General features: G+C 31.2%; 3 protein-coding genes across 3 annotated transcripts; 1 reads left to right on the top strand and 2 right to left on the bottom strand.

Annotated features, from left to right (window-relative positions):
* The first annotated feature begins 50618 nt into the window (after positions 1–50618).
* On the top strand, positions 50619–142871 carry LOC129941422 (cysteine-rich motor neuron 1 protein). Its single transcript, XM_056050042.1, has 6 exons — positions 50619–51314; positions 74361–74759; positions 74840–74970; positions 99758–99927; positions 100029–100156; positions 142624–142871. Exons 2-6 carry the CDS (start codon positions 74563–74565, stop codon positions 142640–142642), a joined length of 645 nt encoding a protein of 214 aa, XP_055906017.1. The 5' UTR covers positions 50619–51314; positions 74361–74562; the 3' UTR covers positions 142643–142871.
* LOC129950887 (uncharacterized) lies at positions 66246–68240 on the bottom strand. Its single transcript, XM_056062823.1, has 3 exons — positions 67894–68240; positions 67245–67755; positions 66246–67178 (listed from the first exon to the last, which is right to left on the bottom strand). Exons 1-3 carry the CDS (start codon positions 68235–68237, stop codon positions 66246–66248), a joined length of 1788 nt encoding a protein of 595 aa, XP_055918798.1. The 5' UTR covers positions 68238–68240.
* On the bottom strand, positions 91582–92734 carry LOC129941421 (uncharacterized). Its single transcript, XM_056050041.1, has one exon. The coding sequence runs from the start codon at positions 92654–92656 to the stop codon at positions 91628–91630; it is 1029 nt and encodes a 342-aa protein (XP_055906016.1). The 5' UTR covers positions 92657–92734; the 3' UTR covers positions 91582–91627.
* Positions 142872–144179: the final 1308 nt, after the last annotated feature.

The following is a 144179-nucleotide window of genomic DNA, read 5'->3' as shown; positions in this document are numbered from 1 at the left end:
TGAAACAAAAATGTACGTAGGTAGTATATGTGGTACATGAGAGGGATTTAATTCAATGATGTTGTTAATGGAATAACTAAGAACGAAAAAAAGAATAAGATTGAAATGAGAAAAGCTAAAGGAAAAGTGGGTACAATCTGATTTTGTACACAACAACAAAACAAAAAGGACGAAGTATAATTGGAATTCAAATGAATAAGTAGGATATAACATGTTGGAAGCAGCAGCCTTTGTTGTCTTGTCTTGTCTTGTCTTTGGCTTTTGTGTGTATATTAAACAGAAGGCATGAAGACCTTCTGAGGAGGATTTCGCTGGAAGTGCTGATGTGAGTAATGAATTTATATATATTTTTCCTATAAAATTACAGAGGGTTTGTTTCTTTTTGCTTCTAAAAGAAACAAGTTAAGTGATTTTTTAAAGCCTTGTACTCGTTTTAATTCTGATGGTTGTTGCTGTTATGAATTTATACCTACGTCTCACAAAAAAAAATTAATTAAAAAGTTTGTGCCTTCACCCATAAACCTATGAAAATAATTGTTACGATTTTAGTTGATGTTTAATTAGAAAAAAACCATCAGAAGTAAGACGGACATAAACATAAGGTAGCAGAAACCTTGAAAGAGGCAATTTTGTGTGTTGCTATCGAAGCCAGGACACAGACAACTCGTGCAAATGGACTTTCAACTATCAACTATTTGTGGTCAGAAATTTCATCTAAAGTTCTGTACTCATCAAGGAGAAACTGAGAAGCATTTTATAATGACTAAAAAAATCTTCTATAGGAAGAACTCAAGGTTGATAAACTTGATTCAAAGGATCTATAGTATAGTTAATGACAGTATAGTCTTATACACTTTACAATAGGCCAAAGGTTAAACAGCTCCATTATTGTATCATTATCCCTGCTTTTTTTCATTTTTACCAAGAGGTTATAGGTCAATTACCTTTGTATGTGTATAGCAATAGATTAGTTTTGAAGGTTTATAAATAGCTCACTTTAATTTAAGGTAAATGGAAATAATGTTATCATGACCATGATTACAATAGGGGAATGACCTTTTTTCGGACCACCAAAAACATTGGAATTGGTGACCAATGTTTCCTCCGTTTTGTATACGAAGTTTTAGTTAAAAGTTGTTTGAATTTTGATGCCTCTTTTTCTTCTACCTACAAATTTTGAACTATAAACCAGAGATTCTGGATATTAGATAAGAGTAAATTATGCAATTTATATTTTTGGAAAAAAACACTACAAAATGATTTTTGCTTTGAATTTGTAAAAGAATTATTGGTTGTTCCGAAAAAGAAACCAGAAATTCGTGAAACCTCGAACAGTTACAATCAATTAATTGTAAGCAAATTATATAAGATCAAATGATTCATCAAATTCCTCAAAGTAAGGTCATAAGAGATTGCTTTTAATAAGATTGTTTTGAGATATGGGCCATTTGTGGTAATACTATTTTGCACAAAAATGGTATTGTAATTTAATTTGCAGTGTTTTTATAATCGACTGATTATTTAAGAGCCATCGAAAATGATTTGGAAATTATTTCATGTAATAGTTAGCCGCGGCAGCGTCTTAAACAGTCCACCCTCTTAACCCAATTTTGGTACAACTTAACATAGCCCAACACAAAATAATCAAGAGGCGTAAAATCTCACGATCTAGATCTTAGTCCAAATTTATTGTAATGCCATCTTGTAAATTGAGAAGATTTGAGAAAAAGTTTTTTTTTATAAAAATTAGGACAAACTAAATCCAAAACTTGGATTCCCATAAATGGTCCCCCATTTTGGGCAGCTGCCACTTATCAAGCTGTTAACTTATAACATTGACACTAGCAAAAATTACGTTGTCACTAAAAATCGAAACAGAAACGAAATCAACTACGCACTCGAAAATGGTGAACATTTGGATATCACGATTTCGCATTTTTGGAAGAAAAACTTTTCACCGTCTTATTTTCGAAGATTGTTTGAGTTTTATGGACTTAGGCCGTGCATTTGCAACATAAAATAACTACGCAAATTGGGTTAATATAAATGTTTGTGTTGTGAATGTGGTTGTTTGTGCGGTTTGTACCATTAACTGTGTAAAAATCAAAATAATTTTTATATTTGCCCAGACTTGCGTAAAATATGAATTCGAGCAGTTTTTTGTGCCGTGAATTGATGGCCTTAGATTTCGGTTTAATACTGCAGAAAGAACGACTAAGATTGAAAATCATTATTTTCAGGAGATCATTGTGTTTCGCAATCTCTCCTAATAAGTCTTTTTGGCGATACTCAGTTGAATTGTTTTTTATTTTTAATTAAGGCTCTTTATATTTTTACGATTAAAAAAAAGCAAAACATCGAATATAGAAATGTATCCATCAAAGAATTATATTTAATTGTTACTTTGCCCTTCTCCTGTTCAAATCAAGTAGAAAAAAATAAAGCTATCTTAACTTAATTAAAACAACAACACAAATCCATATAATCCTTTTCTGGTACAGTAGCAGTTGTCTCTTCAAATCCAATTCACCAAAACATCATCACTTTGACCTATTTTTTACTTTCCTCAATCTATAAATTCCAGACAAAAGCTCATCAAATACTAAATAATCTGTCCATATATGAGCACTTCAAAAATATCTCAATCTCAATCCCGTGCACAAAATGCTCTCTCCTTTTGGTATTGGAAACATTTCGAAAAAAAATAACATAAAATAAGATCAATATTTCATCTTTCCACATTTGACTTAATAGAAGAGATAAATTGATTCGAATCCAAAAATTTCAACTCTTTGTGACTAAAAGTCTGTTTGCCATACCATACTTTATCCTCGGAGATACATATCTACATATCTGGCAACACAAAAGCACAAGGATCCTCTTCAATAAAGGATAAGAACAAATAGAACTAACACAAACAAAAAGAAAAAAAACATTCAAATTTTCACTATTTGCCAAAAGTAGCATGTTCTCGTAATGTGCCTTACATCAAATGTAACTTGGTATAGGTACGTATAAAGGTAATCCAGATCAATTGAATTTTCTTCTATTCTACAATTTTGGCTGTAGTGCATCCTTTTATTTCTGTCTTTAGTATCACTTCAATATAGTCTTATAGTTATTGTTGCCATCGCGCTTTTTTTGACAATTTTATTTGATTTAAGGACACGGTTGAACGTTTTCCTTTTTTGTGCAATTTTCCACTCATTTTTGAAGGACCTCCATATTGTAAGGGACTTCATCTCTTACAATTAAACTTTATTTAAATAATAATGTATCACGGCAACGCTGATTTACGATATTATGTTCAGCTTAAAGAAATATTATAAAAAGAAAAGCTTTGAACATATGTATGTTTCGTTCGAAACATAAACTATTTTATGTATAAAATTATTACTCAATGATCGAATGATATTTAAACTGTTTTTATGTACAGAACTTAAAATCAATTGTTTCTTTGTTTTAAGAAAGCTTTCTTTTGAAATGAATGTCTTAATCTTAAGTACAGTCTGAATAAATAAGTCAAACGAAGAAGTTATGTTTTTTTTAATGTCTTTTGCTTTGCTTACTTAAATATTTAAATTGCACGTTTAAATTATTTTAAGTTTTTTAATTTTGCATGCTGTTAATTTAATAAAATTAAACATTACAATATAAAAGTATTTGAAGCAAGACATTTGAAGAGAAAAACTTTTAGAAGAGTTTTCCAAGAGAAGGTTCCATTTTAAATAGTCCACTATTGAGGCAGCTGTTTGACATTTGACAAGCAAAAACTACGTAATTTTGAAAAATGAACAATGAAATTGTTAAAATGTCACTGTTCGATAAGCTTGAGCACTATTGGACCTTGTCGTAACACATTCTCGACCAAAAAAAGCGTTTTAAACAAATCTGAGATGGTGGGACAAGTTTTTCAGTGTAGAGCCAAACCGTGTGTAACGCACAACTAAATCTGAGAATATTGCTGCTGTGGTCGGTAATATTGACAAAAACTCAGTTGTTGTTGTTTCATTCTAAATTTCCAGTTATGTAGATATCCATTTTATTAAAAATATTACAACGTATATTGAATAAAGACATATGTATGTAAGTCTCAAGGTTAGAGGTGTTATTGCGACTTATACTTATTCGAAAATGAAGCATTGTTTATTAATTTTGAACAGCTGTAATTTGAAGACATTAATGTTTATGATCTACGTTTATTTTCCACAAATCGGATCTACATGTCACACAAGTAACAGAAAAGTCTCTATTTTCCAAAAAAGTGTCCTTGTTATTTCTTGGAAAGGTATCAAACCACAATAAGCGAATGAGATCTTACGATATACTTCCTTCGGGCATTTATTTTTGAAGTCACTTAAAAGATAAGGGTTATGCTAATGCTTCACAATCGAATCAGTACCTTTAAGATGGAATTCTTGAAGTTATCAAGGACATACCCAGTTACAAATTTTTAAATTTTTTATTGAAATTTTTAAGGAAATGATATGGTGTTGCAAACGTAGCGTAGTTGCGGCAATCAGATATATTATTTTGTTGATGTCACATGGTTATCCATTTTGCGGTTTCAAAAGTAAATTAAAATAAAACACATTTTAAAATATTTTTGTTCATGATATTTCTTTTGTATTATATAAATTGAAAGTTGAAATTATCTTGGAAAATCTACATTACTTGAATAAACACCACGCGAATTGTTGCCAGCATCGATTCTTTCAATTTAATTTTCGACCACTTTTTGACACAACTTGACGAATGTTGTTTTTTTAGTAATCAAGAGTAAGGTTTATCTGCATAAAAACAGTCCTTCTCGAAAGACCACAAAAAAAATCCAGTGGTGTTAAGTCGCATGAGCTTGGTGGCAGTGGTGATTCCTACTCATGATACTCAAGGTTAGCTACTTTCTTCGAGAAGTCGAAGATAAGTTTTCAAGAATAATAATTAATTTTATTTCAATTTTCTGCTGCCCTGAGCTAACATCGAACAATATTTTGGAATATCAGAGAAAGTTATAAACTCAAGCGGTTGAATTCTAACAGAAATGTGAACAGTTTCGATTAAATCATTTTGGATAGCAATTGAAAAACTTTAAAAACTGTTGACGTTTTAACACCTTACGATTTTTTTGAAATGTATGTTGGTCACTTCAAGCTTCGTTTTTCCTAGTCTGACCAAAGGTAGCTAATTTAATTACATATTGCAAATGGGAGGCACTTAGCTTGTGTTTTATCTGAAGTGTGGTTAGAGTGTTCATACTGTCCACATCCGAGGAACTTTATGCGAAAGAGTTAGCAGGAAAAAACAAACAAGATCAACAAAACAATTTCATGTTATTCTAGATACCAAATAGCTATTGGTAATATTATGCATTGAATATTGATTTTCGCTAAAGGTTCGAGTGTACTCTCTGTTCCTATGCTTGTGTGTTCATTTTAAATCTGTAGGATGCCCATTTTTAGCTTCTCCGAAAACGATATTGTTGAAAATGGTTTCTCTCATGATTTTCCAATTATGATTTCATTTTAATTCCGCTAGATGGCCATAGAATTATGCAATTCCGTGACTTAGAAGTCAAATTTGAGAATTAAACTGCATACAATTTTAATTGTTATTGCGAAAGAATTGAAATTGACATATTATGCAGCTGCATAAGTCGTAATGTTCTCACATTAAGTTTGGTTTCGCTCTGGTAGTTTTATTTTTTTTTATAATTAATTATAAAGAATTCTGCACGACTGGGTCGCACGAACTTGCTCCTGTATGCAAAAATTCTGTTTAAAAAAGAACTTAAACTTAAACTTAAAATATACCTGTAAAATAAGTTTGTTTTCAAAGATATAAATACCATTTGATTTTTCAAAAAACCCGCAATTCTTAACGAAAACAATTGTTTATGTATTCAAATATTTCGTTCAATTGGATAGCCTTATTTTAATTTCATATTAGAAGAACCAGGATGGAAAGTAAATTATCTGAAGATAAGAAAGAGGAAGAATATGTATGTTTAAATTGTAAAGCGATCGCCTATTGGTTGTGTAGTTAGGCAGGTGTCTAAAACTAATAGAATAAAACGAGTAGAATAGTTCACTTGGCGTGCTCAGCTTTATGCAGATAGATAGATAATGACATGTTTATGATGATAGTGAAAGAATTGTATTGGTAGGTAGAAGGTACCTACTACAATCCAATCACATTTCTTCTTTCCTACAACATGGGGTTATTACGTTCAGTTTATTTTTTTCGTTAAAGTGTAGAAATTGCTATTCATGTGTTGGTTACAGTCAGGCTCTTGGCGTTTTGGATTTTGGTTATGAAGTGACACGTAAGCAGTAGTTGTAGAGGTTGTACGTTTCTTTAACTAGTACTAAGTATTTATTCTTTTATATAGGCGAAGGCAAGTAAAATATGTATTAAACAACCTTATTCTTAAAGAATAAAATTTTAAAATCATATATACAAAAGTACCAAGATATTACTTCTTGATAGACACTTTAAAATAGATTGTTGATTAAACATATCATATTCGTTAATCTAATGCAGTGGCGCTACACGGCCATAGTTGGTATTTACAATAGTTATAGTTATAAAAATACATTAATAGCCAAATGCATTAATTTGGATAAGAGATAAGAATGTAATTAAAATTTTGACAAAATAATTTACTAAACACAGTAAAAATAATTTAAAAAAAATATTGTAAGATTCTAAATTTTAAATAAAAAAAGTTTGTCTTCAAAAATTTAAATGATATTTTATAAATAAAAAACCGTTGATTTTTCAAATAATATTTTTGAAAAAAATCAATATTTTTTAAGAAATCCAAACAATACAAAATTTTTGAAATCAGTTCATAAGTTGCTGAGAAAATTAAAAAAAAACAAAATAACGGTTCTATGAGTGGTACCATTCCTGAGCAATACAAAAATATGTTTTTCTTATTAAAAGAAGCCAAATTAAAAAACAAAATTTTGAGAAAATTCGAATTTTCGTTTTTTGACCAAAAAAATTGTATGGGGGCAACTGTTAGTTTTGATCTTAAAAAAAAAAATTAAAAAAACCCCTCAAAACCCTAAGTTCAAAGTTTGAACTCAATCGACATAATGGTTTAGGCTGTAGGATCGTGGACAGACAGACAAAACCGACCGGACGGAATCGCGGGACCCACTTTTTTCGACTTCTCTACCATCTTAATATAATGTTTTATTAAAATTTCGAGTTCGAAATTTTGCACGAATGCAAAACTTGCCATTTAGTTCCTATATGTCGCAAGTAAAAATACATGCACTTTATAAACATTTTGAAAAATCCCACATCACTGATTTTTTGACTTTTTTGTTTTTTTTTCGAAAGCTGTTAATAAATTTAATTTTTATTAACTTCCCAAAGGAAGTTATTGTAATGGGTCCAATTTGTCAAATTGAAAATTTTGAAATTTCTCCACGTTTCAAGGTCCCTAGAGTCGAAATAAAAGATTTTTAGAAAGATGTCTGTGCGTAGGTATGTACGTACGTTCGTACGTTCTTGACGTTTTTTTTTTCGTTCTCCATAGCTTAAGAACCAGAAGCGATATCGATTTCAAATAAATTTTCTTATACAGATAATAAGGCAGAAAGATGCAGAAAGGGCTCTCAAGAAAATTGCGTGGGTGGTTTTTTTACCATAGCAGTTTGAAAAAAAAAATGAAAATTTTGGTTAACCCTAAATATCTTACGAACCAAAAACGCTCGCTAGAGACTTGAATTAAATTTTATATAATATATTGTAACGTGAAGTTTTTTTTTTGAAAAAAAAAATCCAATCAACGGTTCTTTTTATAAATCAAAAAAACTGAAAAAAAAAATTGTCACCTCCAAAGTTTTATGACTAAAATATGATTTCATCTCCAAAACAATTGTGTGCAACGAAGAATAATGTTTTTGACATCTGATAAAATTTTGAGAAAAAAATCAAATTGACATTTTTTTTATTAAAAATAAAAATCTAAAAAAACATTACTCAAAGTTGGTATAAATTGAATATCAATTCAAATATCTTTTCAAAAATTGTAGACATCAGCTTTAAACTACTTTTATCTTTCAAAAAATATTGTTGTGAACATTCAGTAAAATTTGAAAAAAATCGAATTTACATTTTTTGTAGAAAAAATTAAAAACCTAAAAAACATTTAACAAAACTTGGTACAAATTTACTTTCGACTTAAATAGCTTTTAAAAATTAAAAAAATTGGCTTCAAACTTATTTTATTTCACAGAAAATATTGTTTTCGATATTCAGTGTTTTTATATAAAAATTCAACAGTCCTTTTTTCATAAAAAATAAAATCTACACTTTTAAGCAAGACAAATCGACAGACGGGATGGGAAGTTATCAGTGTGGGTCGCATCCCAGCCTCTTTTTACATAAATAATTAACCTCGCACAATTTTCTCTTTCAAAAACGAATATGGTATGATGTATAAGTAGTTGCCTTGTTCGACGATCATGTTCTATTCGACAGTGTTGTGTTCTTTCTCAGATAGTCCATACAAAGTATAAAGAGAGAAGACATCAAACTGTTGGCTTACCCTTCGACTTATTTGTACAGGCTTTTACTTAAATGTGTGTATTTATTGGTTTGTGTAGAATGTATGAAATTTGATAGCGCAAACTTTTGCGATGCCCAAGCCCAATGTCTCAAGATAGATTAGATATTGTATGAAAGTTGTATTGCTTGAAATGAAAATTATTTGAGGAAAAGTCACTTTGCCTTAAGTTATGTATGTAACTACAGCCGAATTGTTTAACATAATGATCGACTGTTGAGTTACCAATTACCAAATAATATTCATATTACAAACTAAGATTCATTCTAAAATTCTTGGTTTAGCGCCGCTTAACCTGCTGACTATGAGGAATCGCCCCTGCTTGGTGGTTAGTTTATCTCTCCACGACAAGAAATTAAGCGTCCAGGGAATGTCGCTTGCAATTAAGCCATATTCGCTCGAGTTGTGTGGCATGAGGAACTGTCTTGTTGAAACCACATATTCCCTAAGTCGTGTTCTTTAATAGCAGCAACAAAAAAGTTGCTATCATACGACCATAACGCTTCGACTTTACGGTGACAGTCGGTCCATCGTAGTTTTCTAAGAAGTAAGGTCCAATCACACCTGCGGCCAATGAGCGCACCAAACAGTGGCTTTCTGTGGATGGAATGGCTTCTCTTCAATTACTTGAAGATTCTCAGAACCCCGAAAACGGGCGTCCTTCTCCTGTTGTTGAAGCACCTATTCGACGTATCTACGACATTGTAAATGGTCATGGTCAACTGACTTCAATTGTTGTGTGAGCTGGATTTTATTTGGATGAAGATGTAGATCCAAATGCAAAATACGCCATAATGTGCCGTAAAACAGTCCTAATGCCTGGAGAACGGAATATCTTTTTCAATAACAAAATGAAACCTTTCATTTGCAAACAATACAACAATTGGAATTATCAGTTTGGGCCGCATCCCAATTCACCTTTTAATTAATTTTCGATTGGAAGTTATTGTAATCGGTCTGATTTTTTGAATTGAAAAATTTGACATTTCTCAACGTTTAAGGATCTCTAGAATCTAAATCAAAGATTTTTAAAAAGGTGTGTCTGTATGCGTCCGTCAGAGAAATTGACTTTAAACAAATTTTGGTTTTGCAGTTGATAACATCGAAAGATGCAGAAAGGAAAGTAAATAAATGGGGTGTTTTTTAATAAAACAATTTAATAAGTTCTTTTAAAAATATTTCCTGTATTTTAAAATTTGGAAATGATTCTGTGAAATTTTTTTCACAAATTTAAATGCCATAAAAAAATCTAATTTTCCAAATTTTGTATTTAAAAATCGTTTTGAATGAAGTTTTGCATTTTTATTTCTTAAAAAAATAACGAACCATTTTCGAAATATCGAATATCGAAAGAAATGTTCAATATTTTTGTTTGAAAATATAAAAAACTGACTTTTGGCTCAAGTGTTTCGAGAACAAGGAAATATATTGACGTTAAACTTTGTTATCTTAAACAAAATATTTGTTTCCTATAACGACTTTACTTTTGAGTTTTTTTGTTAATTATTTAATGGAGCTGGATCAACTATTTGGCAACCATATCCCCACGATTTCAACAATATTTTGGAAATCAATTTTTGAATGCGAGAAGCATAGAATCTAACTATGCATATAAAACATATGTACGAGTATATTTGTAGATGACGTAGTTTTAAAAAGATAGAAATATCGTATGCAGATATGAATACTGCAACAGTTACAGGTGCACCTTGAACAAAATGCAGTGAATTTTCCTCATGGAGTCTACCTACAGTCTACAATTTTCCAAAGATATTCACATAAATACGTTGCTTTTGTATGTTTTTTGAGATATCTCCATAGACGTTCGTTCATATAGACAGAGGAATCCTAAAAAGTACAGTACCGAGTGAGAGATGATGAGGATGACTGTGCAGTAAAAGAGGTAAAATTCTAGACCGAAATAATAGGTACATTGGTACAAAAACATAGAAGTAGTAAAAGGTACAGATATATAGGACACATTTATTGCAAAGGAGCCTCAGCCTGAAGGTTTCGATAGGAACAATCTGCATGGATAATTGATAGCATCGAGCAGGTGTATTTGAATTGTTCATGTTCAATTTCACATTTTGAAGAACGAAAAGAGTAAATGTGGAAAGGGTAGGGGGTGTACGATGAGTGTTCTTTTATTTATTTTTTCTGTTTTGGAAATGCTTACAAGAAATACTGTTTAGCATCACCTGACATACTTTTTGTGTACGAGTTCGAAATACGAGAATGATGTTCAGTTAAAGTTATAATAGCTTTACATATTACAAAAATATGTTAGTAGTATAAGTTTGAGTATTGAATTTATTCATTTGCCAGAAGTTTATAATGTAATGTGTCGATTGATTGAAAAACAAACATAAAAGTCAACAATTTAACTATGAGACAACTAATTGGAATTCATTTTAAAATGTAAGAATGTCAGTAGGAACAGTTGTTATACATATTTTATAATAGATTTTAACAAGAAAGGAGAAGGAGAATCTTTCCAACAGTGAACAAAATTTCAGTTGACTTGTTGTCAATGTTTTTGAACTATTGATTCAAACATCTGGACATTTAAATGGAATTAATGTTTTATTTAGTAATCTAAAATTTCGAAAACAGTTTTTAGAGAAACTTGTAAAAAAAGTTTAATTCTAGTTTTTGGAATCTTTTACAGAATATCTCAAAATTAAAAAATAGTTGACCAAATAAAAATAAGATTAAGGAATTTTACTTGGAAATCTGAAAATGGTTTACTGTGTTACTTGATTCAATATTCAATATTTTAGCCTTACAGAAATTCATTTCCAAGTAGAAAAAAAGATAGTAAGGTTATTATTATTAGATATTTAAAATGTTAAGTGGCTTAAGTTCACTTAAGATGATTATAGTTTACACATATCATTCAATTTTTTTAAAGAGAAAACATTTCATTTAATGTCTTAAAATTATATTTGGACTTGAGAGAAAATATCTTAGTCAACATAAAATAGAGGGTTTTTCAACAGGGACGCTTCAAAAATAGAGCGACAGGGATAACAAACGACGCCATATTTCTTGCAGTTTTTTTTACAGGCACAGTACAAAATGTCCCTGTAATAGGGAGGCAAAGAAGTGCCCGTGGTTTCGAAAACATATATAAATATTGCTAAAAAAGATTCGGATTTTCATGAAAAAATCATCTCCAGAGATGAGGATCATTTCTGGCTGAATGGCTTCGTCAATAAACAAAATATGAGGTATTGGTCCATCCACACGTACTCCATACTGATGATATGGACTTGGAGGACATGTAGTTCCAACAAGACGGCGGCACCATAAGCCACACAGCGAATGTCACAATCAATTTATTGAAATCTAAGTTTGGAGAACGTGTTATCTTGTTACCTGGTCGTGTAATCCTCGATGGTAATCTTTGGATCCTTTTAACTTTTTTAATTTTAGATATAAGTTTTATTTAATATGAAACAATTTCGTCTAAGTATCCTAGGAATTTAGTTTTTAAGTTTTACAATTTAGTTTAAGTTTTTAGGAATGGAGTTGCTAGCTCCAGTATAGACAGGATTAATCTGGTATTTGCAATGAACGCGAAGATGATTTCGGTTGTAATTTGACATTTTGTTTTGAATTCGGAAGTGTTCCGAAACATGTAAAATGTAAGGACGGCGCGGCGTGTTGTGAATCGCGTTGATCACGCTAAGGGTAGTTCGCAATGCGATTGATTTTGGAAACGCATTTTGATAGTTGATTTGTTCACAAATGCATGTCCACCACAATCTCTCCAGTCGCTTGGCCGCTTCGGTCGTGCAATTAACGCCGTTAGACTATTTTCATTGCTTACAACAGCCAGCGACGATTGATGAACTTCGTAAGAATATCAAAAGTGAAATTGCAGTAATATCGGCCGATTTACATATGATTGAAAACCGTCGAAAATTGGGTTTAACGTCTGGACTTCTTCAAGCGTGCCCGTGGTGGCCAAGCAACACAAATCGAGATGTATGAAACAATTTTTTTTATATTTATATTTATTTCGAAAAATTGTTGGTTTTCAAAGAAAAAAGAGGCTGGGATGCGACCCACACTGATAACTTCCCATCCCGTCTGTCGATTTGTTTTGCTTAAAAGTTTGTCTATATGTACTCGTATCAATTTCTACCAAATTTGCGTACTATTTTTTGTAGATTTAATTTTGTATGAAAAACGGTCTGTTTGATTTTTATATAAAAATTACTGCATATCGAAAACAATATTTTCTGAGAAATAAAATAAATTTGAAGCCAATATTTTTAATTTTTGAAAAGCTTTTTGTGTCGAAAGTTAATTTTTACCGAGTTTTAGTATTGTTTTTTTTTTTTAAGAGTTTTATTTTTTGTAAAAAAAACTGTCTATTAGATTTTTTTTCAAATTTTTATCGAATGTTGAAAACAATATTTCTTATAAGATAAAATTAGTTTGAAGCCAATATTTCAAATTTTTGAATAGACATTTGGGTCAAAAATCTATTTTTACCAACTTTTGTTATTTTTTTTTTTAGGTTTTAAATTTTTGTACAGAATCTGTCAATTCGATTTTTCTCAAAATTTGTCCTAATGTTGAAAAAAATATTTCTTACAATTAAAAATTAGTAAGGAGCTATTACCTCAAATTTTTAAAAAGATATTTGAGTCGAAAATCATTTTTTAACAACTTTTGTTAATTTTTTTTCGGTTTTTAATTCTTTGTAAAAAACCTGTCAATTTGATTTTTTTCAAAATTTTACTAAATGTTGACAACAATATTTTTTGAAAGATTAAAGTAAATTAAAGCCAATATCTCAAAGTTTTGAAAAGATATTTGAGTCGAAAATCAATTTTTACCAACTTTGAGTAATGTTTTTTTAGATTTTTTTTTTTTTATTTATAAAAAAAAAACGTTAGTTGGATTTTTTTCAAAAAATATACTTTTTTTATATCACGTTACAATATATTATATAAAATTTAATTTAATTGTCTAGCGTTTTTGGTTCGTAAGATATTTAGGGTTAACCAAAATATTTACCTTTTTTTCAAACTGCTATGGTAAAAAAAACCACCCACGCATTTTTCTTGAGAGCCCTTTCTGCATCTAACTGCCTTATTATCTGTATAACAAAATTTATTTCAAGTTGATATCTCTTTTGGTTCTTGAGATATGGAGGACGAAAAAAACCTCGCGAACGTACGGACGTACGGACCTACGAACGTACGTACACACGCACGCACAGACATCTTTCCAAAAATCTTTTATGTCGATTCTAGGGACCTTCAAACGTCGAGAAATGTCAAAATTTTCAATTTGACAAATCGGACCCATTACAATAACTTCCTATGGGAAGTTAAAAATTGAATTAAAGTAAAATATATCTTAAGGCCAAAAGGTATAGGGTTAGTTTAATGAATTTTTGACTAGCTTAAAGACAGTTTTGAAAACAAACAATAAAATAAAAAAGAGTCTACGATTCGACCCACACTGATAACTTCCCATTCGTATTGTCGATTTGTCGTGCTTAAAAGGTTTGTAGGTTTATATGTTTTGTTAAAAAAAGTTGTCAATTGAATTATTCAAACAAATTGAACATTAAAAACAATATTTTGCATATGATAAAATAGTTTGATATCAAAATCTATTTTCGTAAACGAGATTTTTTAGTCGTTAAGCAATTTTTACCAATTTTAATAGCCTTTAAGTTTTATTTCTTTGTATAAACAAATACAAAATTGTTTGAAGTCAATATCTTCATTTGTTCACGTGATATCGAGAACCGAATATCATTTTTACCAAATGTTCGTACTATTTTTTGTAGATTTTTTTATGAAAAAAACAGACTGTTGGATTGTTATCAAAAAATCACTGAATGTAAAAAAAAAACATTATATTGTGTGAGATAAAATAAGATTTTTCAAAACATTTCATCGTATGTTCAAAACAATTTTTCTCATTAAATAAAATTAGATTCAAGCCAAAAACTCAAAGAAAAGATATTTAAGTTAAAAAACAATTTTTAGCAACTTTGAGCAATGTTCTTTAAGGTTTTCATTTTTTATAAAAAATATTGTCAATTCGATTTTTCTCAAAATCTTAGCACATGCGAAAAATTTTCTTTTCCCTTGCACAAAATTAAAATTTGTTCAGTTTCTTAGATTTATAAAAAAAACTTTAATTGGATTTTTTTTTAAATATACTTGCTTGGTATCACGTTATAATGTATTATATAAAATTTAATTCAAGTCTCTACCGGTTTTGGTTCGTGATATATTTAGGGTTAACCAAAATGTTCACCTTTTTTCTAAACTGCTATGGTAAAAAAAACCACCCACCCAATTTTCCTGAGAACCTTTTCTGCATCTTTCTGCTTTATTATCTCTTTAACAAAATTTGTATTGAGTATCAACTGGAGCTATGAAACGTCGTGAAATGTCAAAATTTCAATTTGACAAATTGGCACTATTACAATAAATCCCTATGGGAAAATAAAAATAAAAAGAGGCTGGTATGTTTTTACCAATTTTAGGTAATGTTTTGTTTAGGTTTTGTAAAAACTGTAAAACCTGTCAAATCGATTTCTCTAAAAATCTTGTATCGAGGGACCTTTAAACGTCGAAAAATTTCAATACGTTTAATTCGACAAATCGGACCGATAACAATTGGATTGGATTGGTTGGACTGACATGATAAAGGTCTTGTGTCAAAGATGAATTTAAATGTCAAGTATGTTTTCAAAGAAAAAAAGCATTTAATGCTAAATTAGCATTTTAAAAAAATAAATGAACGAAATGCTTTGTGTTTGTTATATGACTCACTAAAAGTTTTTTACAAAATTGTAATAAAAATTCATTCAATTTCAAGTTTCACAAAAACTGTTTTTCAATTTTTTAATTGAAAAATAATTATCAATATTTGAAAACCAAAATCAGCATCAATTTAGATATTTTAGGGCTTCACTATATTTTTCACAAGTGTGTTATGTTTCTTTTCGAATACTACTTTAAAATGAATTTAATCCGTTTCACATTTCACCCAATTTTATGAATTCTATATAATAACTTCCTCATAGCTTATGCATCATTAGCGAAAGAAAACTAAAAACTTTAAATTTATCACTCATAAATATTTTTCAATCGTTGCCGCCACGTAGCTATGGGGTGTAGTATAAATCAACCTCCACAGAGGTTTAGAAGCCTCCACTTTCACCCACCCCAACCTAAACTACAATACAAACGAATTTGTATTTGAAAATTATCCTTAGGCCAAAAGGAAGCAATTTCAAACCAACTCGACCCGGGTATATCGTGCGTCTCGTGTCGGCAGCATACTTTTCGATCTCAAATTTTAACAAAACATCCAGCCAGCCATAATGATGGTCTATGTTATAAGATTGTAGGATGTAGATGTAGGTATGTACTCGGAAAGCCGTGCTCCAATTCACCCACTATCATCGGGTCCCTCTTAAAATTTTCGCAATTTCGAAAGCCGTCTATGTGCCTCAGTTTTCCAATTAATTCAAACTTTAAACGGATGAAACTTTCTACCCAAAAAACCCAACAACAAACACCAGAGTATGGTAAGCACGCCTACCAAAAAAAGAATATGGATTCAGGTCAAATTCTAGAACGAAAAGTTACTACAAAACACACATCCCTACACTTCGTAGAGCCATCAGAGTTGTTTCAACTGCTGGGTGTTTTGTTTAGACTTATAAGAGATTTAATGAGTTTGTTTTAGTGTGTCCTGCTTTGGTCCTTACTCCTGACGACTCGTTTGTTTTCAGGAAAAGAGCAAATGGTGGTAGATAATTTTTTGGGGCAAAATTCTAAATTGGCCAATTTTCCTTTCAAGCATTAAAAAAAAATAGACAAAATCCTGAGCTTTTTAACAAAATCATTCCCATGACCCATTCTCTCTCATATTATAAAACATCGTCAACCCAATTCAAGACAATCAAATTCAAAGGGAATTCCTAAAAGTGTTTACCGGATGGTTGATGGTATCCTGCGGATCCTTGCAAAATATTTCCCCAGGACCAAAAAATAAGGCCAACACATTCCTGGCAGAATGCGGAAGCGTTTCATTTTGTCTCCCTCTCTGTCTAAATATCTAATATTTTCATGGCAACCAAATTGCGTTTGTGAGCGGCACATTGGCCAGAAACAAAAAGCTGGCTGGTGTTCCGCCGCTCGATGTTGGGAAGTCGAGCTGAAGTGCCAAAACACAATCTGTTATCTGTCCGTTTGTCATTCCAGCGTTGGGATGATATTATGTTTATTTAAATACGAAAATACCTATCCTTGAATTTGGTTTGCTCCGCTCATCTCAGCTCGCTAACTCACTCGCTGTGGTTTGTTTTCCGGGTTTGTATATCCTTTTATGTAAATTATTACGATTTTGAGAAATCGTTTTGTTTATGTTTATGTTTAATGGACTTTATTTGGATTCCGTGTTATAATTCAGAGGTGTCTTTCCGGCCAGGATATAAATTGAATTCAAATTATTAAACTATGTATGTATGTTTTGGACGTTTTTTAGTTCCACAAGGATATCCCAAAAGGACACAAATATAATATACAGGGAGACTGCGAAATCAGAGATAAAGCTTCCGTGTTACGTGGGACTAGGAGGCTGCATGCAAATGGGTTTTGAAATTCTCCTAAATCGGATTTAAATTGTTTGTTCTTTGTTTTATTGTTCATAAATTTTATATCTGAATAATGCTTTACATAAGTTTCGCACGCCTAGAAAAGAAAAATAAATAGAATTATGCCATAGGGTCCTTTATTTGTTTTTGTGATTTTTTAAGGAGTGAGTGAAACACGGAATTTTCGTGCTTGGAACGTGATTATTTCGAAGGGAAAATTAGAACTTTTTTTTCGTTTCTTTCTTTTGACAGCTATTAACTGTAATTGAGTTCGTTTGGGGCTTATGTTCACTGTTTTGTGCGCGAGGTTAAAGTATTTTTTGGTAAAAGTAACGATTTAATAGCACACAGCATGATTTAGGTTTTGTGTGTTTCTTTGTTTTATTTTTATTTTCGTGATTTGTTTGGCAACAAGAGAACAATAGCCAATTGAATGAACGCGCACGCTATAAGGGTGATAATGTAATTAGGATAATTGCGGGGAAATTTTATTTAGGGTTTTGTTTCGAGAGATTTTGCGGTATACGAAAGGTTCATGGGAAAACAATACAATAGGATTTTGGGGTGGATTCGGTCAAAATTATAGACAAAAAGGCGATTGATCGATTGAAATAATGTTGTAATAAAGTAGAAGGGAAAAGTTGTATGACTGCGCGCTATAAATTAAAAAAATACAGGATTTTCCAATAAGCAGATTCATTTTGAAATTTAAAGGAAGATGTTTAATTTACTATAAGGATGAAAGAAGCAATGGACAAATATGAGCAAAAAGTTACACACTCTATTTAGACTAAATATTATACATAACATAAAAATAAAAATGTCTGAAAGTATAAAATCTCGGTATCATTCTTCGAGAAATAACACGGTCAGCAATTTTTTTCTGTTGCTCACGTAGAGCTTCGACGCCTATTTTCTTAAAACAAAAGCGGGTTGTCCACATCAAAGTCTTCTAATTAAAGCCATACAAAAAGTTGAGATTCGGTCCACACTTCCTATCCCAAATATATTCATACAAAATATTTTGTGAGAATTATATAATTTGATGTTAATATCTCTCTCTGTTCTCCTAATACAAACTTTAGTCGAAAACCATTTCTTATCAGGTTTTTGTAGGTTTTCGTGTTTTGATAATAAAATTATCGGTTGAATTTAAAAAAAAAAAATTAACTAAAAATTACCAACAATATTTTGCATATTTCAAAATCTATTTTCGTCAACGAGATCCTTAGTCGAAAAACAATTTACCAATTTTAGTAGCATATTTTGAAAAATTAATAACCCATCTCAAATGAAAAAGATTCGGGTGTTTGAAAGACAATAACAGCGACGTTGTCTTGGACTCCATAGAACACTACAGTCGGAGTACAAACATTACTATTCCAACCAGGTTCCATACAACACAGCCAACATAAACGAAATAGATAATTTCTTGCTAAAACTGGGTAGGGGTCGCATTGCTTAATTTCAGGGCTTGTTACCCCTACAATTAGTACTACAAAAGTGCACGTTTAAGCGGCAACATTCCGCCCAAGCTTTCCTCTATTTAAACTTTTCAGTCGAAACGTCCTCGCACTGGACCGAAGACAGGGTGAGGCAGGAGAACCAGTTTTGGTGGCTTCAAAGTGAGAATGGCATTTCAAGTTGTCTAGGGCGTTTGGTATTGGCCGGCTTACATAGGTTTAAGGATTAGGTAAGGGATAGTCAGGGTGGCACAAGAAAAAATCATTAAAAAAAGAGGCTCGGATGCGACCCATACTGATAACTTCCCATCCCGTCGGTCGATTTGTCTTGCTTAAAAGTTTGTAGGTTTTCGTATTTTGTTAAAAAAGTTGTCCCTTATATTATTCTTAAAAATTAAAAAAAAATATATTTTTTTTATCAAGAAAAAGGTTTAGTTTGAAAATATAAGTAAATGATAAATACATTTTTAGTCGAAAAACATTTTTTTACCAATTTTAGTAGCACTTAATATATTTTTATAAATTATGAATGCAATTAATTTGAGAGATAACAAGAACCCAACATCAATTTTTACCAAATTTGAAGATATTATTATTTCATGAAAAAACGGAATGTTGGAATTAAAAAAAAAAGAAAACTACTGAATATCGAACGCAATATTTATTGTGAAATAAGAAAGACAATATTTTTAATTTTTGAAAAGCTAACGATATTTTTAGAAGATGAAAGTAGTTTAAATACAATATCTTAAAGTTTTGAAAAGTTTTTTGTGTCAAAAATCAATTTTTAAAAACTTTTATAAATTTTTTTGGTTACGTTTTATTTTTTGTAAAAAATCTTTCAATTCGATTTCTCTCAAAATGTTTCCGAATGTTGAAAACAGTACTTTTTATAAGCGAAAATTAGTTGCAAGCCATAGTCTTAGTTTTTATAAAAGATATTTGAGTCGAAAATCAATGTTAACCAACTTTGAGAAATTTTTGTTTAGGTTTTTAGTTTTTTGTTAAAAAAGTTCTCGGTTCGATTTTTTGTAAAAAAAAACTGTACATTCGATTGTTTTTAAAATTTTACCGAATGTTTAAATCAATATTTGTTATAAGATAAAATAAGTTTGAAGCCATAATATAAAGTTTTTTGAAAAGATATTTGAGTCGAAATGCAATTTATACCTACTTTGTAATGTTGTTTTTTAAATGGAAGTTACCACAGAAGATTTTTTCGATTAAACTCAGGATTATTTGAATGCACTTTAAAAGTCAAAGATATGGTTGCTGGTTTACGATCAGCTTGAACTTTTTTACAACTGAACTAAACTTCCAGAAAGAATTTCATATCGAACCAAAAGCACTTCAGTTTTGTTCATTATTCCTGAAAATTTTTCACCATTTTTGTTGCAAAGAGTTGTTAATTACTTTGACTTTAGCAAAGCGTTGGCAAAATTTCGGATTATGTTTTAGTCTTCAAATTGTTATCCTCAGGTTTTGAACCACTTTTCATGAAATAGATTATTTCTTACTTTGTAAATCGTGAAAATTAGTCCGATTTCGATCCGCTCAATACAATTCTATATTCTAGCCACTCTGGTGTTCCCTGAGTTATTCATTTAAGCCCTATCCTATCTATCCTCACAATAAAGACATGATCATTTAACATTGTCAAATATTCCTTTACGCTAATGATACTAAATTTTTCAATTATTCCAGAGAAGTTATCTCTCTTCCAAACAGATTTTGACAACTTCTCAACCTGGTGAACTAAAATTATCTAAAGCTCAACATAAGCAAAAGCCAGACAATTATTTTATTGGGTAAAGCTAATAAAATAGCTTCTTGTCATTATTTTTTTCATAATCATCCCTCACGTATAGTAGAAAACATAAAGCATCCCAGCCATTTATTTAACTGTAAACTGAAATTTCCACTTCAAATTGACAAAATATTTAATAAGGCCAACAACTGTGCATTACATTTTTTTTTGCTAAAGATGGTTAAAAGAATTTTCTAACTCTTACGTGACCCTATCGCTTTGTTTGACGTTTACCTGGCCTCGAATGGATTATACGTCACAGGTTTGGTCTCCATATTAAGATATACACATATTTGGAATAGAAGAAATAGCCTCTTCTATTTACCACACCACATCTTTGTCCTTAACAAACCTCTGACCCGTATGGTTTAGTTGGTCAATTTAAATCCAAATTCATTTGATTTCACATCAGCACCTTTAACCTGAAACTTATTTTGGCCCACCTCCACTTATAGTTATAAGTTAACAATTAAGTTAGTTTCCAAGTAATACGAAAAAAAACACCGTCGTAAAGTGTTTTGTCAAACCCATTTTTAATTTATTTTTTAAAACGAATTTCGCTCTTGTATTAAAGTTATAGTTGCATTGCTTTCCTTAAGAAATTTAATAAAAATACTCGCACCTCCAGGAATACTCATCAGTCCTTCGAGCCCTTCTTGTTTTTTAATGTCAAATAAAGATACAAGTTCTTTGCCGTACAACGTGAATGTAGAATATTTTCATACATGCTGTCTTTCCCTATCTTTGCATTATTAAAGAATTTGCAACGAATGTGTCATTTACTTTTTTTTAATGATATAAAATAATTTCTAAGGGTAACAAAAGGCTCCTGATATCACCAAATCACTATTCTTAAATATATTTGATGTCTGATTTTTATTAGTAAATGTTGGGATATCGGAAAATCTATGAAACAAAATGGTTTAAGAGAAGAATATCTAAAAATCTAATAAAATTTGAATATTTCAAAGTTTAAACTATCACTAAAACAAAAATACTAATTCTCATTTAGATTCAAAACACAAACTGCATATATGAAAGTTTATCTTTACGAAACCTTGTTCAAAACAAAGCAAAAGTATCGAACAAAAGTCATCGTCACATTTTTCAAGTATATTTATCTTTGCAGGTTTTGGAGCAAGAAGAACTTTCATAATATTTATGTCATGGCTAATACCTACTCCATGTTCACTTTCATTGAAAAACTAAGCATCCAACCTGCTGGAATACGAGAGGATAGGATATTTCACATATCAGGATGTCATAGTCATGGATTCTTTCACCGATGGCTGTTTTTCTATTTTTTTTTTTCATTTTTGTTTGCCATTTTGTTCGTCCTTCTATAAATTTGCTGGCATAAATCCTAACACGTATCCTAGGCTGACATGAAGACTAATGAGGACATATGGATCTAAGTTTGTGTACCCATCACTATACATATACTTTCTACCTTCATTTGGCCTATCTGTACGTTTGTATATGTGTAGAATATTGTGTTGTCGGTAAATAGTTTGGAAAACGTACTCTATACAAGTACTCATAAAGGTATCTATACTTTTCCTATATTATGTTGGTATATTCAGTGGCGGAATGATATTCAGTGCGGTTGAGTCCTTCTGATAACGTTCATTGGTTTGGTTTGGAAGGTTCTGTTTTATTATTGCAATCGAATAGTCCTTTTGCTAGACGATATGATGCTCTCGTAGGCAATTTGTTCTACATCCAACGTGATGCACATCGAAATAATGTTTGCAGGATTTCAATGCCTTTACATGCGATGTTTATGTTACGTATGTCAGAGTACGAGGATATGTATGACAACGAATAATGTACGTGGTGAAATGAGATTGAATGATGTTGTATGGTTGAATGGAAGGACTTTTGCTTAGCTATGAAGAGATCCTTATGGATACGTACCATACGGCATTGTAGTTAATTTAATAGTAAATTTGGAAGCCAAACAATGCCCTTGATATTCAGTTTTCAATTGTTGTTTTTAGCTTAAAATATTAATGCCCATGCCCAACACCATCATCAAAATGAAGCGATTTTCTGCAGACAAGCACTTGAGGTTTGTTTGGTTTGTTAATTTCCAAAACATACCAAAAACATTTAGCACGAAAGTGGATAATAAGGACCTATTCTCATGAGATCTGCCGATGCAGAGTGGCTAGAAAATGGCGTAGCTATATTTCATACGCAAGCTTAAATTGGTTTTCCAAACCATATATTTGAATTTTATAAATAAGCTTGGGAAAACTTCTTAATAAAATTAACAGATGCATACAACCACATTTTCATGAGTTATGATTATCCGGAAAGCTTCCAAATGATTACCATTTTCCCAATCTTCAAAAAAGGCAATGTAATCGAACCAAGAAACATATATCATGGCATATCTTTTATGAACTCTGTTATGAAAATCTTTATAGATGTAATTCTAGATAGACTTACGCTATGATAACAATCTGTTAAGCGAATACCAGGTTGGTTTCAGAAAATAATACTCAACGGTGGACAATATATTTTCTTTGACGTGTATTGCCAAATCATTCCTAACGATGAAAAGAAGTTATGAACTTTCTTCATTGACTTCAAGTCAGCTTTCAATTCAATTGATCGGAATGCATTATTTTAAAAGCTAAGCTGCTTAGGTATATCCACGAAAATGTTGAATACGCTAAAAGGACTCTACGCAAGCAACCAAACAAAGGTTTGGAATGGACCTGAAATATCAGAATCACACGATATTAGGTGTTAAACAAGGCTCTCTTCTGAGCCCAGTTCTATTTGCTCTTTTCCTTGATGATCTCATTACATTTTGACCTATTGGTATTAGCTTTTTCGGCGCCACAATTAAAGTACTGTTTTTTGCAGATGATTTTGTCAAATTTTGCAGAGTCTCCAAATATGTTGCAAATAGTGATAAAGAAACTCCAATCATATTGTAACCCAATGGTATCTGACTGTTCATACCAATAAATCGAAGGTAATGATTTTTCGCAACGGAACAGGACGATATGTAACAGAAGAAAAATGGAAATGGGAAAATGTAGATCTTGAGGGAGTGAGGGAGTATAATTATTTGATGGTAAACATAACGCCCATCACTATCTCTACAAAAAGATATGAAGGCAAGGCTAATCGAAGCAAAAAAAGCTATCAAATACAACTGGAAAGGAGTCTTAAGCAAGAAGCTTATTGCCCCAAGCACAAATTTAAACTATTTGAGGCCGTAATGTGATTGATATTATGCTATGCTGGCAAGGTATGGGGATTTCAACAGTACAATATAATACAATATAATTCAAAAATCCTATTTTGCCGTAACCCTATCTAAACTCGTATTGTTCATAGTATGATCAAATATGATAGGTGTTTTTTTTTCTATGGCATGTAAGGCTCTGACATTTGGCAACATTCTGGAACAACTTGTTATATTCACACCATTCATCCAGTTTTTGGATATCCTTTTGGAGAAACAGACAATCTGTAGGAGATTTTATGGGCCGGAAAATCTTGAAATCATCGGCATACATAAGATACTTTGAATATTTAAAATTTACTGGAAAGTCATTTATAAAAAGGATAAATAACAAGGGACCAATATGACTTCCTTGCGGAAGACCTGAAGTTACATCAATACCTTTGGATTTAAACTTTCCCAATTTTACAAATTGAAACCGATTTTTTAAATAGGAAAAAATCAATTTTATGAATTCAGAATGGAAACCAAGTTTTGAAAGCTCAAAAATTAGTATACTTTGATTAACTCTATCCAAAGCTTTTGCAAAACTGTAAAGATAATGTCAGTCTGTAAACCATCTCCAACCCACAAAGTAGAGAATCGCATAGCAATGAAAGGTTCGTAGCAGTTAATCTTCAAGGAGCAAAACCCATGTTGGTATTCAAATACTAAATCATTACCAAAAAAATTTAATTTTTACACACAAGTGTGTCGAAAATTGTTTATAATAATAATAATAATTTGCAGATAGGCCTATAATTGGTCACATTTTTCTTCGAGTCAGACTTAAATATTGGAGCTATATAAGAGACTTCCAACAGAGGGCCGCGGCCGATTCCAGAAAGCGCGGCGGATCGCATTGAAAGCGAAAATTCAATTTCGACCTTCTTCGCTTTGAGTTAATTTCAAAAGCGAACATGGAAGAAAGCTTGATATTAAACCTTCCATTTTTCCAGGTTTAATATCAAATATTTCCAATCCATTTCCATGATATTTTCCAATTTTCCATTTATTTGTCAGCTGTTTCCAAAAATATGACATTTCCTTCCACTAAAACTAATTGTTTTTCTCTGAAAAAAGTATCTTAATGGTTGTAGTTATATTTTAATATTATTGTTGGTTTCAAGTAAACAAAACTAGTTTTAAATGGACTCCATAAATGGTTTTTTAAATGCAGAAAGAGAAGAAGCAAGAAAAGAAGCTAATTATTCAAATATTCAAAGAAAACTATTTAGAAGTGGGTCTTCGCCTCTTGATGTTCCCCCCAAAGAGTGTGTATTTAATTATCTTTTTCCGAATTGAATTTTTTTTAATGATTATTGTTCAATAAGGTTTATAAAATTGTTTCGACTATCACGAGAAGCATTTGTGTACGTTTTTGAAGAAATCAAAGATGATTTCAAACGAGAAAACCCTACCTCTGCCTTCAATAATCAAGCTTGCCGCTACATTGCGATTTTTAGCGGAAGGTTCGTACCAAAAGTGCGTTGGGCAGGACTACCGAATCGCTATGGCTCAACCAACGGTATCGAAGGTTTTGAGTGAAACTCTGGACATACTGGAGAAAAAACTTTGCCCAAAACACATAACGTTTGAAATGAAAGAGAAGGAAAAATTGAAGGAAAAAACTTATTTCTTATAAAAATGTGGATTTCCTGGTGTTATAATGTGTGTCGATGGGACTCGTATAAGCATAGTCCGTCCTTCAATGAATGAACATCATTTCTATAATAGGAAAGGATACAATAGATTGAACGTAATGTATGTAGGTTGCATGTTTAAAAAGTCTTACACAACCTTACATTTATTAAAAAAAAAAAAAAACAGGCTTGTCACCATACCTTTATGATTACTAGCGTTAATGCTAGCTATGGTGGGAGCTCCCACGACTCTGCTGTATGGACCATCAATTCCGAAAGAGCTTTTATGGAAAAAAAGTCAAGGAAGGAGATAATAGCAGCAAAATTTTCGGTAACAAAATTATGCTTTTCTTTATGCTTATTCACAAGTACCTACCCCAGCACTATCCGGTTTAAGTGTTGATTAAAGGTGATGCCGATTATATCCTTGAACCGTGGTTGATGATTCCCTACAAATCACCTCTACCCAACAGTCGTGAAGCTAAATTCAACACGGTTCTTTCAAAATGTAGAGGCATAATAAAAAGATGTTTTGGAGTTCTGAAAGAAAGATTTAGATGCCTGCTGGACTTAAGGGAACTTCATTACCGGCTGGAAAAGGCAGCATTGATTACAAATGTGTGTGCAATGTATATATTAAGTGCAAAGTAGATTCTGACTATCAGCTTTTAGCTCCTGAAGATAGTAATGATGATGTCGAAATTTCAGCTCCTTAAAATGCTGGCAACTTGAAAAACATTGCAAAGCAAATACGATATACGATATTGATTCCATTCGCATCTTTTTAGTTTTCAAAACATAATATGTCATAAATAAGTGTGTATCTACACCTTTAAAAAAAAATAGCACTTCATAACGCATCATAAATGATTACTTACATCTAAACGTTTAAAAAAAATAGCACTTCATTTCACAGGAACTTAATATTTCAGTTATTTCTAAGATATGTCTTCTATGTTTTCATTTTCAGTTCAAACTCTTTTAAGTCGAGCTTCTTTTTTTTAATTTCCAACTCTCTTAGTTTTAGTTTTGTGATTTCCTTGCTTTTGTTTTCCATAAATTCGCTTTTTCTTTTTAAAATCTTAAGTTTTTGTTCCTTCAGTCTTCGAATTTTTTTCATCTCTTCCGTTTGCAATTAATAGCCTTTATTTTTTCTTTCCTATAACTTATTCTGCTCTTCTAGGAGATGTAACGATTTTTCCTGGTACATATCTTTTGTTGGTTCACTTGGAGCTCCAACAATTGTTTTGTTGTTGCCGCGGAAGTTCTATAGTGTGGCGAGTTGGTGTCTTTTGTGCATGCTCTTCCTTTCTATGTCGAATTTTTCTTCTTCCGGTTGATCATTTATTTCTTCTGACAGTAAAACTTCAGATTCCTCGAATAGTTGACGAGTTTCTGGTGAACTATTTTGACGTATTTGTACGATTTTTTCTTTTAAAGGTTCTCTGGTTGGAAAAGCATGTGTGGTTCCAAATTTCCTTACTTTGAGACCACACACCTGGGTGTTTTAGTCCAGCAAAGCAATAATGTCTTCTTTTAAGACTGAGAACACATGCTGTTTGTTCGGTCCACCTCCTGTCCCATGCATGGATTTTTTGTTTTCGCACAATTTATCCTTTATGTGATACTTAAAATCTTTCCATACCTTCATTGCAAATAGAATTTGTATTCATTATGAACACGAAAGTAAGAAAAAGCTTCGACCTACCTTCTTCCAACCATCCGACGTTTTTACTTGAGGTCCAAGACTATTAAGCACAACCGTGATTTCATCCCAAAGCTCTCTGGTTTTGGCCTTATATTCGGATGCATTTAGAATTCCCATTGCTATTCCGCTATTCTCTTTTAGGAATTCTACGAGGGTCGCAAATTCGTTAAATATTCAACAAAAATAAGTAATTAATATCTTTAATTTAATATATTTAAAAAAAAACACAAATACAACTTATTTCTGTTTACATTTTGTTGCAATCCGCCACGCCTGTCCTTTTTAAAACCCACTAGAAGAATGACATTTTGTTGGAAAGAACTTTCGCTTTCCAAATGGAAAGCAAATCACTTTTGAGACTAAAAAAAACACAAATCCGCCATTAAAAGCGATCCGCCGCGCTTTCTGGAATCGGCCCTCAGTCCAAAAACTGGCCACTTTTTAAAGCCAAAGAAAGCAACAGGGCAATGGCCAAGCACTTTTGTTTACATCAAGACTGGCTAGAGCTTCAAAAACATCAGCGTCATCAGCGTCAATAACAACAACATCATCAGCAACTTCATTTACATAATTATTTGCAATAAGTTATAAATCATTTTTTACATTATGGTCAAATTTTTACGATTACGACATGTGTGAACAACTATTTCGACAAACGATATCCTATCAGTGCAATAGCCTTAATTTTCAAAACCATATTACTAACCACACGGCTCCAACGACAACACTCGGTGCACATTATGTATTCTCCAAGAAACCGAAAATTTAACGCATTTCCTAGGAAGATGCCCCATCCTTCAGACAATCCAATACGCTTCCTGGGGAAAAAACGTTCTCAACAATGATGATATAATTTTAATTCTCAATGGTGAAAACTGGACAGCATTGTCCAATTTTGGTCTCACGGCAATTAACTATAGAAAACAAATTATCAACCAAGTTTTTTAATAAATAATGATCAAATACCTCATTCAATTTTCTGTTTGACATTTAAACTATAATTAGAATATGTCTTTGTATATAAATTTAATCTCTTCTTTCTGGCTGACGGCAAAAGCCAATGCTACTATAACTACTTCTATATAAATTCGTCAATTGACATTTCATAAAAGCTGATATCCTTCGATTTTCTATGTTTTATTCTATTCCATGTAACTGCGTTCGAACACTTTTGATGTAAACTCAATCTTCCTTGAATTTTCAATTTTTCATATACTCTATGCAAGGCGAAGAAAATCTGTGTCAATGGATTTATTTGCAATGTAAAAATACTTAATCCTTGAAATCTTACAAATTATTTCATACTTCTAATGGATTCCATTTTATTTCTTCCTTTTTCTTCTTCTGGTCGAACAAAGAAATATTTGTAAACAAAAAAGATGAAGAAAAAAGTAAAAACAACAAACGAACTTTCACGTGGAACAATGGACAAAGTTTTTATCCTCCCAACCCTCCTATCATCAGAATCAAAACACAAACCGTTCAAACAAGGCAGAAAATATTTCAAAAAAAAAGAAGAAAACAGAAGAATAAAGAACTTGTGAAAAGCATTTTCCACCTTTCAATAGGGATTTTTCAATTGAGTGCCGGAAAGATGAAAAGCTTATCCTCACCTTATGAAATTGATTTTGTACATTGTGTAGGTCCCTTACCAACCCCACTTTCTCTCAGCCTATATCCACCCTTACCCACACCCTTCATCACTAATAATAATTATTTTTCAGATTCTAAGAATTTTGCAATGAATAGAATGGAACTCAAGAGAAAACAATATAGTTTTTTGTTTTTATTGAAATCCTGTTGGATTAATATTAATCTTCTTAAAAGGATTTGTTATGGAGAAAAAATAAGTGTGAAGTGTGTCGCAGAGGGACATTTAATGTATAGATTCCTTGAAACTTAACTCTTTTTTTGTTGACATTTACATCAACTGAACTTAGATCCTTTTCGACATATGATACGTTTCTGTGCATATTCATGAGAAGGAGAACATCAGTATTGCTTCCGGAAGAGCCGCCATTGCTGCATCTTACATCCTCTCCAAAACCCTCTTTCCTTATGCATATTAAATGAGACTTCAGCTGGGATGTGTGTATAAGTATAATGTTTGACTTATGCCTCTAGTAAATGTCACATATTAGCCAACTCTCACTTAGAGCCCAAGTACATTATACACTGCACTGTATACGATTGTATGCACTCTATATAGAATATACAAGCATTATAAGAATATGTCCTTGCTTGGGAATTTTTTTTTGGTTCATATATCCCTTATATGCCATTCTATTCCTTTTAGCCACTAAGTGTGTCTTTCCTAACTGTCGTCTTCAATTGTGTACCGCACCGGTTAAGTCGTTGTGTGCATTGACTGACAAATGAATGCAGTCGTAGACATAAACGAAGTGGATAACCTCCACTCTATATGCTCCACACAACACGACAACATAACACTATATCCTTTTTTGTTATCCGTATGAATAGTGCACAAACGACGACGTAGGACGACAAGGACTGCGGATGCATAAGAGTGTACTGTACCTACCATATAGCATAAAGTACAGAACAGATGTATGTACATAGTACAGAGAAAGTGCTGAGCATAATGTCGGTGATGGTGACTCTTGTTTTGCACTGCACTTCGTTTTGTCCTTTTATCCTTTTCATGTTAAGGAAAATGCATTTTTTTTTCAAATTGTTGTTGTTGTGGTTTTTGTTGTTTCTTTCGTTTTTTTATTATATTTTGTTTATTCACTTTTTTATCCTAGCCGACATATCCTTTTTCCCACTTAGAAAAACATATGTGATGCACTTCAGCTAGAGAGAGAGTCATGGTCTTCTTTTCAGGAATGACAACATTGAATCGTACAGGCTGTTTTTTTCGAAATGATGACAATTTAATGGCCACAAAAACCAATCAAAAAATAAGAAGGTTGATAACTTGACCTTAATAACGCAATATGCCAGACCATTTTTTCTGTTAAATGTTTCTAATATTTACTGCTTTCTACGTTAATTTATGTTAATAGTGATCAATAACTTATATTATTAAAAATTTATAAAAATGTAAGGAACCAAAAAAACATTTTTCGACTAAATTTATTTTTAAATTAACGAACTTTTTAATCAAAAATTATAATGTATTTGGAAGATAAAATAAAATGCATTAATGGATCGCACGAACTTTATCCTGTATCCAAAGAGTGTGTTAAAGAATACACTCTGCGAAATAATGATAAACAGATAAAGCCAAAGTTCCGTCTGTTTCTATACAAAATTACTATCAAGGAATGTCAACTCTTTTGTTTGATCTGATATTTTTAGGTATGTGCATTACAAACCACTTGTTATGGAGTGATCACATATTTGACATCGCCAAAAATGCTGCTAAGTGTTTAGGTTTTCTCCGACGATGCAAGAAGTTTTTTACCCCTTCTGATCTGGTTATAATTTATAAAGCCTATATTCGTCCAAAACTTGAGTACAATTCCCATATTTGGGCAGGTGCTCCTATAACCCACTTGAGTCTCTTGGACAGAATTCACAAGAGAGCTCTAAAAATGATAGGTGACCATTGTCTAACTGAAACTTTTGCATCTCTCGAGCACCGTCGTAAGGTTTAATGTCTCTCATTATTCTATCGCTACTTCTATAATCAATGCTCTAATGAAATAGCCAGTTGCATTCCTCCCCTCAAACAATTCAACCGTAATACTAGTTCTTTTAGGAATGCCCATCAGTTTACCCTTGAGCCCAATTTAGGTCGTATTGTTAAGTTCAGAGATTCTTTTTTTAGACGCACTACACGAATGTGGAATGCTTTACCAGACTCAATATTTCCCACTCATTACAATGTGCAGGCATTCAAAACCAATGTGCATCGGTTTCTCCTTTCAAATCCTATCCTCCCTTCCTAATTACTCGCACTGTGTATAATCAATATAAGGGTATTCGTATCCCCTTGAGTGCGCGTACAATATAAAAAAGAAACATAGGAAGACACATAACCAAATCGGTGGCATACTTTCAAGAAGTATTTGGACATTTTCTTGTTGAGCTAATATTATGAAGTTAAACGAAGTTCAGATAAGAACCTAAATTAACATAACCGTTATTGAACAAATTTGTCAACAAGGCGGGTGCAACCAGATTTGAGAAGTTAAAAAATATTGAATATGTGAAACGCGTCCCGAAACCAAAACTTACATCTCGTCAAAAAGCGAATAGATTGGCTTTCGCTGAAAAGTATCAATATTTTCGAATTGAGGAGGTCTGGGCCTTGCAAAAAATGTCGGCATGATAAATGAACCGAAAAGCATTATGGAAATGCTCTCAACTTCGAAGGTAGTACGTTGCCGTTGATGGTTTGACATGCTATAAGCTGCTGTTTCTACCACATAAATCCTAAAAATATACGAATGAAATATTTGCTGCGGGATGTGTTTTCACAACGATAATACTGCTATTTATGTTTCAAAATATATAATGGCCTTCATGCAGTCCTGATTTAAACCAGATTGAAAACGTTTTTGGGAAATTTTAATACAAACATTTTTTAAAAATCGAAATTTATCTTACATTAAAAATTCTTCTTGTTTTGGAAGAGTGAGCGAACATTAATATGTGCCAAAGAAAATCATTAATTCAATAATAATTTCAATCATTAATTCAATAATAATTTCAATTTCACGACGACGTCTACGAGATGTTATTCAACGAAAAGCACTCTTTTTAGAATTACTTTAAAAAATTAGCCTTATTATTTGTTATTATTATTATTATTATTTATTATTATATTTTGTGCATTCACCATCAAACCAAGGGTTCTTTGCTGGTAATTTCTTGAAACCAGCACATCAGAGGCGGGTTCTCAGATTGCATCTTGGCAATATTGCCACTGGTTTTCGATACATTCTGTTGGTGGCAGAGAACTTCGACATAGGTTATTTGCAACTCAGTCGGAAAGGGATTTGGCGATCTCTTGCGATTGTAGTTGTTCGACTTTCTATCTTCTCCCAGCATCTCCCTGTTTTGCCTTGGGTCTGGAAACTCGAAGCGCTACCTTTAATACAACGAGGTAGTGGTCCTAGTTGATGTTAGCTCCTCGGAAAGTTCGGACATCCATGATGCTGGAAGCGTGTCTGGCGTCGATCACAATATGGTCAATCTGGTTGACGGTAGATTGATCTAGAGAACTCCAAGTTCCTTTGTGGATGTTGAGATAAGAACTGGCTTCTATGACGTTTCGCCCCGCAGTAAAATCTATGGGCCTGAATCCGTTGTCGGAAGTGTTGTCGTGCAGGCTGTTTTTCACAATTATTACACCAAAGACGTCTTCCCTTCCTAGCTTGGCATTAAAATCACCCAGGACAATTATATTATCGTTGCAAAGACACTGCTTACTGCAAGAATTCTTGCCTAAGTCTGGCTCCAATGACAAAGCCGCATCCAAATAAGTGCTGTTGGTTTTCGTGGTAGCAGTCACCATAGTAAATATCGCACTCCTTATAGACCTGGGCTCCGAATAAGTTGTAGAAGCTCAATAATGTGTTCACTAAGTAGTTCACACTTACTGGAACTGTAGACGTAACCGTTGATTCCATCTCGGGAATTCCTCCGCTGCCATCTGGATAACGAGACGTTCCTTAGTAAAACACCTCTCCCCCTCTCTCGTTTGCTGCCCATAACAACTTTCCGCTGGGGTTGGAACCCAATATCCAGTTGAGGTACTTGGCACCCCATTTTTACCACAGGGTGGTGAGAGTAGGAGTTGGTAGAGAGGGGTGGGTTTTGAGAAAAACCGGTGGACATTTGTGTCCTCTTGAATGCATATGTCTACAATTTGAATTAATTATTCAGTTTTTAGTTTTTTCTAATAAGTTTGTTAAGATACTAAAAGTAAAATTAGTTTCTTAAAATCCAATAATAAGTGAAAATACATTGTATTTTGTGTTTGTTTTATTTTTATTTTTTAAATTGTATTTTAAGATTTAAAAAATATGCCTATTAGAAAAAACACTAATTTTTAAGATTTTTTTTTAACTCTTTCAAACGTTTGTTTTTTTTTTTAAATTAATGTTTTATCTTCAGCTTAAAGACGGTGTGTGTTGGCCTCAACTTGATCACTCCACCGGAGATGAGGTCTGCTTCTGGTTCCCTCAGGCTAAGCGTTTAATGCCCTACGGGCTGGAGCTTCAATGCACATTCGATCTACATGTCCTAGCCAGCTTAATAGTTTTTTGACTAGTAGAAAGTCTCTGTACAGCTCGTATAGTTTGGGATTTTATCTTCTCCGCAAGATATTTATTTGCCTGTCGACACAAAAAATAAAAAATAAATAAAGTGGGGCAACAGTCCGTTGAGAACTATTACCTAGTGACTTACAACTCTCAACCATTACTGTGTGCAAGTGCTATTGTCAATAATGAAGGGGACTGCAGTTTTAAGCTGAATCCGAACGGCTAATTTGAGAAAGCACCTTACATGACAAGAATTATTACTCTTGGAGGATTTGTCTATTCCACTCAAGATACAATACACGTGAAAAAATTGAACCCAAGACCACTTGTATGATAGTTCCACACACTAACCATTATCCCACGGGTACCTGTAGACACAAACCGGTCGATGTATCGTACGTAGAAGATTTCTCTCGAAGATATCAAGTGATCCATCATCAAAATGGGAAAGAGTCCATACTTCTGCATAAATTCATTTATCACTTTGAAGTTATACCTATGAATGTTCACGTTCTAAACGAGTCTACGATGGAAATCAACTCTATTCGATTACACTTTAATTTATACTTGTACTATATTTATATTTGCTTTTCGTAAAAAAATGTTAACCTGTTTTTGAGATTTCGAATTTAGGAAAAAATATATAACAAAATAACGGTTTTATGCAGAGCAAAACTAAAATATACGTTTTTAATGGAAAAAGACAAGTTAAAAGAACTAAAGAAAAATTTTAAAAATATCGGTTTTTGACCGTTATCTTTTTTAATCTTAAAAAATAAAAAAAAGTCACTCGAAACTGCTTAAAGCCTTAATTTATAAGGTTGAACTCAATCAACTTAATCAAGTTAAAATTTTTTTTAAATTATCCCGCCGTTTTTGAAAAACGTTGAATTCTTAATTTTTGGTTTAACAAACTTGTATGTTATATTTCAAGAAACCACAAGAAGGCAATTTTGAACTAATAAAACAAGCTTCGCTTACTTTTCTTTAAGTTTTTAAGGGACATTTTTTATTAGGCATAAGTTTCGGCAAAGTTTTTTAGATCAACACATGATAATATAAACAAAAAATCAAAATAACTGTTGAAGTTTTACATTTAATCTCAGTACACCCTGTTTCTGAACTTTTCCTTCATACATTGATTAAAATTGATGGAATTTTCATGAGAGTTTAAAATACACTCATACATAAAAGCCAAACAAAAAGGAGAGCAAACGTTCAAGATACTCCTAGAATGTGTCCGCTAGAATGAAAGTGACTTGAAATGTCCTTGAATCAAAGAGTTTTTGAAATTCTATTAAATAAAATTGAAGTAAATGACTTTCTAATTAAACGATGATGTCTTGAAATTTGAAAAGAAGAGGTTTTTACTTGCTTAATAATTATTGTTTACTTTAATAGACACTTAATTTGACACTAATTGTTTTCATTTTAAATTTAATCGTTAATTTTCATGATTTGAGGACATTAAGATGTGTTTAAATCTGTTTAGCTTTGATAACACTCCAAAGTAGAAGTAGAAGTCTTAGCTAAGAAAATCAAACATTTTGTATTTTCAAGGTTCTCATTGAGGAGGATCTTTGAAGCAGCAGTAAGTAAGGTAAAGTAAATTCATATAGTACCTTAATGAGGCGTGTACCTCTTTCTCCTTTCAAAACTTTGTTAAGAGCTTTTTGAAAATCTATCAAAATATTTTCCTTTAAAAAAAAATTTATGAATATTAAATAAAAAACAATTAATTACTTTGTAAAATTAATTGATGCATACAACTAGTTGTTCCTCGTTATAATTTTCTTCTTCCGTCTTTCCATAAAGCCTTTGTTTCTATCGTTAATTGAAAAACTTTTTCTATAAATAAGAAGTCATCATCTATACCCAAGCTATGAAAGTCCCCAGTTATACCTTCCTAACAACTTGAAGAGGAAAAACAATAATCTCCATCCGCTTCCTTGTTGGCCTTCTTCGACCTTCTCGTTGTTGTTATTTTTATATTGAATGAAATAATTTAAAAATCCATAAAGAACTAATCATCTGGTCTGATAAACATTTCCAATTTCAACCTCCTCTTAATACTGATGGTGATGGTGAAAACTGAAAGCATGATTAGTACCAAATGTTGCATGGAAATTAGGGACATCCTTTATGGCATCAAATTGCCTATTAGCGTTTACTTTTCTTTATTTATTTTGTTGGTTCTTTTCTTTTTTTTTCATTTTATAAGACCTTCTGGAGGCCTTCAGGGAGTCGTTATACTTGGTAAATCACCTTCGATTTGACTTTTGGCTTGGGATTGTGGATTGGGACAAAAGACTTTCAAAATATAAATACGACGAGTACGCAACAACGAGTGCTGCGAACAAGTTTTCATACACAAAGAGCTTGATATAGCAACACGGTCCCTTTTTTCGATGTCCTGATGTCTCGTCCATTAGCCGTCAATTGCACGCGGAAAAATATCAAAACTTTTTTCATTTAAAATGAATTCAACGACACGATGGTGATGAAAAGACGAGGACTGCGACGACATCGACAACCCAGTGAGCGACGCAGGACGACGACAACAATGACAGCAACAGCAATAGCAACACGGTTTTTGTTATTGCCAAAGGAGATTTAATATCCGGACTGTGCGTTGAGAGGTTTTGGTAAGCGTAAGGACCAGGATAAGCTTTTTTTAAGTCACGTACCTATTCATACATTTTTTGTATGTATTTTTCTGAGAAGAGGGAGTGAAATATAAAAAAAAGGAAATAAAAACAGGATGACAGGTGTCAATTGTGGAACGCTGATTAGGGATATTTTTTCGACTTTTTACCTTTTGGCTAAGGAATACCTTCATACAATTATTGTCAACTCAGGTATAGCAATGGCTGTGACTTACATTGACAAATTTGTAGTGATTATTTAAATTTGTTGACACATAATAATAATAATGAAACTCTTGATATAGTAATTTAACTAACTGTCAATTTCAGGAAGAATGGAATATTTTTGAAAGTGCTTAAATTGGAAACCAAGATTTCAATGAATAGAATCATTCTCAATGAAAAGCAAATATGCAAAAACAAGTTGGAAACACCACAGTTGAATTTCGAAGTTCTAATGATGCAGGAATTTAGGGTTCTTTTAGATCTACATAGTTAAGTACTCTGAGTAGGGTTTGGTTCTGAAATCCCTTACTTCTCAAACTGATCTAAGGTTAACTTTTCATAAAGAAATTCCTTAGCTCACTGTCTTGAGTCTTAAATTATAAGGTGAAATCCTAAATTGACAAATTTTAAATTGGCTTGGCTAAGAGCATTTTAAAAGCGCAAAAAAGCGTTTTCGATATTTTTTTAAAATTTCATCCGCTTTTTTAAATTTGAAAGAGTTTGTGATTTTGAAATCATATTTGAGACGTAACGGATTTTTGAATTAAGTTTAGTTTAAAAAGTATCCAAAAGTTACAGTTTTTCGACTTACATATATTTGGCTTGAGGAACCAATCTGGAATATTGTCATCATAAGTTTTTTATAACTTTGAACCTTTAGGTGTGGTGTTTCAAACTTGTCGCCAAGGTTGGAATCACCACAAGATTGAGGGAGAAGGGATTGTGTTTTTTTCCAACTTGGCGAACTTTTTTTTTTTGAAATTCTTAAAAGTTATCCTTTACGTTTTTGGACGGAACATATCTTTGAATGTTTTTCCCGAAATTTGAATCTAAGTACAATTAAATGCTATTAGTGTATTAAAGGATTACCCTAAAAAGACAAGGCGATAGTTAAAAGCTTAGGGCTTACAAAAGGTTGGAAATGTCTCTCTTTGCTTATTGTATACACATTTTGTTCAGAACTATAACATATTAAGTCAGTTTATTAATATATCTGAAATAACTTTAAAAGTCTGCTATCAAAAATTTAAGAACGGACGTATTCCAACCCAATTTCTCTTTAAAATATAAAAAGAATAAAAAGCTTATATGACTACAAAGGGTTTTAGGAGCTGTCGACTAAATTTAATTAAAAAAACTCGACTCAATATATAAAATAATATATTTATGTTTTATTTATAAAATATCGACGAATGATAATAAAGAACAATTAAAAATGAGCAGATGAATTTGTAACGCCCTCTTACGGCCGATCCGAAATGCTCCATATTATTTATTTCACTTTCAAATTTGAATATTTGAAATAAAGGACGTTAGCTAGATAGACTGCTACAGTACTCCCGTTCCAGTGACTTTGTAGCGATGGGATTAAAGTTAGTTCTTCTTTATCCCAAATCTGTATGGAATTCGAACTGATCTACCTGATCTAGTTTTTCTGATGATGATGTCATTAGGTGTTTCTGGAGAGTCGGAGAGATGATGGTTTTTCTGAACTGGGATTATTATTGTCTGAGAGAAGAAAAGAAGGTTTTAAACGATCGATTGAAACTGTAACCTCTTTTCCTCGGATCTTAACAACAAAGAAATTGGTGTTAGATGTTCAAAATTAAGTCGAAGTCGGTCAATAAAGGTTATCGGCTCACTGATGCTATCTTTTCGTAGTGACAAAAATTCACCGGGGATTCTGATGGATTCTCCATACAACATATCGGCTACTGTGGCTTGTAAGTCTTCTTTGTATGCTGTCGTGAGTCTAAGGAGTACAACAGGCCTATGCTGGTAATTCATGGCACTCTATAGCGGCTTTCAATTGGCGATGTAACCTTTCAAAGATGCCAATAGCGGCTAGGATGGTAAGCAGTGGTCGTCAGATGATTAAAGCCAAACAATTTTGTCAAAACCTGAAATAGATCAGGCAAATATTGTCTGCCACGGTCAGATGTTACGTTTAGTGGTACTCCAAAACGGGATATCCAATTAGCGAAGAGTGTTCTTGCAAGTGTATCAGCGGTGGAATCTTCTAAAGGGTAAGCTTCTGGCCAGCGGTAGTACCAATCGACAACAGTGAGGCAAAATCTGAATCCTCGTGAATATGGCAGTGGTCCAACAAAGTTATATGCTCAAACCTCGACGATGGTTGTTCAAAATTTTAAACAGGGGATGATGTATGACGAGTTATCTTCGATCATTTGGCACGCAATGGATGACTTTGCCCATGCTCTGCAGTCTTTTCGGATTAAAGGCCATACGAATTTTGATGAAACCAATTTAATTGGAGCGTTTGTTCCAGGATGACTGTAGCTGTGCAGGTATTCAAATACTTGATGGCGAAAAGGTTTTGTTACAAACGGTCTAGCAACACCCTTTGACACATCACAAATTTTTTGCAATTGAGAGTTAGGAAGCGGAACTTTTACAACCTGTAATGCAGAAGCAGATTTAATAATGTTTTCAAGGTCTCTATCACCTGTTTGAGACATTGCGAGCTCTTCAAAGTTCACTGACTTGCTGATGCCTTCAACTCTTGACAACGTATCTCCTACTATGTTTTCCGTTCCAGCAATGTGATGGATGTCAGTTGAAAATTGACCAATGAGACCAAGACATCTAAACTGTCGAGGTGATGCTTTTTTGAGCTTTTGCTTAAAGGCAAACACCAACGGTTTATGGTCCGTGAAAGTGGTAACATTTCTAGCTTCCAACATAAACTTGAATATTTGAAATAACGGACGTTAGCTAGATAGACAGTGTCTATTAGACACCTACAGCGTCAAATGCCATTTTGACAGATACAAAGACTTACTAAGAATTATTTTTACGTATCATCATTTGATTTCGCTCTCAATAGATGATTTTAAAATAAGTTATAAGCCGGAAAAGAAAGTGTTTAAAGACGAAGTTATTAGTTCATGAAATTCTATGATTGGAATCCACGCAGCGGTTAACACTTAGTGGCAAGTCCAATTATTCCAAAGTTCCCTTACATCCAATAATATACTTTTTGTCCAGAAGATTTAAGGCGAGAGAGATAAAGGGAAGGTAAAAGTATAAAAATCAAAGATACTGGTATACTTTCTGGAGTAATAAAAAAGCTTATGATACATAATTTTGGAATGGTTTCTTATTTAACGGGGATCTTACTACAAATAATAATGGCGCAAATTAAATTTTACGTTAATTTTTTTTTCTTTATAATTATTGGAATAATTCTATTTGCCTTGAAATACGCATAAAGTAATAAAATATGAAAGATGGTTGATAACCAAAAGCTATACATATGTGAATTTAATAACTTTTTCCCAAAATTCTTAATGTAAAAAGAAGGAATCCTAGGAATCGATACATTTTTAAGGAGGGAAACATCGACTTAGTTTTGGAAGAGACTATAGCTACTTTTGATGCATAAGCTAAAGAAAACAATCTGTTAATTAATTTTCCTATAATATCTAATCTTTAATCAAAGTGAAATCGATTTGACATTTTCAATTATTGTTTTCGACATCATGGAAAAGCATTAGACCGATTCAGCTTTTAAAGTATATACACAATATATAATAAGTATTTCTACTCAAATAATTCTTAATCAATTGATAAAGTCTTCTTTTGTATATGTCTAATATTTCCTGATAGAAGAAAGAAAAACCCCTGAAGGTTGAGTTTTGAAAAAAATGTCCCTTTGAGTCGTCTTAAGCCAATGATATCTTGATCAAGTCAAAGTTATGTAGGCAGTTGAAAATGGTGACCATTCGGTTGGTATCAATTTTTGGTTGAACGGAAATTAAAACACATTAGATGAAAATGTTGCCATACCCTTGCAAATCGACACAAATAGAAGACAGTTAACACCTCTCCCAAAATATTGAAGATATTAAGCAAATTGTTTATGTTACTAAGTTATTTTTGGGTGGTTATGTATTTTATGTTATAATGAATCAGCTAAAGTGATGTTCCAAGTGATGACGTTAATGTTAAGATCTTAAGGGTTGCGACATTTTTCAAAGTATGTGAAATTAAAATACAGGTCATTTTAACACTGACTTACTTAAGTTGGCGCTACAGTCTTGTGTGAACTAGGGCCTAACCCAAAAAAACTTCACCATCTAGCTCGATCCCTAGCTAGATGTCTCCAGTTTTGCGCTCCAAGTTGGGTGAGGTCACTTTCCACTTCTGCGTGCCACCTGATTCGCGGTCTTCCTCTACTGCGCTGTCCTGTGGGTGTGGATTCTAAGACTTTCCGGGCCATGACCCACCCATCTTAATCGTTGTACTTTAAACGTTCACATATTACGACAGAGAAGATTTTAACGCTGACAGCTATTTCAAAATTGAAATCTTCACAGACGATAATAATATTTCTATAGATGATAGTGTGAGCATCAATTTGGGAACGTAAACTCTTGAAAAGTATTCTAATTCAATATTTCGGATTAATTATTTGCTTGCAAGGTTCATCTGACGTAGTGATTGAAAGCCTTATAAAACATAAGCTTCAATTAGACGATTTTGGGCGACAAATCATTTTTATCTCGCCAGTATCTGGAGCTCCAAAAACCAGCATGCTTTCCCACAGACCGTGATGTGACATCAGATTCACTCAGGGTGCCAAACAGCCAATGCAACAATCAATATTTTGTATCCCAAATTTAGAAATCATGTTATCAACAGTCTCGCCAACTTTAATTGGCTGGAATTGAATCACTACCGATGATGTTATTCGAAGCCTCTGGTTAAACCGATCAATAAGGCTTTGAAAAATGGAATGGTAGAATTTACTACCGCAAAGCCTAGTTATTTATTTGTACTATGGACAATGTGTTCCATAAATCCATACTTAAAGGGAATATTCGTTATTATACTAACAAAGCTTATAAAAGTTAGACAAGTATTTACCCATTTTTAATAGCTTAGAGAAAATTTAACTTAAAACTTATAGCAAATACATTTTTTTTCGTTTGATGTTTGCATTTAAGCGATAAAATTTAAAACTTAAAATGTTGTAGTGCTCAAAACAGGCTTAAATTTGGTCAGAATACCCGTATGCCACTTAGTAATGTGGGCGTTATGATATTTTAAAATTGATTTCAAAAATATTACAATGATTTTGGGTTTCAGTCCATTTTCTTTTGAAAAAGTTTTTGGGCGAAATGATATTTTTAATATATTGGCTTTATTTTATTGACAATATGACCGAACGCTTATTTTTATTTGGAGTTTAATAAAACTAAAAGAAGTTTTAAGGCAGAAAGGTTCGGTAATATTGTCGAAATTGTACAAAAACAAAAATGCTAATTTTGGCGATGTACTCGTAATTTTGGGCAAAAAGTCCTAACTTCGTTACTTTTAGGATCCGATACCCCACCAAATTGAGTTCAGTTTTGCTGAACATAACACATTTTCTTCTTATTAGCAGCAGAATGAAAAGTTTTCATTTATCAAAACTCTCATAAATTGTCTGATTAAATTTTAAACTTTAATATTACCAACTATTAATTGCTTATACTCGAAATAAGGTAACATTTTTAAACCCCTATTATTTTGTACCCTTCAAAAATTATTAATCTTCCAAATTCATCTGCAGAAATTTGGTCACAGCCTATAATTATTATATAAAAGTTTTGATTTACTTGAAACATCTTTCAAAGTTTTTTTTTCACTCAAAATTTATATTCGCAAGAAAAAACTGCGGTCACTCTAAAATACACAATAAGGCTTATAAACCATCAATTTCGGTGACTAACTGAGAGACTCGCATAGACGTATTATGCTCACAGGAAATAGATTGCTATGGGGATATGCACAAGATACATTTAATTAAATATTCTTCGTAATTGATTAACTATATCATGAATATAGCTCCTCTCGGGGATATGTATTCTATTCTCAAAGCATTAATCGTTGGTATCTCTGTTTGGATATATTTGCTTTGCATAGAGCATATCACATCGGATGCAAAAGAACAACCGCAGGGCTTGAAGTCTTAGGCCGTTGACCGCAACTATCCTCGGATCATAGCTTAGCTGCTCCTCTATTAATACACGCTATCCGTTTGCTTCTGATGATTATCTATGATCTTCTTTGATGCACTTATTTTGGTTTCATTTCCCAGACTAAGTTGGGAGTCAGAGTCATAGTCACACCAGCGATAAACTAAGTGAAAATAAAACAATGAGAACATAATTCACCCTTTCGTTTTCGATGTCATATAAAATAAAATTAAAAAAAAATATATTTGCTGTGCTTGGAGTCCACCCACAATGATGACGACGAGGCGGCGAAGCGTCTGAGGCAGTGGCGGCAGTGGGCTTCTTGGGGGTGTTGACAGTGGCTGCCGCGCATAATGTATATCCACACACGAAGTGTAATGAATGTCGTGAGATATGCTCGACTCTTGGACACTATCTAAATCAAACATGTCGGTCGTCGTCGCTTTGCGCGTCCGTCCGGGTCCGGGTAGAGGAATTCACTTTTATTTTTATTTGCTTCCTCTATCATCCGAACACGCCACACATCAGATCCAACCGCATAGAGTACCACTTTATGTCTCTGGAGACCTCCAGACGACGCGACTTCGACCGAACGAGAGATGGAGGCTGTGAGGAGGCTGATACTGAAGCTGATCACTGGACGATTGTTTTTTTCTTTTTTTTAGCAGATAGCTACAACACCGCTATTAGCTTTGCGCTGCCGATTTAATGAGACAGGCTGGTGTCGGTGGCATTTTTATGTGACTGTCCGCTGGAGTGTACTAAATCACCATGCGTTGCATATTCTCTGTGGTCCCGAGATATCTCTATCCATAGATACCAATATATGCAGTTTTTTTGTTTTTTAATGATGACCTTTTTCCCTCCTATGAGTCTAAGTCTTACCACATAAATAAATATTAAGTAAGGTCTGAACTTACCGACACTCGGAACGGAACACCACGATCGTATATAGAGAGGGAAGTGTTGTCTGGGTCTGGGACTTATACACGATCTACGGTCGGTGGCGGTCAGCAATTTTTCCATTAAGCTCTAAATGTCATCCGGCTTTTGCTTAAATTTACTCTGATAACTTAATCAACGTTTTAGATGTCAGTCGGTCGCAAAGTTAATTTTTTTGCTTCGTCTGTCTCTCAATGAATACATAAACATATACCTACGAGCTTACCTATGAGAATTGAATTTGCATAAACAGGTATTCAGAAAAAATGCTTGGATATGTATACGGGATACTCAGGAATTACGTTTTAAGATTTATGTATAAAAAAAAAAAGAAAAAACTTAAATTCTTATTAAAAAAAACTTCACAAATTATTATATTTTTAAAAATGTAATCATCCAAAATCTAGCTTTTATGTGATATAAGAACTCTTAAACAGTCTTATTTATTACATTTTCTTAGAACCAAGCCGAATATAGTTGTCCAGGTAATGAGTTCCTGAAGAGTTTTATTGTTCTTTATTTTCAAAAACTTGTTTCTAACCTAGTCTTGAAATGAATGGATAAACGTCTTAAGTGTCTAAATTATACAATGTTTATCAATAGGGTTTCAAAGTTAAAAAAGAGGCTGGGATGCGACCCACACTGATAATTTCCCATCCCGTCTGTCGATTTGTCTTGCTTAAAAGTTTGTCTATATGTACCCGCATCAATTTTTACCAAATTTGTGTACTATTTTTTGTAGATTTTATTTTTTATAAAAAAAACGGACTCTTAGATTTTTATATAAAAATTACTTAATATTGAAAACAATATTTTCTGTGAAATAAAATAAGTTTGAAGTCAATATTTTTAATTTTTGTAAAAAAACTTTCGATTCGAATTTTTTAAAAATTTTACCAAATGTTGAAAACAATATTTCTTATAAGATAAAATTAGTTTGAAACCAATATATGAAATGTTTGAAGAGATATTTGAGTCGAAAATCAATTTTTACCAATTTTTATAAATTTTGTTTACGTTTTTATTTTTTGTAAAAAAAACTATAAATTCGATTTTTCTCCAAATTTTATCAAATGTTAAAAACATTATTCTTCGTTGCAAAAAATTGTTTTAGAGATGAAATCATATTTCAGTCGTAAAATTTTGGAGGTGACAATTTTTTTTTTTCAGTTTATAAAAAAACCGTTATATTGATTTTTTTCAAAAAATATACCTGTTTGGTATCACTTTACAATATATTATATAAAATGTAATTCAAGTCTCTAGCGTTTTTGGTTCGTATGATATTTAGGGTTAACCAAAATGTTCACCTTTTTTTCAAACTGCTTTGGTAAAAAATCCACCCACGCAATTTTCTTGAGAGCCCTTTCTGCATCTTTCTGTATTATTATCTGTATAACAAAATTTATTTGTAGTCGATATCTTTTCTGGTTCTTGAGCTATGGAGGACATACGCACGCACAGGCATCTTTCTAAAAATCTTTTATTTCGACTCTAGGAACCTTGAAACGTAGAGAAATGTTAAAATTTTCAATTTGACAAATCGGACCCATTACAATAATTTCCTATAGGAAGTTAATAAATTAATTATATTAAGTTAAACATGAAAGAAAACTTATAATGGACATGTTTTTTTAATATGTGATTCTTAATTTTGTAACCTTTTTTTTCGAGTTGTCACTTGTCACAGCTGTCACTTAAACAATGTCTAACTTGGTTTGCCACTATATCGAACAGACTTACTCATTAAAATTGTTTGCAATTTATTAAAATGTAGTCCAGATTTGTTAATTCCAAACGCTTTGGATTTAAAAAAATCTGGACTACTTTTTTCGGGTTATGTAAAGGTAACTTATCTATGCAGGTTAGCACGAGATGATTGACGAATTGGAAAAGAATATTAAATAAGTTAGCGCTGACTAAAAGCCAAAATAACTGCATAATATGGTAACAAATTGGTGCTCTCGGCTGGAATTTATTTGGGTCAGGCGCCGCGACCATTTGATAACTTCCCATTCCATTTGTCGATTTGTCTTGTTTAAAACTTTAACAAAATGTTCATAACAATATTTTGGGTGACATAAGTAATTTGATGTCAAAATTTTTTCTTGATCTCTCAATACTTGATTCGAAAACCATTTACTATCGGATTTTTGTTGTTTTTGAAAGATTTCGTGTCTTGTTAAAAAAATTGTCAGTTGAATTTTGAAATAGTTTGATTTCAAAATCTATTTTAATTAACGAGAATTTCAGTAGTATTTCTTGAAAATTTGTATTTCTTTAATAAAAAAAAAACAGGCTTTATAATTCTAAGAAAATTTAGAGGAGAATAAAACAATTTTAGTGTCAACAAATTCATTTATTCACGATATATCGAGAATCGAACATAAATTTTAACCAATTTAATTACCAAATTTGTTCGATTATAATTTTTATAAAAAACAGGCCATTGGATTTTTATAAAAATATTGCTTAACGTTGTAAACAGTATTGAGATTCTATAGGACCCTAAAACATCGAGAAATGTCAAAATGTTCAATTCGACAACCAGGACCGATTACAATTACTTTCTACGGGTAAGAAATAATTAATGACGAATCCTTATCTTTATAATAAATTCTTGGCCATAACGTTAAATTGCATGAATTTTATTTTTTCTAAAAAACAACTTTTGAAAAGAACATCCTTTTGCATTGATATTAATTTAGATAATACGTATTTCCAAGATTTTAATGTCTACTTTCGATTTTTTACTTCAGACATATAGGAACTATATGACAAGTTTTACATTCGTAAACAAATTTCGAGCTCGAGATTTTAATCAAACATAACATTAAAATGGTGGAGAAGGCGAAAAAAAGTGGGTACCCCGATTCCTTTCGTCTGTCTATACTATCCCCATACAGCTCAAATTATTAAGTCGATTGATTTTAAATTTGCTTTAAAGTGTACAAAAACTTAAACTACATATCGAGAACCAAACATTAATTTTTACCAAAAGTTTGTACTGGTTTTTGTAGATTTTAAATTTTATTAAATAACGGACTGTTGGATTTAATAAATCACTGAATGTCGAAAACAATATTTTCTGCGACATAAAATTACTTTGATTTAATTTTTTAAAATTTTTTAATTTTTAAAATGATATTTGAGTCAAAAGTAAATGTTTAATAAATTTTAGTTATGTTTTGTTTAAGTTTTTATTTTTTGTTGAAAACAGCATTTCCTTTAAGACAAAATAAGTTTAGAGCCATAATCTCAAATTTTTGAAAAGAATTTTTACCAACTTTTAGTATTGTTTCTTTTCTATTTTTCTCAAAAAATTTGTATGAATATTAAAAACGGTATATCTTTTGAGATATAATTAGTTTTAAGCCATAATCTCAATTTTTTTAAAAGATATTTAAGTCGAAAATCATTTTTCATCAACTTTTATTGATTTTTTTTTGGTTTTAACTGTAATTTCGGTTTGTTTTTACGATACTTTGTTTTGACGATGGATTCAAAAATGAAGATAACTAACAACCCTTTTGTCTTGTTTTGCTTAAAACTGATGATCTTTAAAAACTGATGAAGACTTTTCGAAATTTGTATGAACTTCATGAGTAAATATACGGATGTTAGATTAGTTAAAATATAGTGAACTATACTTCCTCAATTTATAGCATCAATAAGCTATGTATGTTTTTATTCGTATTTTAAAGTTGGATTAGAAATAAGGTTACGAAAAAGTGCTTGCAGACTTGCTCCTTTATGCAAAATGTCTGTTTAAAATAGTACTTATATAAAATTTTAAAAACCTGTAAAATAAGTTTGTCTCCAAAGATATAAATGCCATTTGATATGTCAAAAAAACGCGCAATTCATCCTATGACATTTTATCCCGCAAGTGAAATATATTTGTAAGCGTACTGAACGAAAACAATTGTTTATGTATTCAACTATTTCGTTCAATTGGATAGCCTTATTTTAATTTCATATTAGAAGAAGCAGGATGGAAAGTCAGGCTCTTGTGTGTTTTTGGTTTTATTTATGAAGTGATACGTAAGCAGTAGTTGTAGAGTTTGTTCGTGTCTTTAACTAGTTTTAAGTATTTATTCTTTTATATAGGCGAAGGCAACTAAAATATGTGTTAAACAACCTTATTCTTAAATCATAATATTTTAAAATCATATATACAAAAGTACCAAGATATTAATTCTTGATAGACACTTTAAAATAAATTATTGATTAAACACACCATATTCGTTAATCTAATGCATTGGCGCTACACGGCCATAGTTGGTATTAACAATAGTTATAGTTATAAAAATACATAAATGTGTACCAAATGCATTATTAATTTGGATAAAAGGTAGAAATTTAATTAAAATTTTGTAAAAATAATTTACTTTAAAAAAAAGAGGCTGGGATGCGACTCAAACTGATAACCTCCCATCCCATCTGTCGATTTGTCTCGCTTAAAAGTTTTTCTATATGTACTTATATCAATTTTTAACGTATTTGCGTACTATTTCTTGTAGATTTTATTTTTTATAAAAAAAAGGGACTGTTGGAATTTTATATAAAAAATACTAAATATCGAAAACAATATTTTCTGTGAAATAAAATAAGTTTGAAGCCAATATTTTTAATTTATGGAATGCTATTTGAGTCGAAAGTAAATTTTTACCAACTTTTGTTAATTTTTTTGTACAAAAACTGTCAATTCGATTTTTTTTTTCAAAATTTTTCTGAATGTTAACAAAAATATTTTTTGAAAGATAAAAGTAGTTTAAAGCCAATATCTACAACTTTTTAATACATATTTGAGTCAAAAATTAATTTTTAACAACTTTTGTAAATTTTTTTTCCGTTTTTATATTTTGTAAAAAAACTGTCAATTCGATTTTTCTCAACATTTTTCAGAATGTTTAAAACAAAATTTCCTATAAGATAAAATAAGTTTGAAGCCTAAGTCTCAAGTCGTCGAAATTCAATTTTTACCAATTTTGAGTATTGTTTTTTTTAGGTTTATATTTTTTATATAAAAACTGTTAATTCGATTTTCTCAAAATTTGATCAGATGTCAAAAATATTATTCTTCGTTCCACAAAATTGTTTGGAGATGAAATCATATTTTGGTCGTAAAATTTTCTGTGTGACAATTTTTTTACAGTTTTTTGATTCATAAAAAAACCGTTAATTGGTTTTTTTTCCAAAAATATATTTGTTTTGTATTACGTTTTAATATATAATATAAAATTTAACTCAAGTCTTTAGCGTCATTGGTTCATGAGATATTTAGGGTTAACCAAATCGTTCAATTTTTGTAAAACTGCTATGGTAAAAAAACCTCGCACGCAATTTTCTTGAGAGCCCTTTCTACATCTTTCTGCCTTATTATCTATACAACAAAATTTATTTGAAATCGATATCTCTTCTGGTTCTTGAGCTATGGACAACGAAAAAACGTCGCGAACGTACGGACGTACGAACGTACGTACACACGCAGACAGACATATTTCTAAAAATCTTTTATTTCGACTCTAGGGTCTTTGAAACGTCGAGAAATGTCAAAATTTTCAATTTGACAAATCGGACCCATTACAATAACTTCCTATGGGAAGTTAAAAATATTTTAAGATTCAAAATTTTACCTGAAAAATAAGTTTGTCTTCAAAAATTTAAATGCCTTTTTATAATTCAAAAAACCCTTGATTTTCAGAAAATCTTTAGAGCGGTTTGTTTTTAAATACATTTTTTATAAATAAAACTGTAAGTTTTGATCTTAAGAAAAATGAAAAAACTCCTAACGCCTAACGCGAATCTGCTCAAAACATTTACTTCCAAGTTTGAACTCAATCGACCCAATGGTAAGGCTGTAGGAGCGTGGAAAGACAGACAAAAAAGACCGGACGGAATCGCGGGACCCACTTTTTTCGACTTCTCTACCATCGTAATATCATGTGTAATCAAAATCGCGCGTTCGAAATTTTGCACGAATTCAAAACTTGCCATATAGTTCCTATGTGACGCAAGTAAAAATAACCGCTCTAACATTATTAAAATAAAATTTTTGAAAAATAGAGTTTTTTTTAAGTAATCAAATTATATTTAAATAATTACATATTTAGGAAATTGTTTGCAGGGACATTTTTAGATCTTAAAATACAGGAAATCTCTTCAACCTTACTCTTTGGGTACATTAGGAAGTTCGTGTGAGCCAATCGTACATTTTATTATTAATTTATTTAATTAATAAAATTAGAAATTAAGTTGTGCTAAATTAAAATTCCGCCTGATAATTTTTCAATAACATCAAGTTTCAATTTTATGATTTTTTTAAAATGTTAAAGATAACTTAAAACATTGTTTTTAATGCTATTTATTATAAGAACAATATGAAGAGCAATAAATAAAGACGTTGTTTGAAAAGAGATGGTTTTAGTTTTACTAAAAGCTTTTCCAAAAAATAAAGTACCATATGATTTTCATAATTTTATTTTCTTTATCTTCGAAAATAATATTAAAATATTTTCATGTTCGGAACATTCAAACTTTTAATATTTATGATATTCCATCAAACTATAAGCAATTTACATGCTCCTAAAAACCTTAAAGCTAAATGTTAATAAGCCTTCAAAAATACAATTTTCCAATTAGCAGTCTTATGTCAATTTCATGACATTTAGGAACTTTTCTGCAGTTTCACATACACATTCAGATTCCACCAATCACATACATTATTCCCTGGACACTCTGTGTCCATATTAATTTATTCATTCAATTGTGAATTTTTAAGTTTCGAAAGCACGTACATATGTGACTGGTCAAAGTTATGTACATTATGTAAATTATGTTGAACTTTAAAACAGATTCTAAAATACGATAATTCTGGGCTAATCTAATTAGTGAACTTTAAAACAAAAATCAAAGTTATATTATTCAAAAATGATTCCCCTTTGCCATCGTAAACGTAATTCTTAATTAAATTTCTGAATATTTCAAACCTTATACTATTATCCTTTTACCTGATGCAAGGCTTCATATAATATGTAACTATGTACCTACATTTATCTAAGAAGAGTAGTTTAAGGGTGATTTAGAGCTTAGTCCTTGTATTAAAAATTCAAATCGATTTGTAGTATAAACAAGAAAAAATTTATATCTTATCTAGAAAAGGGTACACACATTTAATTTAATGCTTTTTTGTATAAAAAGGGATATTTATATAAATAGGTACATAAGGATATTTTGTATATGTACTTGTTTAAAGAACTGACCTAAGACTAACTTATATTCCAGGTTCACAACAATTTATTTAAATATCGGTAAGACATTTGTGTATAGTCTCCATCCCTATGACATTTTCCAGTCTCCATCAAAAAAGGATATTTCCCGCGCATGTGTGGATCTTACGAAAATATACTGGGAAATTGCCCAAGACGGCCCAAGTGAATCTCCCAGAACGTCATCCGTGAAATACTCATTACACAGTTCCTGACTTCTTCAGTAATCTTTAGTCGACAGAACCAACCGGCTGCGAAAAAGTTCCTGTCGTCCTTAAAACGCGAAATTCAAAGAGAGAAAACTTCTTGAGTATTTTGTGTACAACAACTTCGATTCGATTGTGGGTAGGTATATTGGTCACCATCTCTAACCAGTTACCACCGTACACACAACAAGGAGATGTCCTTACGAAAATGTTGAAAATAGCTATAAAGCTAGAAAAAATTTCGCTCGAGTGTTACGTAAATTCGGATGTGTCCTTTTCTCCCTTAATAATATGTGTTACATGATTTTCCGCACAAATCCTTGATCTTGAAAACGACTTCTTTTCTTTCCATTTGAGTGTCCTTCAAGGATAACAACAAAAAAAAGTGAATTTTTCGGAAGTGCTGTAAAACGTAAAACGACAAGAATAAAATTAAAGCAAAGCAAAGTTAAGTTAAAAAAGAAAAAGAAATCAAAACCAGTGAAATTATGTAAAAGAGTGTGTTGTATTTCGATGAAGTGCCATGATACAAGTAGAAGATAGATAGATATCCTTTCGTTCGTTACTCTTTTGTGGAATAAATTCTATGCGTTCGTACAGCTCGTTGCGCATCATAAGGATACACTACCAGTTCCAGCTCCAGCTACAGCATCAGCTCTAGCACCAGATTCACCACCTCAAGCAGGGGAATCAAAAACAAATTACGGAAAAGGTATACCTACCAACAACCTAACCTACCTACCTTACCTATATCCGATGAAAAACTTATCTCAAAGGATGTAAGATATGCACATATAAAAATATGATTATGTTACATGAAAAGGATGTGTATCTTTTTTGTTGTTGTGGTATGATGATAGTAGGTACACACGGAATATGCCAGGGCAATGTTGAAGTTGATTATGATTACGTTTTTATGATATACATTGAAATTTTTGTTCTTACCTTTTTTATTCCTTGATAGAGTTTCTTTATTTATGCATTTTTTAAGGATGCCTAGCCTATACCTCCTCGAACTACTTTTGTTTTATCTCTGATATATAGGTGTACCTTGAGGAAATAAAACAGGATTTTATGTGCCTTGGCATATTCTCGAACCTATGTAAGACACATCAAGAATGTTGATGATATATTTTAAGTTTTTCTTAAAAGCTAAATGACAACTTTATGACTTTACATATATACAAGACAGTTAACAGGAGCTATAGGTACCTATTTTTGGAAGAGGATTTTTGCAAAGAAGGGGACAGAAGTGAGATCACAAGGGAGATATTCGTTTAAAGTTTATTGTGTACCTAAAGGTATACACCTTTTGTATACAATAACATTTTGGTTGAGATATTCATTGAGCCCTTAGGTATTTCTTAGGTTAATTAATAATGCAAAGAGGGATAGTGTTTTTGAGATTTAGTAGTTAGGTTTATAGTAAAAGAATGTGAATGTGCCCCAAGTGGGAGGTAAGAGATAAAAGGAGTTTTTAAGCTTTATGGACGGGAATGAATGGAGAATTTTATAAGATTCCTTTTTCTGTTGTTGTGTTTTGTAGATGTACATCTGAAAGGAGATATATTTAAAGTAGAAAGTCACTAGCGCTGAAATTTTAAATTGGGAATGTATTCTTGAATTTTGTAATTAATTTTAAGATTCAAATTCAAAAGAAATATAGAGATAAACTTTAGAATGTAGGAAGTTCACATTTAAAATAAGGGACACACAAATCCATGAAATGTAAAATGAGTAGACATTTATAAATGTGAATTGTTGCATTTTAAAAGTTGGCTTTTATTAGAAACTGTAGCATGTTAAGAAGGACTGATATTTGTTCAAATATTAACAAAAAAGAAAATCATGGAGTTTTACACGAGTACCTATTGTGAACTATCTCTTGCATTTCTTTTACCTTTTAGGAACCTATTATACATTATTTTGAAATGGTATTTTCTTATGACACTTCTTCGAAATTCTATTCAATATAGTTTTTCGAATACATTTTATAAAACTTCTTTAATTTAGGGCGCAACATCTCTTGAATAGTCGATTCCTTTTTCATTGTAATGTGTTGTTTTTGAAAATAAAAGGAATCCAAAGAACTTTTTCATAACTTTTGGAGGATTATTTAACAGCTATTTTCTTCAGTTTTGGTAGAAACAACTCCTCCAAATTAAATTTTTTTTTAAAACAATGTTGGGATGGAACTTTTTTTTACAATTTTTTTACAATGGTCACGAATATAATACAAAATGTATTATTTTCCAAAGAAACGAGAAACATAAAATATTCTTTGAGCATTAATTTTAAATTACATTTTTGAAGATGTTTGAAAAAAAAAGTTCTGCTGTTTTTATTAAACACTTCTTTGAAAACTTAAACATTTTTGATTAGTCAGAACAGCATATGTTGATTTATGCCAATATGATCAAACCATTTTATTCAGACTATTGAATATCTTTGGAACTACTTAACTCAGAGTTATGCTTTCAAGACCAATTGAAAATACATTTTTTTAAATAGTTCTGCGTATTCAACTCATTTTCGAAAACAATATAATATCTTATCAAAATTCAATAGTTATTTAAAGAAAATACAGACATAAAATTTGTTCTCGGTTGAATAGAAATAATTTGTTAAATGGCAGCAAAAGATTGGTATATTGCATACGCCACTTTTTAACACACTATGTAGGGCAAGTTTTGAATATCGTTGTTACTAATTACCTTTACATCGATGAATTTTCAACTTGGAACCTGGGTATAAAAAAATTTTGTTCAATATTAAAGTAAAAGTGATATTTGGACCTCGTGAAGCAGCTAAAGATAGCCATAGGTAGAAGATGAAACTAATAAGCTTAAGCTTTGGTTTATGTGAACGAAAATCAGATTCAACTAAATAATAGTGTCAGACGAAAAGTCCTTCCTTAAGTTCATGTTTTCAGTTTTCGTTTAATTATTAACATATTTTGACTTGACTAACTTTCAAAAGCAAAGTGTGTTTCATCTACTAAACATAACATAAATTGCAGGAAATACATTTTGTTTCGAGCTCAGAAAGTGAACGAAAAGTATTTAAACTTTCTCATCAGGTCAACTTGAATTTGATTTGTTAGCAGTCCTCGTAGTTCCACATTGAAAATCTTATTTTCTCGAATGCTACTATGTTATGTAGCGTAGTTTGCCATTCTAAAGTTTTTAATTCGAAGTGAATTAGATTTTATACTACTCGAGGTTTTCTTTGAACTTTTTGAAAATGAGTTTAAAATGTTGTCTTCCCATAAGTAATTTCGTAAGTCTTTCGTGATTGAGTGGAATTTTCTCCGACTTTTTTTTTGGTTATCGCAAGAAACCAGTAATAAAAATCACCACAAACACAGGAAAAAACGTTAATTAGCTTTTGTTAATTTAAATTAATTTCTGTTTGGTTACAATTCATAAATGTTTTTAAAAAAAGTGCGCATGCATTCTTATATGTGAAATTATATCATTTTCTATTATGCCATAAGTACATAGGTGGAATATGAAACAAAATGACGCGGACTTAAGGACGTTATCATTTAATTAACACTTTAAAAAGTATCATTAATATTTAACCTGATTTTTTACAAATATTCGGTATATAAAATTATAATATAATGTGGAATTAAAAACAATTTTTTTTGTAAAAACTGTAACTTGTTTTCCTTATTTGGTCCTAGAATATTCGAATCAAAAGACAAATTTTAATAATTTTGTAATAGAAGTTTTTTTATAAACTTAACATAGGAAGTTCTTGTAATCGGTTCTTGTCCGATTTGTCGAATTAAAAATGTTGACATTTCCTGACGTTTCAAGGTCCCTAGAGTATAAATAAAAGATTTTTAAAGAGATGTCTGTGCTTGCGTGTGTACATATGTTTGTACGTCCTTACGTTCGCAAAGTTCATATCTCAAGAACCATCAGTAGAGATATCAACTTCAAATCAATTTTGATATACAGATAATAATGCAGAAAGGACTTTAAAAAAAATGAGTGGTTTAGTAAAAAGGTGAACATTTTGGTGAACCCAAAATATTTCGGGAACCAATAACACTAGCGACTTGAATTAAATTTTACATTACAAATTGTAACGTGATACCAAAAATGTAGCGTTTTTTTGGAAAAAAAATTAAGTTATAGTTTGTTTTAAAAACTGAAGAAAAAAAAATAATTGTCACCTCGAATATTTTACAAATAAAAACGATTTTATCTCCAAAATAATTGTATGCAATGGGAAATGACGTTTTTTAACATCTGGTATAGTTTTGAGAAAAATCAAACTGATAGTTTAATTTATAAAAAATAGAAACCTTAAAAATATTAATAAAAGTTGGTAAAAATTAACGACGTTCCAAAACTTGGGATATTGGCTTTAACCTAATTTTTTCTCACAAAAATTATTGTTTTCAAGACGATTTCATGGTTTTTTTAACAAAAAATAAAAACATTACAAAAAGTTGGTAAAACTTGATTTTCGAATTAGTTTTTTGGAAAAAATAAAGATCTTAAATAAAAATTGCTTAAACTTTGTACAAATTTACTTTCGACTCAAATATCTTTTCAAAAATTAAAAACAATGGCTTAAACTAGTTTTATCTCACAGAAAATATTGTTTTCGACATTCACTGATTTTTTTTTGTAATTTTGTAAACAGTCAAATTTTTTATAAAAAATTAAAATCTACAAAAAAATAGGACAAAAATTTGGCAGAAACTGATGTTTAGTTTTCGATATCTCCTGAAGAATAGAAGATATTGACTTCAAATTAGTTTCATTCATCCAATTTGTATTTATTAATATAAGATATATAAACTTTTAAGAAATGCTACTAAAATTGTTAAAAATTTGTTTTCGACTTAAAATTTCCTTAACAAAAATGGATTTTGAAATCAAACTATTTCATCATTTAAACTTTTTAGAATAATTCAACTGACAACTTTTTTGTGTACTTTTTTTGGTACAATGGTATCATACATACTACTTTAATTTTGATTAATATGAACATTTTTAAAGCAATCTTTATGTATGCAAAGGGTCACATTGCACGTTTCACAACACCATTTCGATCGCTGATGGCACTGGCGACATCTTAACTGATTTGGTAACTTCTTTGCAAAATGGTATTCTGGGCTTTATGTTATGCTCCTTTTGACTGCGAGTCTCGGTCGTCCTTGATTCAAAGTGTGAAATCTGAGATAATGCAGCGTAACAGCTCTTGTAAACTCCAGTAAATCACTTTGTAAGTCAATTTGTGAAGCTTGCAGGCATTAGAGACAGTAGATAAAATCATCGATTTGAAAATGTTCCACCACCACTTCTTCGCTCTTATTTCTATAGAATAAGTGTTGATGAACTGATCGTGAAGATCAACACCACCCATATTTTTATTATAGTTTTTGAAGACAAGCGGCTGAAGAATATTAATTTTTTTCTGTTGTTCTTTGTCCCATCTTTTTACATTCTCGCAAGGTTCGATTTTGTCGTAGTTAGTGGCTATAGTAACGATGCTGTTGTCCTTCCATTTAACGAAAAGCAACTCATTGGTCTCGTCGAATTGGTGGTCAAAAGTACCCCTTTTTTGCTTTTGAAATTCTTTATTTTGAGGAAGAGGACATTTTTTGAGCCGATTGTCGCGAGCTGTCCCAGTTGCTCTAAATTTCTATTGTTTTAAAATCTTCATAAGTTCATAGCTTGTAAAAAAATTGTCAAAATAAATTGCATGGTCAGTTGGACATTCAATATTTTTTAGTAAGTCAGGAACAACTCTTGACCCTAATAGCAATTTCTTTAGAGAAGGCTTAACATTTTTTGCTCCGCAATAAGTATTAAATTGATACATATAACCATCCTTGCTACAAAGCATCCAATTTTTGAAGCCGAACCTTACAGGCTTTCCTCTTATGAATTGCTTTGAAGAATGACGACCGAAGTATTTGACCATTGATTCATCTATAGATAAATGCTCATGCATATATCCCCATTTTTGAAATTTTTTGCACGTAATATCAAAGAAGTAAATTTTTTGAAAAAAATCCATTTAATTGTTTTTGACATCTGATAAAATTTTGAGAAACATCGAATAGACAGTTTTTTACAAAAAATAAACACCTAAAAAAAATTAATAAAAGTTGGTAAAAATTGATTTTCGACTCAAATATGTTTTCAAAAATTGTAGATATAGGCTTTTAACTACTTTTATCTTTCAAAAAATATTGTTGTTAACATTCATTAAAATTTTGAAAAACAATGAACTGTCAGTTTTTTTACAGAAAATTGAAAACTGAACAAAAAATGGTAAAAATTGATTTTCGACTCAAATATATTTTCAAATATTTGAAATATTGGCTTCAATCTAATTTTATCTTATAAGAAATATTGTTTTCAACATTCGATAAAATTTTGGAAAAAATCGAATTGACAGTTTTTTTTACAAAAAATAAAACTCTAAAAAAAAACAATACTAAAACTTGGTAAAAATTTACTTTCGACTCAAATATGTAGCTTTTCAAAAATTAAAAATATTGGCTCCAAACTTATTTTATATCACAGAAAATATTGTTTTCAATATTCAGTAATTTTTATATAAAAATCCAACTGTCCGTTTTTCATAAAAATAAAATCTACAAAAAAATAGTACGCAAATTTCGTAAAAATTGATACGAGTATATATAGACAAACTTTTAAGAAAGACAAATCGACAGACGGGATGGGAAGTTATCATTGTGGGTCGCATCCCAGCCAGTTTTTTTTTTATATGATTTCATAATTATGACAGAATTGTTTTAATGCTTAAAATAAATATTTAAATCCCTGATTTTGTATAATATTGTAACTAAGTAGCCAAAAACTTCCTTCAAAAGCTTTGATTTTCCAAAAAAACAAAAAGGTATATAATTTTCTGAACAAGTAGGGTATATTTTTGAAATGCCATGGATTTGAAAAAAATTGAAAAACTAAAAAATTTTTATAATAAATTCTTCCAATTTTATTTTCTTAGATTTTCTTATGCTTCGCGTAGAATTAGAATCTTCTACAAATGCATGCATAATAATTGATAATGAAAAATCCCTATTTTGAATTAACTGGCACTGAATTTCCTTAACTTTCGTTACTTGTACTTACAGCTATTAAAACTTGTCAATATAAAAATACGTAAAATTACAGAAAAACTTAATTTATTTTATAATGTAATTTTATGTACTCTTATCTAGGTACATTTCTGAAACATTATTTTGTTTTTATCAATTTTGTATAAGTACTTTAATATTGTTCTAGATTAAAAATCAAGTTTTGGTAGTTTAAAAATCAAAAATTAAATATTTATAGTACCTACTAGCTGACCCGACAAACGTTGTTTTGTCATATAAATAATTTCTAGAGAATATTTTGTGAGAAATAAATAACTAATTGTAAGTGTGTAAGGATGTGGTATATAAGTGAGAGAGGTAAAGAACACTGTAAACGGTGACAAAAACTTAAAATAAGAAATTACATCAATTATTTAATTATAATTATATACATATCGCTGATTATGAGAGTACTACAAAAAAAAAAAAAACAATATCAATCCCTTAATGCATCAGCGTGTACAATCTTCTTTGTGATCCCATCTTTGCCCACTCGAGAACACGCCACTTATAATTGTCCGCGTGAAAAAACATAAAATGCTCAAATAGACAGACATCGTGTGGCCTTGAGACTTATTGATAGGCGTTTCAATTGAACCGGCACATCTGTGGGTATAATAGGGATTCGCGGTAATAATATTTTCCATTTAGAATTATGGCTTCGATAATATTTTCATTAGTTTTTTAATAACTAATCACGTGCCATTGCACAACTGTAAAGGGTTTAAATTACGAAACAAAATTACCGAAGATCGAACCTTCAGTTGTAAATTATGCGGTGGCATACCTGGTAATTCCAATGAAGACAAACAATCAGTTGGATAATTTACAGCTTCGGTAGCATCACAAACTGTATCAAAAGATTTGTATGACACCAAGTCTCCTGGTAAAAAATGTTTTATCTTGAGATTGAATTCTTTGACCTCCACATTCCACATTTCTTGCCACTCATGATTTGTATATTTACTACATCAGGAAATAAGGTCAATGACAGCGTCAATCAAAAATCAAAAATCCTGCAGAAATCGACCGGTAATTTAATGCAACCAGTTTCATCTGTAAAACTTGTCCGTCCCCTGATCTAACAGTTGTTTTGAGAATGTTTCAGCGGATGGATCTTGAAGCATTTGAACACGAATATTTACTTTCAGTTATACTTTTCCAACATTACGTCTAGTGGCGATAATTTCAGCACGCCTTGATCTCATCAGCGTATGTTGAACGCGGAATAACGGGAAGTGTTTGTCTGAAATCACCTGAAAGGAGTAACAGACTGACGCCAAATAGTCAGATGATCTTTTACACTGTTTCAGCACTGTGGCTATGGATGATAGTTTTTTTTTTACATTGGACACCGCGTCTGGGTTATTTTGAATATTTAGTGGTAGCTTAAATACTGAATGAGCTTTTCTACCTCCATCCATTAAAGTTGCAATGCCAGAAGATGCCAGAAGAAATATCGTATTTCAGCAAGAATAAGCGAAATAAGGTATGTTTTGTCAGTTCCACCTTATCCAATAAATAGAATCCACCTAGTCCGGCCGAAACTGCGAGCATGATGTGGTCATACTCGTAAATGGTTCTTTGTTGTTCATTCATTAGTGGGATATTGCAAACAACCGCTGCCATTTCTACAGTATTGTATTGAAGTTCACGATTCAATTCAGCGTCTATTGAATCAGATGCATTTTGGTTTGGTGAATGCATATACCGAAATGATTGAGTGGTAAGTTGCCAATGATAATGCAAATATCCTCAACAGCAATCAAAGCTTCATTGTACATAGCGCCACTGAATAGTATCGTAAGATCGTTGCCCCGTGTACGATGTTCAATGTAACCATAGCACTTAGAAATTTAAAAAAATACCGAATTTATATGCAAAATTTCATTGAAATTGGTTAAGCCGTTTCGGAGGAGTATGGCAACTAACACTGTGATAGGAAAATTTTATTTATTAGATTATATGTGTATGTACAAACTTACAAAATTAATAAATTTCAAGTATTGTGTACTGTACATAAACTAGAAAATTCTTCATAACTATTATGTTAATAATTAAATATTTAACTTTAAGCGAATAATATTAAAAATAAAAATCGTCATAAAGTCGAAAACTGGAAAAGATTTCTAAATACTACGAATTTAATTAAAGTTTTTTAAATATAACTCTTAAATGGTTAAAAATTAAATCAAAATTAGGTCAACTAGGTATTGCTTTTGTTTTTTATTTTAAAAAATTCAGAGGCATGACGCTATTTTAAACTTTATTGGAATTAATACCTTATTTCCTGTATTTATAACTAATGCTTAAAACAAGTATTTTTAGCCTGTGGACATTATTCGATGACTGAATAATGTTTTGTTTAGTAAAAATAATATATTTAATTTAAATTATTTACTCCACAATTATTACCTTTTTTTGTTCGAAGGTATCTATCTACATCTACATAATTAAAAACTAGGTGCAAATTTAAAACTCTGTTTATCCAAATCAATTTAATTAAAAAAGAAAATAAAAAAAGATTAACTCATGCACACAAGCAATTGTTACATAATCGAAATTATTATATACCAATTATGTGGAATTTTTCAAAATATTGATAAAAATACCCTACGCACAACAAATCAAACGCAAAAAAACACCTAGGTTATTATGCACTCATATATTCGCTCTAATTAAAATAACTGTCGTAATATTTTGTTTAAATCCTTTCTAATCTCTTTTAACCCGCTTATTTTATCCCCTATTTAACAGCCACTCGAACGAACGTAATGTTAATTAAAATTTACCAATTTCTAACCGATATCATTTGGGATAAAAAAGTTCAATTAACAAAAAGCATCCAAATTGGTTTTATGTCATTTAACCTACTTAACTTATACAATATCTACCTTTTTAAATATTAGAAGTGCTTTTGAATTTAAATAGTTGTGTCATATTAATCCTTCATTATCGGGTTTCTTTTTTTTTAATTTAAATTAAAATAGAAATGTTTTTTTTTTGTGTGTGTGTTTTTGTTTTTTCCTGTTGAAAATAATAACAATTTATGTCAACACATAAGCACACCCTCATCAACTTTGCTTAATTCTTCTATAATCCAATTAAATTCTATGCGGATGAAATATTTAACATGAATATGAATAAAAAACAATAACAAACTGAAGTAAAAAATAAGAACAAGTCAAAGCATTATGACAATAGGCTGGGATGAACCCTTGTTTCATAGATTTATGTTCTTTATTTTATTTTATAATTTCTCCCTCCTCCCTTACAGTAAGGGGATGAGCATAAAAATCATCACCCAAGAAGTAATTTATAAATTTTAATTTATAACGAAATAAAGCTCCTAGAATCTACCGCACTGCGTTACAAAGCTATTTTTCTACCTACCTCAATGCCGCACCCCAAAAAGGATTTAAATTCGTCCTTCACTCTCTATAAAGAAGGTACTTTAAGTCGAAGAATGTGTGTTAGGGTCTGAAGCGTTAAGTTTTTTTTATTTTCTTTTAAAGCGAACAAACCTACGTAAATGGCTAAAATTTACATAATTAATAAATTCCGTACACTTTATTTGAAATGAGCCAAAGAATGGTATATCCTGAGCAGACGGTGAGATATTGGCCAAGGATATAACGAATTTAAGGAGATGGTTCTCGGTAGAAGAGATTTATAAGCGAGGGTACACAGGTATATATCTTCATTATTGTTATTCTGCATTAAGCTTAATGGAAAGTAGGACGAATCTTCTTAGAGAAAAGAATTTTTGTTCAGTTATCCTTATTGAAGTTTTCTTTTTTTTCAATTTAAGAGAATGAAGGTTGTTATTTTTTTTTGTAGCCAAGCTAAGAATTTATTCAGGTAATGAAGTGGAAAAATGTATTTACCGTTCTCATGGTGGGAAGAAATATATTTAAAGATAAGTTCTTTATAAGAAAGGAAAAAGTTTCTGTGAATTCATACATTTTTTATATTCGCCGCGTATATAGACCAAACGGCTTCTTGTTCAATATTCTTTGAATTGATAGTGCAAGGGAACTTGTGAATATTAAGTTGATTTAGAATGTATGCCAATTAAGAGTGAATATTTTTTAAAACATCTTCGAATCAGTGATAGCAAAGAAGTGAGTAGTTAAAAGAATATATCATTTACTTTTTTCTAATATTAAAAAAAACGCATTTCTGAATACAACAAATAATATAACAAATATTAAATTTCCCAAGATTGGTTCCCACGATTTTTGTATCAAAAATCAAGTTTAATTTCAACAATAAAATTAATATTAATGGTACCACATTATTGATGTAATTTATAGCACTCAAAGTTGTTGCACGAAGGTTCCTTAAAATCTATAAAATTTTAGTTTACAACTTTTAAATGAATTTGTTTTTGTTTTCCAAAAAAAATGTTAAGATTTCTATAAGTAATAAATTTCATTATCTCGCAAAAACTGTTCTAGAAATTATTTTTGAATATTTTGTTATCATTTCAGTTCTCTTAATTAACATTAATCTAACATTCTGATTGATTATGTTTGAAAATATTTAGAGAAAAGTTGGGTTAAATTTTTAAATGTTCGACATATCACTAGTCGAGAAGATTTTGAAACTTGCAAACAAAATTATAATTTTCCGATTTAGGTTTTATTTCATTTAATTTTATATATTCGTTAATGCTTAATAACTGTAAGATACAATATCTTATAATTTGGTTACTAGCTAATAGTACAGATTGGTAAATAAATAAATAAACAGTCCGTTGAGAACTAGGGCCTGGTGTCTTACAACTCTCAACCATTTCTGCTTGAGAGTAATGTTGCCTGGAATGGAGGGGACCTACAGTTTTAAGACGAATCCGAAAGGCAAATTTGAGAAAGCACTTTTGATGACAAGAATTACTCTTAGAGTATTTGCCAATTCCTCGCAAGATACAGTACTCGTGAAAAAAAATTTAGATAGCAACAGGTAGGGATTGAAATCAAGAACTCAGAATTGACAGTCCAACGCACCAACTATCTCGCCACATCAGGTACAGTACAGATTGGTATACCATCCGAAATATTGATGAGTAAAACAACTAATTAAAATTGTACATTTGAATAATATAATTTAAAATATTTAAATGCTATTCGAAAAATAATCTTTTAAAGCCTATTTAGTTCTTGTTAAGTTTTGGATATACTTAATAGCGCGTCGAAGAGAGTTCCTCAGTCGGATGTTCAGATGTTCGGATGTAAAACATGTAAAGCGAAGATGTATCAATTGACTTGATCTTCTAGTGGTAGGGACATTTATTTTGTCAAAACCGTATTGCGGTTGGTGTGTCAGGAGTACATCAGAAAAGGGAGCAACAAATTTCGAAATTTAAGGCAGGGTTGAAACATTGGATACACTGTCATATCTTCGTATCCAAAACCATAGTGAACAATATTATTAAATGCAACTTTAAGTTACAGTTGCAATATAATTTACAACCATATATTAAAATTGTTATTAACAAAGTATTGGCAGGAAACTGGTTACCCATAAAGTGCATAACGAAGCGAACCATAAACTTTGCCTATAATTCCATTGATTTGGTTGTCTCATGCCAAAGAGCGTTCAAAGTTAACGCAGAGATTTACGTATTCAATGTAATTTAAGAGAGATAAAGAATCTTTTAAGAAATCACTACGCATTTTAATTTGTTAGGGTTCAAGAAAAGACCATTTAAGTTGAAATTTTGTCAGGATCTTCATTGATATTAGAGAAGTCATGCTCAATAATAGATGACAGGAATAGTTTTTGATCACTCTTGAAAACTCATTGATATAGATGCAGAATAGTAGAGGACCCAACTGCTTGTTTCCTGTCAGTCAAATAAGAATATACAAGCTTAGCGGAACTTGCAGAAAAATAAAACTGCTGCATAAGTTTTTTACACATGCTTAGGAAAATGAATGGAGATTAAGAAAGTAACATCGTTCTTATCCAACGCTTGTATTATTTCTACAGTGCTACAAAGGAGTGCTGTTGTACAGCTGTGTTGTTTCCGGTAACCATACTGTTTTTTAAGCATTGATTTGTATCTGCAAAGTTCTCTCAAAGACTTTAGACACATATGAATTGAGATAGGTCTATATTCAGTTCCTTTAGCATTTTTAGCTGTCTAAAAAATTGGTAAAATCATTTTTAAAAATTTAGAGTTAATATTTTCCAGAGCGGAAGCATTTCATTTCACAGAAAGCAGACTTTCAACAAAATCAGCAGCATCCACAGAAGGAAAACTGAAACTAGGGTGATATAAATTTTAACTGAACGAAATATTTTTCAATGAACTCGACAAAAGCGTTTGATTGGATTGAGAAAATGGTTTATTAAGGAAGTTAATATCAATGTCGTTAGCGGGCATTTTGATTGTTTTAGTAAGAACAACTCAGGAATCTTAGAGACTTAAGAGAAGAAAACAAACATGATTTCAAAACGGTGCAGACGATTTCAAGGTTTTTTTTTATATCGCTGACTATTTTGTGAATAACAAAGAAAATATTTAAAATATAAAGAAATTCGGCTTGTGTGTAAATATTTTCATAGGGAATCATAATTATTTCACACTATAGATTTACACATAAAATAAATGGTCAACATTTTAAAATGATGGTATTATGTATTGTATGTGTATGATTTTCAGTTTACTATACTCTTGAAGTTAGCTTGTTAACTTGTTTGTGAGTGAACTCTGAATTCAGGATTAACTAGCTCTGGGTTTTCTCGGAGGACAAACAAAAAAAATGGTCCTAATAGTTTATTTAGTATATATAATACTAGGTATTATAACCATACAGTCACAGAAGCTTTAACATTATTAAATATGGCCGCTTTTTGTTTTGGTCTTCAAACCCGACACAATTCCTTAAATAATGCCATTTAAGTCTATGAAATTAATTGTAAGTCTTCAAACTGATGTATGATAAAACAGTTTTAAAAAAAGGGAAGACGGTTTAAAAGTTTTTTAACTTCCCATAGGAAGTTATTGTCAACAATCAGTAAAATTTTGAGAAAAATCGAATTGACCTTTTTTTACAAAAAATAAAAACTTAAAAATAAGCAATACTAAAACTTGGTAAGAATTGATTTTCGACTTAAATATATTTTTAAGAACTAGAGATATTGGTGTCAAACTTATTTCATTTCATATTAAACATTATTTTTGGCACTTAGTGATTTCATTCTGTGATCATTTTTTTTTTAGAAAAATCCTGTATTTTCTTACAAAAGAAATAAAAACTTTCAAGGAAAGGTTACTAAAGTTGGTTTTCGACTTTAAACAAAAACAAACTATTTCATCATATTCAGAATTTAATTAATTTTTTAGAACAATAAAATACAAAACTTGCAAAATTTGTCTAAATAATTTATTAAATCAAAAGTTTCTGAATCCTACTTTCAAAACACAATTTTTAAGAAAAAATATATTTATATGTGTAAATGTTTTTTCACGTATTAATTAATTATAATTACAAAAAAAATACTAGGATAATACAAATATTTTCATGCATCTTATTTTGTACTTATTTTAGTTTCTCAAAAATTGTACTTGATTCACTTTAAAGACATTATTTTCTTCTTATTATTCAAGCGATAATGGTCAAACTCAAACTACATGTTTATTTATTTGTAGCATTTTTCATTTAATTTTTTGTTTAAACAAAACGCAATAAACTCACTTTTCCTCTTTTTAAATATCTCAAATTAATTTCAATAAATAATTTTAAATATTCCATTCTGCGTTTCTTTTTATTTGACTATATTTCCCAATCAACTATGATTTTTTGTTTAAAAGCATTTAATAAACTTTATTGCCTTAAACTTTTGACATAGTTGGCACTTCATTCTTAGGTATTACTGGTATGGAATTAAACATCATAACCATGTTCAATATAAACATCGTCGATTTAATTCAAAGTTGTAAAGTTTCTATTGAAAACTCCAACACAAGTTCATCCCATTTCGTCCTCTAAAACGCTTTATCCTTTACAAAAAAAACTAAAAATATATGCCGTCCGAACATAAATATAGAAACACCAAAATAATTTGTGTTGTTCTTGTTGGAAATATTTTGTTTGTTTCGCCTTTTGAGTAGCTTCAGTGACCACTTTAAATTTAGGACCTGAAGTTATAGATTTTTAAAGTCTTCTATATCCTAAGAAATACAAAATTGTTATAAGATTCTGTAACTTTTCGTTGGTTTTTAATATGTGTAACAGATATTGTAAATTTTTATTTTTATGTTGTCATTGGCTTCAGAACTTCTCTGGATACAAGAAAAAATCCCAAATCCATTTTTGTTTAAATTCTAAGCAATTATAAAAAACTTCAACATACCGGGATTGTTACAAAAATCTATCTGTAAAATATTTAAATCTTTATGAATCCATCACAAAAAATGGTTACATTTGTAATCTTTTTTAAACAAAAATCTTTATTTACAATTACAAAATAAAAAACATTTTTCTCTAAAACCAAATTTTAATGGAAAAAATCTAAAACTTTCTTCAAAATCACACATTTTCCAGCATAAATTTCCATCAGTAGAATCAAAAATCCTACTGAAATCGCAAAGAAAAGCAGTTCAAAAGCCCCAGTTATTTCGTTCAGCGGTATTGTGTGCACCGCGCTGCCGTGTGCCCCTTTGAATTTTCTCAATTTATCAGTTACCGACATTTCATAGACTTTTTCCATGTGTCCATGATTGACCATCATCTCGATTTGACGATTTATTTCCTCAGTCAGAAATGAAAACTTTTGCAAATACATGCAAACAATATTATGCAATATAGGCTCTCGCACTTCGACATATTGGCCATACCTTGAAGAATCATTAGCTATAGCCGTGAGATAGTTGTCCAAATTTATGAGGGCATATTTTCCATTGAATTTGTCAAATTCGTCAAACAGTTTCGACAGAGGAACAGAAGTGAGTATCAGTTTGTCAACCAGCAGAGGGATGTGTTTGATGAATGGCAAATATGTTGATTTGGCTATAAAGATGTAGCCCTCAGCTAAGGCCTCTTCGAAGTCTTGGGGAACTCGTCGCATTGGCTGATTGTGCAGGAACTGAAATATTGAGCCTTCATAGGAACTTCGAATTATGAAGAAACTCAGGAGCCACGTGATGATTTGCAGACGCATCGGCAGAACTCCTTTGCCACCGAAGCCCCTTGCAATCTTCTTACATAAAGCTCGAGCAATTAGATTCATGAAGAGGAACATAAAAAATGTGCACCAAGTTTGTGAATCGAAGGGAAACAGCAGAACCTCGAGTGAACCATAGGGGCTAGGCTTCTTGATTAAGATCTGAACCGATGTCATAAAGTAGTCTCTTGAGCAGCCCAAATACGCCCTCCTCGGTTTCGAACAAATTGTCCCGCCAACCATCAAATCACTCTCCTTATCATCTAACTGGAAAATTTATTTTTGTTTTTAACTTTTTTAGGACTTTCAACTTGAATCATAATAACCACTTACTATCTTAAAGGCACCTCTCATCGTTCCATTAGAACGAACTTCCCCTAATCCCTGTGGGGATTCAAACACATCGAGTGTAAAATTCATGGATTTTGATAAGAAGATTAAAAAATTCCCGTCAATTCCTGAAACTTCTTGATCTTCATGGAGAAAAACAAAAGGAGGTTTATGCCATGTGACCGCCTTAACGGGACACAACCATAAGTTTTTGGTTTTCCTTGGAAATACTTTTCGATTCCATTGGAGTTTGCCATCTTCAAAACGATTATAAATTATTGGTGTAGCTCGGCGACAGCTGTTCTCGGTAAATGGAAAAAATGTGTAAATTGTGTCAGTTCCCTTTGGATCTTCAACAATGAGGTTGACATTGACAATGGACATTTGAAGACAAAATTCCAGAATTTTTTCTATGACATTGGTGCCTTCCTGGTAGTTTATCAGGATAATGTAATAGTACTGGAGTAATCCATGGATGTCGTGAGTAGTTTGCCGTTGGAGTTGAAGTATATACCTTGAAGTAAAATTGTGTACTCTAAAAGGTGTTGTAAACATTTGTTCGATTGGCCCTCACATATACACACTCCGGGATAAATCGAAGGAGTATGTACTGGGTTCTTAGAGAACGAACAAATCAGCGCAAATAACTTACCTAAGCGAATCAAAAGAATCCACAATTATCAATCGAGTGTGAATTTCATAAATAGGGTTTCTATTTGTTATTGATAAAAGCTCAAATGTTGTAAAATCGTTTTTCAACCTAGCTCTGAGTCGATCGATTATATCACCAGCAATAAAGCTTCCAAAACCACCATCCTCCGTTTTTACACTAATTCGAATGTTTTTTGTATGATCCACATTTTCAGCGACTATTAAATGTTCAACACAATTGGCAAAATTATATTCCCTGATTCCGAGCTGCCATTGATTCGCCACTGAACTAATTGGAATTAAAATAAACAGCGAGAGTAAAATAGATTTAAAAAACCAACTCATTTCCTTAAAGTTGGAAATTCAACTAGACAAAGTATTGTTAATGTTTGTGGTATAAATAAAGTGAAAAATGCAGATGGGGAAGGTAGTTTGGTTATGTCATTCTGACACGAGAAATATGATAAATTGATGACGTTTATGAAAACTAATTTAAATTAAATGTCGTGACATTAAAATGTTTGCGGAATAATATTAATAAATTCATGATGCTCATTTATTTAAATCATTTTTTAAATCAAAAACGTTTAACTGTTATTTTCATATAAGAAAATTAAATTATTTTATCATATGAACATGCTTTGTTGCAATAATTGAAACTTCTATTTAAAGCAAGCAATGTAGATATTTAATTTTCCCATAAGTGTTGGGCGGTTTTATTTGAAATTAAGTGAAAACCATTTTTCTATAATTTAGAAATGTTGTAATAAGTAGTTTTAAATACGTTTAAAATGGAATTCATAATGCGGCTATGCATTTATATGGAAAAAACTGCTATTTTTGATTAAATACTGTTTCCTAGCTCCTTTGCTGACTCAATGGGACTCTAAGTAATCGTGTATTGAAAATGTATTGTTTTGATTTTTTCATTGAATATTTTTAAGTTTCAAAGATATGCAATTCCAAAAGTTGTCAAATGAATTTATACAGATGTTTTCTTCTTTTGAATAGTCAAGCCATTTAAAAAAAAATGGAAGAACTTTAGTCCGATTGAGTTGAAGTGAAACGGTTTAAGAATCGTATTTACGTGATTTTTTTTTAAACCACTTTTTAGTTTTTGTTTTATGTTTTTCGGGTTCTGAAGATTAATCGCTTATTTAATTGTGCAGCAGAAATTCATAGTAACGATTACGATATCAGGGGTGATTTTTGAATCACGACCAAATTTAATCTCTATAGGTTTATGTCAAATTTTAAGCTAAAAAGCTGTCACGACGAAAATGTGATAATCTACTTCAAAATATGTCATTTTTGAAAAGAGCTACCAGACGCTTACACAAACAACTGGGACATTCAGTTACCATTTTTGTGACTCACAAAGCATTTTGCAAGGCATCCGAAAAAACAAGAAACATAGGAATGGTATTGTTTTTATCGTAAGGCTTTAAAAAAAATAAAAAGAATTTTAAATAGTTTCGAAGATGTTAACTTTACTTTAAGATTAGTTCGAAATGGAAAATAAATGGTTTAGAAAAACAAAGAAAAAGAAAATGACATAAATGACTACCTTGTGGTGTTCCAGAAGTAAGTTTGATTTTTTGAATTCATAACAAATTAAGATTGAAGCCAATTTCAAAATTTCCTATAGATCTCTGATTTCTAAATTTAAAAACCGTTAAAATCAGAATTTGATTCGAAAAGGGAGTCATTAACCTAATTTAATAATTTTGGATACATTTTAGAAAGTAGCAGAACCTCCACCTGCCACACTATAAAGCCCAAAGTGGGAAAATTGATTTGTGAGAAAACCGATCTCTCAGCATAGGTTGGGTTAGCTTAAAGTGGCTGTCTGTGGTGGAGTAGGACACACTTAGGACAGTTTAATGGCCCATTGGAATATTACTTGAAGCTTTCTACCAAGTTCAATGAAACCAGTTTGAGTTTAATTCGCTTAGGTAATTTGCGTCTTTGAGCTAAAGGAGAGCATGTACAGAGGATGTGAAGAACTGTTTTCACTTCTTCTCATGCACTAAAAAGTATATGTTTGTCTAAGGCATTTTATAAGAATTCATTTAGGGTGTTAAGATGCATTCCTGAGACCACTATATTAACATCATCTGAGTAGGCAATCACTATGAAACCCTTGGAATCCAGACCAGATAGGATTTCATTTACCATCAGATTCCAGAGGGGAATGGATAGAACACCACCTTGCAGTGTCCCTCTGATAACGGATCTTCTAGCAGAGCAGTTCTGCTAGTCAGTATTAAATTAATTAACTCCCCAAACGAACTCTCTACGTTCAGAGAAGTTAGTGCAGATGTGACGGCAGATTTCTCCACGTTGTTAAAAGCTCCTTCGATGTTAAGGAAAGCAATTCTATGGAACTAAGGTGTGTAACGCTATTTCCACCGATTTACCTTTACAGTAGACATGTTGAAACATAGACCAAAGGCTTGTTTCAATGTATCAATACTTGTCCTTAAATGAATATCAATCAATCTGTCTAAGGTCCTAAGAAGAAATTAAAATAGACATATAGGTCGTAGATCTTAAGAGTTAATTTCCTAGCATTTTCTTGTTAGCTATAAAAACAAATTTCACTTCTCTCCATGCTAAGCTAATATGGACCAGATATAGACAGCTGCTAAACCTTGCCTTAAGGATCGGAGAAACTATGTCTAAGGCTAACTGGTAATGCTGAATTAAATGGTTTGAAACTGTTGAGAGCCATTTTAGCTAATTCTTTGTGATCAGACCTTTTAGATTAGTTACATTGGAACTTGAATTAATATTACTGCTGCAAGTTGTGGTTAGAGAGCTACCAGAAAAGTCAGTATCCAGTAAAAAATCAGCTATTCTTTACTTGAAATTGTCCAAGAGTCAACTCCATTTTTCAGACATCTAGGCATAGCTGGATTAATTGAAAGAATTTTTCGTCGCCTTGAGTTCAACAATTTCCCACATACTCATCTGAGCGAGTTTAGCTCTGAGGCTCACCATTGTGGTTTCTTATTTCTTAGGAGTATAAGTGGAAATGCATTGATGGTAAGATGAGGTCATTGACTTTATTATCAAGTCAACTAGCATTAAAGGAAGGACTAAATAGACACGGTCTTGTTAAACTTTGTAGTATGTTTCTGTAAGTAGGCCACTCAGTTTCCCGATAATTTTGAACTGTCAATGGACTAGGGATTTCATCCACATTGTTCCTTGGATACTTTCAAGTCCAATATTATTTAGTAAATAGTATCACAGACTAGAGCTAGGTCGAGTGTTAGTAATAAAAATATGTTATTTTCCAACATTACTTACTTTGAGGTTAGTACCGAGGATATAATCAGAAAGAGGCTTGGATGTGAATCACCCTGATAACTTCCCATCCCGTCTTTCGACTTGCCTTCCTTAAAAGAATTGTAGGTTTTCGTGTTTTGTTAAAAAAGTTGTCAATTGAATTATTTCAAAAATGTTAGAGTTGTTAACCATATTTTCCATATGACGAAATAATTTGATTTCAAAATCAATTTTTGTTAACGAGATATTTTAGTCGTTAACCAAATTTTAAGAATTTTAGTAGCATTTCTTAAAAGTTTTTATTTCTTATATGAACAAATACAAATTGGGTGAATGAAATTAATTTCAAGTCAATACCTTCTATTGTTTACGTGATATCGGGAACCGAACATAGTTTTTACCAAATGTTTGTACTGTTTTTTGTAATAATATTTTTGTATGAAAAAACGTACTGTCGGATTTTTATCAAAAATTCATTAAATGTCGAAAACAATATTTTGTGTGAGATAAAATAAGTTTGAAACTTTTATAAATGCTTTTTTTTTAGGTTTTTAGTTTTTGTTAAAAAACTTTCAATTCGATTTTTCAAAAAATTTGATCAAATGTTCAAAACTATAAATCTTTTATTTCGACTCTAGGGACCTTATAACGTCGAGATATGTCAAAATTTTCAATTTGACAAATCGGACCCAATACAAAAACTTCCTATTGGAAGTTAAAAAGAGACTTACCTCCGTCGTTAGTATCTGCCCCCATACAGAGTGATGAGAGTTAACACCGCTCCCGAAGATGAGAGTGATTTTCTGCCGTTCTGTTTCAGTGATGATTCTCTCTTATCTTCCATAAAATTTATTTGGAATCTTGAAAAAAAATTTTATTGCGGGAGATCCCTCAAAAATATAATATAGGAACTTTTGGTATATACCTTCCTTCAAGATAAGAGAAAAACTGTGCAATGTTGTAAGTATCAATATTAAAGCAACAGATTTAAATAAATAAAAGTCCTTGGCAACTACCTCAGTTTTTTCTCAGTTTGAAGAATCTTACTTGCTTACTTAAGGTGGCGCTACAGTCCTGTGTGAACTAGGGCCTCACCCAACAAACTTCTCCATCTAGCTCGGCCCCAACTAGATGTCTCCAGTTTCGCGCTCCAAGTTGGGTGAGGTCACTTTCTAATTGTGCAGGCCATCTGATTCGCAGTCTTGCTCTACTGCACTGTGCTGTGGGTGTGGATTCAAAGTCGTTGGACTTTTACCCTTATGGCTAAGTCTACGTTGCTATACATGCTGTACAGCTCGTCGTTCCGCCTTCTCCTCCACTACCCTTATATTCATACGGGACCGAAGATCACACGAAGAACTCTTCTCTCGAAACGACCCAAGGTGCTTTCATCCGCTTTTGTCATAGTCGACCGTATAGCAGGACGGGGACAGTCCATCGCACTAACCATCATGTCACGGGTACTACCGATAACCATCTATTGGGGTTTAAAAATTCAACTTCACGGATCAAATCCCGCAACTAAAAACATACATTGGAGTTTTTACTTAGGTCAAGGTTCATAATGTAATTATCCTTAAATTTTTAGCTCTTTAAATATCAAAGGTGAAAATATTTTTGTTTTCTTTTTCTTTCTAAATATAAATATCGGTTTTACTATTCAATGGATTCAACACATTTCCTATTTCTCTTTTTAATTGATTGTGTAGGATGTATAAATTTGAACAATCCTTAAGAGCACAAAAGTTAATTCTTCTTCTTATTCCTGGTCTCTATCTTTTCGATGATTTTTTCCAATTAATTAATTTAACATTTCTACGTATGTACAATTCCTTTTTTACTTAAATAATAAATATGAGATGTGGATATGTTTGTACATATTGCTTAAAAACATAACATACACAAATACATACATAACTTAATTTATGTTGGAAAATGTTTTTTGTGATCCTTTGGATATATTGCTAATTTATCAGCATCTCTGGTTATTATTTTTTCTTTATTTTATTCATTTATCTGGTTGGATTTTTCTACATCCCAATCGCTCATGAAAAAATAAAGAAATATTTGCAAAGGCAGCAAAATTGATGCAAGAACAGACAAAAGGACGAAAGAAAAAAAAATTAAATGAAAATAAAGTAAAAGAAAAGTTGAAAATATTCTACGCTTCATTTTGTTTTGTAAATATACCTTAAGGGTATTTTATGTAGGCGAAAGGAAGGAAGGAAGGTATGAAGCTCTAAGATAATTATGTTCTTTAAAATAAATTCGCATGAAAAGTTTTTTAAAGTTAGCATTTTCTGTGTCTGTATCTGATGGATAAGATCCTGTAAACATCTTTTTTTTAATTTGTATTTTTTCCTCAGTCCGGTAGTTTCTTTATTTAGTCTTTCAATTAAATTCACTTTTGCCACAGTAACAAAAAAAATAATAACATTTCTTTGAAATCGTTAAAAACCGTGCTAAAATATGGCCTTGGCTGGGGTATAATTTATTTTAACTTATTAGATGGTTCATCAGCATTGTAAGTTGCCTTTGAATCTTTTAGTGGGATTAAAAAATGTGTTCTAATTATAGTTATTTTATTTTACTTCATTGCATTTATATTTTCAACTTAACCTTACTAATTATAAAAAGCAGACAAATTACTATTTTACATAATTTTGTTGGGTTTTATTCATTAAAAGAGCTTCTCGAAACACAAAATTGAACTGAACCACTGACGAAAAAAAACCTTATACTTAGCCTTTGTTTGGAAAATTCAATTGACTATTTTTTTTTTACCCTTTCAATGAATTTTTCAATGGATTTCTATATTTCAACGTTAAAATATTAATAATAATAAATATTATGCAAATATATTTAGTATCTTTTTATCTTTTCAAAAGGTCAAAAAATCAATGAGACTTTGAACTTTTTAATAGGATACATTTTGCACTGACTAAAATTTAATGGAATTAAAATGTAATCCTACCTAGGCTGTTAGGTTGTTTTTGTTTTATTTTTTAATTAAGATTCAAAAAAAATTCAAGAGATTGGTTTAATAGTACTTTAAAAAAAATGTATTATATTTATGTATATTATTTTTATTTAAATTTCAAGTCGCAATATTTATTTCTATAAAATATTTTACAATAATCCTAAATACATATTTGTTTCTATTTTCTATTTCAGATATAAAACTTCGTTTTAACTGACAAAATGTTTCAAAGCCTCTTAACTCTCCATCATCTACTTCACTTAATACAAATAAAATTTTAAATTAAATTAAACTAAAACTTAAATTTCAAAAATAATGTAAACAATTAATTGATATAAAAGTTATTTAAAAACGAAAAAAAAAAAACAAACCTAAAAATTTGACGCTCAAAAAACAATGTCAACAACGGGCTACTTTTGTTTGCTGAATTTTCGAACTTATTTGATATATCTGTGTTGTTATTTGTTAATTATGGTAGCCGCCGGTAGTAGAGTTGTAAATGGTTTAAAATGTTATTGTAATCCAAAGGAATGTGATGTTATAAGATCATTAGATTGCCCTGGTAAGGGTATGGTATTATGGGATCCATGCAAGTAAGTTTTGCACCTTTAAATAATTTTAAAACAAACGACTTAGTTAAATAAAATTTGAATTTATTTTGTTTTTTAAATAGATGTTGCAGAATGTGTGCGAAAACTTTAGGTGAAACTTGCGGTGGACCAGGAGGATTTTCAGGGACCTGTGAACCACCACTGCAATGTGTTACAAAACTTCCCATCGCAAGTGGTTTAGGTGTTTGTATGGGTAAGGCAAATTTATTGTTAAATTTTTAGTTTAGAAAAGTTCAAAAAGAAAGCCCTATTTATTGAGGTTTTTCATTTTTAAAGTAAATATTATTTTCACATCGGAAGATTGAAGACATTTTTAAAATTTTAAAACTAACACAGAAACGATGTCTTTGCGAGTGAAGTGAAAGAAAAATCATTTAGGAAGCAGGTGTTTTTTAAAAAGAAGATTTCTTAATTTCTTGATGCTAAAGGAACGACTGGCCAGATATTTGTATTAGCTTTTATGTAATAAAGTTATATATTAAACCGGTAGACTTTGAAGTCATAAGATATGTTTGCAGGATACCAGAAACAATTGTTGAAATCGGCCTTTAGTTTATAACCCATACGAAGATTAAAGGATACAAAAAAGGGCTTTTCAATAACCGCGGGTGGATGTTAAAATGGAATAAAACAAGCTGTGTGTGAGGAATTTGCATTTTGCAAGGCGCATGTATGCCACTAAGTGTAGAATATGACATCTTTCAAATGCCAGGATGGTGGCACGGATCAGAGTGGTCCAATTTTAGATTACGCTGGATATGAGCGATGGCCTGTGTAAGTTCACCTTTAGGGCATCTGTCGATTGTGTTCTATTTTAGACCTGCTACTTCAAGAAACCCCACAGAAAAAAAAATTGGAGGGGTCAAATTGCATGACCATTCACATCACCCCTGCGAGAAATACGGACCAATTACACCACCGGCCCAAAACCTACACCAAACGGTAACTATTTGAGTATGTATTATCACATGTTGAACCCGCGGGGGTTGGTGTCGTAACCTAAGGCAATTTGGCTTCTTAACACAGTCATTATTCAAAAACTCCGCCTCAACATAGATGATATTTCGGTAAGAATTGGGGTCATTTGAACGTGCTGTCCAATCGTGTTACTTTCCATGATTATAAACAACCAGTAAAAACAACCGAATAATAAATAAAAGATTTGACAAATGTAACCAAAATAAAATTATCACCGCGAGGCGCCGAAATCTACCCACGCCAATTGAAAAACAATTTATTGTTTACTAAAAACTTGCATCAAAACTCCGTATTGAAGCATTCAATCCTAATTACATTTTTTACATAACATCAGGTTTTTGAAAAAAAAAACCCTTAAAAGAAATTTAAAACAATGTCTTTAAAATTAAATTAAAACCAACATAGAACAAAACTCTTGGTAAGAAAACTTGCTGACGATTGATGACGTCATCGCCACACTAAGATCAATGTAGCTCCATTGTAACACTCAGAAGTATTGGAATTAATTAAAAACAAAGCATAAGAACCTACAATGTTCATAGATTATCTTGTTTTAGCCATATTAAAAGGCTTTGATAAAGCATAATAGACGGTTTCCTGAAATGTTTTCGAGTTCTTCAAAATTTTTGAAGACGTGTTATCCTAAAAGTTTGTTGCTGGACAGTGGAATAAGAAAAAAGTGGCTTGTATCTTTCTGCTCTTCCTGATCACATGTCAACAGAGGTAAGCCGAATTTCATTCTGAAGGTTACACAACAGGGTGTTATTATTCTCCCAAGTAATAGTAGAGATTTCTTGTCCAGGTGCATACTTAAACAGGATTTATGTTTGTCCGAATTGGAACATAGTTTCCTGGATGTAGCACGAGTTTCTAGGCTTTCCTATCTTTCATGGGTTTCTTCAAGTATCTTTTTACCAATTACCTGTTTTTATTCCAATGGGATTCTTTTCGAATCAGATCAGACAGTAGTTTACAAGCTTTGATTTGTTTAGTGACGCAGAAATCGGTTATAATATCGCTGCTTGGCTATAAATGAAAGTGATATCGGCGTTTGATAGCGCCATTTTTGAGACCTGTTTTACAGTGTTCGTCTCTGACAATAACTCGCCTTAAAAATCACTGCTTTGATTAGGGAATCTGAAAGGTTTGGCAAAATTGAGCTTTTTAGAAAGTAAACCTGCGCCTATTCCCTGCCTGTGCCATCTAAAGTTTTTTTTTCACGGGTACTGCCTCTTGCGAGGAATTGACAAATTCTCCAAGAGTAATTCTTGCCATGAAAAGTGCTTCCTCAAATAAGTCGTTCGGATTAAAACTGTAGTTCCCCTCCCTCCCAGGGAAGATAGTACTAAAAGGTTTATCGAAGTTTAGACAGCGTGTCATGTAGTCTTTGCTTACATTGTTCCCTATGTATTCATGTACAATCTGCCCAACAGGCGCTGTTTGCAGCAGCTTCGTTTACATAAGAGTCCAGGGGTAAAATTTGGTATTGCTTTCAGTCCAGGAGTGGAAGTGGTCCTAATCAATCCAAAATATAGGAACATAGAACAAATCACTAACTTGTAAATACATTGTGAATTTTTATTGGTTTAGAGATTACTTCTGAATTTTTATATTTGTTTTGATTTTGAAAAATGATTTTAAAAGTTTTTGGCTTTGATTTTCTGGATAATTGCAAGACAAATTAAAAGGGAACGAGCATTTGACCCAATTATAATTTTGAACAACGTTTTCTATGTACGTTGACACCAGTTTATATAAGCGTTTGCAGTTAAGCATAGTGCGAAATAAAGTAGGCTACAATTTCAAATTCAATTTAAGCTATCTGGTCATGTTTAAAAAACAACAATTTTAAACATTATTTTTACATTTTTTTCAATCTCTATACATGCATCAAAAACATGATGTGATAACCTTTTTAGAGGCCAAATTATTTAAAAGCCATTTTGATTTTTTCTGGTAATATTATTTACTTAAGATTTTATGAAATACTAAAATTTTATAAAATATTATGAATTAAGCTTTTAAAAGTGTTTTTTTTTTTGTTTAAATGTTGAAACGTGATAAAATAAAAGCTTAACATGATATCTCGTCTTTTTTACTTGAGATATAATGAAGTGGTATCGAAACAATGATACCGAAAACTTACAATTCAGATGTCTCAAAAATCCAAATTAATTTCAAAATTTGTTTGTAAAAATATTAAACTTAACAAAACCGCAATTAAATTTTGCATAAAATGAATTGGAAGGGACTATACAATAGGAATCTTGGCAATTACCATATTAAATATAACTAACTTGATATTAAAATTGAAATTTAAAAAAAAAATATATAGTTCTCATAGTTGTATACATCTTAAAAAGCAAAATGAACACAGTACCTATTAAATCAATTTTCAAAAGTTAAATTGTTGCCTTAAATATGTAGGTCTCTACAAAAGTTTTAAAATAGGTACACAGACAGTAATGTCTATTTTATCAAATTTTAGGGTTCCTTCCATTTTTCAACTGAACAGAAATATAAAATTGGCAATATACTTCGAATTCTACAGAAATTTAATCAAAATCGTTTCTTTAAATATAAATCATACCTTTTACCTATTCGCATCACATTTTTTCAAGTCATTTTATTAAATATTTTTCAAAACGTTTTTGAAGTATGAACTCGTTTTAGCTATAAAAAAGATCCTTAAATAACTGAACTGAACATACATCTTTATGTTAATAAATCTTCTTTAGTGTCTGTCTATAGAAAGAGAGCTCAGAGTCTATATAAGAAAATAACCACACAAAAAAGAGGATAATAAATAATTCCCTACTTTTCTTCAGCTTTCCTTAATATATACGTACCAAACATCAGTAGAGAAGACTATATACCTATTATGATAATATTTTCATATATCCTTACAACCACTCGCCGGCGGTATCGCCGCCGTCGCCGCCGCCAAAAATAAAATATCGATGAAATGCCACTCCAGCAAGCCACATAATCATCATCATCATCATCATCTTAAATAATATTAAAGCATCCACAACTGTGTCTAATGAATTATTAATATGAAAATGTCCTTGACATCTTTCCCTTCTATATAGGTCTCTGTAATAGGTACAAACATAGGTATACACTGTATAAACATAAATGGGATATGAAAGCTATTTTGAAGATGATATCATTGCAAGGAGCTACGAGATTCAAAGCAAAGAATGAAAGAAGGAAAAGTGATTTGTCAGTGTAATTGGATGTAAGTGGTTATTAAAGAAATAACTTACAATTCAGAGCAACACACTAAAAAAGAAAAGGATCTAAATAAGTTAAGGTGTATATGAAAATTTGAGTGCCAGGAAGGAGTATTAAAGAATGGGAACGTGCCAAGGATTTCTAATGATTTGTTTTTTTTTTCTTTCGTGTCAACTTTAATATATTTGTAGGTTATGTTGTTTAAGGACTTTTTGTGTGTCTCTCTTACGAGAGTGGATTAATTTTCTGGTGTAAGAAAAGAGGACTTCTTCTTTTGACAATCATAAATGGAAAATATGCCTTTATTTGACTGACAATTTAATATCGACAAACCTTTGAACTTTTCACAATGTGTCGCTTAGTGACCTTTGAACAATTTGTGTGGATTTTCATTTTTACATTTTTATTTGAAGAAAGAAGAACAATTCTTTGATAAAATTGAATGCAAATCAAAAGGAAATTGAATTCCTTGCTTGTATAAATAATATGCAAAGGTATTTCATTCAATTTGTTTATAAATTTAAAATTGTATTTTATTTTTTTAAATAAAGGTAAAAGTATAAAAAAGGGGATTTAAAGAACCATAACTTTATACGAATCAATTTTACAGACAACCATTCCAAGTTTCCAGCATAGATTGAAAATTATCTTTTTTTTATTTATTTCACATCTGAACTTATAACACGAGACTTTTGTTATCTAGCCAAGAAAAACTTTTGGCTGGCATTACCTGTCAAACTCAGTATTTATTTTGAAGAATTATAATATTAGTTTAATGTTTGTAATTTTCACTTAGCAACGCGTTTTAAATATTAAAACTTTTTTAAATAGAAGTGTTTCAAACATAACCATTTTTAGTGCATTGTGATTTTATGACCCATACAATTTCTTAAGTGAAAGAAAATAATGCGACTTGGTTTTAAGACACACACATTATTATCCAAAGTATTAATCACTTTTCTCAGGAGAACTTATTCAAAGTTGTAATAGAATTCAATCGTTTATGAATGCAATAATTATAATGACTTTTATTGAAAGAAAACATAGAAATCTGTCACATAGAGTTTTGCAAAAAAAACATTAATTTAAGCATTCATTTTACCAACAATTTTATTTCCAAGTTTCATTGATGTTGTTTTTATTTCCATTCTTTGAATCCTCTTTGAAACTTCTTATTGCTTTTAATTAATTTAATCTTATTCTTAAGTTGCTATTTAAGTAAAGTTAAAACCATCAATTTAAAATGATGTTTGGTTTTCGAATACGTGGTTTGATTTTAATATTTAAAAAACAAAACGAGTATTTTTTAAGAGATCAATTAGTTCAGTATTTCAGTATATTTGTATTCCTTTTTATGAAATTTTCTATTTTATTTGCACATTTGCGAATAAATTTAATCGGTAACATCTTATTTCTTGCAATATTACTATTGTTTCGTTGCACGTAGCCTTGTCTTGTTGAGAACAAAAGTCATTCACATAAATACAGAGTTTTTTAAAAGTAGAGCAAACGACGCATTATTATTTTCTGCCGCTGTTTTGATATTTTTCTTTAGTTAGGTTTGCCATTTCATGATGGAAAGATCTACGATCCAACAATGAGTCGAAATTATTAAAATTTACTGCCGAAGTTCGGAGTCAGTGGCCTCAAAGTTAAGGGCACTACGTCCAATTAATGGTTGCCATAGCAGGTCAACAATTGAGCGCCTAGTAGACAAATTTTAATCCACGCTCACAGTGAGACGTAGTATCGAAGATATTGCTGCCGCTGCGGCTTCAGTTGCAGAAAGATCAAATGTGTCTCTCATAGGTCGTTCTCAAGCGTTATTCATCTCTGTGACATCTTTGTGACGATTTTACCGAAAAGATCTTTGCCTACATCCTTAGTCCTTACAAGATTAAATTGCAAGAACTGAAGCGGGTGGTCAAGCGTCGTATGTTCGTAAATTGGATTGAGCAACAACTTGAAAATGATTCGGGTTTTCATCGAAAAATCATCTTCAGCGATGAGGCTCATTTCTGGCTGAATGGCTTCGTCAGTAAACAAAATATGCCTTATGGCTCAGGCAGCAATCCACACGTACTCTTTGAGGCATCATTGCATCCCGAAATTTTTACGGTTTGGTGTGGTTTATAAGCCGGCAAGCGGCGCGCGATGTCATTGGGCCGTACTTTTTCCGTGATGATTAAGACCAGCACGTTGTGAATGGAGATTGCTACCGTTCAATGATAACAGAATATTTTTAGCCCCTATTGGATGATATGGACTTGGAGAACATGTGGTTCCAAAAGAATGACACCAGAAGCCACACAGCGAATGTCGCAATCAATTTATTATAAACCAAGTTTGGAGAACGTGTTATCTCACGAAATGGTCTAGCCATTTGGTCACCTCGGTCGTGCGATTACTGTGTTAGACTATTTCCTGTAAGGCTTATTCAAGTCCATGGTCTATTCCAATAAGCCAGCCAATATTTATGAAGTTTGTCTTGAATATCGAACTTGAAACTGCAGCGGTATTGGCCGATTTATGCTTCACAACCGTCGAAAATTGGATTCAGCGTCTGGACTTCTGCAAGCGGTCCCGTGGCTTCCATGGAAAAGAAGTCAAGTTCAATACATTATGGCATCAAATGATCTATCACAGGAATACAGAATTTCACTGATATCCAAAGAAAAAAAAATTGTAGCGCTCCTATTGAAAAACCCGAAACCTTCGGATTCAACCCAAAAAAGTCATAAATCACATCCCAGTAACACAATTCTTTCACTATTTCTGTTTAACAAGCCTTCATTTTTGAATAATTAAGATTAAATCACACCACCATGCCACAGCAATCATCAGCTCTAAAACCATCCCAAATAATGACATGTTGAGGTTGTCGAAGGTTTTCAACAATCATTCTTGGATTTTCCGACGGCCAATATTCGAGAATTCTAATTCATAACGGACCTATGAACGGGTAATAGGGCCCCATCACTTAACATGTTTTTTTGTTGAAAATCTGGATCTTTTTTTTTACTGATTATGTCCTTTAGTAAAAAAAAAAAAAAAAAAAAAAAAAAAATGTAGTACCCGTGGCATGATGGTTAGTGCGTTGGACTGTCATGCAAGGGGTCTTGGGTTCAATCCCTGCCTGTGCCAGCTTAATTTAAAAATTAATTTTCGCGGGTACTGCCTCTTGCGAGGAATTGACAAATCCTTCAAGAGTAATTCTTGTCATGAAAAAGTGCTTTCTCAAACTAGCCGTTCGGATTCGGCCTTAAATTGTAGGTCCCTTCCATTCCTGACAACAGTACTCGCACACAGGAATGGTTGAGAGTTGTAAATCACTAGGCCCTGGTTTACAACGGACTGTTGCGTCACCCCATTTGATTTTGATTTGATGTCCCTTAAATGCATCAACAAGGACACAATAGTGGAAGCAAAAATGTGAAATTAAATTACTGATGATTAAACGGCTCGAGTTCTTGTTTTAACCTAACTTTAAAAGTATAAAAACCCTTGTTTATATGCAGAATGGGATGTAATGTCTTATAACAAATAGCAAAGAACCGACGTGGAATTTGAAAACTCATAACTTTTCGTTAATACTTCAGACGGCATTAGCAATATTGAGAGTTATTTTTGAATAGCGCATACAGTTTCCATTCTTCAAATCACTTAACTTTACCAAAAACTCAAATTTTTCGACCAGTTTCACTATTGCCGGCATGACGCACAAACTAATTAGCATTCTCTTAATGAATTTTGATGCGTTGTTGAAGAGTGTTTATAATTACATTTTAAGCAATGAAAAAGTCTATAACTTGTCAAATGTCCAAAAATGACAGCTGCAATTTAAAATAGAACCAATTACTTGAAAACCCTTCAATATTAAAATTATCAAAACCATTACAGAAGAATCAAAAAATTATAAAAGAATCCAAAAACACACATAAGCTCTCAAAAGAATGCATTCCATTCAATATTCTTGGAAAATGATTGCAGTCTTTTTAATGCCACAATCATAAAAGAATTAACGAAGTCACTGTCATTGGCAGATAGAATCAATTGTTTGATATATCTAAATAAACCATTCTCAAAAGATCGTATTCTCAAACGATGGAAATCCTAAAAGATTATATTGACAAAACTGTCAATGTGTATAATCGCTCATTACATATTCCCTTTTGCTATTTTGTTTTTCAAGATAAACCATGATTATTTTTTTCTACAAATCTGGAGCCGTAAATCCATTTATTTTTTAATGTTTTCAATCACTTTGTAGTTTGACTTGGGGACATTTTCTAAAAGAGCCTTACCAAAAATAACTAAAAGTCACAAAAGACCTTAGGTAGAGTTATGTAAAATTTCTTTATCCACATTCATCACAAACAAATTCCTAACTATTTTAGTATTTTAGGAATTTATATTTTAAAACAAAGGAATAAAAACATAAACATTAATTTTAATTTAAAATTGAATTTTATTAAAGTTAAAATAGTCTTGTATTGTTTTGTTCTTAAAAACAAAATTTTCTATCCATAAAATGTTTTCCTCATTTGCCTTTATTTCTTTTGAACAGAAAAATAAAATAAATCAAAGGAAAATGATAAAATCAATGAAAAACATGCACACAATTTCAAAAAAGGTTATCTGTAAGAGAAAATCAATTCAAAACCTTATACCTTTTTAGATCCTTTAAGGTTTTATTTAATAGAAAATTACATATCGGTTGAAAAGATACAATCACTCTGTAGATAAGTAAAAGTATCTACATCCTTATACTTTACATTAAAAATAAATGTATAGTTTTTGTGAAAATTTACACCTCAACATACATTATGTATCGTCCTATAGCCTCGCAACAACTTTCTAGCATTCGATCTTATTTCGTTTTGAGAAAAAGTCTCTTTATCCTCCTTTTTCCGATGCAGCGAGGATAACCTTGTAGGGTATGAAATGGGTACAGAGGATATTTTTACGATTTAAGTGCATCTCTTGATTTTGTTTCTTCTCCTTCTTCGTTTTTGTTGGTATTTTTGTAAACCCCCTGGATATATTTAAGATCCTTTATGAAATACGAGAAACATAAAATAAAATTCGAACATAGAAAATAGATAGTATTTCCTTTCGATGAAAGATTTATTTCTGGGTATGTGGAAACCATCACTCATATACATACTTTACTTATATCCAATTGTATCCCTTTCCAGATAGTGCCAGCGGGTTAACAAAAATTATATCTATGAAGCTTTTGTATCAGGTTTATCTTCCATATTATACCAACTAAAAATAAAACATACATATTTCGTTATCTTGATGGAACCTTCCTACATTATTTTTGAATGTGTTCGTAGTTTTACAAAAGGACTTTTTTGTATCTTCTTTTAGTTCATTCTCCTGAAGGATACGACAGGTTTTTCATGTTAGTTATATTTAGAGGTAACTATTTTTATCTCATCTTTTTACTTCAGACACACAGCGTGCATTATCGGGATGTTTTCAAAAATCCTTTTCACTGGAAAATATTTGGTATATCCCACAATGAAGTTGACTGTATTTTTAGTGCGAATTTCTTAAGAAAATCATATTAGAAAATGTGTCACAAAGGATTCATTAGTGAGGATAAAAGCTTTTAAAACGTATTCTGAATAAAAATGTCAATATTTCAAGAACGACAGGTAGTGGGCGTACAAAAACATTATATCTGCCTTATACGCCCTTTGGAATTATCAAAATATCTTTCCCTCATTTCCCACGAGTATTTATTTCGATATTTTTATAATACGCTTCTAATGGAGAAAAGAGTAAGAATTAAGAATTAGGAAACAAGCCTTAAAAGTACTACCTAAAGTATGTTTTCACCTTTGAAGAAATTGATAAATATATCAATCCTTGTCAATCAAATTATGCTTCTCATAAAATCGATTTTATAATAATTGAACTTTTTTTAATATATAGGCTTTAAATAAATTTGAGATACAATGGTACTTATTTTTAGCTCAAATAAATTCTAGGAAGAAAGGTTATTATTAGTTTTTGATTAATATTTGAGTGTGTTGGGATGAAGGTGATGTTAAGAAGTGGTTATTACAATGTTAATGTTTTTATTTGAAGAAATTAAAAAAAAGTATGGAGTACAAGTTTCTAAGTTTTATCATTTTTTTGTCGAGAAATATTGGTGAAATCAAATATTGTAGTAGTTTTGGTAGAACTATGATTTATAAGAAACATTTTCTATTAATGTGTCAAAACATACAAAAAAGAGGCTCGGATGCGACCCACACTGATAACTTTCCATCACGTGTATCGATTTTCTTGCTTGTGTTTGGTTTAAAAAGTTGTCTATTGAATTATTCTAAAAAAAAAAGAAATTGATTTCGAAATCTATTTTTGTAAAGAGAATTATTGTTGTTATCGTTTTGACAGGAATGAGAGTAGAGGTGGTGGCGTTGCCGTCGTTGTTAAAAAAAATATTTGTCATACTAAGTTAATTGAAAATATTGGAATTGAAATTCCTTTTAATAATGGGTCATCTATAAAAATATATTCAACTTACTTTCCGGGAGGAGCTGCATCACCGCAAAAGCGCTTTGATTTTAGTAATGATATTAGGAAACTAATAAGTTTAAATGGTACATATTTAATTGGTGGTGATCTTAATAGCAGAAATAGACATTGGAATTGTCTCAGAGCCAATACGTGGGGTAATCTACTTTTTGATTTAAATACAAGGCATTCATTTGATATTTTATATCCACCTGAACCAACTTACTAACCTACAAATAATTGTGGCAATCCTTCAACACTGGATATTTACCTAACTAACATGCCCAGACTATTTAGTCAACCCATAGCTCTAAAAGAACTTGGCTCAGATCACTTACCAGTTGAATTAGGGGTTTTTGGGTCACCGTTTTGTCATTTAAATACAATTTTTGATTTCAAAAACGTCAATTGGAATCTTTTTAAACGCAATTTAAGCAACAAAATTCAATCTATGCCAAACTTTCTTTCTGAGGAAGTGAGTGAGAATGGCATTGACGAAAGTATTACTTATTTCACAAACTCTATTCATGAAAGTGTCAATGAAGTTGTACCAAAAATAACTTTACGTTGTGAAAGTTCAAATAAGTAGCCTTTAGAAATAGTTCGATTAATTAAGATACGAAATAGTTTACGAACAAGATGGATGAGAGTAAGAGATTGTGGCTTGCTCTCTGAGGTTCAAGAACTTAATTCACTAATAAAAAAGTTGATCAAGACTCACAGAAATAATTCTTGGAACCAAAAACTTCAAAGTCTGCAATATGCAAGTAAACCGTTGTGGAATATAACAGAAATCATTAAAAAGAAACAAACTAATATTCCTGCTCTCAGAAGTGACAACACTATTAAAGTATCGAACTTAGAAAAAGCGAATGCTTTAGCCAATGCTTTTTACTCCAGTCACTCGAACCTAAATAACTCGATAAGTTATCATCAGTTAGAAACTATGGTTGATGAATCTCTTCTGTATATTGAAAATAGCATTATTGAGCAAAGGAATGATTTTATTTCCAAAAAAGATATTCGTGGTGTTTTGATAAATTTAAATGCAAGAAAATCTGTGGGATTTGTTGCTATAAAAAATCTTTATTTAAAAAATCTCCCAAAGAGTGGTGTTAGGTTTTTGAAGAAATTATTTAATAGTTGTTTAAAAATTAGTTATTTTTCTTCGACATGGAAAAAAGCAAAAATTATTCCTTTATTAAAACCCGGCAAAAGTGCTTGCGAGCCCACTCACTATAGACCAATAAGTTTATTAAGTTCACTCAGCAAATGCTTTGAATTATTGATTAAATCTAAAATGTTAATCCATATAAATCAAAATAATCTACTGCTTCCAGAACAGTTTGGCTTTAGGGCTTTTCACAGTACTGTTCAACAAATTAACAGAACAACTCAATATGTTAAAACTAACTTAAGCTCTGGAAAAAGTACCGGTTTGGTACTTTTAGATATTGAAAAGGCATTTGACTCCGTCTGGCATAAAGGGCTCATACATAAATTAAAAACTTTAAATTTTCCTTTATACATAACAAAAATTGTAAAGTCCTTCCTTTTAGAGAGGCAGTTTCAAGTTACTGTGAACAATGAAATTTCCGATTTATTTCACATAAATGCAGGAGTACCTCAAGGGTCTGTTCTTGGGCCAAAACAAGCTGAAATACGATCTAAATGTAATTAATTCATATTTCAATGATTGAAAAATAAAAATCAATGGAGATAAGACTCAGGCTATCTTTTTCACAAGGAAAAGAAAGTCTTGCCTCTTACCCAATAACAACATCCATATCTATGGTAAAATAATTGTACCTCAGGGTATTCCTTGACTCTAAACTTACTTTTGGATTCCATGTACGTCAAGTTGTAAATAAAATCAACGTTACAATAAAAACGCTTTACCCTTTCATAAATCGAAGATCCAAATTAAGTATTGAAAATAAAATACTTATATTTAAATCCATATTTCAAGCAATTATGTTTTATGGCTCTCCAGTATGGAGTAAATGTGCAAAAACACATATAAAAAATTTCAAATAGCTCAAAACAAAATTTTAAAAATGATGCTCAACTTGCCTTGGCACTTCTCAACGCAGAATCTTCATTCTGTCACTAATATTGAGCTAGTCCAAGATAGAATTTCAAATTTAAATGTAAAATATATTCTATCATGCCAAACATCAAAAAATTTCTTAATTTCTTATCTCGATTTTGGTTAATTTCTTAAAATAAAAAAGAAATAAAAATTAAAAAAAAACAAGTGATTTTATAGATGCGTTTATTAAATTAATAAAAAAACAGTTATTTATATTTCGTTCTATATTTATGCATATAATAAATTTGTTCTAGTTACTTTAATTATTTATTATTTATTAGTCCATCTATTGATTATATAGTACATAGTTGTTCACATATTAATTTAGTTGTTTACATATTCATTTATTTATTTATTTGTTTGTTCATTTATATATATACGTTGTATTTGTGAATTTAATATCTTGTTTGTATGTATTTATTAATTAATTAATTTATTTATTTATTTAATTACATATTTATTTGTATTTATTTATATATAAATGTATTTATTTATTTATTTATTTATTTATTTATTCATTTATTTCTTTATTTATATATTTTTTTATTTATTTATTTATTTATTCATTTATTTATTTACTTCTATTAAAATGAAAAGACTGATTTAACTATTAATAAAAATAGTATTGTACTGTGATATTTATATACAATTGTTAGCATTATTTCTATTTTTTTTTTTTTTTTGATTTTGTTACACAAACTGTAAAATAAATATATCTTGCAAATAATTTGTTTAGAAAAACTACCATCTCCACTCTCGTTCCCACCTTAATTTAAACATATTTACTATGTAATCATTGATGAAGGTTTTTACATTAGCTTTTCCTTCCAATTATATTTGATCACGTTCTTTTAATTTTTTTTTCCCAAACATATTATTGACATCAGTAAGGTATTGAAACCATATCTATGTAAATTGTGCAATTGCCATTTTGTAAAAAAAAAAAAACATAAATTAACGCTAATGAATAAAATTTAAAATTAAAGAGATTTTTATTCGAAACCTAATTTTTACCAATTTTAGTAGAATTTCTTAAAAGTTTTTATATTTTAAATTTAATAAGTGCCTCTATAGTTGGTACAGCTAAGAGGGTCTCCTTTTTTTAGCAATAATACTGCGGTTCCATTCATCGGGCATGGTTTTTTCTGACCATATATTACAGATAAGTTGGTGCATAATCCTAACCAAGTTATATCCATCTGCTTTGAAGAGCTCGGCATTCAAGCCATCTATTTCAGCGGCTTTATTAGACTTCAACTTTGATATAGCAGTCTTTACTTCGTTTAAGTCGGGAGGGCGGGATTGTTGGTTTCGATGTCTATGGTGAATGGATCATCGTCCTGACAACAAAATTCTGTCTGTCCTTGCCGCTAAACAGTCTGCAGAAGTAGTCTTTCCATATCCTGATATTTCCACTTTATCTTACCTGTTCATAAAACTTTCGAACTTTATTTCTGCTTTTGAAGATGTCAGCATTTTCTCCCGCACGCTTACCTTGCGCTCTCTTTGTTTTCTTCTGTGAGCAGCTCTCGTTCTTCTATGCAGCGCTGCTTTCCGTTTCTATTGTTTGACTGTATTGGCCTGTCGAAATTCCTCATCAAACCAGTTGTTCCTTATTGGTTGGCGTTTCAAACTCAGCACGTCACAGACGGCTTCTCTGATTGCATCTTGGCAATGTTGCCAATGGTTGTCGATACATTGTTTTGGCGGCAGAGACCTTTGAGAGAGGTTACTTGTCACTCGGCGGGAGCAGTTCGACATTGTATCTTCTCTCAGCATCTCCCTGTTTTGAATTGTATGTTACTTCTTTTGAAAGTTCAAACATCCATAATGCTGGAAGTGTGTCTAACGTCGATCGCAATACGGTCAATCTGGTTGAAGGTTCCAAGTCCCTTTGTGGATGTTTCCCGTTAGCAGTCGCAAGAATATCCTCTCTTTGAACGGCACATCCCATCGTATTTTTCTGGAGGTGATGTCCGCTTAATAGAAGTCTAGGGCCTTCGTTAATTCTTCTGTCTGTTAAGGGACCTATCATTCCATGTGCAAATCAGAAGTTCGGCGTCCTTAATTTGTTTCCGTGGGTTGAGAATAGTAAATCCGTCCGTATTTGTCATAGTAGCCCTATAAGGTATTCACTAAGAAGTTCAACCTTAAACCCCACCGTTGATTTCATTTTGGGAATTCCTCCGCTGCCGCTTCAGTTTAAACACCACCCCGCTTCTCTTGATTGCTTAATATGCTTTAAAAAGTACACTATCTTTTCAAATTCTAGTGAAAAAATAAGAAAATACTACAAAATATTGAAAATTCATTAAGACTGATACATTTTCCGTTTTTCAATATAGTTATTAAAAAAAACCTTATCTTATTTTTGAAATAATTTTAATGTTCTCTTGATAACTTGAAAATTTTAAATATTTTATTAAAAGATCAATTTTTTTAAACCATTGAACAAAAGATGAAAATATCCGTTTTTTTGAAAAGCTGTATTATTTTAATTAAAATGTATGTCACAGGCAAAGGTCACATTCTTCCAACTTAAAATTAAAAGCTATTCAAATATCGAACTGAAAAAAGGTCATGTTTCAATATTTAACAAAAGAAATTACCTTGAAAGTGTTTCAAATATCTCAGTGTTTTTCTTATTAAATTCGAAAAACAGAAACATATTTTCCTTTCTCATACTAAATTCACTTTAAAATATTATCTTAATTATGGAACAACCATTTTCTTACATTCCATTTTTATCTGGTACCTGTGCGCCTATAACACAAATTTTTTCACATAGACATTACCTTAAAAGTAATTGTATCCATTGAAATTAACCTACACAAATTAACCTGAATCCTTTCTTTTTTTTTATATTTAAGAGAGCCTTTTACTTAACTAGGCACAAAACAACACCCAATTATTTTTCCATATAGAAAACAACAAAATTTCACCTGAAATTTGTATCTTTTCTTTTCAAGGTTATTTAAAATATACAAATACTAAAGAAATGTGTACTTGTATATAGATAAAGTACCCATAGTATAATTATTTCAAACCCAAATGTACTTATATCAACGGCTTTTGGGCACGTGTAATCCGACGTTTTAATTCTTCTTTTATACGAGTAGATATTCATTTAAAATGGGGGTATCTCAAGAATGCAATTATAGCCATTAAAATAAAAGGATGAGTGAGTTTCTTAATTAATCCAAAGGGGTTTTAAGCTTCAATATTATAAATTATACATATATATAGAGAGTAGAGATAATATTTAAACCCAAGCCATTAAGGATTTTACACTCTTGTTTAAACAAATTGGTATTAAATAGCACTTGCTGCTTAACTTATAAACACCAACCGATGTATACACGTGCAATTAACGAGTACTTAAAAGGTATTAAAACAAATTAAGTCACCACAAAAACAAAAAACAAAGAAAATATTTTAAAAGAATTTTGTGTGCATTAAATAAAACAAAAAAAAAAACAAAAGCAAAAAGGAAAAAGGATCCTTATTAATATTTAATTCAAAAAAACAAAAATGACAATACATAAGGTGTATACCTGTGGTTAGTGGAGACAAAAATATACAGGTTGTTATTTGGTGCCTTGCGGAAAAGCAATTACATTTTTTATTACTATGTCCTTTTTGCGACCGTATAAAGTCTTCCTTGAAAAATGTCGCTGACATTTGAAAATGTCAAATGGTGTAATTGACATGGGCTTCTTTTTGCGTTTTGTATTTATATTTACTTGAATTAATGTGAAATTTATATTCATTTTATTATTTCTCAAAGCAAAGTTCACAGTTAATAAAAATTAAGAGCCGTAGGGTGTAACATTCTGCAAGTGGCACATTGTTTTTAATAAGCGATATTTGATTATTAATTAATTAAATTATGTAACCTAAGCAACAGATTGGTTGTCATCCGAGTTAATGCTGATTTTTTCCAAACATTAAATCACTCTTAGGCATTTTTTAAAATTGATATTTCATTTTTTAATATTTAAAAATAAACCTAAACATCCTTAATCAATTTCTTAGATCGACTTTCTTTGAATGTTATCAATCTTATGGACCGCAGTAAGTGTCCCAAAGGCTTCAAAAAACTGTCCATTGTCTCTGAAATTGGCTTCAAAACATCTCTCATCGATGACAATATATTATGCATAAAAATTAACATAGGCTGAAAGAAACCATTGAACATTACCGTCAGTAAAGGTTTGAATCCATAATCTGAGGTCATTTGTAAAAATCCCACCACAGTCGATTTTACCACACTGTACAACAAAAACCGATATGTTTGTAGGAAAAATGTCAAAACAAAAGCAACTCCAATGTGAAGACTTCCAAAAACTTCAGCCCAAAATCTTGTGGCATAATCCGTAGCCCTCTGGGCTAGAAGTTCGGATATTATTTGTGGTGCAAAATCAGTTGTTCGCAAGTATTCTGCACAGCCATGATCAAAAGGATAAATATCGATTCGAGATTCTTTGGGAGTTTTGGATTTCTTAGGGCTTAATGTTTCGTTTTTCTGTTGTTGCTTGCTTTTTTTTGACTTGTTCATACTTCCCAAGGACTTTTTCAACTTTTGCACAAACGAAGTTTCCTGTGGTACTGGTGGAGGAGATCGAGGACGATGTCTTAACTCTTCACTTTTGCTCTCACTTTCTAGAAGCCGCTTTATCGAAGTATGCGATTTTTTTTGTCTTACATGCTTCTTCGACTTTCTGTGCAGTCTTCTGTTGGCGTTATGTGACCTTCGATAAAGTAAGAATTCAATTTTTGAAGGTGTTGCTTTTGGTGTTCTCAGCTCATCTATGGTCTTGAGTTGATAGAGATTTTTTGAATTATCTAATGTTTCATCAGATTGTGTTGAAGTTTTCTCATTAAGAAATTTCTGGTATTTTCTGTGAAGACTCGGACAATCAGTTTCTGTTGAACTACTTTGTAACGCAGCTGATAAATTATACAATGGCGAAGCGAGTTTTGCTGTTACTCCAACATTTATCATTTCTTTGATTGAAGAATTCATGTCAATAGGCATTTTTCTGGATATCAAATATAGAGGGAAAAAAGAAAGGAAATTATTTATGAAGCTTAAATAGAATCGAATTAAAATAGATTGATTTATAAAAATCGATTGCTTGAACTTCTCATTAATTCATTAAATTTATGGCGTCTACTTAACTAAGTAGGAATAAATTAGAGTAAATATCCTTGAATTATCAAGCATAACATGTTTTAATTAATCCATACTGCATAAGACCTCTATATTCTTACCTTAACCTATATAGAATCCTTGACAAGGAAGAACTATTAACAAAACCTCTACATATTGTCTCCTTATGAATTAAGCTTACACCAAATTAGTCAATTATATGATCAAAAATGTGTATTCCCTTTTTTTATGTATAAATGTATCTATGCACTATACATGCAGAATCCCTTGCAGGATAAACATAAGCTACAATCCTTATGTCTTGGCTTTTCAACACACAAGGACATTAAATTAAATCCCCATTAATGAGCTGATAATTCGTTTCGATTTTATACAGCCAGCGCCAGCGATTTATTTAGAAAATCTCTCATATAGAAAGTGCATGTGTAGAAGAGATATTATTCAAACATTAAATATCTATCTATAAGATTATATACGTATGTATGTGATATATCCTTTACCCAAACTCACACAACCCATAGCGACTATACGATCCAAAAAGAGGAAAATAAATTGAATAAAAATAAGGATACGAGTATGTGTATGTAGGTAGCTTCGTTAGATAGAGAATTGAAAATTAATTAGAACCTTTATGAAACCTAATGCAAGGAAGGCCAGAAGGATGATATAGAAAACAACAAGAACAAGAAGGACATCGACATCAACATCAACGTTGTCGTCGTTGTCGTAGTAGTTGTTGTCGTTGTAGTTTGACACAGATGCTAAAGGACACAACTTGTATTCTATATGACTTTATATAGTATAGCATTTCCGAAGACTGCTCTATAAGGATGTGATGACAGAGTGGAATGTTTTTCAGCTAATGTGTTCATATAGTAGAAGATAGTCCAATGTGCCCTTAGCAGATGTTGGATAAACAGAAGGACAACAAAAAATAACTCAAATAAAACAAAAAAAAAAACATTCCACAAACAACTTACGGCGATGAAGTAGCGATGTCCTATACCGATACATCCTACATCCTACATATAAGTATAAAGAAAAAGAATAATTAATTATCTTGATATTTGCAGTATCGATTTTTGATTGCCAAGGAAACAATTTAACCTAGTTAATGTACAGTCGTCGTCGTCATTTGCTATGTGCTTTTCTCGGAAGCTTAAGGATTAATTTAATAGAAGCCCAATGTTGATCTCCATGGATGTTGAAAGTATGAAGAGAAAACATATCTTATGATTATAATTCTATCTACAATATTCTGCTGTTCATTTTTATTTATACTCGTATATTTTGTTTGGTTGAACTTTATGTTTGAGAGAAAAAAAATATGGTATTCTGTAGAGATGATTGAAATGAATCTTTAAATGTTGTATTTCAACTGAAGACAAATTAAATTATTTTGTTTATTTAAGAATAATTTAAAATTTTTTATGGAATTCTGCTAAGTTTTTGTTTTGTTTTCGAATATATTAAAAACTTAAAATTGTGTTTCTAAATTCAAGAGAATTTGTAACTTGGGTATGTTTTTAGTAATTATCTAAATGAAAATGATTTTTTCAATCTTATAAACTAAGATACGAGTGGCGTTCAATATATTCTCGGTATCGATATGAAGGAAAATGCGAATTCAATTTAAATTGCTTTTATTTTTCAATATAATCTCCCCTAACATCAATGCATTTGTTACATCTTGAGATAAGCTTTTTTAAACCCTCAAAAAAATAAGTTTCCTCTTTCCCTGCAAAATACCCATTTATTGCCGACTTGAGTTCTTCATCATCCGAAAATCTTTTTCCACGAAGACATTTTTTCAAATCCGAAAACAGAAAGTAATCACTAGGGGCAAGGTCTGGACTATAGGGTGGATGTTGAATTTCTTCAAAACCACAATCTCGCACAGCAGCCTTGGAAACTCGTGCCGTGTGAACAGGAGCGTTGTCATGAAGAAGCAACACAACCGCTGCGAGTTTACCCCGTCTTTTCTTTTTAGTTTCCTCCCGCAAATTATGCAAAGTGGAACGTAAGATTTGGCGTTGATGGTTTCCCCCTTTTTTTTTGTACTCAATGAGTAAGATTCCCTTTGAGTCCCAAAAAACTGTGGCCATGAGCTTCCTGGCAGACGGAGTGACTTTGAACTTCTTCGGGGGGTCTGTTCCTTTTTTATGTCACTGCATGGACTCTTGTTTGCTTTCAGGGTCATAGTGGTGAACCTATGTTTCGTCCCCAGTAACAATCCGATGCATAACACCGTCCGCGTTCTCACTACACTTCTCCAAAAGCTCTCTACAGCATGCGATTCTCACTTTTTTCTGAGGCGCTGTGAGCATTCGTGGCACCCACCTTGCACTGACCTTTGAAAGGTTAAGATGGTCATGAAGGATGGTGTGAATGGTACCAGTCGAAAGCTTGGTGATCTCTGCCATCATTTTCACCTTTATTCGGGCATCCTCGAGAACAAGTTTTTCGACTTCTTTGATGCTTTCTCCCGTACAAGCACTAGCCGGGGCGCCGGAGCGGGGGTCGTCTTCAATGCTCTCTCTGCCTCTTTTGAACTCACTTGACCACTTTTGCACAGTTTATAATGAAGGTGCGGAACCCTGGTAAACTGCCACCATTTCTTCATGAATAGTTTTTTGATTTTTTCCTTGCTTAGTGAGAAATTTAATTACAGCGCTATGCTCAATTTTCACCATCATCGTCTCAGTTGCCATTATGATTCTGTTTGAATAAAGATTTAATGGTAAATAATAATCACATTTATATGAAATTTTACATGAATGCACTAAAATAATAGTATTACTTGATAAATAAGTCAATTTATATACATAACCACAGCTTCACCCCGATACCGAGAATATATTGAACGCCCCTCGTAGTTTATCATTTAGCTGTTTTAATATAGTTAAGACTATTAAAAAATGCAATTTCTTAATCCAAGTTTACTATTTTTATTATAAACTTTTAAATGTTGACTTTTAAAGATGCTTTTAACTGAGCGGATGGAAAACCGGAGTTGTCCAGCGGATGCCGTCTAATTACCGACCGATTGCACTTACGTCCCTTCTTTCCAAGGTCATGCAAACGCTGATTAATTATCAGCTCAAGAAATATCTTGAAGATCGAAAGCTTCTTAATGACCGGCAATACGGCTTTCGTAGCAATAGGTCCACTGGTGATCTCATGGTTCATCTCACCGAACAGTAGAGTAAATATTTACATCGTTTTGGAGAAAGTAAGATTATTGCATTTGATATTTCAAAACCATTTCATAGGGTTTGGCATCAGGCTCTCTTATCGAAAATGCATGTTTTCGGTTTTCACGAATTCCTGCTTCATTGGATTAGTAATTACCGTTCGAATCAGGTTCAATACAAGTAGTATTGGATGAATTCAAGTCTGAAAGCACAACATAAATACTGGTGTATCCCAGGGCTGCGTTAAATATCCAACACTCTTTCTCATTTTTATTAACGATCTCCTGTCTCCAACTTCTTATCCTTATACAATACATTGTTTCGCTCACGATAGTACTATAAGCTTTTGATATCCGTTTTCAGACTCACAACTCTCTTCTTCGGATGTGGACTTGCAACAACAAAGTATGATAAGCTCATTAAATTCCGACCTAAACAGCATTGCACAATGGTTATTTAAAAACCGCATGGAATTTAATACTTCGAAAACTCAATGCTGTCTTGTATCGTAAAAGGTTACACCCCCCTTGATATAATCCCTGAAGAGCACTTGCATCGATTAGACTCAACTTCTCCATATTTTCTGTATGTGCACCACCAACAACCTCTTGTGGAACGATCACAATCGCGATGTCACAAAAAATGCCGCAAGATGTTTGGGTTTTCTAAGGCGATGAAAGAAGTTTTTCTCACCCTTCGATCTGGTTTATCTACAAAACTTATAAAGGCCTAAAGCTTGAGTATAACTCCCATATCTGGGCTGGTGCTTCTGCGGCTTATTTAAGCCTCTTGAACAGTATTGAACGTAGAGCATTTAGATTTATTGGTGATAAAACTATCATAAGATCATTAACGTCGCTTGAACATCGTCGTAAGGTTTAATGTCGCATCTTCTTTTACCGTTATTTTAAATGTTTATACTCCCTGTTCCTCCCCTTAAACAGTTCAACCGTAATACTCGCGCTTGTGGGAATGCTCATCAGTATACCCTCGAGCCCAACTTCGGGCATACCGTCAAGTACAGAGATTCGTTCTTTAGCGGAATGTGGAATTCCTTATCACACTCTGTCTTTGCCAGCCATTGTAATGTTTAGGAGATCAAAACCAATGTGCACCGACACCTCCTGTCAACCCCTCTCTCTCTTTTCTAGTGCACACACTGCGTCTTTGCATAATAAGGGTAGAAATATTCTCTTAAGTGTTCGTTTATTATAAAAAAAAATCTTAGGTTAGGTTAGGTTAGGTTAAAGTGGTTGTCCGTGATGGAATAGGGCACATTTAGCCCAGTTTAATGGCCTATTGTAATACCATATCAACATATGAATCTTGAGGGTTTCTTTTAAGTAAAATGAAACCAGTTTCATTCCCTTACCAAATGTGAGAGGCTGATAATTATTAACTTAGCATAGTTATCGGTCCGATTTGTCAGATTGAAAAAATGAATGAAAAAAATAACTGTCACCTCAAATACTTTACGAAAAAAACTGATTTTATCTCCCCGGTAGTTTCCATGAAGAATAAAGTTTTCTACATTCTGTTAAATTTTGAGAAAAATTGAATTTGATAGTTTTTTTTACAAAAAATAAAACCTAAACAAAACAAGATTTGGAAAAAATTAATTTTCGACCCAAATATTTTTTCAAAAATTAAAAATATTGTCTTCAAACTAATTTTATCTCACAGAAAATATTCAAAATTCAGTAATTTTTTTATAAAAAATGTAAAATTCAACTGACAACTTTTTTAACAAAACACGAAAACCTTTTAAGCAAGACAAATCGTCAGACGGGATGGGAAGTTATCAGTGTGGGTCGCATCAGAGCCTCTTTTTTTAATATGATTTATATCATTTACATCTATATATAGAGTAGAGTAGAGTAGAGGCGGTCAGGAATACACAATGTCTTGACTATTTAAAAAAATACGTATAGTAGATGTTGATATAACGTATTCTTTAAGCAAGGACAAGACTTTATTTTCGCCAAAAGTTCCGCCTTGAAAACTATACAATGACTGGGAATGCAGAATGAAAATTTTATTTCAGTCGTTTAGATAACACGCCTCCACCAACCCCTTTATTTTGTTTGCCTTGGTTGGAACAGAATATTCATAATAACATTTTGTGTTTATTTTTTTTTATTGAAATTATTCGTTTGTTCGTTAAATATTCGAGATGACAATTATTTTTATTCAGTTTTTATAATTTATACAAAAAAGACGTTAATTGAATTTGTTTCAAAATGTTATTAGTTTTTTTTTATTTATTTGCCAGCGTTGTTGGTTTGTTTGATATTTGGAATTAACCAAAAACGTAGTACATTCAATTTTTTGAAAATCCTTTCTCCATCTCTCTGTATTATTATTTGTGTAAGAAATTTTTTGAAGTCGATATATGAACTGGTTTTCGTGATATTGACGACGAAAAAAGTTTTCCGAAAGTATGCTTACACGCACGCTTACACGGTATCTCTTTAAAAGTCTTTTTTCAGACTCTAATTATCTTGAAACGTCAAGAAATTTAAACATTTTAAATTCGACAAATTGGACCGATTACCATAAGTTAATTTGGAAATCGTTTAATCTTACTTAAAACTATTTACTGAGTGAAAAATATACACCTTTTTCAAAGTTTTAAGAACATTTTTTTTTAAGTTGCATTTCTGGATTATAAGATTCAATCACAAAAAATACTGCAATTTTTTGTCTCCCTTTTTTTCAATGACGGACGGTGTAATCAGTATATAGAAAAAGTCTATATAATTCTTTGCTATTTTAAAACCATTCCGACATTTTTTCAAGGTTTTTCTTTGAATACTTAAGGATATGACTGGATGACATGTATACCAACAAACATTGACAGTAACATTCTCTTTTTTATGTTAAACCATCATCAAAGGAAACCACACCAGTACAAGTACATTGAAAATGTTGTCGGACAACAAAAACACAACACACGCATTGTAGAACAACAAAACATTTTTATTCATTGTATTTATTGTGCTATATATTTAAACAGCATTCGAATAACATAGAAAGCAGTTTTACATTAATTTTGATTATCCCCATGGCTCCAATATCCGGTTGCTTTAACATTATAATGCGAAATGTTTTCAATGTCCTTTGGCAATAAAGTATCCTTGCGTTAAGACACATGTTAACTGTGCGATGTAAAAACGTCACGCGACTAAAACATAACACACGTTGTCGTCGTTGTCGTCGTTGCCGTCGTCGTCGTCGACGCAGTCCTTGTATTGCTCTCTCTTTTGAAAAAAACATATATTTCCTCGAATCCTAGAATGCTATTCTTTTGTCTATCTAATGCGTTTTGTGTTTCGTTGTTTGAGTTAGGTACATAAATGTATATAAATGCTTCCTTTTGAAAATGTATCCTTCTCGAGAAATGTCCTTGATTTATAGGTATTTAAACTTCAAGAACTCTATTTCTGTTACATTATATTTCCATATAGAATGTTTGTATACATCGATAAATGTCATATAGTAACATTTGGGTGAAGGTTACAGAAAAATAATTGATTTAAAAGGATAATGGGTACAATAACATGGCATTCATTGTACTTGGCAGGATGTCTATGATGGCAAAACGGAGTAATGCAAGGATATTCATGTAAATTGTTGTTTCGTTATGCACTTAAAAATTTATTGTAAAAGTACTTTCACTAAGAAGTTCATCGTAGTTAAAAGCTTCGATAGGACATACATGGCGTATGAGTGATATTTTATATTTAATTTATTTATATTGTTCTTATTGCAGCACTTCCATTTACAACCTCAACATATCTTAATTGTACAAATGACCAGACAATACTATTAGAGCCCGGATGTGAAATTACAAATAAACGTTGCCAATGCTGGCCGCAATTGCAAATATGCAGAGACGATACACAACCATCAGATACACGGTGGCATTTTAGAACATTAGAAGTAAGTCGTAAGCTTTTATACAAAAAGGATTATTTTGCAGATACATCTCAAATTATGTATTCCTGAAATAATTTAAACAAATTTCCTTTAAATTTCTGCAGGATTGTCAACTGAATCTACAAAATCTAATAGAAATCGAAATGGATTTCGATGAGGATTACACAGTCTCACCGCAAACTTTTACATATAAAAAATTAAGGAGGAAGCGGAGATCGATAAGGAAAACAAGGTGAGTAAAAGTTTAATGAATTTTGGTTGTTCTGTTTTATTTGTATGTACCAGATTGTCAGACATCAATGTCACAGAGGTGGGTAATTATAATATTGATTTGTGGTTTTTGAGGATTTGATTTTGAATTTAATTTAAAATCAAGTTGGGTAACACCTGCCATAATATTATGTACATATACTTTTGTTGTGGTTTTTTTGAAGCAATAAATTATTTAATATTGTTTCGACATCTTGAGCGAAAAAAACTTAAATATGTACATTTGAAAGATATTGAACTTTGGGTATAATGGGAATAGATTTTCAATACTGGCTTTAGAAAACTGTGATTTAGCTATTTCTTTTTTGGATTTGAGAGCACAATGGTCTTTGAAGTCTATGCTATTACGTTTGTTTAAAACTAGTATGGAATTAGTTTGAATGCACTTAACTCAAAGTGCTTAACAACGTTAAGTTGAAGGGAAAAAACTACACCAAGACATTTAAATATATAATTGGTTTTTTTCTGTCAGCACTGTGATAGTTTCAAATTATAGTCTTGTATGAGATGACAGTCATCAATATATTTAATACATTAAACAAACTTAAAGTCAACGGCGAAAAGAAGTTGACTAAAATTAATCCAAATACTAGGTTAATCATTTATAAAAGTTATGAAAAAAGGGGTCCAAGATGCATACCTTGAAGTACCAAAATTTGTTTTGAGAGAATTTCGTCAATGCATACAAATTGATCCAAAACCTTAAGTTAGGATTCCAACCATTTTAAAATACTTAGAATGAAAATTAAAGTTTTTTAGTTCTTCATTAAAATAGAGTGACTAACTCTTACAAATGCCTCTGAACAACTAAAAACAATTAAAAGCAGTTCAGCAAGAAAAGCAGAATACTTTTTAAGAACAAATGGTGGAACTATTCAGTGGCCCATGCTTAATAAGAGTAATAAGATTCAAAATAGAGTGCAAAGTAACGCCAAAACTTCATACATCTTATTATGTTGAGTATGACGATGCACTTCTTTGTTTGTTTGTAAGCACCACTAAAGGAGTCTGATGATCGGGTTGGTCTCCGTGAAATAGCTATAACTCCAGCCTATGAACTTGGTGGTAGCACACACAAATTGTTGTTGTTTCATTCTAAATATTCAACGATACAACTTTGAATTGAATTGTTAAGGTCAACGTCGTCTGCGTTTTTTTGCAGCCGATATTGCTTTTTTGCTCAAACAATTATGATTATTCAAGCTGAATAAGCTCCTCCTTTGATTCCGTAAGGTGACAAAAATCCTTGGAGTAAATAATAAATCCAATCAAGATTCAGCTGCTACTTTTACATGAACAATATCTAACAATTGTTTTGAAAACAAACCTTCATTTTAATCTTGTTGTAAAAGTAATCCTATTATAAGCTCTTATTTCGATTTGAGTTTATCAACCAATCGTGGAATAATCGGAATAGTCTGACAAAAATAAGCGGACAACAAAATCATAGCTCCACCAAAAATATTTTGCTTAAAACGAAGATCTTTCAAAACTCTCTCTTGCGTCTTTGGTACACCATCGTACATTCCTTCTAAATTTGACACCAGTCAAATCTTTTTCAATTTTTTTTTCTCTCCACTATAACAGACGTTTCTGAGTTTTAGTGAGTCTAACGCACATGCATACATTTTAATATACAGAAAAAGAAGATAACTTTATAACCTTTTTTGAACAATTCAACATCTATTAATTTGAATTGTTTATACAATTACTATAAGTACTCGACAAATGTTTGAATTCAGAGAACTTTGTAAATTAAAATTCTTAAAAAAGAGGCAGGGATGCGACCTACACTGATAACTTCCCATCTTGTCTGTCGATTTGTCTTGCTTAAAAGGTTTGTATGTTCTCGAGTTTTATTAGTTGAATGATGCATTTTAAAATTACCAACAATATTTTTTATATGAGGAAAGAGATTAGTTTGAAAATTTAGTATTGTTAAATAGATTTTTAGTCGAAAATTAGAATTTCTTAAATTTTTACAAATTTTATGAATGAAATTAATTTAAAAGCTATCAAGAACCGAACATTAATTTTTACCAAAGTACTATTTTTTGTGGATTTTATATTCTTATGAAAAACGGATTGTTAGATTTGTATAAAAAAAAACTAGTAAATATCGAAAACAATATTTTCTGTAAAATTAAAAAAGTTTGAAGACAATATTTTTAATTTTTAAAAGCTTTTTGAGTCGTATGTAAATTTAAACCTAGTTTTAGTATTGTTTTTTTGTTAAAAAATAGATTTGCTCAAAAGTTAACTGAGTGTTGACAACAATATTTTTTAAAAGATAAAAGAAGTTTAAAGCCAATATCTCAAAGTTTTAAAAATAAATTTGAGTCGAAAATCAATTTTTACCAACTTTTATTCATTTTTTTTTCGACTCTTGGGACCTTTAAACGTCGAGAAATGTCAAAATTTTCAATTTGACAAATCGGGCACATTACAATAACTTCCTATGGGAAGTTAAAAATCCACAGAGAATTTAGAGGAGAAGCATCAGTGTCAAATAATATTTCAATGAAACAAAAAAAGAATAGAAGAAACGTCTAGAAAAAAAAAAAAAAACACTTAAAAAACGAAAACAATCTATTAGATTTTATTTATTTTCAAGGTGTAAAATATAAATTTCCTAATTTTAATTAATCTTGACATTAAAATTAAGTTTAAACCAAAAAATTATTACTTTTATTTTAATCAGACAATTGATCCATATAATAATTTTTGTGTTTCAATTTAAAAATGAAAAAGTTTTTTCAAGAACTGTATTTTTTCCCGTGTTTAGATGTACAGATCTGTTAAGATACCAAAATAATGTCTTAATATTTTGAAAATTGATAGCTTCTATCCAATGAAAAGCACTAAACTGTTGCAATTTTTGTTATCAAAAAAAGGAAGGTCAAACAAGAGTGGCAAAGAGGCGATGAGGCAAACTGACCCAAAATTGCAACAGGCAGCAATTAATTGCTGCCACCACTACGAGCTCAGTGAGGGTTGAATCCCATATATGTAATTAATTGGAATGTCGATTTTGATATCACGTTGACATTAAAACACAAATTAATTGAAATTTCCACAGGGGCGTTCTTACGTTTAGAAATTGCAAACCTTGATACTGAAAAGGAAACAAAAGAAAAAAAAAAACAATCCGACCACTGGGAAAGAAAATATGGAGATCGACTTGTTGAGATCAACTTGTGATGAGATTCGTGATCCTGCTTACTCGCTCTCAAGTCAAGAACTATCCGCCAGCTGGATTCACTTCAAGGTTAGGACAATTCCAGGAGCTGCATTTAGCCACCACCACTTTCCACCTCGATAACGAACAAAAACCGAGAAACATTCAAATCGAGAAAAAAATATTTGTTCTTAAAACCTTATACTTAATGCTCGAAAAAAGGGAAATAACGGTTATAAGTTCGGAATCTGAAAATTTCGTTTAGTTAACTTAAAACAGACCATACGCAGATAAAAGTTAGTATAGGGTTACATAAATCAATAGAGAATTAGCAAGTGCAATTAATAATACAAATAAAAGAGAAATAATATAGCTTATACAAATTATTAAACTTCTATTTATAACAAGATTTTATGTTGGGCCTTATGGCATTCTCCTTTTGGAGTCACTTCTCGCTATGGTGCAAATTAAAGCTCGCATTTACCAGACCTTCCATCTGGTTTGGCTTCAATTACATGCCCCAAACCAAGGTAACATATCTCACCGTATTAAATGAGAGAATCAATTGTTGGTAAACCACGTTCGTCCAGCTCTTTCTTTTCGATTTTCAAGGAAATTTGTTTTTTATTTAAGAAATAAAACTTCCGCTACAAATCAAGGAGTTGTTAAATGTCTTGCACCTTTGTTTTTGAAATTGCAGACTTTTTTTTACATTTAAAAGATTAACTTGTATTGAAAATTTCAAAATTTCAGAGAGTTGCATAGAATACGACAATGTGTGTATGCACAATTTCTTAATTTGCATCATTGATAGAAAATATCAGAATAATAATAGCGGAGCTAACATTGTCTACATCTTAACTAATATTACAAAGAGGAAAGATTTTAATTTTTGTATTTTTGTATGCAACGCATAAACTCAAAAAGTTCTAGACCGCGGATTCCGATGATACCAAGTGATTTGCACTTATATTTTATAAGGTTATATATTATTCCCTTTAAAAATATCCTTTGCCCTTACAATCAACAAATACCAGGGACAAACTTTTTCCATAGTTGGTATGGGCTTACACGGGCTATTGTATGTGGCACTTTCTCGAACAGGATCTCCTGAAAATCAATACAAATTGTTTTGCCACCAATACCACAGCCAACGTAGTGTTCAGGGAGGCTTTAAGATAAGTATACAACTTTTGTCTAAATTAGTGATTGATTGATTTGCATTCTTATAACTTACATATCTGTATCTATTTATGTCTGCCAGTGCGAAGCCGGCCCAGCCGCTAGTCATGTATAAATTGTCGAAAATATTAGAAAAACAATTGAACTTTCGACACAAAATGTCAAAAAGTCCATACAGTTAAAGGTATTATATTAACCAAAAGGAATTTTCACATTCCTTTACTAAAGGTACTTTACGTGAAAAGAAACAATTTGATTTCTTTTAACATATCAGATATTTTCAGAAAATAACCCTTTGATAATAAGGACAGATTTGAACAACCTACCAATTTACTTTTATTGAGTTGGCTCTTATCAGGCACAGTAACTTATTACACGATGACCGAATAAACTTTATGGATAGTTTAACCATTTCTTTAAATATGCATATAAATTGACATTTTAAATTGAGGTCAAGTCTTCACTTATCTCTTCCGGTAATCTTAACCCTATCGTTAAAAATAAAATACAAATCTAATTTCGTTGTCACGCACAACAACAAAAAAATAAAACAAAAATTATCATTTACATGAAAAGTAACCAAATTTTCCGTGTTTTTTTTTTAAATATTTCTTCGAATTTACTTTTTTTTTATTCTTTTGTCCAAAACATTGAGTTTATATTCTTCTCCATAAATAATGTAACTTTATTCTACAGCTGACGCCACCTTTATTGCATAGATTACTATCATGATATTCTAACGAGGTTTCTTGATACGGAACAAAATTTTCTTTCTTCAATTGAAGGAGTAGGAGGTGGTGGGTGGTTTAGTCAATTGGGTCCTTTTCAACACTTCAACCAAAGGACATCCCGAACCAATACACCCAGGTGTCGGAAAATGGCAATATACATTTTACAATTTACTACATTTTCCCAAACAACAAAAGACTTGATGAAACAAAAAAGGATATTGTAACAACAAGGCGCATACAATAAAGTAACAAAAGAGAACGAAGAAAGCAAAACAAAAATAACAAAAAATAAAAAGGTTTTCAAACATCGCGTCAGCAGATTTTGTATTGAAATTATCAAGGACACCTACATTTCCTATTCTCTTTTGCTGTCGGTCGAAAACTTACTATTTTTTTGTTTTAGCTCCTTTCGTCCTTTTTGAATATGACCAAGTCCATAAAATTTCAAGATTGTTGTTATTGGATCCTTTTTTTTCGGTGTGTGTTTTGCTGTGCTCTGTTGTGTTCTCGAGTTTTTCCTCGGCTATGGAAAATGTAAATTTATATCTCGATTTTCTTCTTTTTTTCGTTTTGGTTTTCGTTTCTTGTTAGAAAAATGAGGGTCTTCTTGATATTCATCGTTTATTCAACTTGATGGAAGAACAAAAATAGAAAAAAGAGTAGAATAAAATAAAAAAGAGAATATGGTCTCCCTCAGAGGTTTTCCTTGAAAGCAGCACTTTAATGTGATTAGGATTTGATTTTTTGTTTTTGTAATACCTAAATGATTACATCTTTTCTTTTAAATTCAGAAGTGTTTTTTTGTTGTTGTTGATGTTGGTTGTTGTTAATCCACAATTATTATTGTAAAGCTGGGAACCATTGAATAAGTTATTTTATATTTATGAATAATTAATGTACTGAATATTATATACAATTATATTTTCTAGGAAGCACTTTTATCGGGGTTTAAGTCTTATTTAAGATTAGACTTTACGATGAAAATTTCAAATTGTTAAAAATATAGAATTTAAGGCTCTTATTGAAAATCTTCCTTTATGATGATGAAAGTTTCAGTAATGCAATAAGTACTTAAATATAGACTTAAGGCAAGGCACTAAGTCGAGAAATATATGCTAATGGAAGAATTTTTTTGATAAAAAGGCTCAATACTTTATTAAATATGACAAGCAATACCTTGAAGGCGTTATTTAGCCGACTTAACTGCATGACTCTGCCTGGAAGTCCCTTTTTTGAACAAGGATCAGTTTAAGGGTTTTGTATCAATTTGGATGTTGGATTTAAAATTTGAAACAAAAACTGTCGACAGTTGTATGCAATAATTTATTTAAGATTGAATGTGGAAATATGCCTTAAACTTTAAGGCAAGTCATTTGCATTTTGTACCGTATGGTTTTCATTTGTAGTTAACAGATTGCTTCATTCTCTTGGTCTAGGATATAGGTATAAATGCAAAAGAACAATATCTTTTCCTTGTTCTGTTTTGAGAGATACCATTATTTATTGTTATATTCAAGGATTTGGTCTGAGATTTGTTTGTTTTTGTTAAGGTCTTTGATTGATAAGTTATTACTTGCATTCAAACATATTTCTTAACTTAAAAATTTTATTCATCGAACATTTTTAAATAATGCAGGGTTTCCCGTTTTGCTGTTTCAACAGTAAATGTAAATATGTAAAGCCTATACAAAATTATTTTTTCATGATATTCCTTTTTCATTATAAAGTTTGAACATTGACTTTTAACATCATTTAAATGACCACCACTCGAATTGTTGCAAGCACTGCTTCTTCTTCGGTATCTTAACCATAACTTGACGAATGTTGATTTTTATTTGATCAAGAGTTTGAAGTTTATCTGCATAATCACCGTTATTCGTAAATCCCCATAAGAAAGTCCAGTGGTGTCAAATCGCATGATCTTGGTGTCCAGTTGATATCACTACGACAGAAAAGTACGCAACCAGGAAAAGTCTCTAGCAATAACCCCACATTCGCTCCAGTTGTGTGCCATATGGCAACTTGCAAGTCTTATTATTCTATACAAGGCAAACAAATCTATTATCATGTGACCATAACCCTCCGAATCCACGGTAACAGTCGTTCCACCGTCGCGTCGTTTTTAAAGAAGTAAGGTCCAATCACTCCTCCTCTCCGGAAAAAAGCGCACCAAAAAATGACTTTTTGTGGATAAAATTGCCTTTCTTCAATTACTTGAAGATTTTCAGAACCCTGAATACGACAATTTTATTTACTGACACCCACCGTGTAAGAAATGTGCTTCGTCGCTGAAGAAATTTTTGTTCGGAAAATCGCTTCTCTCGTTTTGTTTGCTGGATGTTGGTGTACATGTATCCAAATGCAAAATACGCCATTATATTCCGTAAGACGCTACTTATTCCTAAGAATGACAAGGAATCGAATATTCGGGTCTTCGACAACACTTTTAATAAACAGCAGAAATATTTTGCCTTGCAGCCATCAGGGAAGCTGCTTCTGAAGTGATAGGTTTCACACGGCCACCACAGCAAAACCCCTTGTTTCACGACGAATGCCAGCAAGCACACGCAGTGAAACATCAGGCACACAAAACGGCGCTGCACAAAAGGACTAGAGCTGCTCGGAAAAAAGTGAGCATGAGAATCGCGTAATCGAGGAGATAGGGATGTCACAACAGGAATGAGGTTCGTAAATTTAATCAAAAGGTAAAAAAAACCTCCCAAGGATACCACCCACGAACCGAAGCCTATAAAGACGATCAGGGGAACATAGTAGTAGAACCGCAGTCGATGCTGAGAATATGGAAAGATCACTTCTACAAATTATAAAACGGCGATGACGGACCGAATTCCGCTGTTAGGGACATAGAACCACTCAACCTTGGTGCAGATCGACAATTCCGACTACCTGACCTTGACGAAGTTAAGATTGCTATATCTTAACTTAAGTCACACAAAGCTGCTGTAGTTGACGGCATCGCTGCATCCAGAGGAAAGAGCTCTACCGAGAAATGTTTAGTTTTGGCATCCCTGCCAAACTTATGTGTCTGTGCAGATTGACGATTGAGAATGCACGCTGCTCTATCACGGTCACGGTCGGAAAAGATCTTACCGATGCATTTGATGTCAAAAAAAGTTTTAGACAAGGCGATGCACTGTCATGCGAATTCTTCAACATCGTTCTGGAAAGAATTGTGCAAAGCTCAACCGTCGACACTAGAAGCACAATCTTCCAAAGGTCAATGCAATTACTCGGATACGCAGGTGATATTGACATAATTGGAAGATCAAAGCGTGATGTCAGTGGAGCGTTTTTGAGCATTGCGACGGAAGCGAAGAAGATGGTTTAGTGGTCAATGAGGGCAAAACCAAGTATATGATGTCAACAAAAAAGACATTTAACAACGACGTCTTGGACAAAACGTCACCATGGACAGCTATAACTTTGAGGTAGTTAAGGACTTTGTCTACCTAGGCACCGCTATAAACTCAGACAACGACACCAGCGTTGAAATCAAACGAAGAACATTCATCATCCCGTTTCTCATTTATGGCGCTGAGGCCTGGCGTTTTAGGATGCTTCGAGAGAAAAATTGGTGCAATTTTTGTTGCTCAACACTTAATAATATTTTTATTATAAAAAAAGAAAAGAAAACACAAGAATACGATTTTAAAAGACCGCTAAATTATAAGTCTGTAATTTATGCCAAACTGTCAAACAAGAGCGGCGAAAATGTTTATTTTTAAGGTGCCTGAGAAACCTTACTTCGCAGGATGAAAACTCAGGATCTTTTCAATAATTATAAAGTCCACAACGATAGTAAAACAAAAAATTGGGCCATGGACCGTTAAGGTCTTTTATTCCCACAAAAGAAATTGGGATTTGCAAAGAAAACATTCACAATCAATTTGTACTTATCTTATTCCTTCAGCTACAAACTCCAAACCAGTCCTTACTTCCTTCCTTTTTTTTTTTAAAGCTTTGATTTTCTTCTAACTTTTTTTTATTATTAGTTAACTTTTTTTTCCACGGAATTTATCTTTTCTTTTTTTTTTTTTTGTCTTCTGATTCTCAACCCTTGATCCACTCACTTTGACTACTCGAAAAGAATTGACTTCCAGATTCTTCGATCTGTCAAGTCTCTTCTTTCCTAATTCCCGCCATTTTTCAGCTTTCAGCCAATGTGAAGTGGCGGATCTCAATCACTTTATCAACAGCCAATCGGAGATCGGCTTGTTGAACTCAACTTGTGAAGAGATTCACGCGATCCCGCTTACTCACCCTTTTCTCACAGCTAAATGCAAGTCATCCTGGAATTCGCCGCCCGCTGGATTCACTTCCAGGTCATGACGATTCCAGAAGCTGCATTCAGCCACCCCCATATTCCATCTCGATTCGGACAAAAGTTGAGAAACAAAAAAAAATCGCAAAAATATGCTTCTTTTCAAGACTTTACGATCAATTCTTTAAAAAAATAGAAGGAAAAATGATTTTACGTTCGGGATTTGTAACTAAACTTGAATTAGGGTTCATCTTGAATTAAGTTGTTTGAAACTTTAAAGTCCATACGTCCATAAACATAGTTAAAGTTACATTAATTCAAGTTACAATTTAATAATTTAAACAAAAATTTAAGTAAAATATGATTTTATACTTATATTATTGAAATTTTAGATTGGGCCATTAGGCCATTCCTTCATGCAACTTTTCTGCACCCATTCACCAGACCGTCCATCTGGTTTGGTTTCACTGCCATGGAAACCATCCCATCAACCAATGCTACCTGTTAAAGAAAAAATAGTTTTCGCCACCACACTGAATGAGAGAACCGATAGTTGGATAAAACTCAAAGGGCTATCAATGACCTTATAACGAACAAGCATGGTAAAAGAAATTAGGTTAGGAGGACAGGATTTGAAAGGATTGCATCGGTATGATGCACATAATGTTTTGAATGTCTGCACATAGTGCATGAGTTTGAAATGTTGACTCTGGTATTTTCTGATCATTCTAAAAGAGGTGGATTGGAAGCTGTTCAGTCTCCTCGATGCAAGGTACTAACTATTTATAGTGAGATTGGGGAAGGGTTACGTGTTTCCAAAAATTAGTAGTTTATTCTTATTTGGAATGTTCAGAGCTTCAGCTTTGTAAACTCAAAAAATGTCTAACTTAAAATAATTTCTATTTTTGCTTTCTAACAACAGTAAGACGCCCTTAAGAGTAATTGATAAGTTGTATAGTATTTTTTTCACATAATTTGTTTGTGTTTACAAAATGTTGTGAAGACCCAACGGAATAATTTGTTGATAGAAAAATTTGTCTAAAATTTTAAAAACAAATAAAATTATCAAAAAATTAGTTTTATGTTTTTCAAGTGTTTCAAAAACATTGCCGGAGGTGTCAAGAAACGGATTATAAAATAAAAATAAAATGCACGACTGGGTCGCACGAACTTGCTCCTGTATGCAAAGAGTCTGTTTAAAAAAGTAATTATATGAGATTTAAAAATATACCTGTAAAATAAGTTTGGCTTCAAAGATATAGATGCCATTTGAATTGTCAAAAAAACCGCACGATCTTTGTATATGAAAACCATAGTACTCTCATGAGCAGAAATTTTTAGGGCGACCAGATGCCGAGTCGTTGGCGTGGCGTTAGTTTTGAAAGTAGAGAAATTCAGCGGGAGCGAGAGAAAAATATTATTCACATTCCCATAAGCAGCCAGCAGAATGAGGGAGATAATTAATTTTCGATCCAAAAAGTCTACACTTGGATATGTTTTCACATAAAGAGCATCCATATGCAGGTTCATGAATTTGTTTTTGTTTTATTTATATCAATGCACTTTATATAACAAACAAAATGGCTTATTATTGTATATAATAAGGGGATGAAACAAACTTTTGCATTCTTACGTCAGCTGTTTAGGATCTTTTACCGATATTTGTTTTTATTTGCATTCATAAGTCTTGTTTTACTTGTGTACGATCTTTATATATGAAAAATGGTTTCTATTACCTATAAAGCTACGATGCGTTCGATATAGATTCAACTCGTTCCTTAAAAGCTTTTTTCCTTTAGATAGCTTTATTGTAATTTCATATTAGAAGAACCAGGATGGAAAATAAATAAGATAAGAAAGAGGCAGACCATGAATGTTTAAATTGTAAGGCGATCGCCTATTGGTTGTGTAGTTATTTAGCAGTTAGATGTCTAAAACGACCATAGAATATTTCACTTGGCGTGCTTAGCTTTATGCAGATAGATTGATAAGGACATGTTTATGATGATAATGAAGGAATGTTATTGGTGGCTAGAAGGTACATACTACATTCCTTCTTAAGTTTCCAGCGCAAACATGGAGTTATTACGTTCAGTCTTTTTTTTTTCACTAAAGTTTTAAAAAACAAGCATACGAACAAGTACAAGAAATTGCTGTTCATGTGTTGTTTACAGTCAGGCTCTTGTGCGTTTTGGATTTTAGTTAAGGAGTGACACGTAAGCAGTAGTTGTAGAAGTTGTACGTTATACCTTTATAAATAGGTACAATGTGTATGCGTTGAAAAAGTGATTCTAAAAGAAAATACATATACTCTCTCTGGCCAGTTTCTTTAACTTGTAGGTACTAAGTATTTATTTTTTTATATAGGCGAAGGCCAGTAAATCATGTGTGAAACAACCTTAATCGTAAATAATAATGTTTTAAAATCACATATACAATGTTACTAAGATAATACTTCTTGAAAGACTCTTTAAAATAGATTGTTGATTAAATATATCATATAAATGTGTACCAAATGCATTAATTTAGATGAAAGATAGGAACGTAATTACAATTTTTGTCAAAATAATGCGCTCTTTCGGGCTCATGCACAGTTAAAATAATTTAAAAAATAATATTTTAAGATTCAAAATTTTACCTGAAAAATAAGTTTGTCTTCAAAAATTTAAATGCCATTTTATAACTAAAAAAACCGTTTATTTTTCAAATTTTGAAAATCGTTAGAGCGGTTTTTTTTTAAATTAATTTTTTATATATAAAATTTTCCAATTTTGTTTTAAAAATATTATTGAAATGCAGTTGTTTAGTGATTGTAAATATACGTCTTATGTTTGAATTTCGTAAAAAACTGTTGACCCGTTTTTGAGATATAGAGTTTTGAAAAATAAAAATTCAATATTTTTTAAAAAATCCAAACAATTAAAAATTGCATTTTTGTTAATCAAATATTGTTAAGACTATATAGGAGCTTATTCCGAAAAAAAATTATTAAAATCAGTTCATAGGTTACTGAGAAAATTAAAAAACAAAATAACGGTTTTGTGAGAGGTACCTTTCCTGAGCAATACAAAAATATATATTATAAAAAGAAGCCAAGTTAAAAAATAAAATTTTAGGGAAAATTTAAAAAAAAATCTATCGGTTTGTTTTTGAGAAAATTCGATTTTTCGGTTTTTGACTAAAAAAAATTGTATGGGGGCCACTGTTAGTTTTGATCTTAAAAAAAATGAAAAAAACGCCTAACGCGAATCTGCTCAAAACCTTAACTTCCAAGTTTGAACTCAATCGACCCAATGGTTTAGGCTGTAGGAGCGTGGACAGACAGACAAAACCGACCGGACGGAATAGCGGGACCCACTTTTTTCGACTTCTCTACCATCGTAATATCATGTTTGATTAAAATCTCGAGTTCGAAATTTTGCACGAATGAAAAACTTGCCATATAGTTCCTATATGTCGCAAGTAAAAAGGCTGGGAACCACACTGATAACTTCCCATCCCATCTATCTATTTGTCTTGTTTAAAAGTTTGTAGATTTTCGTGTTGGGTTAAAAAAGTTGTCAGTTGAATTTTTCTTACAAATTCTAAAATTACCAAAAATATTTTTCATATAAAAAAAGAGTTTAGTTGCATAGATTTTAAGTCGAAAGCAAATTTTTACCAATTTTCGTGGCATTTCTTAAATTTTTAAAAATTAAATGAATGAAATTAATTTGAGAGATATCAAGAACCGAACATCAATTTTTACCTGTTTTTTATAGATTTTATTTTTTTTATGAAAAAACGGACTGTTGGATTTTTATAAAAAACTAATTAATATCAAAAACAATAGTTTGTGTGAAATAAAAAAGTTTGAAGACAATATTTTTAATTTTTAAAAGCGTTTTGAGTCGTAAGTAAATTTTTACTAAGTTTATGTTTTGCTTTTTGTTAGGGTTTTTTTTTTGTAAAAATATAAATTTTGATCAAAATTTAACTGGGTGTGTTGACAAAAATATTTTTTAAATGATAAAAGTAGTTTCAAGCAAATATCTCAAAGTTTTGAAAAGATATTTGAGGCGAAAATCTATTTTTACCAACTTTGAGTAATGTTTTTATTTTTGATAAAAAACTGTCAATTCGATTTTTACTAGATATTAAAAACGTTATTTTTCGTGGAACAAAGATGTTTTGGAGATAAAATCATTTTGCATTCTTAAAGTTTTTGAGTTGATACATTTTTTGCAGTTTTTTTATGTTTAAAAAACCAGTAAATGTGTTTTTTTTTTCAAAAAATATACTTGCTTGGTGTCACTTTACAATATATTCTATGAAATTAAATTCAAGTCTCTAGCGTTTTTGGTTCGTAAGATAAAAAGTTTTTACACTTTTTTTCAACTGCTATGGTAAAAAAACTGCCCACGAAAATTTCTTGAGAGTCCTTTCTGCATCTTTCTGCCTTTTTATCGTTATAACCAAATTTATTTGAAGTCGATATCTCTACTGGTTCTTAAGCTATGTATAACGAAAAAAACGTCGAGAATCGGACCCATTAAAATAACTTCCTATGGCCAGTTTATAAATAAATAAGTTAGTGCAACAGTCCATTGACAAGTAGTGACTTAAAAATCTCAGACATTCCTGTGTTGTATGGATTGAAGAGAATGTTGTTGGGATTGAAGAGGAACCACAAACGACTTATTTTTTTGTATATTATGCTTTATTAAAATTTTAACTTTATTGAAACGATTTAGTTTTCGGGAAGGTTAATGTGCTCCAAACGCAAATCTGTACAATTGCTATCTTGAAAGTCATCAGGCAGTGATCTTAGAATGTTCCAGCTTTGTCTATAGGTCACTCCAATTCCAAGCCTAAAAGTGGTTTTACGTGATCCCACAAATTCAACTGAAAAATATTTTAAAATTTAAAATTGCAAGGCCTTACCTTTATTTAATGGTTAGGATTCATCACAGTTGTTTATTTATAGTCAACAAGTTCAGGATAATATAAATATTTCTTTGTTTTGTTGTTTTATGCCAAATTGTCTCCTCATTCAAAGCTTAATCAGGTGCCATTTGTCTCTTTCGTTCCGAGAGTTCTGGGAATTCCCGCTGAATGTAATGGATTTTTTTGTTTACCTCACCCTCTCTAAGGACCCACTATAAGAATAAGAACAACCTACTTAGTGATTAATTACAAGTAAAATAAAAGATGAGAAACAAAACAAAAAACAAAAATAAACAAATGGTGGAAAAAAGAATAAAGAATTATATTAAAACTCTTGGGAATACCTCTCATCAATTTAACAGAGTAATAAAGCTACGCTATTCTTTTGTTACTAACAAAAAGGATCAAATAATATGAAATTGGAAAAAAAGAAAACAAAATAAGAGCCAGAGGGGAAACCAAAAATAAATCCAAAATAACAAAAAAAGACAACAAAAAAAACATTCGAAACACTGATTACATGAACTTTAAAGAATTTTCCAATTAGCCCCTAGAAAAAAAGCAACAAAATGGCAAGAACAAGAACAAGACAAAAAGTAACGAGACGAACCATCAAGCTTTCTTCCAGAACAATCAAGGACATAGTCTTTGTCGTTCTTCCTCTTCGTCCTTGTCATCATACACTTAAAGCCAATAACTATTACTTTTTGTTGTTGCTTTGTATTATAGTCATGTTCATCTCCGTTTTCTGTGCTTTGTCTTCTTCTTCTTTTATCATCAGGGGCGCGTAATGGCTTCTGTCTTATATAACCGTATATTTCTCTCAAGTGCACAAAGAAAAAGACGTTGAAAGCTTATATTTGTCATTTTTGTGTTTGTTGTCTTCGAAGGCATATATCCAGCTACTTATTTCGAAAAACTCTCAAGAGTGTTGTGTATCACATCAAAAAAAGACACATACATTTCTCAGATACTTTTTTTAGAACTTAGTCAGTCCCCTTCAAAAAACTTAATGCTAATAAAGAAAAAGACCAAAATATTAGATCGCAGGAGAAAGCGTAGGAGGAACACCTACGAGCATAGACATTTTAAGCAAGGAAATTATGGATCTTGATCCTGGAAACTTGGAGGATAAAACGGAATGATTTTTAGTTATGATGTTTTGTTGTTTAAGTGGTGGAAAATACCATATCACATATACGCACTTTGTTAGAAAAAGCAGTTTTCTTTTAACTTTAAATGGGACATTGCTCTTTTTCATGTTTTCTTTTGAGTGTTTAAAAGTATGATAAGATGTTAAAATTTGTTTTTTAAAAGATAAAGTGTAGGTAATATTTAAGAAATCGAATTTTAAATTGAAATTGGTTAAGTTTTGTTTATACTTAAGTTATTCATGTCATGTGCCACAAGAAATATGATTCGTCTATTCTGTTTCAAGGCATCACAATTTAAAAATGTAAATTTTTAAAAAATGTTTATATATAAGATTGATTAAGTTGTAATAAAAGGGTCATTTTACTTATGTAGTAGAAATTTTGTTCATAATTAAGTGTAAAAAGAAGTATTATGTTGCAAAAACTTCAGCATCTTTAATGAGTTGTCAAAATAAGGACTTGATGTTTTTGATTTTTGTTGCAAAATGTTATTATAAGCTGAAGAAACAACACCAAAATGTAGATATGCTTGTAATTTGAGTTCTACCATAATATGTATCTTATACCACGTTAAGGGTACGTTTGCAGTTAGAAGTTCGTTGAACGCAATTTTTGATGAACACGCATTTGATAAGAAATGGCTGATTAAGTAAATTAAAATTGGAAGTTATTGCTGTCGATCCTGCCTCCAAGAAAGTAAACAACAGTACCTATATTTAAGGACTTAAAGTTACTCCTGTAACATACAGTAGTCTTCAAAAAACAAAATTCCATTCAATTTCAATTCAATTATTGTTTCATGAAGTTATTTAGTGCTTATAAATATAATTTTAAATACAAATTTTTATAGACAATTTATACCCTTTTCTGATAAATTTAATTAACAAACAAAATTAAATTAAAAAGAAAAACATAAATATTAAACATTTTTGATCACGAAATGTGTTAAGCTAATATAATAGCTTGTTCACTAGCAAAATATATTGACAACGGTTCACTAGTTCCTGCGGAAATTAAATGAAAAATTTGGGTCAATGGAGCTAGCATTCTGAAGCGATTCAAAAATACATTTTTGTTGACAGAAGAAGTAAAGAAAAAATGTAAGTAAATTCAGATGACAGTTTCTTTACCAGAAAAAAAATTGGTCAAAATTGATACCATGAGAACATGACTTTGTATTATTTATTTTCTTGGACAATGTTGAAAACAATTTAATCTGAACGTAAAATTGTAAGTCATCCATATTTCCAGATCGTGCACAGATTTAGATTTCAAATTAATTTTGTTTTATAGATAATAACATCAAAAGATACAAAAAAGAACTTTCAAAAAAATTGAGAAGATGGTATTTATACTATAGAAGTTTAAAAAAAAATTAACGCTTTGGTTGACCAAAAATATCTCTATCTAGTAACTTCAATTAAACTCACTAACTAACTAACTAACATGACGTGATATAAAATTATTATATCTTTGGAAAAAATAAATCATCGTTGTTTTTTATAAATATAAAAAAAAACTAGAACAAAATATGTGGCATTTCAAATATTTACGAACAATATCTAATATTTATAAACCAACCAATAACCAAAGAAATATCAAAGCAAAGGTTTTCTTACAAAAATAAAAACCTTAAAAAAATCCTCTGAACTCAGAATCACTCATTGGCTATACACATCGGTAATCAGACCGATTTTAACATACGGTGTGGCAGTATGGTGGACTGCTTTAGAGAAAGGTATAAACAGTTATAAGCTAAATAAAGTCCAACCTTCAGCTTGCCTATGTATAAGCGGATCGCTTCGCACGATCCCCTCTGCGGCATTGGACACCTTGCTCTACCTTACACTTCTTGACATATTTAGCAAACAAATAGCTGCAAGCTCTGCTATACGCCTCAAAGCTTCGTCGCAGTGGACAAACAACAACATTGGCCACTCCGTAATACTAAGGTATTTAGAATCAGCACACAGATTACACCATCCCCCAACTGCAATTCGACAGATACTTCCAGATTTCTATACCTCTCAGATCTTTTTGGGAGGATAGGACATTCTTGGAGGATGAGTCCATATATTTTTACACAGATGGGTCAAAAACAAAAGAAGGAGTTGGTGGCGGTGTGTACTCTTAACGACTGAAATTAAGTCTCTCATTCCGCCTTCCCAATCATTGTAGCGTGTTCCAGGCGGAAATTTGGCGATAAAGGAAGTCTTGTTCTGGCTCTAAGAAAATGTGATATCAACATCTGATATCCGTATTTTCTTTGATAGCCAGGACGCTATCAAATCTCTGGACTCTGTCTCTACAAACTCTATAACAGTCCATAACTGTCACCCACCTTTGCTGGGTGCCGGGCCATAGAGACTTTTCAGGTAACTGTAAGGCACATGAACTCGCCAGGAACGGTACAGTACAGCTCATCCTACCACGTTTGGCAAGTACTGACATACCGATCGCTATCTGTAAACTGTTGCTAATTCAAGACGCAGTGAGGAGGGCAGGCACCAGGTGGAACAACATCACCACGTGTCAAGTCACAAAAACATCTGGCCAACACTGGATTTAAAACGTTCAAGATGCAGATTAAATCTTCAAATTCTTGACTGCTTTTCTTCTCTAACCTATTTTGTTTAAATAGCTTTATTGGTACCTATAAACAATCAGCATCACTTTCTCATAATGATACTTTTGTTAACTTGCCTCTTTCAAATGTTTTCAAACATAATTTTTGCGGAAACACATTCCCTATATATTTTGTGCCTCGCTTACGAAAGGGGTGGGTAAAAAGAGGCGCCATACAATGAAATGTATAGATATTAATAAAATCTATAGCTTAGCTATACAACAATTTCACAATTCCCACAAGCACAAAGGACGACAATTTATACGAAAAAGGAGGAAGTATCCATTATAGGACTCGTTAATGTTTCTTATCCTGGTTATAATGTGTCACGTTTTCCTTTTATATCACAAGAACGTTATTGCTCATTTTTAAGTGTAAATCGATTTATATGTAATAAATATTCAATAATACAACAAAAAATTGTATATTTTTCTTTCAATTGTCGTTACACAACCAAAAAAGAAAAAGAAAAGATGAATCAAACAAAAATACCAAAGCAGAAAACAGAAATACAAACCAAAATAAAGCACGTCGTCTTTTTGGTATAAATTCAACCTAACCTCTGCTAACAAACTAAAATTCAATCTTCATGCTTCAAGAATTATTCCTTTGCTTGCTGTACAGTTATCCAAAGCACATAATTCTTTTGGTATTACTCCTTAGATCTGGAATTGTTGGATTTGGATTGTATACCTACGACTACAACTACGACGAAGTTGAATTGTAATGTGCGTGCAATAAAAATTCAATTTGCGTAAAAATAAATAAATCCCTTAGTCACTCATCATGAAAAGCCCTCTCCCTCTCTGCATATAATGTCGATAAAACTTCAAATATAACATAACAAGGGTTTGGTAAGAGTATCCTTACAATAGCTATAATTTATATCTTCAGATACTTTACAAAAAAAAATAGACTATTGAACATATGGTTTCTGCCTACACCTTCTTCATTTATACTGAAACAGTTTTTCAAAAAATAAAATACAAAAATGGGATAATAGCTTAATCGGGGTGAGGAGGGGTGTAACAGAAATTGTCCTCTGCATCTGGTACAACTCTCAGTGATAAGTGATTTTCAATTTTTTTGCTTTGTGTTCAATTTGAGAAGGGTTATTTATAAGCCCTCCTGCCATCACCTGAAAAACGACCTTAAAGTTTGAGAAACATGAATATAAAAACATCGAAATATACTTTTATAACAAATAGCTTTGTTGAATCTCCAAATTTTTGCTTTCATGTTTCAACTATATACTTATTTATATTCTATTGAAATACTTCTTGTAATAGGGTGTAGAGTTCAAATTTTTGGGAAATAATATAAAGAATACGAATTCAGAGAAGCATAACAATTTTAAGCTAATCCAAATATTATTTATTTAAACTCGATTAGGGAGGAATTCTGAGAACTTGGGTCAAGAAATAATAAACCTTCAACAAAAAAAAAACTCATGACACAGAAAATTAAAAATCCAGATTATTAGAAACTCCTGAAATCATTTGATTTGAAAAACTTAGTGTCCTAAAACCTTGACTCCTTAAACCAAAAAATTACAAACCTCAAAACTAACAATTCTATTATTATATATCGGACTATGACTTTTCTTTATTCATTCTGTTAATAATTTAAGTATACTAGGTATTGTATTTGATCGTTAATTTAAGGAACATGGTTTATCTATCATTGGCTACCAGGCTTAACATCATAAAAAAATTAGCATCAAAATATAGTTTGACCCGTACGAATCTATTGATCATAGTAACAAAAGCCAAAATATTATCAAAAATTGATTATGGCCTTGTTATATATGGTAAAGATGCAACATTCAACTTTTTCAACCATCATGTCACGCCGCAATAAGAACCAGCATCAAAAGCTTTTACGATGATTGTAGAAAGAAAAGATATTCCTACATCAAGACTTGTAAGGAAAAATACTTAAATCATATGACTTTCCAATTATTTTGGACTCTATGAAAATCCTAAAACGCTTAAAGACACCAACAAAACTGTCAGCCCGCTACATAACTTTAATGTTTGCTAGAAAAATCGGCACTGAACTAAAATTAAAAAAAAATATCGAATGTAACCCTCCTTGGCTATTCCCGAATGAATCCATTAACATCAAAGACATTAGATTAAATGAATCCATAACAAAAAGATTGACCTCCAAAAGCGATACATCTTCAGCATTTTCACGAATTAATGAATCGTTTCATCAGTAACAATTAGATAATCCAATTTACTGATCTTTTTTAGTCTGAAGAAAGTAGCGATTCAAAACGTCAACAATCGAACATTCTACATTAGCAAAATCAGAGATCACTCCATTAAACTTGGAAAAGCAATACAGATTTTTTAGGTGCCCGGTCACATCGAAGTAAAAAGCAATGAACACGCATGATCATGACCATGAAGCCAAAATAATCGCTAGGAACAGCAACTTAACAATATCCAAATACCAACCTACCAAAAACAATATTTTAAAATCGACTTGCTCTTATTTGCATAACCAACAAATAATAGATTGATCTCATTATCTTCACCACTATTCTTCCATCAACCAAAATCCTAGCCTAGTTATCTACCCACCTCTACGCATGCAATTATAAACAAATGCTCCGCCCACCTACTTAACGAAGCCCCCCACCGATTCGCCGCCTCTGCTAACTCAATATACGACAATTCTGATTTTTTATTTCCTTCCGAACGAAATATAAAACAAATTTTGCATCAGATTATTTAACCCTTACTTATTTAAAACCTCTGCGGGGTTCTCGCAGTAAATCCGGAATATTACTACTACTTACTCCGACCGCCCCTTTGCAGCTGGCAACCTAACACATTATAACATTCAAAATACTACTGTTGTCATTTCAGCTAGAAGCCCTGGTGGCTATTACCTTTTAAGTATTGTTTCGTGCATTTATGTATATTTCAATAAATAATAATAATATTAATAAAAATAATAAGACTTTTGTAATACAGGGTTTTTCAACAAAAAGCTATCATTTCGATATTAAATGGTACGTAATTAAAAGTTCATAATCCATATCTTTACCATTAAATTTATCTCCAAAAATGTATTGACTTCATGATTTACATTTACAAGAGTATTAAATTAATTGTTCAACATGGCATGGATATTATCTTTAGCCCGAAACAGTAAAAAAGTGATTCTTTCTTTGCTTATTTGGCACGTACCACCATTTTGTTGAAAATACCGTTGTTTACAACAATATCTTCCAAATCCGTAAATAACAAATCGTTAATCATAGCTTGGTAGAGCAATCCTATCGTTAAAGTTGTACTAGGCTCATTTTTGACAAATGTGACAATGCTGCTTTACTGATGTAAATTGGAGTTACAAATGGGCCTCATCATAAAGAAGTTTTTTTTTTTCAATGAAATTCCAAACCATTTGGACCCAATGATCGACTAGCTTGAGTTTTTATGTAATCTGATTTTTTTAAACTTGAAGACCTATGTGAGTCTATATTGAAAACCACCAGCCGAGAAGGTGTTTCACGACAACTCAAACGTTCTTGAGTTTTGCGGATTGTAACTTTTACAGTGAAATTTTTACAATTTACAATATCTACTGAATTGGAAGAAGTTGCTAAAGCCTTGTGAAATGTCGAAAAATGAGCTCTGAGCTGATGAATGAAACCTCATAATTGATTCATTTTCAAAACTTCAAATACCTCATTATAATTGCAGAAAACCGTTTAAAAAAAATTTACCAAGAAAGTCCATTGTTCCAACTTCATAATTTTGAGTTTAGTTTTTTTTTATGAATTCCTGGTAATTAAAATCAAGCATTGGTTTGGAGGCTACCGCCGGACGAAGAGCATTGGTTTAAAGAGGCTACCGCCGGACGAAGAGCATTGGTTTAAAGAGGCTACCGCCGGACGAATTTAAAAAAAAAATATGGAAAATTGGCGAAATGGATTCCGGAGGATCTGATTCCAGCTATTTTAATCAGGGTTTCGAATATTGTAATGCATTGAAATTAGTTTCAATGCAGAATATACACTACTTCCTAGAAATAAAGCAACTGATCTAAAGAATATCTTTTAAATTAATATTTTCAGTTTCTTGTTGTAGTTATTTTTGTAATTTTTTTCAAATATTTTGTTGATTTGACTGTTTCCTGCATTTGTGGGTGATTGCACACGTGAATTACTCTTTCAATAAGTGACCGCATGCTTAGCTACTCTCCTCTTCATCAGATCCCGCACGTTTTCAATTGCGTTCATATCAGGAATAAGTTTTTATGGACCGGGCTATGTGGCATAGAGCTCCATCTAGCACACAAATGTAACCATACATCCATTCTTGAACTTACAAAATATTCTGAATAATCTAATAATTATCAAAATTCTGCAGTGCGTCTGATAATATGGCCAAAGACTGTATGTATATAAAATGTATGTTATTTTAAAGATATAGTGCTTAGGGACCGATTTTTGAACTTGCTTTTAAAGAGTGAAAAATTACCTAAAATATTTTTACAATAGTTCTTCTAATAAACAAATTAAAAAAAAAAACTATCATAACAACTTATCTTTTGATAACAAAAAAAACCCATTTTTGAAAGGTCTTTTTAGGAAGGAATAAATGGTAATTTTTAAATATTTCTAATTCTTAGGAAATCTAATTGCCAAATGATGGCTTTTCTTTGGAAATGAATAAACAGAAGATCAAAAATATGTTTGTTTCCGTTTTTCATTTAAAAAGTTTTACCTCGAATTTTTTAAGAACAAAAAATCATACGGCCTTCAGAATAATTTTATGCTACGAAGAATAACGCTTTTTACATCAGATACAATTTTCAAAACAAATGTATTAAAAGTTTTTTTTTTACAAAAATTAGTTAAAGTTGAAAAAAAAAACTCTTTTTTCGTTTCGAATATGATGAAAACAAGTATCGAATAATCTCTAAGCAATTGGAAAAAGTTTTTAGAAAATTCAAAAAAGAGTTATTTTAACAAGAAACAAAATAAAATAAAAAAAAACAAAAGATCAATTCAAAATGATTTTGACTCAAGTATCACTTTAACGAAAAAGATATTGACTTGAGGCGCTTTTTAGTTCTAGAAAAAGAGTTTACTTAATGACTTAAAAAGTTTAACAACAAATTAATTCATTTTTCTCCAAAAAATAAAACAAATACAAATTTTGGCTCGTTTCAAAAATTTCAATGTGGGTTGAGTACAAACCTATTTTTGAAACTTCCTCCATTTGTACTCTGATAATAATAGATACCTCTGCCAACCACTAACATAAGTTCCCAAATATTGGAATCGGTTTTTGCTTTTTATAGCTGGTGGAAGTTTTGTTCCCTTAAACGTTTGCTATACGTATTTCACCATTGCAAGTTTATAAAGTTTTAGGTTAAATTGGGAACGAGCGTTGGAATTCAACAGATTAAAAAATACTTAAAAGGGTATACAAAAGTGCGTCAACAATTCCTGAAAGAAAAGGAAAAAATTAATGAAATATTTAAATTTTATGGTTTAACCACATTTATTTATTTTGCTTTTTACAGTAGTAGTGGTTATGACCACCATCATGTATAGTTGTTCCGGTTCCCGTTCATTGTTGTAAACAAAAACTTAAAGTCGATCCCCACACACCTGATGAACGGCTATGATGTTCTTCCAAAATAAGATCATCCTTTCTCAGATCATAGAAATACAAGGAGATGTCAAGGTTTAACTTTTTCACCCGAAAAGAAAACGCGTTTCGCTCCACTACTCCCTTGTTGTTATTCTGCCTGATACTTAGCTGTTGGCCCTTATTTTAGTCACAGAATGAGTGGATTTTGAGAAGTCGTAGAATTAACCACTTATCTCATGATGTTTTTCTTTCTGCCTTGAACCCTTTTCAGCACTACAATTACCTACAATTTTCTTGCTTCTGTTAAGTCTCCTTGCTTTTTAGGTCCCAAAATTCCTTAATTCTTAAAATCGTGCTTTTTTTTATAGTTTTTATTCGATATTGGAACGCTCGTTTCTAATTTTCCCTTTAATTTATGAATTTTTAATGGCGTTATACTAACATAAATTTAGGTAGTACACATTTCCGGCTACAACATTTCCACCCTGCTATAAAAATCGAAAATGAATTCCAAAATTTGGGGCTTCATTCTTGGCAATATGTCGATCCTTAAAAAATGCACTGCATGAACCATATTGGGATCATTTGTTTTGGCAATTATTTCGGTATTCCTGTTATAGTTTCGGAGAGTTTTTTGAGAAGCAGGAGAATACAATAAAGAAACAGAATTCACTATTCCTTTTCATCCTTTTTGAATTGAAAACTAGAAAATTTATTCTTGAGAAATCAAATTATAAATATTCTGTTCTCAGAATTCTGACAACAAAAGTCAAACCTTTTTGTTTATATTTCTGACAATACGAAAATCTCTCAGATCTTTGAAATATAAACTTGCCCAATGAGTACATTTAAATTTTAAATAAATAAAATAAAATACATTTAAAAAATTTAACATTTTCAGAACTACCATATATTTTTTGATAATTTTGAACTATGAAGAAGAATTTGTATTTGATTAATAAATACATATATTGTACACATTCCAGCATAAATACATTTTTTTGAAAATTGTTCATTCATCGTTGAAAATTGTAATAAACGTGAAATATTATATTAATTAAGATATTGAACTATTTGTATTGAAAAATAACATTGGAATCCTTTTCAATATGTTAATTTTGACATTTTTAAGAACAGTTCAGTTCTTTCAATTTAATATGGTTTTAAAACACACAAAACAGATGTTACCTTCAAAAAACATCATTGAATTCTCAGAAGTTCTCACACTTCAGTTTAGTACTTTTGACTTTTTCCATAAATGCAATTATTACTTCCCGTTTATCTTCTATTTTTTTTTTTTTTGTAACAATCCAAAAGTTCCCTATTATTTGGCACTATACCCTACACTTTATCCAAATAAAAAATGAAAGGATATTTTTATATTATACTCCCATTGGGTAAATGTCAGACTTTGACACTGACACATTCCAGCTTACACAATAATACTCTCAACCTCCTACTTGTTGAATATCCTTCCACCTTAAGCTTAAACAACGAGAAAGGTTGAGACCAAGGGAATTGATGGTGCTTTTGTTCTTATTCTTCCACACAATAATTCAAGTCCTTGTATATCCTTTCTTTTATATTTATATGTGTGTTTTTTTTTGTATATAAAGAGATCCTTATAGTATGAATATGAACAAAGTCATGGCCTTCATTTTCTGCGCTGTACATTCTCATTTTGAATGTTGTGTTCCTTGCACAGAAAAGAAGAAAAATATCCTTACAATCTGAATTCTTTCGTTGGAATATCCTTACATTATGCATATTACTCCTGTGGTTTGGCCGCCCTAGGGTGTAGGTTTGGTTTGCCGCTGTTCCAATTCAAATCCAGAAAGATAGAGGGGGATATCCCCATATGAGATACAACATACTAAATAAATAAGCGAGAGAGGAGAGAATACAAAACTTAAAACCATCATCCTTCAGTAAGTTTTCAGAAATGTGAATTTCAAGGTGCCATATGATGAGTGGGGGGAAAAATACCAACAAAAAAATTAAGGTAGAAATTGTGGATAAAGCTATGCAGATACGAGTATAAAGATACATAAACTTAAGAAAGGGTATTCTAGAGGGTTATACGGTTCAGTGCAGGTAGGATTTTTACGTGGGGTGTTTTCAAGCTTGCTATAGATAAATTTGTATATGTTGTATCGCCAGTGAGGTGGGCACTTAATTAGCGAGAAATAGTTTACTTAACGTTTTTATTTTTATGTATACATTTTTTTTTTTTGAGATAAGAATTAAGTTAAATAGGAATGGCAAGAATTTACACGGATTAAGGTTAACTGAAGTATACCTTGCGGGAAAAGGATTAAATGGGTATTCATGTTAATTCAGGGATTACCGACGTAGAATTATATTTAATGCCATGAAATGGAAGAGCAGTTGGTTCATATTAAAACAAAACAAAATTCTCCCTAAAGTTTAAAGTAATTCATATTTTTTTCAGAATTTAATAATGAAAGGACTTGTTATTAAAAATTTAATAAAATAGTTAAAATTAAGCTTGAATATTATCATAAAATTGGATTGTGAATGGTAATTGTTTCTGATTGTAAGATTATTTATAATTTTTTGTTTCCTATTTTATTTAATATTTAAATAATCTTAACTGTGCAAAATTTTCAATTGAAAATTTTTACATTTTTCATCCTTCACATCTCAAAAATCAACATAAATGTGGACTCTGAAAAGATTTTCTCTTACAGATTATAACATAATAAGCACATAAAGGAGATTGAAAAAAAAATGTTAAGGTTTATTATAAAAGCTAAGTTTGTTTCGCTATTTAAACAAAAACTGAAACAATCTATTTTTTCCTTATAATAAATGAACACTCAAGGGGTATTACTACCCTCATTATGCAGAGACACAGTGGGAACACTAGGAAAATGAAATGGTTTTGAATTCACGTAGTACGGCTAAAGAACGAATCTCTGTATTTGACAGTACGACTAGTATTGGGTTCAAGGGTATACTGATTAGTATTCCTAGAGTGCGAGTATTACGCTTGAATTGTTAAAGGAAAGGAATGCAGTTGTCTATTTTTCTAGAGGCTAAACAAGGAACTTTACGATGATATTCATGCTATGTAAATAAACTTATGATGATATTATCATCAATCAATAAGTAAGTTGAAGGAGCACCAGCCAAGAGATTTTAGTTATACTCAAGATTTGGAAGGATATAAGGCTTGTAGATAACATCCATATCAGAAGGGAAAACAAATTTCTTCTATCGCCTCAGAAAACCCAAAAGACCTCGAGGAATTTTAGTGACATTGCGTACCTATGTGATCGTTCCACAAGAGGTTGTTGGTAACACACATACGTAGAAGATTGAGATGCTCAGTCTCATTGATGCAAGTGCCATCTATGGATAATGATGGCAAGGCGGGTAAATCTCGCTTTAAAGATACAAGACAGCATTGAGTTTTCGAAGCATTAAATTCAACGAGGTTTTTTATTCGCATTTAACAATGCTGATTAGGTCGGAATTTAAGGAGCTTATCATAGTTTTTTATTGTTTTTCCACATCCGAAGAAGAGGGATGTGAGTCTGAAAAGAAATATAAAAAGATAAGAGTATTACCATCAGCAAAACAATGTATTAGATTAGAAAATGCAGACAGGAGATCATTAAAAGAATTAGACTCGAACCTATCGAATACCTCTTGTATTGAGCGATTCGAAAAATAATTATGTAGAATACTTTATTCCAATGTAGTCAGTATCGCACTAGGTCCAACTGCAAGCACTCGTTATTTGCTTGTGTTGTTGTATGTACATGAAATCGTTGTTTGAAATTGTCATTGGGCGTACTGATCGAATGATTCAATCGAAAGTTATACTTTTAAGTTCTCATTATCGATGTACCGCTTTGTCAAATTATTAAATAAATATCCTTACAGCAAAACAAGTCCTTCTCTAGTAATTCGTCTTACAAAATCCTCCAAATCACTAAAACAATGAAGGAGGCAGTCATGAAAACCAAAAGCACGCCTTTTCGATTAGAGAGCCTGATGCCAAACCATTTTGAAATATCGAGTGTAATAATTCTTACTTTTTTCGATACGATATAAAGATTTGCTCCACTGTTCGGTGAGGTGAACCATGAGATCACCAGTGAGATCACCTATTGCTGCCAAAGACAATACGTCAGTCATTACAAATGCTTTTGGTCTTAGAGATATTTCTTGCGCAAATTATTAATCAGCGTTCAAATGATCTTGGAAAGGAGGGACATAATAAGTTCAATCGGTCATTAATTAGAGTGTGCGGAAATGATGTTTTCCATCCCCTCGGAACGAGTCCTGAGGAGTAGGACAAATAAAAAAGCTTAAGAAGTGGTTCTGCCAGCGTTGAAAGAACATCTCTTTAGAACAAAAGCGGGGATGCCAAAAGCCAAACGCCAAACCTCGAAAATTTTTCGAAAGAAAAGTTGCAAATAAATTCAATGCAGACAAAAATATTTAGAAGTTTTAGAAATTTCTATACTCTTGTTTTCATTCAAAAAAACAGTATGTTTTTATTTGTTTGTTTTGTATTTATATAAAAATTTGAATACAAAAATCACTTATTTAAAAGCTAAATTAATATAAAAGGTTTCTGCTTTTGATAAAAGAAGGTCTCTAATTTTTCTTGAGTTATTTTTATAATCTTTTTATAATTGTATTTCCTTTTACAAATCTCCGTGACAACTATTTTATTAAATTTACGTAATAATTATGTATTTGTATCATTAGTTTTTGTTTGGATCCAAATGGTCTTGCATCGAAATTTTGGGTAATAAAGTTATGTATTTATTATATATTATTATTTTTTTATAAACTTAAAAATCCCTACTCGTTGATCTTTTGTTAATGTCAAAAACATTGTGATGGATTGTGCTTTTGGGTAAACTCGCTTGTTTGGGCAAAGTGCACTTAAAAAAACCTTTGAGTCTTAGATTCTAAGCGATTTCTAGCAGGGAATTAAAATCATCAAAAATTAGTGCTCATGACGATGTTTCGAACAAATTAATTTTTTATTTGCTTAACTGCAAACAAAATAAATAAAAATATAAAAACAATACAAAGTTTTCAAAATTATAAAATATGTGAATTTTTCATTTTTTTAGTCACTAAAATAATATTTCATACTGAATGACTTTTGTAGATAAAAGCGTTAAGAAAAGAATGGCTTCCAAAAAAACTAAGCACTTTAAACAATAGAAAATAAAACAAAACTTGATTCTCAATAACAACTTTATTATATTTTGTATCGGACACTGTATCCGAAATGGTTTGAACATAAAACAAATTAACAGATATTTGTTTTTTTTTTTAACTCAAAAAACTTAATAAACAATATATTCATTTCAAATACTCTTATAAGTTTTAAAAGTATTACTTTTCAAAGGTAAAAAATTGTAAAATAAAAATGCTTGTTTTTCTAACGAAGAATAAAATCCTCAGAAATTAGCCACTAGTAATTTTGGCTACTTGACATATTTTTGTAAGAAATAAAAACTTATACAAAATAATGCTTAAAATTGGTAAATTTTGATTTTTGATTCGAATGTCTTGAAAAGGAAAAAAAATTGTTGTTATACAATATATTGTTACCATCTTTTAGTAAAGTTCAAAAGAAAATATTTTGTCGATATATTGGCTCATGACTTCTTCAAAAAAAAAAAAACAATAATTTTGCAGTCTTAAATCTTATTTTAATTTCAAATATATTTTTTTCTTGGTGTAGAATTTATGTACAACATACATTTTCTTCCTCTTTTAGTCGGTCGATCCATCTTAATTATGTTTTACCTTAAACTGTGATTACCTTTTTTTTTGTTAGCTGACCTAAATATAAAAATAAGACCAACAAAAAGAATTCACTGACTTTTACACAAAAGAAAAATCCTGTCTTTTCTGTTGAAGAAGAAAATTCTACGTGATAAGAATAATTATGTAAAAAGGGATTTCTTTTGCAAAAACAAAATCTTGAGGTCTTAAGGTTGGGTATTTTTTGAATACCACATTATTTAATTCTATGATTTCAAATCCTTCATGTTAAAGAGAGTTTATTTTTATTTCTTTAAAGAGCAGTTTATTTCTTCAATTTTGTATGTTGTATTATAAAACTGTCTGTATTCTTAATATTTTGAAAATTTATAAAATAAAAAAATGTATGTAACTTAATATAATATTCTTTAAAAAACCTTAACAAAACAGTTTCGTAACAATTTGACAAATTTTGGGAAACGAAATCAAAAAAGCTGTTTGTTTTAATTTAATATAATAATAAATCATTGAATATCTTACTTCGCAGAATCTCATAGCACTCTTTAATTTTTTCTTAATTTATGAATCAGCTCGAACATTTTTAAAATTGCAAACAAACTAAAGAAAAAACAACCACCATGGGGCGGTTTTTGATTTTATACAAAAAAATGAATTGTTTATATCGAATTTTTCAACAACAGGATATCCAACTGTTTTATTCGAAAAATTCACTCAATGACTCTTGTGTGTCTTTCATTTTTCCGGCGATATATGATTTTATGAATGGGCAGCCAAATTTAAATTTTCTTAATGGAAAACAATAAATTCCTTGGCCAATGAGTTAATAAACAACAAATTGATCACAACGTAAAAGCTTTAAAATTGTATTATATTTATTAATAAACAACAGCGCATTTTCTTGTGTTTTTTTTTTTTTATATTTTGTTTGTATTTGTAGCTGGGGGAAATTGAAAATTATTAGGGAATAGCATAGGAAGTATTATTTGTGGAACTAAGCTAGGAAATGATTCAGCAAGAAAAGTGTTTGATTGAATAGATAAACAATAAAAAATGAAGTAGGAAGAAGGTATGAATGTACATTGTACGAGTATTACGTATTTTTATTATTTTCAGTTTTATTTATCAGAATGATTTTAAGTTAAGAAAAAATGAGCTGCAAACGCTTGAATTTATGAGTCAACATTTGAAAAACAACGATGTTAGAATCAAAAACTTAATTCACTATCAAAACGTTGTAGGATAGAAATATTTACACATTAAAATAAAGTAAGTCATTTTTTAAAAGCGATAGAAGAGTTTTTTAACAAAAAAAAAAACACATTAAATTCAGAAAAATGAATGAAATCATATAATTTAATGTTTGAAGATGCAAATGTTGACTTTGACTGCGCTCAAATAGTCCATCCGCTTAGTCAAATTTTGGCATACTCGGCTGGTATCTCACGAATAAATGCTTCAATGTTGTCTTTCAATCCGTTAATTAAAGCGGGCGTGTCTGTTTAGACATGAACTTTAACATAGCCCCACAAAAAATACTCTAAGGCGTTAATTTACACGATCTAGGCGGCCAATCGACCGGTCCCGAACGTGAAATAAAATATTAACCGAACTCGACTCTCAATAAGTCCATTGTTGCGCGAGTTACAAAGTTACATCCAATACGCATCAATACTCCACAGTTGGTATCGATCCAAAGTCAGCAGTTTAGAGGAGCCATGAGAAGAATCCCAGTATAAACAAAAAAGCTCTGACATTAACATTCGATGGAATGCAACTTGTAAACATCCAAAAGAAGCCACTACCAAGCCACCAAATAATAGCGAAATACATATCTATAAATTCGACACCCTAGCGTAGGTTAAGTTATTAATTGTAAAGTATCTATAAGTTCAGTTCCTAATCATCACTCAATAAAGCAAGTTTCGTTGCCTAAAACTAAAAACTGTTGTCGACTTTAATTCTCGTTCCTCCTTGTTGTTTGGGAGAAGAATATTTTGTATATTTTTTTCAAATCCCTGAGGATTTTCTACATAACTCGCGTGCTGTGTTGCATGTGACACAGTCTTGTTGAAACCACATGTCATGTAAGTCAAGCTCTTGCATTTTGGGCAAACAAAAATTGGATATCATCTCACGGTACCGCTCACCAATCACAGTTACGTTATAATTCGCATCATCTTTAAATGATGCCACCAAGCCAAAAACCGCTCCAAACTGTTATTTTTTTAGATTGATGGGTTGCTCTTGCAATTTTTCTGGCTGATATTCACTCCAAAAGTCCAAAATCGACACTTCTGCTTATTTACGTACCCTGACCATATTTACGTAAGTGACCATAAAATGTAAGAAGCACGCAATGAACTTTCTTAAGCGTTGTTCGTTTGTAAGACAATTCATAGTTAAATTGTAGACCAAACTGAAGATGTTTGACGGTGAAATAAAACACTAAACGTGCGTCAGCTGTTTAAAATAGGGTTGCCAAAAATGTAATAGCTTAAAAAGCACCCTAGAAAATAAATTTTTATCTGATAATCTTCAATATAAAAGACAATTTTGTGAACAAAAAGAACGTCTATGCTATTTTTTAAACCCAATAATTTTGTCTGATTGAATTAATTAAAAATTGATTTAATTTAAAACTAATATGTATGCTTGGTAAGATAAAAAATCGTATTATGCTGTTCATAATCTATAAAAAGATAGTTTGATTGGTCCAGAAATAGAAAATGGATTTTTTTTTGTTAATTGTTTATTTGTGTTCCCTTAAATGCTAACAATTTGTATCTTAGTTAAATAAACTTGAAACTATTACATTATTTTTTTTTATTTTAAATTATTAGTACGTTTCATAGAGTTCTCAGTACCTCTTATTTATCGATTTCTCGTATACATACTAATTAATATTTCATTTTTAGTACAATTAATTATTATTTACATTCGTATTGTTGTTAACTGTGTCTATGTTTTTTTGTTTTTCATGTTTAAGCAAAATGGGATTTCAAAAAACCTTTTCAAATCTTTATTTTTTCATTTTTTTTTTCTTAAAACTAGTTCTTAAAAATACTTAAAAAATTAAGTAACCTAGAAGGTGTCGTGGTATATGGTCTTTAACCTCTTGAGATATAAGCAGGATCGACAATTGTTTGCAATTATCTAGCTTGCCCCCTCAACTGATCACAAACCATATTATTAGAACGTTATGGTAAAAGGGACAACGCGTTTGCAACGACCGACCCAGTCAAGCCACGAAATTTTGTTCATCTCTTTGAGGTATGCTTACGCAGTATCTTAGGTCTGTATTTCCACTTACTAATTTAGAGGGTTCATAAAGTATTCTTTTATCTGTAGCTCTTTTTGCCATATGGTATATTATCGGTACGTTATTTGAGTCGGACAAATAGCCATGTGCAATGTGCATCCAGAAACAAGAAAGCCTCGGCAGGTATAAATCCACTCGAAAGTGTGTTTTTGAAGTATTCGGGGTTAAAATAAAGTAACCCAGAAACAAGATCGTTCTCAATAACGTTTGCCAACCTCTCAAAATGATTCCTCACAAGGTTCAGAATAACATTGTCAATTCTGGACACATTGGAAGCATCAAAAAGTTCCTTGTTCGAAACGTAATGCCGAAAGTCAGAATATGAGCTTTTGTACATTTGCATGCAAGTTCTAAGACATTTTCTCTCGAACATGCGAAGCTTTTTCATATACGACGGATGAATATTCCACCATACTGCACTTGCGTAAGTCAGAATTGGATGTGTAAATGCTTGATAGCAAATAATCTTCACATCCGATCTCAGATAGTTGGAGAAGAAAAGGCGTTTAAGCGCCATAAATTCCGCTCTTGCGTTTTGCAATTGATTATTTTTAGGCTTTTTCAATTCCGTCTCAAATCTGAATTCCCGCGTCTTATTGGGCTGCGGAACAGTATGGTTTGTATGGATCATAATAGTATACTGGTGGCAGTAATAGAGAAACTGAAAGTAATTTCAATTTTGAAAAGAACTAACCTAATTTTCTTTTAAAAAAATATCAATTGCCAAGAACCATTTTTAAAATCATATCAAAATCGTTGCAGCAGCTTTGTAAAATATAATAATATTCTTAGCGCGTTTCATACTGTTGCTGATACGAAGCTTAAATACTTTATTTTAACATAAGAACATTTTGGAGTTTTTTCAATTTATCTTTTTAGACTCCAAACATAAAAAAAAAGAAGCTTAGAAGTGTCTCGTTAAATTATTCATAACAAAATTTTGTGTGAGGTTAATAATTTGAAGACAATATCATTTTTTATTCTTCTAAAATTTGAGTCAAAAAACATTTCTTATCAGTTTTTTGTTGCTTTTAGTATTTTTAATTTTTAAATTTCCAGTTGAATATTTATAAAAGATTAACTAAATATTATTAACAATATTTTGGATACGATGAAACAGTTCGATTTCAAAATATATTTTTGTTATTTGGATCTTTAGTCGAAAACCTATTTTTACCGATTTTAGTAGCATTTTTTTCTTCTTCTTTGACAAGATATCGAGAATCAAACATCAATTTTTACTAATATTGCGAGCTAGTTTTTTAGATTTTAATTTTTATTACAAAACTAACTTTGAAAACTTAACTGAATTTTTAAAACAATAATTTCTACAAGATGAAGTCAGTTTGTAGCGAATCTTTTAAATTTTTGAAAAGATATTTGAGTCAAAAATCAATTTTTGAATCGGTTTTTCTTAAAATTTCAGCTCCATCAAAAAACGCTATCCTTTCTATTTTTTTCATTAAATTATTTTGGATAGAAAATCATTTTTTGTTCGTTATATTTTCAATTACAATAATTTTGTTTTAGTTTTTGTGATTTATTAAAAAAATTAATTGCATTTTTTTTCTAGGTTAAAATCACACGTCGCAATATACAAAATCAAATTTGATTAAAGCCATGAGATATTTTAGGTTAACCAAAATTTTCACTCATTTTTAAATTGATATGGTAAAAAAACACTCTTTCTGCAACTTTTGGCATTTTTATCAATATTTCATAATTTATTTGAAGTCGATATCTATACTGATTCTTGAGATATGGAGGACGAAAAATGCTTTCCGAACGTACGAACGAACGAACGTATGTACACACGCCCACACAAACATCTCACTAAAAATAATTTATTTTGAAAATTGTCAATTCGAAAAAGTGGACTAATTACAAAAACTTTCTGTGCGAAGTTAAAAAGTACAAGAGTTTTTACAATATTTTCGAGGTTTTATTTAAAAATAAAAACACTCTCATTTTTTGGTCCAGTCTAAACTTTTATAATTACTTGAACTTAAATATTCAAGTTTCAATTTTTGAGAAACGATTTTTTAAGCAATACGCTTATGCAAATATTTCAAAAACAGTTTATGTTTTCTTTGCTTTTAAAAATTCTCTAAATAAAAGTCTTTTGGAAAAAAGTTAATTTCTTTATTCCTTTATAAGCTTTTGATGAACACAATATTTGAGAAAATAAAAGGGTTTTTGTTAAAATTAAATTTCGATCAATTTATTTTAGTTAGAACTTCTACAAATTTGTTTAGAGAACTCTTGAGGAATAAGACAAATATTTCATTATCTTTTTAAAATAACATATAGGGCTTTTTTAAGAATTTAATTGTGTGAACAATTAATGTGGAAATTCACGAAAATTCATCTAGTACAGATTTCGAGCCTCAATTATCATGCTATTTTTTAAACCGGTTTTTCACTGAAAATGATTTAAAAATGGGCTTACCCGACCCTTAAACGTACACAACACCCTCTATACTCCTTATTTAATCTTCAAATTTAAAGTAATTGCAATGGGTCCAACTCGTCTAATTGATAGAATATTTAAATGTGGCTTTTAGCAAAATGTCTATCCTTGCGGATTTCCCGAGAACTCAGATATTCTAAAAAAAGTTTAATGTTCATATCAGAACTTTAAAATTCAAAATACTACTAATGAATATCGACTTCACTTGAGATCAAATGACTTATTTTATAGAGAATGTTGTTTACTTTTGGTAAAAATTTAAAAAATCAAGTATACAATCTGCCACACTAAATCGTCAAGATAAAAAAAAACACCATAAACCTCAATTTATTATGCCATATTTTCGAAGTTCCTTTAATAAGAATTTGTCTTAAAGCAAATAAATAATTACTTTTGAGGGCACGAATAAGAAGTATTACTGATTATCAGAATCCCAAATTCTTTTCATTGCTTTTTTGCTCAAAATAATTGTCTCTTTGGTCAAAATAAGAAGTTTAAAATTTAAGTGAATTTGTCTGTCCAGTCCTCATACAACATTTAAGTAAAGATCTTCCTTCAATTGTTTCATAATTTGTGTTTCCATTTCTTCCAAGAACATAACCAAATATTTTTCGTGAACGTTAACACTTCCACCCAATAATTAGTTAATTGCTGAAAAACAATTTGTTTGCTTATGTTCGATCGTTATTCGGTCAATGTCTATCCAATAAAGATAATATCTCGTATAAATTTATCATTTCTTCCAAAACAGTAAACAACCAAAAATATTAATAGCCATCCACCCATTTTCGTCAATAGCCCAAAATTATGCGATACCCAAACATTCCACACCGCAATATCTTTTCTAGATGACTAGAGACACATCGGCCAGCGCTAGCTATAGGGAGCCATCTGGCATTGACGTCTGGCATTAGCTCTGGCGAGGATGGCGGGCGTTTGTATAAATTATTCTCTTTATCTCATCTCTGCTTTTCTGATTGACTTTTCGACTTTTGTAACGCTATCGTTGATTGCTTAACATCATCATATTCAAAGTCATAGTCATAGTCAAAGATATAATAATTATTATGGCAACAAAACAAGAACAATCATTCTGACTCCATCGAAATGGTCCCGAGCGACGACGGATACACGATTGAAGTTCGATTTAATCGGGGGTATCAATGGCCGAATAATGTCGGTTTTCCATTTTCTCAACATGTTCATTTACTCCTTAGTCCTCAGGCAAAAGACTTGATTTCAGATCATGAGCGGGTAAGGCCACCACATAGAGATGAATATGTAGATGGACTAATAGGAGCCTCCATCATTTATGCATGTAATAAGTGCCTTTTGAAGTGGAAGCGGATTTATAGGATTCCAATTACACATTCGCAGATATCATTATAATTAAAGAGGATATTCTGCTTTACACTATAATACAAAGTATAGATTTTAATTTCCCTCCAATGGAGATTATTGCGAAATTTACAAAGATTCAAGGGAACATTTGAAGAAATAGTGCAAAATATTGAAATTAGATTTGGTTTTTTAAATTCATTTGCATAACGCCATAAGTGAGATTTTTTAAAGAACAGCAACAATTCTTCTTTTTTGGAAATGTTTGTAAAAAAAAGAGGCTGGGATGCGACCCACACTGATAACTTCCCATCCTGTATGACGATTGGTCTTGCTTTAAAGGTTTGTAGGTTTTCAGCTTTTGTTAAAAAAAGTGTCAGTTGAATTATTTAAAATAAAATTAAACTACCAACAATATTTTACATACGAGATATTTATTCGAAAACCAATTTTTTCCTATTTTAGTAGCATTTTTTCGAAGTTTTTATTTCTTATATAAGCAAATATAAATTATACGAATGAAATTAATTTGAAGTCAATGTCTTCTGTTCAGTGATGGGATTTCTTCCACTTTTTTTGTTTCTGAAATGCTACCACCTCCAACTCAAAATCTACCACTTTTTACCATTCGCTGGTTATAGAAATAATTTTTCTGTTATTTCATTTTATTGCTGTATTGACAAATTGAAAAATCAAAAAGATTTCATTAACTTTCAAAAGGCACTTGGTGTCGATGAACACCAACTTTTAAGAGTTTGTCAAACTCAGTCGCTTTTTTTAGAAATGGTATATAGAGCAGTGGAATCCCTTATTTGATTTTTTCATTTTAAGTTCATTTGAAGAGCCTAATCTAAGGCTCCCAGTATTTGCAATTTTCTAGACTATACAAACGAATTATTTTTTTGTTTTTGAATTGTATTGCTTCAAATTTAAAAATAATTAACGACTTGAACAGAATATTTCAATCTGAGACAACACGTATTCAAATCTTAGTCGAAAGTATGAAATCTTTTAAGTTCAACTCAATAAATAATTCCATAAAACACGAAAATATTGACAATATTCAAGAATAATGACATTTTACAATAGCGGATTTTTCTAAAAATTTGAAAGACCGTAGATTTAATATTCGAAAACCTGTCATTGTACATGTTACAACTTTGTTGTTTACCACAAGTAACGCATCAGCTAAACATTAATTTTCACAACTCAATACCAACAGAAAAGATAAAAGAAACCAATTGAACACAACTGTACTCAAAATTTTGGCTGCAAGAAAAATTTTGGGCAACGGGAACATTTTGATCCCCAATAGGTGTTGGTTATAAATGCTTCGAAATACTGCTTCTATTATTTATTAGATATCAAAAACCGAACATCCAATTTTTACCAGGTTTGCGTAAAATTTTTTGTAGGTTTAATTTTTTTTTTAAACTGACTGTAGGATTCTTATAAGAAATGTACTGAATGTCAAAAACAATAGTTTCTGTTTGATAAATATAGTTTGAATCAAATTTTTGAAAAGATATTGGAGTCGAAAATTACTTATGCCACAATTTTTTGAATGTTGATACAATATTTCTTATAAGATACAATTAAATGAAAGCCTAAATCTCAAATACATATATAAAAAGTTATTTGAGTCAAAAATCAATTTTTATCAATTTTTAAGTAATATTTTTCTGAAGTTTTTTATTTTTTATAAAAAAACTGCCAATTTGATTTTCCTCAAAATTTTACCAGATGTTAAAAATGTTATTCTTCATTGTACGAAATTATTTTGGGTATAAATCATTTTTTGTTCGTAAAGTTTTTGAGTTGACAAATATTTTTTTTCGATTTATAAAAAAACAGTTTATTCAATTTGTTTCTAAGATTACGAGCGTGGGTCAATAAGTCCTTGACTTTTGGAATAAAACACAGATTTTTTGAGAGCAAAATAATTTTATTTTTCAACGTAGGGGGACTACGAGCTCTATAGACTTTGTCCAACGCTTCTCAAATTTTTGATTCCCTTCAAAAAAAAAAATGATTTGTCTAGGAAAAGAACTTTTTTCTTGGCCAAATGAGGTCGGTTTTTTTCAAATCGTCATTGAATCGGTCCAATAAGTTTGCATAATATTCCCCATTGATTGTTCTTCCCTTTTGAAGGTATTCAATGTGGATTATCCCGCGTGCATCCCAAAAAACAGTCGCCATAACTTTATTGGCTGACAAACCCACCTTGGTCTTCTTTGGCGCCGATTCACCCTTAAAAACCTACTGTTTTGACTATTGTTTGGTCTCTGGTGTGTTGTGTGTGTCGTATATTTGTTTGGTATCACACTACAATAATATAATATAAAATTCAATTCAAGTCTCTAGCGTTATAAGTTCGTGAGATATTTTGGGTTAGGCAAAATTTTCACCAAACCAACAGAAAGTTTTGGGTTTGATATAATTTTACAATTTCTTTACTTGTTTACTTTGAAGTATTGATGGAAGATTGCAAATAAAACACTTAAAAATAATTTAAAAAAAATGTGGCCCAAAAAGACAGCCTTCTGGAAGACCTAAATATTTAATTTCCGGATTTGCTCGTTAACTTAAAACTAATGTGGTTAAAATAACAGGGTTTTTAATAAATGATCTAATTTTAATATTAAAAAAGTCAATTTTTCAAAAGGAACGAATGAATTACTACTTTAAGTTAAGGGGAAAAATTGTCATCAAGAAACGACAAAGATTTACAAAATATTAGCCATTTTCATAAAGTTTTTCAAAGCGACTTCGCTTATTTTCTACTGTACTCGTATATCCTCCATTACAAATTGGCAAAGATTTAAATTGATATGTTTCCACAAAGAATAATTATGTCAAAGGGGATTGACTAATCTAGGTGACCAATTGTTATTACCTCTTTGAGAATGTACACGTAAGCTATTTTAACAAAATTCTGAATTTGTTTCTTTGGTTGTGTGGCTTGTAGCTCGTAGATGAAGAGGCTTTTCAACATTTAGATTTTCCGAGCAACAATGCAAAAATTCAAACTTCGAAAACAAAATGGAACAATGTTAATCATGACCAATCAGTCTCAGTTTATGTGTTTTCTGATTTTTTTTTAAATTTTATTTATTTAGCTACGAGTTTCAGGTTCTATTACTAAACAATATGTACATTAATTTATGATTTAAATTATTATACAAATTAAATAATATCACGTTAACTTCTTAAAAATAAATAACGTATATGTACATACATCATTTTTGTATTTATTTCTTGAGAATTTCAAATCAATATTAGCATCAATTTCATCAATCGCTTTAACTGACCTTGAGATTGACTCATTCATAGCATTTGTACTAATGTGTCTAGGCTGAAAAAAGCTGTCTTTTGCTCAACGGTCTTAGTGGATCATATATACAAATAAAAGAGAGTAAGTTAGGATATTTTGATGTGGTAAAACAAAGCATCACACACAAAAACTACATCATGAATAGTTCTTCTAGATTAATGCATCTGCAAGCCCAAAAGACTTTGCCTGTCCACAGAGTTTGGAAAGAAGTTCCAATGCATTTTATGAATGCCAAACCTTGTTAGCAAATTCTCCACCTTTTGAATTTTATCAGACAAAAGTTGTTGGTTAGGCTTCCAGATAAAATCCACTTATTCGAGAATCGATCTAAAAACCTGGGGTTTTGTTATAGCAAATCTGGCTGCAGCAGCAATATTCTAAGTGTTTCATCAGTAACTTGTCCAATCACCTCAAATTTTTACAACAGCTTTTCTATTTCTGGCCGAGAAGGTGCTTAGAACCAAATGATTTAGTTTCATGACCTTTGATTCAAAATGTTCAGTATTTTTGTAATTTCCATTTTTAAAAACAGCGAAAGTAACAGCTGGCCAAACAGGGAAAACCCTTACATCTATTGAACATTTCTCATGAACTCTTTTTTATTTGCCAAAAAATACTTTTTTTTAATTTTTAATTTCTTGTTGATAAATCATGATATACGAAAGTGAAAAAAAAGAACTGAGAAAAAAACAAACTTGGCCCAAGGACACAACCTTCTGGAACACTAGTATTATTGTTGCTACTAATGATTTGAGTATAAAAAGTTTTATAGATTTAATTAAGAAGTCTAGAGAAAAGTCAATATCTATACTTTTTAATAAAAATTACTCGTCTTTGTTTGATTTAAAGCCTCAAGCCTATAAATGTACCTATATGCCCCTTTTAAGGTAGAAAATCTCTCCCTAATTTGTCTTTTGCTTTGATTTATCGTTCAATGAAAGGAAATTGTGAACCTTTTAAGAGTATATAATGTTATATTCCTTTGTTTTCTCAACCGATTGCCTCATTCAAAGTAGCTACAAATTTTGAATTCATTAGAATTCAAACAAAAAATAAATCAATTATTTTCTCGAAAAACATATGTTACCAGTCTTATTATTAAACATAGGCTAGGCCAGTGTTTATTTATCCATGTAAAACAAATCTCCTCTTCAAACCTCAAGTTCAACCAAACTCTCAAGGGTCATAATTAATGGTTATAATCTTTTTTCCACCGCACTGACTTTCAATGAGAATAAGAGCGGGAAGCGAGCTTAACTCGAAGAAATTAAAGAAAAGTCCAAGTCCAAGCAACCAAATCAAGTATCCTTTTTTCTCTCCCTTACATCCGACCCTCAAATTGTTTTTTCTTTTTCTTCGATAAGCTTAAAAAACAAGACTAGGTAAGCTAGCTATATATCTGATAGAATGTACACTTTGTAGACCCAAATGATTTATTAACCTCGCGTGGTTAAGTTTTTATTCCGATTTCAAAACCCTCAACCATCGAAAAAAAAAGAACTCAAGTGGAACGAGACAAAAGTGCTCCAAAATAACGCTTGTGTTACCATTATCCTGGAACGAACAATTTATACCCAAGCTTTATCACCCCCAAAACAGGAGTTTTCTCTTTTCTTTGCTTTTTGAAGGTGGTTTGATATAATTTACATTTAAAAAGACTTATTTCTTCAAGATTAAATTATATAGCAACCGTGTGTCTTGCAGGTGAGCTATCAGCCTTTAGCTACGTAAATGTGGGACGAGAACAGTTTCGTTTTTCGTACCTAGTTCGAAAGGAATGAAATATTGTTTCGTTTTAATTTTTCAACAAGCAGCTTAGCATGAGAATTTATTCGAGGTCGACTAAAAGCCCCCATATCCGTCCCTACCATTATAGACTTAGGCCCTTTTAAATTTATAATATAGTGGAAGAAGACGAAGAAGAAGGTGAATTCCAAATGAGAAATGGGGATGACAGAAGCGGCTAAAACAATGTGTCGTGTCGTCGTCGTAGTCGTTGGTTGTCGTTGGTCGTCTAGACTCTAGAGGATCAACCAACTAAAAATGAAGAAGGAACAACGATGGGGGAATTTTCGCTCCTTGTATATTTAAATGAACACCATGGTCGATGAAACAATAATGTTCTTAGTTTGGTTCTAAGTTTATTTTTGAGCAAAAGTAAATATTTTCATTTGCCTTGGGATAATTCGAATTAAACTCATTTTCCTAATGTATTCAGCTCAGCAGCAGAAGCATTCGGCCGATATGGATCAAGTTAAGCCCCCTAAGGGCCCATACACACAAGAAACGAAACTTTGTCATAAGGAAATACTAAATGTTAAACAAATTCAATGGAAAGAAAAAAAAGATACTTTCGAAGAGGATTTAAGAAAATAATTCAGTTCTTTTAAATTTTTAAATAAATAATTTAATTTTTATTTTCAAATCGTGTGGACGAAAAACATATTTAAAAACAAATACTTTATATATTTTTTGTTGTTTCAGGTCTCGAGGAGTCCACTAAAATATTAAAAACAAATAATAAAAATAAATAATCAAATACGATGTTCATCAAAGCAGGGATTTCTACATCAACATTACATCCCTCCTTCCTGATATACAACAAATGAGTATAAGAAGAAAAAACAGCTGAAACGACACACAAGACAAGATGAATATAATAATAATAAGATATTTCAAAATTTAATTCTTATTTAACAAAATTAAATTTTGATTTCAACAAAAACCAACAACCTGTAAACATTTAGCATTAAAATTATAAATAAATGCATAAACCATATGAATGTTTTTCTTTTCTTTTTTCGGCTTTGTATAAAAACAAAATAAAAGTGTACTAAATAAAATATATAATAATTATAAGAATGAGATACAATAATATATATTAATAAATTTAGTAAAACTATAAAAATAAAAACTAACAAAAAAAAAACTTATATTATGTAAAGAAAATAAAAATCATACAAAAAATTTATAAATTTTAAATAAAAAAAAGAAACAAAAACAAAAAATATTTAAACGAATAGAAGAATAATTTTAATGTAATTGATTTTCTAAATGTCTAACTAAGAGCATAATGTTAAAAATTTAAAATAATATAAAACGACAAACAACAACAAAAAATAATAAATAATGTAAATATATATACAACAACAAAAATATTGCAGACTACAAAATATTGATTAAAAATACAAATTAAGAAGCTAAATTTTAATGAAAAAATTTTTTGTGTTTTTATTCTATTTTTGTCTGATTTATGAGAAGATATAATTTGAAATTAAAAAATTTGGTAAGTAAATTTATGACATAAGACAATATCTTAAGTTTAGCTAAGTTCAAATAAATTGGTAAGATTTGATAGTATAGGTATATCTGTTGCAAACCACTAGGGTAAGGATACACATTTTGGAGCGTTTATACCTTCTTCAAGTTTTGTACCTGAAAACTTTTATTATTCGTTAATTTAATTTGATTTGAAATACAAATGGGTTCCGGAAAGAATTTGACAGATGCAGAAAGTGCAAAAGTAGATTTTTTTCAAGAATTAAGGACTCTCTGCACGTGAAAAAGCAAGAAGACTTAAAAAGTGGTAAGTTTTACGGCTTGTCTCACATTCCACTCTACCAGCGACTAATATAAGGGCCAAAACTGGAGTGTTAGCCTGCTTAACAACCGTTCGAAGGATAATAAAAAATGTTGATACTATCCAGAGAAGAAAACTAAACAATAAACTTGTTTTGAAGTCCCGACGGTTACAATTTTTATTTCCATAATCTGGGAGAGTATGAGCTTATTTTCACAATGCATCATAGCCGTAAACCAGATCTAATAGTGTGGGGAGTATCAACCTACTATGGCACAACAGACTTCGAGCTTTTGTCCGAAATAATAAACGAAAATAACCATAAGTCCCTCTGATTTAGATTTTCCAACAAGACAAGACTCCTATCCACACTTCCAGCATTGTTATACATTGGATTTAAATACAAGGCGAGGAAACTTTAACCAAATTGAAAACGTTGGGCCATGGATATCTCATAAAA

This window comes from Eupeodes corollae, chromosome 1, assembly GCF_945859685.1.
Source record: "Eupeodes corollae chromosome 1, idEupCoro1.1, whole genome shotgun sequence".
In the NCBI taxonomy this organism is placed as follows: domain Eukaryota; kingdom Metazoa; phylum Arthropoda; class Insecta; order Diptera; family Syrphidae; genus Eupeodes; species Eupeodes corollae.
The sequence above is the reverse complement of the archived record's forward strand: the minus strand, read 5'-3'. Positions and strand labels throughout refer to the sequence as shown.

Bases quoted from the DNA above. Each gene is read 5' to 3' on its own strand.
- LOC129941422 (XM_056050042.1), top strand. From the start codon at position 74,563: ATGTCAACAACGGGCTACTTTTGTTTGCTGAATTTTCGAACTTATTTG. The intron at 74,971-99,757 runs GTAAGGCAAATT...TTCTTATTGCAG, and splicing joins TGGTTTAGGTGTTTGTATGG to CACTTCCATTTACAACCTCA. The intron at 99,928-100,028 runs GTAAGTCGTAAG...AAATTTCTGCAG, and splicing joins GGCATTTTAGAACATTAGAA to GATTGTCAACTGAATCTACA.
- LOC129941421 (XM_056050041.1), bottom strand. From the start codon at position 92,656: ATGCCTATTGACATGAATTCTTCAATCAAAGAAATGATAAATGTTGGA.
- LOC129950887 (XM_056062823.1), bottom strand. From the start codon at position 68,237: ATGAGTTGGTTTTTTAAATCTATTTTACTCTCGCTGTTTATTTTAATT. The intron at 67,756-67,893 runs GTAAGTTATTTG...TTTTACTTCAAG, and splicing joins GATTCTTTTGATTCGCTTAG to GTATATACTTCAACTCCAAC. The intron at 67,179-67,244 runs GTAAGTGGTTAT...TAAATTTTCCAG, and splicing joins TGAGAGGTGCCTTTAAGATA to TTAGATGATAAGGAGAGTGA.